Here is a 144,179-nt window from a genome sequence, read left to right as displayed (position 1 = left end):
AGGTGCGTCATTTTCCTTCAGATCGGGCATGTCAACTTCTTTATGTCCAAGTGCAAGAATGGAGACTTCATCTATTAAACTCGAAATACTTTCTTTCCTCGTTCCGTCTGAGATGACAGATGATGACTCGTCTGGGTCATTTCTTTTATTCCTAGTTCCCTCACCTTCCTCCGAGCAATCATAGGTGTGATCCCCGAAGATCTCTGGGGTGATATAGTGTGGTGCCACAGAAGATAGCCAGTTTATTGTCGGTAAACTTCCTACCGAAGCCACAGTCTGCTATTTTGAGATTCCTCTCACCGTCTACCAGTCTGTTCTCTGGCTTCAGGTCCCAGCGCATGATTTTCTTCTGCTAGCAGTAGTGCATCGCCAATAGTAGCTGCCGGCACATGGGTCTGGCTGCCTCTGAGGTCCTGGGGCTGCAGTTCTCCAGGTAGTCAAGCGAGTCCCCTCTGCTTAAATGCTCCGTGAACAGATAACGTTTCTTCTCAGTGGCAATCACCTCAAATAGCTGCCTGACATTTGCGAGATGTAAGCTCTTATGACAACAGACTTCATCCAAATATCTAGACAAACCAAACCAACTAACGGCTTTGACAGCCACCTCTGTTGCCATCAGCACATGCAGGGCCAACCACACCTTGGCAAAGGATCCCTTGCTGATGGTGCACAGGAGCACGTTATCATCAGTAGAGTGCTCTTTAAGGACAATGATGGCTGCAAGGTCATTAGCCATGGTGAATTCAAAATAAGAACAAAAACCAAAAGGAAACAAAATGAAAAAATAAAAAAGGAGAACAAGTAAGAAAAATTTAAAAGAAGAGGCCGTCTGAGATTACAGATGTTAATTCAGCTTCGTCATTTTCCTTTAGATCGGGCATGTCAACTTCTTTATGCCCAAGTACAAGGATGGAGACTTCATCTATTAAACTCGAAATACTTTCATTCCTCGTTCCGTCTGAGATGACAGATGATGACTCGTCTGGGTCATTTCTTTTATTACTAGTTCCGTCACCTTCCTCCGGGCCATCATAAGTGTGATCCCCGAAGATCTCTGGGGCTATATAATTTGTGGTGCCACAGAAGATAGCCAGTTTATTGTCGGTAAACTTCCTACCAAAGCCACAGTCTGCTATTTTGAGATTCCTCTCACCGTCTACCAGTCTGTTCTCTGGCTTCAGGTCCCGGCGCATGATTTTCTTCTGCTAGCAGTAGTGCATCGCCAATAGTAGCTGCCGGCACATGGGTCCGGCTGCCTCTGAGGTCCTGGGGCTGCAGTTCTCCAGGTAGTCAAGCGAGTCCCCTCTGCTTAAATGCTCCATGAACAGATAACGTTTCTTCTCTGTGGCAATCACCTCAAAGAGCTGCCTGACATTTGCGAGATGTAAGCTCTTATGACAACAGACTTCATCCAAATATCTAGACAAACCAAACCAACTAATGTCTTTGACAGCCACCTCTGCTGCCATCAGCACATGCAGGGCCAACCACACCTTGGCAAAGGATCGCTTGCTGATGGTGCACAGGAGCACGTTATCACCAGTAGAGTGCTCTTTAAGGACAATGATGGCTGCAAGGTCATTAGCCATGGTGACATCAAAATAAGAACAAAAACCAAAAGGAAACAGAATGAAAAAATAAAAAAGGAGAACAAGTAAGAAAAATTTAAAAGAAGAGGCCGTCTGAGATTACAGATGTTAATTCAGCTTCGTCATTTTCCTTTAGATTGGGCATGTCAACTTCTTTATGCCCAAGTACAAGGATGGAGACTTCATCTATTAAACTCGAAATACTTTCATTCCTCGTTCCGTCTGAGATGACAGATGATGACTCGTCTGGGTCATTTCTTTTATTACTAGTTCCGTCACCTTCCTCCGGGCCATCATAAGTGTGATCCCCGAAGATCTCTGGGGCTATATAATTTGTGGTGCCACAGAAGATAGCCAGTTTATTGTCGGTAAACTTCCTACCAAAGCCAAAGGCTGCTATTTTGAGATTCCTGTCATCATCTACCAGTCTGTTCTCTGGCTTCAGGTCCCGGCGCATGATTTTCTTCCGCTAGCAGTATTGCATCGCCAATATTAGCTGCCGACACATGGGTCTGGCTGCCTCTGAGGTCCTGGGCTGCAGTTCTCCAGGTAGTCAAGCGAGTCCCCTCTGCTTAAATGCTCCATGAACAGATAACGTTTCTTCTCAGTGGCAATCACCTCAAAGAGCTGCCTGACATTTGCGAGATGTAAGCTCTTATGACAACAGACTTCATCCAAATATCTAGACAAACCAAACCAACTAACGGCTTTGACAGCCACCTCTGTTGCCATCAGCACATGCAGGGCCAACCACACCTTGGCAAAGGATCCCTTGCTGATCGTGCACAGGAGCACGTTATCACCAGGAGAGTGCTCTTTAAGGACAGTGATGGCTGCAAGGTCATTAGCCATGGTGACTTTAAAATAAGAACAAAAACCAAAAGGAAACAAATTGAAAAAATAAAAAAGGAGAACAAGTAAGAAAAATTTAAAAGAAGAGGCCGTCTGAGATTACAGATGTTAATTCAGCTTCGTCATTTTCCTTTAGATCGGGCATGTCAACTTCTTTATGCCCAAGTACAAGGATGGAGACTTCATCTATTAAACTCGAAATACTTTTATTCCTCGTTCCGTCTGAGATTACAGATGTTAATTCAGGTGCGTCATTTTCATTTAGATCGGGCATGTCAACTTCTTTATGCCCAAGTGCAAGGATGGAGACTTCATCTATTAAACTCGAAATACTTTCATTCCTCTTTCCGTCTGAGATGACAGATGATGACTCGTCTGGGTCATTTCTTTTATTCCTAGTTCCATCATCTTCCTTCAGGCCTTCATAGGTGTGATCCCCGAAGATCTCTGGGGCTATATAATTTGTGGTGCCACAGAAGATAGCCAGTTTATTGTCGGTAAACTTCCTACCAAAGCCAAAGGCTGCTATTTTGAGATTCCTGTCATCATCTACCAGTCTGTTCTCTGGCTTCAGGTCCCGGCGCATGATTTTCTTCCGCTAGCAGTATTGCATCGCCAATATTAGCTGCCGACACATGGGTCTGGCTGCCTCTGAGGTCCTGGGCTGCAGTTCTCCAGGTAGTCAAGCGAGTCCCCTCTGCTTAAATGCTCCATGAACAGATAACGTTTCTTCTCAGTGGCAATCACCTCAAAGAGCTGCCTGACATTTGCGAGATGTAAGCTCTTATGACAACAGACTTCATCCAAATATCTAGACAAACCAAACCAACTAACGGCTTTGACAGCCACCTCTGTTGCCATCAGCACATGCAGGGCCAACCACACCTTGGCAAAGGATCCCTTGCTGATCGTGCACAGGAGCACGTTATCACCAGGAGAGTGCTCTTTAAGGACAATGATGGCTGCAAGGTCATTAGCCATGGTGACTTCAACATAAGAACAAAAACCAAAAGGAAACAAAATGAAAAAATAAAAAAGGAGAACAAGTAAGAAAAACTTAAAAGAAGAGGCCGTCTGAGATTACAGATGTTAATTCAGCTTCGTCATTTTCCTTTAGATCGGGCATGTCAACTTCTTTATGCCCAAGTACAAGGATGGAGACTTCATCTATTAAACTCGAAATACTCTTATTCCTCGTTCCGTCTGAGATTACAGATGTTAATTCAGGTGCGTCATTTTCCTTCAGATCGGGCATGTCAACTTCTTTATGCCAAAGTGCAAGGATGGAGACTTCATCTATTAAACTCGAAATACTTTCTTTCCTCGTTCCGTCTGAGATGACAGATGATGACTCGTCTGGGTCATTTCTTTTATTCCTAGTTCCGTCACCTTCCTCCTGGCCATCATAGGTGTGATCCCCGAAGATCTCTGGGGCGATATAGTGTGTGGTGTCACAGAAGATAGCCAGTTTATTGTTGGTAAACTTCCTCCGAAGCCACAGTCTGCTATTTTGAGATTCCTCTCACCGTCTACCAGTCTGTTCTCTGGCTTCAGGTCCCGTCGAATGATTTTCTTCTGCTAGCAGTAGTGCATCGCCAATAGTAGCTGCCGGCACATGGGTCTGGCTGCCTCTGAGGTCCTGGGGCTGCAGTTCTCCAGGTAGTCAAGCGAGTCCCCTCTGCTTAAATGCTCCGTGAACAGATAACATTTTTTCTCAGTGGCAATCACCTCAAATAGCTGCCTGACATTTGCGAGATGCAAGGTCTTATTAAAACAGACTTCATCCAAACATCTAGACAACCCAAACCAACTAACGGCTTTGACAGCCACCTCTGTTGCCATCAGCACATGCAGGGCCAACCACACCTTGTCAAAAGATCCCTTGCTGATGGTGCACAGGAGCACGTTATCGCCAGTAGAGTGCTCTTTAAGGACAATGATGGCTGCAAGGTCATTAGCCATGGTGACTTCAAAATAAGAACAAAAACCAAAAGGAAACAAAATGAAAAAATAAAAAAGGAGAACAAGTAAGAAAAATTTAAAGGAAGAGACCGTCTGAGATTACGGACGTTAATTAAGCTTCGTTATATTCCTTCAGATCGGGCATGTCAACTTCTTTATGTCCAAGTGTAAGGATGGAGACTTCATCTATTAAACTTGAAATAATTTCATTCCTAGTTCTGTCTGAGACTACAGATGTTAATTCAGCTTCGTCATTTTCCTTCAGATCGGGCATGTCAACTTCTTTATTCCCAAGTGCAATGATGGAGACTTCTTCTATTAAACTCGAAATACTTTCATTCCTTGTTCCGCTGAGATGACAGAGGATGACTCGTCTGGGTCATTTCTTTTATTCCTAGTTCCGTCACCTTCCTCCGGGCCATCATAAGTGTGATCCCCGAAGATCTCTGGGGCTATATAATTTGTGGTGCCACAGAAGATAGCCAGTTTATTGTCGGTAAACTTCCTACCGAAGCCACAGTCTGCTATTTTGAGATTCCTCTCACCGTCTACCAGTCTGTTCTCTGGCTTCAGGTCCCGGCGCATGATTTTCTTCTGCTAGCAGTAGTGCATCGCCAATAGTAGCTGCCGGCACATGGGTCTGGCTGCCTCTGAAGTCCTGGGGCTGCAGTTCTCCAGGTAGTCAAGCGAGTCCCCTCTGCTTAAATGCTCCATGAACAGATAACGTTTCTTCTCTGTGGCATTCACCTCAAAGAGCTGCCTGACATTTGCGAGATGTAAGCTCTTATGACAACAGACTTCATCCAAATATCTAGACAAACCAAACCAACTAACGGCTTTGACATCCACCTCTTTTGCCATCAGCACATGCAGGGCCAACCACACCTTGGCAAAGGATCCCTTGCTGATGGTGCACAGGAGCACGTTATCACCAGTAGAGTGCTCTTTAAGGACAATGATGGCTGCAAGGTCATTAGCCATGGTGACTTCAAAATAAGAACAAAAACCAAAAGGAAACAAAATGAAAAAATAAAAAAGGAGAACAAGTAAGAAAAATTTAAAAGAAGAGACCGTCTGAGATTACGGACGTTAATTAAGCTTCGTTATTTTCCTTCAGATCGGGCATGTCAACTTCTTTATGTCCAAGTGCAAGGATGGAGACTTCATCTATTAAACTCGAAATACTTTTATTCCTCGTTCCGTCTGAGATTACAGATGTTAATTCAGGTGCGTCATTTTCCTTTAGATAGGGCATGTCAACTTCTTTATGCCCAAGTACAAGGATGGAGACTTCATCTATTAAACTCGAAATACTTTTATTCCTCGTTCCGTCTGAGATTACAGATGTTAATTCAGGTGCGTCATTTTCCTTCAGATCGGGCATGTCAACTTCTTTATGCCCAAGTGCAAGGATGGAGACTTCATCTATTAAACTCGAAATACTTTCATTCCTCGTTCCGTCTGAGATGACAGATGATGACTCGTCTGGGTCATTTCTTTTATTACTAGTTCCGTCACCTTCCTCCGGGCCATCATAAGTGTGATCCCCGAAGATCTCTTGGGCTATATAATTTGTGGTGCCACAGAAGATAGCCAGTTTATTGTCGGTAAACTTCCTACCAAAGCCACAGTCTGCTATTTTGAGATTCCTCTCACCGTCTACCAGTCTGTTCTCTGGCTTCAGGTCCCGACGCATGATTTTCTTCTGCTAGCAGTAGTGCATCGCCAATAGTAGCTGCCGGCACATGGGTCTGGCTGCTTCTGAGGTCCTGGGGCTGCAGTTCTCCAGGTAGTCAAGCGAGTCCCCTCTGCTTAAATGCTCCATGAACAGATAACGTTTCTTCTCTGTGGCAATCACCTCAAAGAGCTGCCTGACATTTGCGAGATGTAAGCTCTTATGACAACAGACTTCATTCAAATATCTAGACAAACCAAACCAACTAACGGCTTTGACAGCCACCTCTGTTGCCATCAGCACATGCAGGGCCAACCACACCTTGGCAAAGGATCCCTTGCTGATGGTGCACAGGAGCACGTTATCATCAGTAGAGTGCTCTTTAAGGACAATGATGGCTGCAAGGTCATTAGCCATGGTGAATTCAAAATAAGAACAAAAACCAAAAGGAAACAAAATGAAAAAATAAAAAAGGAGAACAAGTAAGAAAAATTTAAAAGAAGAGGCCGTCTGAGATTACAGATGTTAATACAGCTTCGTCATTTTCCTTTAGATCGGGCATGTCAACTTCTTTATGCCCAAGTACAAGGATGGAGACTTCATCTATTAAACTCGAAATACTTTTATTCCTCGTTCCGTCTGAGATTGCAGATGTTAATTCAGGTGCGTCATTTTCCTTCAGATCGGGCATGTCAACTTCTTTATGTCCAAGTGCAAGAATGGAGACTTCATCTATTAAACTCGAAATACTTTCTTTCCTCGTTCCGTCTGAGATGACAGATGATGACTCGTCTGGGTCATTTCTTTTATTCCTAGTTCCCTCACCTTCCTCCGAGCAATCATAGGTGTGATCCCAGAAGATCTCTGGGGCGATATAGTGTGTGGTGCCACAGAAGATAGCCAGTTTATTGTCGGTAAACTTCCTACCGAAGCCACAGTCTGCTATTTTGAGATTCCTCTCACCGTCTACCAGTCTGTTCTCTGGCTTCAGGTCCCAGCGCATGATTTTCTTCTGCTAGCAGTAGTGCATCGCCAATAGTAGCTGCCGGCACATGGGTCTGGCTGCCTCTGAGGTCCTGGGGCTGCAGTTCTCCAGGTAGTCAAGCGAGTCCCCTCTGCTTAAATGCTCCGTGAACAGATAACGTTTCTTCTCAGTGGCAATCACCTCAAAGAGCTGCCTGACATTTGCGAGATGTAAGCTCTTATGACAACAGACTTCATTCAAATATCTAGACAAACCAAACCAACTAACGGCTTTGACAGCCACCTCTGTTGCCATCAGCACATGCAGGGCCAACCACACCTTGGCAAAGGATCCCTTGCTGATGGTGCACAGGAGCACGTTATCATCAGTAGAGTGCTCTTTAAGGACAATGATGGCTGCAAGGTCATTAGCCATGGTGAATTCAAAATAAGAACAAAAACCAAAAGGAAACAAAATGAAAAAATAAAAAAGGAGAACAAGTAAGAAAAATTTAAAAGAAGAGGCCGTCTGAGATTACAGATGTTAATGCAGCTTCGTCATTTTCCTTTAGATCGGGCATGTCAACTTCTTTATGCCCAAGTACAAGGATGGAGACTTCATCTATTAAACTCGAAATACTTTCATTCCTCGTTCCGTCTGAGATGACAGATGATGACTCGTCTGGGTCATTTCTTTTATTACTAGTTCCGTCACCTTCCTCCGGGCCATCATAAGTGTGATCCCCGAAGATCTCTGGGGCTATATAATTTGTGGTGCCACAGAAGATAGCCAGTTTATTGTCGGTAAACTTCCTACCAAAGCCACTGTCTGCTATTTTGAGATTCCTCTCACCGTCTACCAGTCTGTTCTCTGGCTTCAGGTCCCGGCGCATGATTTTCTTCTGCTAGCAGTAGTGCATCGCCAATAGTAGCTGCCGGCACATGGGTCTGGCTGCCTCTGAGGTCCTGGGGCTGCAGTTCTCCAGGTAGTCAAGCGAGTCCCCTCTGCTTAAATGCTCCATGAACAGATAACGTTTCTTCTCTGTGGCAATCACCTCAAAGAGCTGCCTGACATTTGCGAGATGTAAGCTCTTATGACAACAGACTTCATCCAAATATCTAGACAAACCAAACCAACTAACGTCTTTGACAGCCACCTCTGCTGCCATCAGCACATGCAGGGCCAACCACACCTTGGCAAAGGATCCCTTGCTGATGGTGCACAGGAGCACGTTATCACCAGTAGAGTGCTCTTTAAGGACAATGATGGCTGCAAGGTCATTAGCCATGGTGAATTCAAAATAAGAACAAAAACCAAAAGGAAACAGAATGAAAAAATAAAAAAGGAGAACAAGTAAGAAAAATTTAAAAGAAGAGGCCGTCTGAGATTACAGATGTTAATTCAGCTTCGTCATTTTCCTTTAGATTGGGCATGTCAACTTCTTTATGCCCAAGTACAAGGATGGAGACTTCATCTATTAAACTCGAAATACTTTTATTCCTCGTTCCGTCTGAGATTGCAGATGTTAATTCAGGTGCGTCATTTTCCTTCAGATCGGGCATGTCAACTTCTTTATGTCCAAGTGCAAGAATGGAGACTTCATCTATTAAACTCGAAATACTTTCTTTCCTCGTTCCGTCTGAGATGACAGATGATGACTCGTCTGGGTCATTTCTTTTATTCCTAGTTCCCTCACCTTCCTCCGAGCAATCATAGGTGTGATCCCCGAAGATCTCTGGGGCGATATAGTGTGTGGTGCCACAGAAGATAGCCAGTTTATTGTCGGTAAACTTCCTACCGAAGCCACAGTCTGCTATTTTGAGATTCCTCTCACCGTCTACCAGTCTGTTCTCTGGCTTCAGGTCCCAGCGCATGATTTTCTTCTGCTAGCAGTAGTGCATGGCCAATAGTAGCTGCCGGCACATGGGTCTGGCTGCCTCTGAGGTCCTGGGGCTGCAGTTCTCCAGGTAGTCAAGCGAGTCCCCTCTGCTTAAATTCTCCGTGAACTGATAACGTTTCTTCTCAGTGGCAATCACCTCAAATAGCTGCCTGACATTTGCGAGATGTAAGCTCTTATGACAACAGACTTCATTCAAATATCTAGACAAACCAAACCAACTAACGGCTTTGACAGCCACCTCTGTTGCCATCAGCACATGCAGGGCCAACCACACCTTGGCAAAGGATCCCTTGCTGATGGTGCACAGGAGCACGTTATCATCAGTAGAGTGCTCTTTAAGGACAATGATGGCTGCAAGGTCATTAGCCATGGTGAATTCAAAATAAGAACAAAAACCAAAAGGAAACAGAATGAAAAAATAAAAAAGGAGAACAAGTAAGAAAAATTTAAAAGAAGAGGCCGTCTGAGATTACAGATGTTAATGCAGCTTCGTCATTTTCCTTTAGATCGGGCATGTCAACTTCTTTATGCCCAAGTACAAGGATGGAGACTTCATCTATTAAACTCGAAATACTTTCATTCCTCGTTCCGTCTGAGATGACAGATGATGACTCGTCTGGGTCATTTCTTTTATTACTAGTTCCGTCACCTTCCTCCGGGCCATCATAAGTGTGATCCCCGAAGATCTCTGGGGCTATATAATTTGTGGTGCCACAGAAGATAGCCAGTTTATTGTCGGTAAACCCCCTACCAAAGCCACAGTCTGCTATTTTGAGATTCCTCTCACCGTCTACCAGTCTGTTCTCTGGCTTCAGGTCCCGGCGCATGATTTTCTTCTGCTAGCAGTAGTGCATCGCCAATAGTAGCTGCCGGCACATGGGTCTGGCTGCCTCTGAGGTCCTGGGGCTGCAGTTCTCCAGGTAGTCAAGCGAGTCCCCTCTGCTTAAATGCTCCATGAACAGATATCGTTTCTTCTCTGTGGCAATCACCTCAAAGAGCTGCCTGACATTTGCGAGATGTAAGCTCTTATGACAACAGACTTCATCCAAATATCTAGACAAACCAAACCAACTAACGTCTTTGACAGCCACCTCTGCTGCCATCAGCACATGCAGGGCCAACCACACCTTGGCAAAGGATCCCTTGCTGATGGTGCACAGGAGCACGTTATCACCAGTAGAGTGCTCTTTAAGGACAATGATGGCTGCAAGGTCATTAGCCATGGTGAATTCAAAATAAGAACAAAAACCAAAAGGAAACAGAATGAAAAAATAAAAAAGGAGAACAAGTAAGAAAAATTTAAAAGAAGAGGCCGTCTGAGATTACAGATGTTAATTCAGCTTCGTCATTTTCCTTTAGATCGGGCATGTCAACTTCTTTATGCCCAAGTACAAGGATGGAGACTTCATCTATTAAACTCGAAATACTTTTATTCCTCGTTCCGTCTGAGATTGCAGATGTTAATTCAGGTGCGTCATTTTCCTTCAGATCGGGCATGTCAACTTCTTTATGTCCAAGTGCAAGAATGGAGACTTCATCTATTAAACTCGAAATACTTTCTTTCCTCGTTCCGTCTGAGATGACAGATGATGACTCGTCTGGGTCATTTCTTTTATTCCTAGTTCCCTCACCTTCCTCCGAGCAATCATAGGTGTGATCCCCGAAGATCTCTGGGGTGATATAGTGTGGTGCCACAGAAGATAGCCAGTTTATTGTCGGTAAACTTCCTACCGAAGCCACAGTCTGCTATTTTGAGATTCCTCTCACCGTCTACCAGTCTGTTCTCTGGCTTCAGGTCCCAGCGCATGATTTCCTTCTGCTAGCAGTAGTGCATGGCCAATAGTAGCTGCCGGCACATGGGTCTGGCTGCCTCTGAGGTCCTGGGGCTGCAGTTCTCCAGGTAGTCAAGCGAGTCCCCTCTGCTTAAATGCTCCGTGAACAGATAACGTTTCTTCTCAGTGGCAATCACCTCAAATAGCTGCCTGACATTTGCGAGATGTAAGCTCTTATGACAACAGACTTCATTCAAATATCTAGACAAACCAAACCAACTAACGGCTTTGACAGCCACCTCTGTTGCCATCAGCACATGCAGGGCCAACCACACCTTGGCAAAGGATCCCTTGCTGATGGTGCACAGGAGCACGTTATCATCAGTAGAGTGCTCTTTAAGGACAATGATGGCTGCAAGGTCATTAGCCATGGTGAATTCAAAATAAGAACAAAAACCAAAAGGAAACAAAATGAAAAAATAAAAAAGGAGAACAAGTAAGAAAAATTTAAAAGAAGAGGCCGTCTGAGATTACAGATGTTAATGCAGCTTCGTCATTTTCCTTTAGATCGGGCATGTCAACTTCTTTATGCCCAAGTACAAGGATGGAGACTTCATCTATTAAACTCGAAATACTTTCATTCCTCGTTCCGTCTGAGATGACAGATGATGACTCGTCTGGGTCATTTCTTTTATTACTAGTTCCGTCACCTTCCTCCGGGCCATCATAAGTGTGATCCCCGAAGATCTCTGGGGCTATATAATTTGTGGTGCCACAGAAGATAGCCAGTTTATTGTCGGTAAACTTCCTACCAAAGCCACAGTCTGCTATTTTGAGATTCCTCTCACCGTCTACCAGTCTGTTCTCTGGCTTCAGGTCCCGGCGCATGATTTTCTTCTGCTAGCAGTAGTGCATCGCCAATAGTAGCTGCCGGCACATGGGTCTGGCTGCCTCTGAGGTCCTGGGGCTGCAGTTCTCCAGGTAGTCAAGCGAGTCCCCTCTGCTTAAATGCTCCATGAACAGATAACGTTTCTTCTCTGTGGCAATCACCTCAAAGAGCTGCCTGACATTTGCGAGATGTAAGCTCTTATGACAACAGACTTCATCCAAATATCTAGACAAACCAAACCAACTAACGTCTTTGACAGCCACCTCTGCTGCCATCAGCACATGCAGGGCCAACCACACCTTGGCAAAGGATCCCTTGCTGATGGTGCACAGGAGCACGTTATCACCAGTAGAGTGCTCTTTAAGGACAATGATGGCTGCAAGGTCATTAGCCATGGTGAATTCAAAATAAGAACAAAAACCAAAAGGAAACAGAATGAAAAAATAAAAAAGGAGAACAAGTAAGAAAAATTTAAAAGAAGAGGCCGTCTGAGATTACAGATGTTAATTCAGCTTCGTCATTTTCCTTTAGATTGGGCATGTCAACTTCTTTATGCCCAAGTACAAGGATGGAGACTTCATCTATTAAACTCGAAATACTTTTATTCCTCGTTCCGTCTGAGATTGCAGATGTTAATTCAGGTGCGTCATTTTCCTTCAGATCGGGCATGTCAACTTCTTTATGTCCAAGTGCAAGAATGGAGACTTCATCTATTAAACTCGAAATACTTTCTTTCCTCGTTCCGTCTGAGATGACAGATGATGACTCGTCTGGGTCATTTCTTTTATTCCTAGTTCCCTCACCTTCCTCCGAGCAATCATAGGTGTGATCCCCGAAGATCTCTGGGGCGATATAGTGTGTGGTGCCACAGAAGATAGCCAGTTTATTGTCGGTAAACTTCCTACCGAAGCCACAGTCTGCTATTTTGAGATTCCTCTCACCGTCTACCAGTCTGTTCTCTGGCTTCAGGTCCCAGCGCATGATTTTCTTCTGCTAGCAGTAGTGCATGGCCAATAGTAGCTGCCGGCACATGGGTCTGGCTGCCTCTGAGGTCCTGGGGCTGCAGTTCTCCAGGTAGTCAAGCGAGTCCCCTCTGCTTAAATTCTCCGTGAACTGATAACGTTTCTTCTCAGTGGCAATCACCTCAAATAGCTGCCTGACATTTGCGAGATGTAAGCTCTTATGACAACAGACTTCATTCAAATATCTAGACAAACCAAACCAACTAACGGCTTTGACAGCCACCTCTGTTGCCATCAGCACATGCAGGGCCAACCACACCTTGGCAAAGGATCCCTTGCTGATGGTGCACAGGAGCACGTTATCATCAGTAGAGTGCTCTTTAAGGACAATGATGGCTGCAAGGTCATTAGCCATGGTGAATTCAAAATAAGAACAAAAACCAAAAGGAAACAGAATGAAAAAATAAAAAAGGAGAACAAGTAAGAAAAATTTAAAAGAAGAGGCCGTCTGAGATTACAGATGTTAATGCAGCTTCGTCATTTTCCTTTAGATCGGGCATGTCAACTTCTTTATGCCCAAGTACAAGGATGGAGACTTCATCTATTAAACTCGAAATACTTTCATTCCTCGTTCCGTCTGAGATGACAGATGATGACTCGTCTGGGTCATTTCTTTTATTACTAGTTCCGTCACCTTCCTCCGGGCCATCATAAGTGTGATCCCCGAAGATCTCTGGGGCTATATAATTTGTGGTGCCACAGAAGATAGCCAGTTTATTGTCGGTAAACCCCCTACCAAAGCCACAGTCTGCTATTTTGAGATTCCTCTCACCGTCTACCAGTCTGTTCTCTGGCTTCAGGTCCCGGCGCATGATTTTCTTCTGCTAGCAGTAGTGCATCGCCAATAGTAGCTGCCGGCACATGGGTCTGGCTGCCTCTGAGGTCCTGGGGCTGCAGTTCTCCAGGTAGTCAAGCGAGTCCCCTCTGCTTAAATGCTCCATGAACAGATATCGTTTCTTCTCTGTGGCAATCACCTCAAAGAGCTGCCTGACATTTGCGAGATGTAAGCTCTTATGACAACAGACTTCATCCAAATATCTAGACAAACCAAACCAACTAACGTCTTTGACAGCCACCTCTGCTGCCATCAGCACATGCAGGGCCAACCACACCTTGGCAAAGGATCCCTTGCTGATGGTGCACAGGAGCACGTTATCACCAGTAGAGTGCTCTTTAAGGACAATGATGGCTGCAAGGTCATTAGCCATGGTGAATTCAAAATAAGAACAAAAACCAAAAGGAAACAGAATGAAAAAATAAAAAAGGAGAACAAGTAAGAAAAATTTAAAAGAAGAGGCCGTCTGAGATTACAGATGTTAATTCAGCTTCGTCATTTTCCTTTAGATCGGGCATGTCAACTTCTTTATGCCCAAGTACAAGGATGGAGACTTCATCTATTAAACTCGAAATACTTTTATTCCTCGTTCCGTCTGAGATTGCAGATGTTAATTCAGGTGCGTCATTTTCCTTCAGATCGGGCATGTCAACTTCTTTATGTCCAAGTGCAAGAATGGAGACTTCATCTATTAAACTCGAAATACTTTCTTTCCTCGTTCCGTCTGAGATGACAGATGATGACTCGTCTGGGTCATTTCTTTTATTCCTAGTTCCCTCACCTTCCTCCGAGCAATCATAGGTGTGATCCCCGAAGATCTCTGGGGTGATATAGTGTGGTGCCACAGAAGATAGCCAGTTTATTGTCGGTAAACTTCCTACCGAAGCCACAGTCTGCTATTTTGAGATTCCTCTCACCGTCTACCAGTCTGTTCTCTGGCTTCAGGTCCCAGCGCATGATTTCCTTCTGCTAGCAGTAGTGCATGGCCAATAGTAGCTGCCGGCACATGGGTCTGGCTGCCTCTGAGGTCCTGGGGCTGCAGTTCTCCAGGTAGTCAAGCGAGTCCCCTCTGCTTAAATGCTCCGTGAACAGATAACGTTTCTTCTCAGTGGCAATCACCTCAAATAGCTGCCTGACATTTGCGAGATGTAAGCTCTTATGACAACAGACTTCATTCAAATATCTAGACAAACCAAACCAACTAACGGCTTTGACAGCCACCTCTGTTGCCATCAGCACATGCAGGGCCAACCACACCTTGGCAAAGGATCCCTTGCTGATGGTGCACAGGAGCACGTTATCATCAGTAGAGTGCTCTTTAAGGACAATGATGGCTGCAAGGTCATTAGCCATGGTGAATTCAAAATAAGAACAAAAACCAAAAGGAAACAAAATGAAAAAATAAAAAAGGAGAACAAGTAAGAAAAATTTAAAAGAAGAGGCCGTCTGAGATTACAGATGTTAATGCAGCTTCGTCATTTTCCTTTAGATCGGGCATGTCAACTTCTTTATGCCCAAGTACAAGGATGGAGACTTCATCTATTAAACTCGAAATACTTTCATTCCTCGTTCCGTCTGAGATGACAGATGATGACTCGTCTGGGTCATTTCTTTTATTACTAGTTCCGTCACCTTCCTCCGGGCCATCATAAGTGTGATCCCCGAAGATCTCTGGGGCTATATAATTTGTGGTGCCACAGAAGATAGCCAGTTTATTGTCGGTAAACTTCCTACCAAAGCCACAGTCTGCTATTTTGAGATTCCTCTCACCGTCTACCAGTCTGTTCTCTGGCTTCAGGTCCCGGCGCATGATTTTCTTCTGCTAGCAGTAGTGCATCGCCAATAGTAGCTGCCGGCACATGGGTCTGGCTGCCTCTGAGGTCCTGGGGCTGCAGTTCTCCAGGTAGTCAAGCGAGTCCCCTCTGCTTAAATGCTCCATGAACAGATAACGTTTCTTCTCTGTGGCAATCACCTCAAAGAGCTGCCTGACATTTGCGAGATGTAAGCTCTTATGACAACAGACTTCATCCAAATATCTAGACAAACCAAACCAACTAACGTCTTTGACAGCCACCTCTGCTGCCATCAGCACATGCAGGGCCAACCACACCTTGGCAAAGGATCCCTTGCTGATGGTGCACAGGAGCACGTTATCACCAGTAGAGTGCTCTTTAAGGACAATGATGGCTGCAAGGTCATTAGCCATGGTGAATTCAAAATAAGAACAAAAACCAAAAGGAAACAGAATGAAAAAATAAAAAAGGAGAACAAGTAAGAAAAATTTAAAAGAAGAGGCCGTCTGAGATTACAGATGTTAATTCAGCTTCGTCATTTTCCTTTAGATTGGGCATGTCAACTTCTTTATGCCCAAGTACAAGGATGGAGACTTCATCTATTAAACTCGAAATACTTTTATTCCTCGTTCCGTCTGAGATTGCAGATGTTAATTCAGGTGCGTCATTTTCCTTCAGATCGGGCATGTCAACTTCTTTATGTCCAAGTGCAAGAATGGAGACTTCATCTATTAAACTCGAAATACTTTCTTTCCTCGTTCCGTCTGAGATGACAGATGATGACTCGTCTGGGTCATTTCTTTTATTCCTAGTTCCCTCACCTTCCTCCGAGCAATCATAGGTGTGATCCCAGAAGATCTCTGGGGCGATATAGTGTGTGGTGCCACAGAAGATAGCCAGTTTATTGTCGGTAAACTTCCTACCGAAGCCACAGTCTGCTATTTTGAGATTCCTCTCACCGTCTACCAGTCTGTTCTCTGGCTTCAGGTCCCAGCGCATGATTTTCTTCTGCTAGCAGTAGTGCATGGCCAATAGTAGCTGCCGGCACATGGGTCTGGCTGCCTCTGAGGTCCTGGGGCTGCAGTTCTCCAGGTAGTCAAGCGAGTCCCCTCTGCTTAAATGCTCCGTGAACGGATAACGTTTCTTCTCAGTGGCAATCACCTCAAATAGCTGCCTGACATTTGCGAGATGTAAGCTCTTATGACAACAGACTTCATTCAAATATCTAGACAAACCAAACCAACTAACGGCTTTGACAGCCACCTCTGTTGCCATCAGCACATGCAGGGCCAACCACACCTTGGCAAAGGATCCCTTGCTGATGGTGCACAGGAGCACGTTATCATCAGTAGAGTGCTCTTTAAGGACAATGATGGCTGCAAGGTCATTAGCCATGGTGAATTCAAAATAAGAACAAAAACCAAAAGGAAACAGAATGAAAAAATAAAAAAGGAGAACAAGTAAGAAAAATTTAAAAGAAGAGGCCGTCTGAGATTACAGATGTTAATGCAGCTTCGTCATTTTCCTTTAGATTGGGCATGTCAACTTCTTTATGCCCAAGTACAAGGATGGAGACTTCATCTATTAAACTCGAAATACTTTTATTCCTCGTTCCGTCTGAGATTGCAGATGTTAATTCAGGTGCGTCATTTTCCTTCAGATCGGGCATGTCAACTTCTTTATGTCCAAGTGCAAGAATGGAGACTTCATCTATTAAACTCGAAATACTTTCTTTCCTCGTTCCGTCTGAGATGACAGATGATGACTCGTCTGGGTCATTTCTTTTATTCCTAGTTCCCTCACCTTCCTCCGAGCAATCATAGGTGTGATCCCCGAAGATCTCTGGGGCGATATAGTGTGTGGTGCCACAGAAGATAGCCAGTTTATTGTCGGTAAACTTCCTACCGAAGCCACAGTCTGCTATTTTGAGATTCCTCTCACCGTCTACCAGTCTGTTCTCTGGCTTCAGGTCCCGGCGCATGATTTTCTTCTGCTAGCAGTAGTGCATCGCCAATAGTAGCTGCCGGCACATGGGTCTGGCTGCCTCTGAGGTCCTGGGGCTGCAGTTCTCCAGGTAGTCAAGCGAGTCCCCTCTGCTTAAATGCTCCAAGAACAGATAACGTTTCTTCTCTGTGGCAATCACCTCAAAGAGCTGCCTGACATTTGCGAGATGTAAGCTCTTATGACAACAGACTTCATCCAAATATCTAGACAAACCAAACCAACTAACGTCTTTGACAGCCACCTCTGCTGCCATCAGCACATGCAGGGCCAACCACACCTTGGCAAAGGATCCCTTGCTGATGGTGCACAGGAGCACGTTATCACCAGTAGAGTGCTCTTTAAGGACAATGATGGCTGCAAGGTCATTAGCCATGGTGAATTCAAAATAAGAACAAAAACCAAAAGGAAACAGAATGAAAAAATAAAAAAGGAGAACAAGTAAGAAAAATTTAAAAGAAGAGGCCGTCTGAGATTACAGATGTTAATTCAGCTTCGTCATTTTCCTTTAGATTGGGCATGTCAACTTCTTTATGCCCAAGTACAAGGATGGAGACTTCATCTATTAAACTCGAAATACTTTTATTCCTCGTTCCGTCTGAGATTGCAGATGTTAATTCAGGTGCGTCATTTTCCTTCAGATCGGGCATGTCAACTTCTTTATGTCCAAGTGCAAGAATGGAGACTTCATCTATTAAACTCGAAATACTTTCTTTCCTCGTTCCGTCTGAGATGACAGATGATGACTCGTCTGGGTCATTTCTTTTATTCCTAGTTCCCTCACCTTCCTCCGAGCAATCATAGGTGTGATCCCAGAAGATCTCTGGGGCGATATAGTGTGTGGTGCCACAGAAGATAGCCAGTTTATTGTCGGTAAACTTCCTACCGAAGCCACAGTCTGCTATTTTGAGATTCCTCTCACCGTCTACCAGTCTGTTCTCTGGCTTCAGGTACCAGCGCATGATTTTCTTCTGCTAGCAGTAGTGCATCGCCAATAGTAGCTGCCGGCACATGGGTCTGGCTGCCTCTGAGGTCCTGGGGCTGCAGTTCTCCAGGTAGTCAAGCGAGTCCCCTCTGCTTAAATGCTCCGTGAACAGATAACGTTTCTTCTCAGTGGCAATCACCTCAAATAGCTGCCTGACATTTGCGAGATGTAAGCTCTTATGACAACAGACTTCATCCAAATATCTAGACAAACCAAACCAACTAACGGCTTTGACAGCCACCTCTGTTGCCATCAGCACATGCAGGGCCAACCACACCTTGGCAAAGCATCCCTTGCTGATGGTGCACAGGAGCACGTTATCATCAGTAGAGTGCTCTTTAAGGACAATGATGGCTGCAAGGTCATTAGCCATGGTGAATTCAAAATAAGAACAAAAACCAAAAGGAAACAAAATGAAAAAATAAAAAAGGAGAACAAGTAAGAAAAATTTAAAAGAAGAGGCCGTCTGAGATTACAGATGTTAATTCAGCTTCGTCATTTTCCTTTAGATCGGGCATGTCAACTTCTTTATGCCCAAGTACAAGGATGGAGACTTCATCTATTAAACTCGAAATACTTTCATTCCTCGTTCCGTCTGAGATGACAGATGATGACTCGTCTGGGTCATTTCTTTTATTACTAGTTCCGTCACCTTCCTCCGGGCCATCATAAGTGTGATCCCCGAAGATCTCTGGGGCTATATAATTTGTGGTGCCACAGAAGATAGCCAGTTTATTGTCGGTAAACCCCCTACCAAAGCCACAGTCTGCTATTTTGAGATTCCTCTCACCGTCTACCAGTCTGTTCTCTCGCTTCAGGTCCCGGCGCATGATTTTCTTCTGCTAGCAGTAGTGCATCGCCAATAGTAGCTGCCGGCACATGGGTCTGGCTGCCTCTGAGGTCCTGGGGCTGCAGTTCTCCAGGTAGTCAAGCGAGTCCCCTCTGCTTAAATGCTCCATGAACAGATAACGTTTCTTCTCTGTGGCAATCACCTCAAAGAGCTGCCTGACATTTGCGAGATGTAAGCTCTTATGACAACAGACTTCATCCAAATATCTAGACAAACCAAACCAACTAACGTCTTTGACAGCCACCTCTGCTGCCATCAGCACATGCAGGGCCAACCACACCTTGGCAAAGGATCCCTTGCTGATGGTGCACAGGAGCACGTTATCACCAGTAGAGTGCTCTTTAAGGACAATGATGGCTGCAAGGTCATTAGCCATGGTGACATCAAAATAAGAACAAAAACCAAAAGGAAACAGAATGAAAAAATAAAAAAGGAGAACAAGTAAGAAAAATTTAAAAGAAGAGGCCGTCTGAGATTACAGATGTTAATTCAGCTTCGTCATTTTCCTTTAGATTGGGCATGTCAACTTCTTTATGCCCAAGTACAAGGATGGAGACTTCATCTATTAAACTCGAAATACTTTTATTCCTCGTTCCGTCTGAGATTGCAGATGTTAATTCAGGTGCGTCATTTTCCTTCAGATCGGGCATGTCAACTTCTTTATGTCCAAGTGCAAGAATGGAGACTTCATCTATTAAACTCGAAATACTTTCTTTCCTCGTTCCGTCTGAGATGACAGATGATGACTCGTCTGGGTCATTTCTTTTATTCCTAGTTCCCTCACCTTCCTCCGAGCAATCATAGGTGTGATCCCCGAAGATCTCTGGGGCGATATAGTGTGTGGTGCCACAGAAGATAGCCAGTTTATTGTCGGTAAACTTCCTACCGAAGCCACAGTCTGCTATTTTGAGATTCCTCTCACCGTCTACCAGTCTGTTCTCTGGCTTCAGGTCCCAGCGCATGATTTTCTTCTGCTAGCAGTAGTGCATGGCCAATAGTAGCTGCCGGCACATGGGTCTGGCTGCCTCTGAGGTCCTGGGGCTGCAGTTCTCCAGGTAGTCAAACGAGTCCCCTCTGCTTAAATGCTCCGTGAACAGATAACGTTTCTTCTCAGTGGCAATCACCTCAAATAGCTGCCTGACATTTGCGAGATGTAAGCTCTTATGACAACAGACTTCATTCAAATATCTAGACAAACCAAACCAACTAACGGCTTTGACAGCCACCTCTGTTGCCATCAGCACATGCAGGGCCAACCACACCTTGGCAAAGGATCCCTTGCTGATGGTGCACAGGAGCACGTTATCATCAGTAGAGTGCTCTTTAAGGACAATGATGGCTGCAAGGTCATTAGCCATGGTGACATCAAAATAAGAACAAAAACCAAAAGGAAACAGAATGAAAAAATAAAAAAGGAGAACAAGTAAGAAAAATTTAAAAGAAGAGGCCGTCTGAGATTACAGATGTTAATGCAGCTTCGTCATTTTCCTTTAGATTGGGCATGTCAACTTCTTTATGCCCAAGTACAAGGATGGAGACTTCATCTATTAAACTCGAAATACTTTTATTCCTCGTTCCGTCTGAGATTGCAGATGTTAATTCAGGTGCGTCATTTTCCTTCAGATCGGGCATGTCAACTTCTTTATGTCCAAGTGCAAGAATGGAGACTTCATCTATTAAACTCGAAATACTTTCTTTCCTCGTTCCGTCTGAGATGACAGATGATGACTCGTCTGGGTCATTTCTTTTATTCCTAGTTCCCTCACCTTCCTCCGAGCAATCATAGGTGTGATCCCCGAAGATCTCTGGGGCGATATAGTGTGTGGTGCCACAGAAGATAGCCAGTTTATTGTCGGTAAACTTCCTACCGAAGCCACAGTCTGCTATTTTGAGATTCCTCTCACCGTCTACCAGTCTGTTCTCTGGCTTCAGGTCCCGGCGCATGATTTTCTTCTGCTAGCAGTAGTGCATCGCCAATAGTAGCTGCCGGCACATGGGTCTGGCTGCCTCTGAGGTCCTGGGGCTGCAGTTCTCCAGGTAGTCAAGCGAGTCCCCTCTGCTTAAATGCTCCAAGAACAGATAACGTTTCTTCTCTGTGGCAATCACCTCAAAGAGCTGCCTGACATTTGCGAGATGTAAGCTCTTATGACAACAGACTTCATCCAAATATCTAGACAAACCAAACCAACTAACGTCTTTGACAGCCACCTCTGCTGCCATCAGCACATGCAGGGCCAACCACACCTTGGCAAAGGATCCCTTGCTGATGGTGCACAGGAGCACGTTATCACCAGTAGAGTGCTCTTTAAGGACAATGATGGCTGCAAGGTCATTAGCCATGGTGACATCAAAATAAGAACAAAAACCAAAAGGAAACAGAATGAAAAAATAAAAAAGGAGAACAAGTAAGAAAAATTTAAAAGAAGAGGCCGTCTGAGATTACAGATGTTAATTCAGCTTCGTCATTTTCCTTTAGATTGGGCATGTCAACTTCTTTATGCCCAAGTACAAGGATGGAGACTTCATCTATTAAACTCGAAATACTTTTATTCCTCGTTCCGTCTGAGATTGCAGATGTTAATTCAGGTGCGTCATTTTCCTTCAGATCGGGCATGTCAACTTCTTTATGTCCAAGTGCAAGAATGGAGACTTCATCTATTAAACTCGAAATACTTTCTTTCCTCGTTCCGTCTGAGATGACAGATGATGACTCGTCTGGGTCATTTCTTTTATTCCTAGTTCCCTCACCTTCCTCCGAGCAATCATAGGTGTGATCCCCGAAGATCTCTGGGGCGATATAGTGTGTGGTGCCACAGAAGATAGCCAGTTTATTGTCGGTAAACTTCCTACCGAAGCCACAGTCTGCTATTTTGAGATTCCTCTCACCGTCTACCAGTCTGTTCTCTGGCTTCAGGTCCCAGCGCATGATTTCCTTCTGCTAGCAGTAGTGCATCGCCAATAGTAGCTGCCGGCACATGGGTCTGGCTGCCTCTGAGGTCCTGGGGCTGCAGTTCTCCAGGTAGTCAAGCGAGTCCCCTCTGCTTAAATGCTCCGTGAACAGATAACGTTTCTTCTCAGTGGCAATCACCTCAAATAGCTGCCTGACATTTGCGAGATGTAAGCTCTTATGACAACAGACTTCATCCAAATATCTAGACAAACCAAACCAACTAACGGCTTTGACAGCCACCTCTGTTGCCATCAGCACATGCAGGGCCAACCACACCTTGGCAAAGCATCCCTTGCTGATGGTGCACAGGAGCACGTTATCATCAGTAGAGTGCTCTTTAAGGACAATGATGGCTGCAAGGTCATTAGCCATGGTGAATTCAAAATAAGAACAAAAACCAAAAGGAAACAAAATGAAAAAATAAAAAAGGAGAACAAGTAAGAAAAATTTAAAAGAAGAGGCCGTCTGAGATTACAGATGTTAATTCAGCTTCGTCATTTTCCTTTAGATCGGGCATGTCAACTTCTTTATGCCCAAGTACAAGGATGGAGACTTCATCTATTAAACTCGAAATACTTTTATTCCTCGTTCCGTCTGAGATTGCAGATGTTAATTCAGGTGCGTCATTTTCCTTCAGATCGGGCATGTCAACTTCTTTATGTCCAAGTGCAAGAATGGAGACTTCATCTATTAAACTCGAAATACTTTCTTTCCTCGTTCCGTCTGAGATGACAGATGATGACTCGTCTGGGTCATTTCTTTTATTCCTAGTTCCCTCACCTTCCTCCGAGCAATCATAGGTGTGATCCCCGAAGATCTCTGGGGCGATATAGTGTGTGGTGCCACAGAAGATAGCCAGTTTATTGTCGGTAAACTTCCTACCGAAGCCACAGTCTGCTATTTTGAGATTCCTCTCACCGTCTACCAGTCTGTTCTCTGGCTTCAGGTCCCAGCGCATGATTTTCTTCTGCTAGCAGTAGTGCATCGCCAATAGTAGCTGCCGGCACATGGGTCTGGCTGCCTCTGAGGTCCTGGGGCTGCAGTTCTCCAGGTAGTCAAGCGAGTCCCCTCTGCTTAAATGCTCCGTGAACAGATAACGTTTCTTCTCAGTGGCAATCACCTCAAATAGCTGCCTGACATTTGCGAGATGTAAGCTCTTATGACAACAGACTTCATCCAAATATCTAGACAAACCAAACCAACTAACGGCTTTGACAGCCACCTCTGTTGCCATCAGCACATGCAGGGCCAACCACACCTTGGCAAAGGATCCCTTGCTGATGGTGCACAGGAGCACGTTATCATCAGTAGAGTGCTCTTTAAGGACAATGATGGCTGCAAGGTCATTAGCCATGGTGAATTCAAAATAAGAACAAAAACCAAAAGGAAACAAAATGAAAAAATAAAAAAGGAGAACAAGTAAGAAAAATTTAAAAGAAGAGGCCGTCTGAGATTACAGATGTTAATTCAGCTTCGTCATTTTCCTTTAGATCGGGCATGTCAACTTCTTTATGCCCAAGTACAAGGATGGAGACTTCATCTATTAAACTCGAAATACTTTTATTCCTCGTTCCGTCTGAGATTGCAGATGTTAATTCAGGTGCGTCATTTTCCTTCAGATCGGGCATGTCAACTTCTTTATGTCCAAGTGCAAGAATGGAGACTTCATCTATTAAACTCGAAATACTTTCTTTCCTCGTTCCGTCTGAGATGACAGATGATGACTCGTCTGGGTCATTTCTTTTATTCCTAGTTCCCTCAACTTCCTCCGAGCAATCATAGGTGTGATCCCTGAAGATCTCTGGGGCGATATAGTGTGTGGTGCCACAGAAGATAGCCAGTTTATTGTCGGTAAACTTCCTACCGAAGCCAAAGTCTGCTATTTTGAGATTCCTCTCACCGTCTACCAGTCTGTTCTCTGGCTTCAGGTCCCAGCGCATGATTTTCTTCTGCTAGCAGTAGTGCATCGCCAATAGTAGCTGCCGGCACATGGGTCTGGCTGCCTCTGAGGTCCTGGGGCTGCAGTTCTCCAGGTAGTCAAGCGAGTCCCCTCTGCTTAAATGCTCCGTGAACAGATAACGTTTCTTCTCAGTGGCAATCACCTCAAATAGCTGCCTGACATTTGCGAGATGTAAGCTCTTATGACAACAGACTTCATTCAAATATCTAGACAAACCAAATCAACTAACGGCTTTGACAGCCACCTCTGTTGCCATCAGCACATGCAGGGCCAACCACACCTTGGCAAAGGATCCCTTGCTGATGGTGCACAGGAGCACGTTATCACCAGTAGAGTGCTCTTTAAGGACAATGATGGCTGCAAGGTCATTAGCCATGGTGAATTCAAAATAAGAACAAAAACCAAAAGGAAACAAAATGAAAAAATAAAAAAGGAGAACAAGTAAGAAAAATTTAAAAGAAGAGGCCGTCTGAGATTACAGATGTTAATGCAGCTTCGTCATTTTCCTTTAGATCGGGCATGTCAACTTCTTTATGCCCAAGTACAAGGATGGAGACTTCATCTATTAAACTCGAAATACTTTCATTCCTCGTTCCGTCTGAGATGACAGATGATGACTCGTCTGGGTCATTTCTTTTATTACTAGTTCCGTCACCTTCCTCCGGGCCATCATAAGTGTGATCCCCGAAGATCTCTGGGGCTATATAATTTGTGGTGCCACAGAAGATAGCCAGTTTATTGTCGGTAAACCCCCTACCAAAGCCACAGTCTGCTATTTTGAGATTCCTCTCACCGTCTACCAGTCTGTTCTCTCGCTTCAGGTCCCGGCGCATGATTTTCTTCTGCTAGCAGTAGTGCATCGCCAATAGTAGCTGCCGGCACATGGGTCTGGCTGCCTCTGAGGTCCTGGGGCTGCAGTTCTCCAGGTAGTCAAGCGAGTCCCCTCTGCTTAAATGCTCCATGAACAGATAACGTTTCTTCTCTGTGGCAATCACCTCAAAGAGCTGCCTGACATTTGCGAGATGTAAGCTCTTATGACAACAGACTTCATCCAAATATCTAGACAAACCAAACCAACTAACGTCTTTGACAGCCACCTCTGCTGCCATCAGCACATGCAGGGCCAACCACACCTTGGCAAAGGATCCCTTGCTGATGGTGCACAGGAGCACGTTATCACCAGTAGAGTGCTCTTTAAGGACAATGATGGCTGCAAGGTCATTAGCCATGGTGACATCAAAATAAGAACAAAAACCAAAAGGAAACAGAATGAAAAAATAAAAAAGGAGAACAAGTAAGAAAAATTTAAAAGAAGAGGCCGTCTGAGATTACAGATGTTAATTCAGCTTCGTCATTTTCCTTTAGATTGGGCATGTCAACTTCTTTATGCCCAAGTACAAGGATGGAGACTTCATCTATTAAACTCGAAATACTTTTATTCCTCGTTCCGTCTGAGATTGCAGATGTTAATTCAGGTGCGTCATTTTCCTTCAGATCGGGCATGTCAACTTCTTTATGTCCAAGTGCAAGAATGGAGACTTCATCTATTAAACTCGAAATACTTTCTTTCCTCGTTCCGTCTGAGATGACAGATGATGACTCGTCTGGGTCATTTCTTTTATTCCTAGTTCCCTCACCTTCCTCCGAGCAATCATAGGTGTGATCCCCGAAGATCTCTGGGGCGATATAGTGTGTGGTGCCACAGAAGATAGCCAGTTTATTGTCGGTAAACTTCCTACCGAAGCCACAGTCTGCTATTTTGAGATTCCTCTCACCGTCTACCAGTCTGTTCTCTGGCTTCAGGTCCCAGCGCATGATTTTCTTCTGCTAGCAGTAGTGCACGGCCAATAGTAGCTGCCGGCACATGGGTCTGGCTGCCTCTGAGGTCCTGGGGCTGCAGTTCTCCAGGTAGTCAAGCGAGTCCCCTCTGCTTAAATGCTCCGTGAACAGATAACGTTTCTTCTCAGTGGCAATCACCTCAAATAGCTGCCTGACATTTGCGAGATGTAAGCTCTTATGACAACAGACTTCATTCAAATATCTAGACAAACCAAACCAACTAACGGCTTTGACAGCCACCTCTGTTGCCATCAGCACATGCAGGGCCAACCACACCTTGGCAAAGGATCCCTTGCTGATGGTGCACAGGAGCACGTTATCATCAGTAGAGTGCTCTTTAAGGACAATGATGGCTGCAAGGTCATTAGCCATGGTGAATTCAAAATAAGAACAAAAACCAAAAGGAAACAGAATGAAAAAATAAAAAAGGAGAACAAGTAAGAAAAATTTAAAAGAAGAGGCCGTCTGAGATTACAGATGTTAATTCAGCTTCGTCATTTTCCTTTAGATCGGGCATGTCAACTTCTTTATGCCCAAGTACAAGGATGGAGACTTCATCTATTAAACTCGAAATACTTTTATTCCTCGTTCCGTCTGAGATTGCAGATGTTAATTCAGGTGCGTCATTTTCCTTCAGATCGGGCATGTCAACTTCTTTATGTCCAAGTGCAAGAATGGAGACTTCATCTATTAAACTCGAAATACTTTCTTTCCTCGTTCCGTCTGAGATGACAGATGATGACTCGTCTGGGTCATTTCTTTTATTCCTAGTTCCCTCACCTTCCTCCGAGCAATCATAGGTGTGATCCCCGAAGATCTCTGGGGCGATATAGTGTGTGGTGCCACAGAAGATAGCCAGTTTATTGTCGGTAAACTTCCTACCGAAGCCACAGTCTGCTATTTTGAGATTCCTCTCACCGTCTACCAGTCTGTTCTCTGGCTTCAGGTCCCGGCGCATGATTTTCTTCTGCTAGCAGTAGTGCATCGCCAATAGTAGCTGCCGGCACATGGGTCTGGCTGCCTCTGAGGTCCTGGGGCTGCAGTTCTCCAGGTAGTCAAGCGAGTCCCCTCTGCTTAAATGCTCCAAGAACAGATAACGTTTCTTCTCTGTGGCAATCACCTCAAAGAGCTGCCTGACATTTGCGAGATGTAAGCTCTTATGACAACAGACTTCATCCAAATATCTAGACAAACCAAACCAACTAACGTCTTTGACAGCCACCTCTGCTGCCATCAGCACATGCAGGGCCAACCACACCTTGGCAAAGGATCCCTTGCTGATGGTGCACAGGAGCACGTTATCACCAGTAGAGTGCTCTTTAAGGACAATGATGGCTGCAAGGTCATTAGCCATGGTGACATCAAAATAAGAACAAAAACCAAAAGGAAACAGAATGAAAAAATAAAAAAGGAGAACAAGTAAGAAAAATTTAAAAGAAGAGGCCGTCTGAGATTACAGATGTTAATTCAGCTTCGTCATTTTCCTTTAGATTGGGCATGTCAACTTCTTTATGCCCAAGTACAAGGATGGAGACTTCATCTATTAAACTCGAAATACTTTTATTCCTCGTTCCGTCTGAGATTGCAGATGTTAATTCAGGTGCGTCATTTTCCTTCAGATCGGGCATGTCAACTTCTTTATGTCCAAGTGCAAGAATGGAGACTTCATCTATTAAACTCGAAATACTTTCTTTCCTCGTTCCGTCTGAGATGACAGATGATGACTCGTCTGGGTCATTTCTTTTATTCCTAGTTCCCTCACCTTCCTCCGAGCAATCATAGGTGTGATCCCCGAAGATCTCTGGGGCGATATAGTGTGTGGTGCCACAGAAGATAGCCAGTTTATTGTCGGTAAACTTCCTACCGAAGCCACAGTCTGCTATTTTGAGATTCCTCTCACCGTCTACCAGTCTGTTCTCTGGCTTCAGGTCCCAGCGCATGATTTTCTTCTGCTAGCAGTAGTGCATGGCCAATAGTAGCTGCCGGCACATGGGTCTGGCTGCCTCTGAGGTCCTGGGGCTGCAGTTCTCCAGGTAGTCAAGCGAGTCCCCTCTGCTTAAATGCTCCGTGAACAGATAACGTTTCTTCTCAGTGGCAATCACCTCAAATAGCTGCCTGACATTTGCGAGATGTAAGCTCTTATGACAACAGACTTCATTCAAATATCTAGACAAACCAAACCAACTAACGGCTTTGACAGCCACCTCTGTTGCCATCAGCACATGCAGGGCCAACCACACCTTGGCAAAGGATCCCTTGCTGATGGTGCACAGGAGCACGTTATCATCAGTAGAGTGCTCTTTAAGGACAATGATGGCTGCAAGGTCATTAGCCATGGTGAATTCAAAATAAGAACAAAAACCAAAAGGAAACAGAATGAAAAAATAAAAAAGGAGAACAAGTAAGAAAAATTTAAAAGAAGAGGCCGTCTGAGATTACAGATGTTAATTCAGCTTCGTCATTTTCCTTTAGATCGGGCATGTCAACTTCTTTATGCCCAAGTACAAGGATGGAGACTTCATCTATTAAACTCGAAATACTTTTATTCCTCGTTCCGTCTGAGATTGCAGATGTTAATTCAGGTGCGTCATTTTCCTTCAGATCGGGCATGTCAACTTCTTTATGTCCAAGTGCAAGAATGGAGACTTCATCTATTAAACTCGAAATACTTTCTTTCCTCGTTCCGTCTGAGATGACAGATGATGACTCGTCTGGGTCATTTCTTTTATTCCTAGTTCCCTCACCTTCCTCCGAGCAATCATAGGTGTGATCCCCGAAGATCTCTGGGGCGATATAGTGTGTGGTGCCACAGAAGATAGCCAGTTTATTGTCGGTAAACTTCCTACCGAAGCCACAGTCTGCTATTTTGAGATTCCTCTCACCGTCTACCAGTCTGTTCTCTGGCTTCAGGTCCCGGCGCATGATTTTCTTCTGCTAGCAGTAGTGCATCGCCAATAGTAGCTGCCGGCACATGGGTCTGGCTGCCTCTGAGGTCCTGGGGCTGCAGTTCTCCAGGTAGTCAAGCGAGTCCCCTCTGCTTAAATGCTCCAAGAACAGATAACGTTTCTTCTCTGTGGCAATCACCTCAAAGAGCTGCCTGACATTTGCGAGATGTAAGCTCTTATGACAACAGACTTCATCCAAATATCTAGACAAACCAAACCAACTAACGTCTTTGACAGCCACCTCTGCTGCCATCAGCACATGCAGGGCCAACCACACCTTGGCAAAGGATCCCTTGCTGATGGTGCACAGGAGCACGTTATCACCAGTAGAGTGCTCTTTAAGGACAATGATGGCTGCAAGGTCATTAGCCATGGTGACATCAAAATAAGAACAAAAACCAAAAGGAAACAGAATGAAAAAATAAAAAAGGAGAACAAGTAAGAAAAATTTAAAAGAAGAGGCCGTCTGAGATTACAGATGTTAATTCAGCTTCGTCATTTTCCTTTAGATTGGGCATGTCAACTTCTTTATGCCCAAGTACAAGGATGGAGACTTCATCTATTAAACTCGAAATACTTTTATTCCTCGTTCCGTCTGAGATTGCAGATGTTAATTCAGGTGCGTCATTTTCCTTCAGATCGGGCATGTCAACTTCTTTATGTCCAAGTGCAAGAATGGAGACTTCATCTATTAAACTCGAAATACTTTCTTTCCTCGTTCCGTCTGAGATGACAGATGATGACTCGTCTGGGTCATTTCTTTTATTCCTAGTTCCCTCACCTTCCTCCGAGCAATCATAGGTGTGATCCCCGAAGATCTCTGGGGCGATATAGTGTGTGGTGCCACAGAAGATAGCCAGTTTATTGTCGGTAAACTTCCTACCGAAGCCACAGTCTGCTATTTTGAGATTCCTCTCACCGTCTACCAGTCTGTTCTCTGGCTTCAGGTCCCAGCGCATGATTTTCTTCTGCTAGCAGTAGTGCATCGCCAATAGTAGCTGCCGGCACATGGGTCTGGCTGCCTCTGAGGTCCTGGGGCTGCAGTTCTCCAGGTAGTCAAGCGAGTCCCCTCTGCTTAAATGCTCCGTGAACAGATAACGTTTCTTCTCAGTGGCAATCACCTCAAATAGCTGCCTGACATTTGCGAGATGTAAGCTCTTATGACAACAGACTTCATTCAAATATCTAGACAAACCAAACCAACTAACGGCTTTGACAGCCACCTCTGTTGCCATCAGCACATGCAGGGCCAACCACACCTTGGCAAAGGATCCCTTGCTGATGGTGCACAGGAGCACGTTATCATCAGTAGAGTGCTCTTTAAGGACAATGATGGCTGCAAGGTCATTAGCCATGGTGAATTCAAAATAAGAACAAAAACCAAAAGGAAACAGAATGAAAAAATAAAAAAGGAGAACAAGTAAGAAAAATTTAAAAGAAGAGGCCGTCTGAGATTACAGATGTTAATTCAGCTTCGTCATTTTCCTTTAGATCGGGCATGTCAACTTCTTTATGCCCAAGTACAAGGATGGAGACTTCATCTATTAAACTCGAAATACTTTTATTCCTCGTTCCGTCTGAGATTGCAGATGTTAATTCAGGTGCGTCATTTTCCTTCAGATCGGGCATGTCAACTTCTTTATGTCCAAGTGCAAGAATGGAGACTTCATCTATTAAACTCGAAATACTTTCTTTCCTCGTTCCGTCTGAGATGACAGATGATGACTCGTCTGGGTCATTTCTTTTATTCCTAGTTCCCTCACCTTCCTCCGAGCAATCATAGGTGTGATCCCCGAAGATCTCTGGGGCGATATAGTGTGTGGTGCCACAGAAGATAGCCAGTTTATTGTCGGTAAACTTCCTACCGAAGCCACAGTCTGCTATTTTGAGATTCCTCTCACCGTCTACCAGTCTGTTCTCTGGCTTCAGTTCCCGGCGCATGATTTTCTTCTGCTAGCAGTAGTGCATCGCCAATAGTAGCTGCCGGCACATGGGTCTGGCTGCCTCTGAGGTCCTGGGGCTGCAGTTCTCCAGGTAGTCAAGCGAGTCCCCTCTGCTTAAATGCTCCAAGAACAGATAACATTTCTTCTCTGTGGCAATCACCTCAAAGAGCTGCCTGACATTTGCGAGATGTAAGCTCTTATGACAACAGACTTCATCCAAATATCTAGACAAACCAAACCAACTAACGTCTTTGACAGCCACCTCTGCTGCCATCAGCACATGCAGGGCCAACCACACCTTGGCAAAGGATCCCTTGCTGATGGTGCACAGGAGCACGTTATCACCAGTAGAGTGCTCTTTAAGGACAATGATGGCTGCAAGGTCATTAGCCATGGTGACATCAAAATAAGAACAAAAACCAAAAGGAAACAGAATGAAAAAATAAAAAAGGAGAACAAGTAAGAAAAATTTAAAAGAAGAGGCCGTCTGAGATTACAGATGTTAATTCAGCTTCGTCATTTTCCTTTAGATTGGGCATGTCAACTTCTTTATGCCCAAGTACAAGGATGGAGACTTCATCTATTAAACTCGAAATACTTTTATTCCTCGTTCCGTCTGAGATTGCAGATGTTAATTCAGGTGCGTCATTTTCCTTCAGATCGGGCATGTCAACTTCTTTATGTCCAAGTGCAAGAATGGAGACTTCATCTATTAAACTCGAAATACTTTCTTTCCTCGTTCCGTCTGAGATGACAGATGATGACTCGTCTGGGTCATTTCTTTTATTCCTAGTTCCCTCACCTTCCTCCGAGCAATCATAGGTGTGATCCCCGAAGATCTCTGGGGCGATATAGTGTGTGGTGCCACAGAAGATAGCCAGTTTATTGTCGGTAAACTTCCTACCGAAGCCACAGTCTGCTATTTTGAGATTCCTCTCACCGTCTACCAGTCTGTTCTCTGGCTTCAGGTCCCAGCGCATGATTTTCTTCTGCTAGCAGTAGTGCATCGCCAATAGTAGCTGCCGGCACATGGGTCTGGCTGCCTCTGAGGTCCTGGGACTGCAGTTCTCCAGGTAGTCAAGCGAGTCCCCTCTGCTTAAATGCTCCGTGAACAGATAACGTTTCTTCTCAGTGGCAATCACCTCAAATAGCTGCCTGACATTTGCGAGATGTAAGCTCTTATGACAACAGACTTCATCCAAATATCTAGACAAACCAAACCAACTAACGGCTTTGACAGCCACCTCTGTTGCCATCAGCACATGCAGGGCCAACCACACCTTGGCAAAGGATCCCTTGCTGATGGTGCACAGGAGCACGTTATCATCAGTAGAGTGCTCTTTAAGGACAATGATGGCTGCAAGGTCATTAGCCATGGTGAATTCAAAATAAGAACAAAAACCAAAAGGAAACAAAATGAAAAAATAAAAAAGGAGAACAAGTAAGAAAAATTTAAAAGAAGAGGCCGTCTGAGATTACAGATGTTAATTCAGCTTCGTCATTTTCCTTTAGATCGGGCATGTCAACTTCTTTATGCCCAAGTACAAGGATGGAGACTTCATCTATTAAACTCGAAATACTTTTATTCCTCGTTCCGTCTGAGATTGCAGATGTTAATTCAGGTGCGTCATTTTCCTTCAGATCGGGCATGTCAACTTCTTTATGTCCAAGTGCAAGAATGGAGACTTCATCTATTAAACTCGAAATACTTTCTTTCCTCGTTCCGTCTGAGATGACAGATGATGACTCGTCTGGGTCATTTCTTTTATTCCTAGTTCCCTCACCTTCCTCCGAGCAATCATAGGTGTGATCCCCGAAGATCTCTGGGGCGATATAGTGTGTGGTGCCACAGAAGATAGCCAGTTTATTGTCGGTAAACTTCCTACCGAAGCCACAGTCTGCTATTTTGAGATTCCTCTCACCGTCTACCAGTCTGTTCTCTGGCTTCAGGTCCCAGCCCATGATTTTCTTCTGCTAGCAGTAGTGCATGGCCAATAGTAGCTGCCGGCACATGGGTCTGGCTGCCTCTGAGGTCCTGGGGCTGCAGTTCTCCAGGTAGTCAAGCGAGTCCCCTCTGCTTAAATGCTCCGTGAACAGATAACGTTTCTTCTCAGTGGCAATCACCTCAAATAGCTGCCTGACATTTGCGAGATGTAAGCTCTTATGACAACAGACTTCATTCAAATATCTAGACAAACCAAACCAACTAACGGCTTTGACAGCCACCTCTGTTGCCATCAGCACATGCAGGGCCAACCACACCTTGGCAAAGGATCCCTTGCTGATGGTGCACAGGAGCACGTTATCATCAGTAGAGTGCTCTTTAAGGACAATGATGGCTGCAAGGTCATTAGCCATGGTGACATCAAAATAAGAACAAAAACCAAAAGGAAACAGAATGAAAAAATAAAAAAGGAGAACAAGTAAGAAAAATTTAAAAGAAGAGGCCGTCTGAGATTACAGATGTTAATTCAGCTTCGTCATTTTCCTTTAGATTGGGCATGTCAACTTCTTTATGCCCAAGTACAAGGATGGAGACTTCATCTATTAAACTCGAAATACTTTTATTCCTCGTTCCGTCTGAGATTGCAGATGTTAATTCAGGTGCGTCATTTTCCTTCAGATCGGGCATGTCAACTTCTTTATGTCCAAGTGCAAGAATGGAGACTTCATCTATTAAACTCGAAATACTTTCTTTCCTCGTTCCGTCTGAGATGACAGATGATGACTCGTCTGGGTCATTTCTTTTATTCCTAGTTCCCTCACCTTCCTCCGAGCAATCATAGGTGTGATCCCCGAAGATCTCTGGGGCGATATAGTGTGTGGTGCCACAGAAGATAGCCAGTTTATTGTCGGTAAACTTCCTACCGAAGCCACAGTCTGCTATTTTGAGATTCTTCTCACCGTCTACCAGTCTGTTCTCTGGCTTCAGGTCCCAGCGCATGATTTTCTTCTGCTAGCAGTAGTGCATCGCCAATAGTAGCTGCCGGCACATGGGTCTGGCTGCCTCTGAGGTCCTGGGGCTGCAGTTCTCCAGGTAGTCAAGCGAGTCCCCTCTGCTTAAATGCTCCGTGAACAGATAACGTTTCTTCTCAGTGGCAATCACCTCAAATAGCTGCCTGACATTTGCGAGATGTAAGCTCTTATGACAACAGACTTCATCCAAATATCTAGACAAACCAAACCAACTAACGGCTTTGACAGCCACCTCTGTTGCCATCAGCACATGCAGGGCCAACCACACCTTGGCAAAGGATCCCTTGCTGATGGTGCACAGGAGCACGTTATCATCAGTAGAGTGCTCTTTAAGGACAATGATGGCTGCAAGGTCATTAGCCATGGTGAATTCAAAATAAGAACAAAAACCAAAAGGAAACAGAATGAAAAAATAAAAAAGGAGAACAAGTAAGAAAAATTTAAAAGAAGAGGCCGTCTGAGATTACAGATGTTAATGCAGCTTCGTCATTTTCCTTTAGATTGGGCATGTCAACTTCTTTATGCCCAAGTACAAGGATGGAGACTTCATCTATTAAACTCGAAATACTTTTATTCCTCGTTCCGTCTGAGATTGCAGATGTTAATTCAGGTGCGTCATTTTCCTTCAGATCGGGCATGTCAACTTCTTTATGTCCAAGTGCAAGAATGGAGACTTCATCTATTAAACTCGAAATACTTTCTTTCCTCGTTCCGTCTGAGATGACAGATGATGACTCGTCTGGGTCATTTCTTTTATTCCTAGTTCCCTCACCTTCCTCCGAGCAATCATAGGTGTGATCCCCGAAGATCTCTGGGGCGATATAGTGTGTGGTGCCACAGAAGATAGCCAGTTAATTGTCGGTAAACTTCCTACCGAAGCCACAGTCTGCTATTTTGAGATTCCTCTCACCGTCTACCAGTCTGTTCTCTGGCTTCAGGTCCCAGCGCATGATTTTCTTCTGCTAGCAGTAGTGCATCGCCAATAGTAGCTGCCGGCACATGGGTCTGGCTGCCTCTGAGGTCCTGGGGCTGCAGTTCTCCAGGTAGTCAAGCGAGTCCCCTCTGCTTAAATGCTCCGTGAACAGATAACGTTTCTTCTCAGTGGCAATCACCTCAAATAGCTGCCTGACATTTGCGAGATGTAAGCTCTTATGACAACAGACTTCATTCAAATATCTAGACAAACCAAACCAACTAACGGCTTTGACAGCCACCTCTGTTGCCATCAGCACATGCAGGGCCAACCACACCTTGGCAAAGGATCCCTTGCTGATGGTGCACAGGAGCACGTTATCATCAGTAGAGTGCTCTTTAAGGACAATGATGGCTGCAAGGTCATTAGCCATGGTGAATTCAAAATAAGAACAAAAACCAAAAGGAAACAGAATGAAAAAATAAAAAAGGAGAACAAGTAAGAAAAATTTAAAAGAAGAGGCCGTCTGAGATTACAGATGTTAATGCAGCTTCGTCATTTTCCTTTAGATCTGGCATGTCAACTTCTTTATGCCCAAGTACAAGGATGGAGACTTCATCTATTAAACTCGAAATACTTTTATTCCTCGTTCCGTCTGAGATTGCTTATGTTAATTCAGGTGCGTCATTTTCCTTCAGATCGGGCATGTCAACTTCTTTATGTCCAAGTGCAAGAATGGAGACTTCATCTATTAAACTCGAAATACTTTCTTTCCTCGTTCCGTCTGAGATGACAGATGATGACTCGTCTGGGTCATTTCTTTTATTCCTAGTTCCCTCACCTTCCTCCGAGCAATCATAGGTGTGATCCCCGAAGATCTCTGGGGCGATATAGTGTGTGGTGCCACAGAAGATAGCCAGTTTATTGTCGGTAAACTTCCTACCGAAGCCACAGTCTGCTATTTTGAGATTCCTCTCACCGTCTACCAGTCTGTTCTCTGGCTTCAGGTCCCGGCGCTTGATTTTCTTCTGCTAGCAGTAGTGCATCGCCAATAGTAGCTGCCGGCACATGGGTCTGGCTGCCTCTGAGGTCCTGGGGCTGCAGTTCTCCAGGTAGTCAAGCGAGTCCCCTCTGCTTAAATGCTCCAAGAACAGATAACGTTTCTTCTCTGTGGCAATCACCTCAAATAGCTGCCTGACATTTGCGAGATGTAAGCTCTTATGACAACAGACTTCATCCAAATATCTAGACAAACCAAACCAACTAACGTCTTTGACAGCCACCTCTGCTGCCATCAGCACATGCAGGGCCAACCACACCTTGGCAAAGGATCCCTTGCTGATGGTGCACAGGAGCACGTTATCACCAGTAGAGTGCTCTTTAAGGACAATGATGGCTGCAAGGTCATTAGCCATGGTGACATCAAAATAAGAACAAAAACCAAAAGGAAACAGAATGAAAAAATAAAAAAGGAGAACAAGTAAGAAAAATTTAAAAGAAGAGGCCGTCTGAGATTACAGATGTTAATTCAGCTTCGTCATTTTCCTTTAGATCGGGCATGTCAACTTCTTTATGCCCAAGTACAAGGATGGAGACTTCATCTATTAAACTCGAAATACTTTTATTCCTCGTTCCGTCTGAGATTGCAGATGTTAATTCAGGTGCGTCATTTTCCTTCAGATCGGGCATGTCAACTTCTTTATGTCCAAGTGCAAGAATGGAGACTTCATCTATTAAACTCGAAATACTTTCTTTCCTCGTTCCGTCTGAGATGACAGATGATGACTCGTCTGGGTCATTTCTTTTATTCCTAGTTCCCTCACCTTCCTCCGAGCAATCATAGGTGTGATCCCCGAAGATCTCTGGGGCGATATAGTGTGTGGTGCCACAGAAGATAGCCAGTTTATTGTCGGTAAACTTCCTACCGAAGCCACAGTCTGCTATTTTGAGATTCCTCTCACCGTCTACCAGTCTGTTCTCTGGCTTCAGGTCCCAGCGCATGATTTTCTTCTGCTAGCAGTAGTGCATCGCCCATAGTAGCTGCCGGCACATGGGTCTGGCTGCCTCTGAGGTCCTGGGGCTGCAGTTCTCCAGGTAGTCAAGCGAGTCCCCTCTGCTTAAATGCTCCGTGAACAGATAACGTTTCTTCTCAGTGGCAATCACCTCAAATAGCTGCCTGACATTTGCGAGATGTAAGCTCTTATGACAACAGACTTCATCCAAATATCTAGACAAACCAAACCAACTAACGGCTTTGACAGCCACCTCTGTTGCCATCAGCACATGCAGGGCCAACCACACCTTGGCAAAGGATCCCTTGCTGATGGTGCACAGGAGCACGTTATCATCAGTAGAGTGCTCTTTAAGGACAATGATGGCTGCAAGGTCATTAGCCATGGTGAATTCAAAATAAGAACAAAAACCAAAAGGAAACAAAATGAAAAAATAAAAAAGGAGAACAAGTAAGAAAAATTTAAAAGAAGAGGCCGTCTGAGATTACAGATGTTAATTCAGCTTCGTCATTTTCCTTTAGATCGGGCATGTCAACTTCTTTATGCCCAAGTACAAGGATGGAGACTTCATCTATTAAACTCGAAATACTTTTATTCCTCGTTCCGTCTGAGATTGCAGATGTTAATTCAGGTGCGTCATTTTCCTTCAGATCGGGCATGTCAACTTCTTTATGTCCAAGTGCAAGAATGGAGACTTCATCTATTAAACTCGAAATACTTTCTTTCCTCGTTCCGTCTGAGATGACAGATGATGACTCGTCTGGGTCATTTCTTTTATTCCTAGTTCCCTCACCTTCCTCCGAGCAATCATAGGTGTGATCCCCGAAGATCTCTGGGGCGATATAGTGTGTGGTGCCACAGAAGATAGCCAGTTTATTGTCGGTAAACTTCCTACCGAAGCCACAGTCTGCTATTTTGAGATTCCTCTCACCGTCTACCAGTCTGTTCTCTGGCTTCAGGTCCCAGCCCATGATTTTCTTCTGCTAGCAGTAGTGCATGGCCAATAGTAGCTGCCGGCACATGGGTCTGGCTGCCTCTGAGTTCCTGGGGCTGCAGTTCTCCAGGTAGTCAAGCGAGTCCCCTCTGCTTAAATGCTCCGTGAACAGATAACGTTTCTTCTCAGTGGCAATCACCTCAAATAGCTGCCTGACATTTGCGAGATGTAAGCTCTTATGACAACAGACTTCATTCAAATATCTAGACAAACCAAACCAACTAACGGCTTTGACAGCCACCTCTGTTGCCATCAGCACATGCAGGGCCAACCACACCTTGGCAAAGGATCCCTTGCTGATGGTGCACAGGAGCACGTTATCATCAGTAGAGTGCTCTTTAAGGACAATGATGGCTGCAAGGTCATTAGCCATGGTGACATCAAAATAAGAACAAAAACCAAAAGGAAACAGAATGAAAAAATAAAAAAGGAGAACAAGTAAGAAAAATTTAAAAGAAGAGGCCGTCTGAGATTACAGATGTTAATGCAGCTTCGTCATTTTCCTTTAGATTGGGCATGTCAACTTCTTTATGCCCAAGTACAAGGATGGAGACTTCATCTATTAAACTCGAAATACTTTTATTCCTCGTTCCGTCTGAGATTGCAGATGTTAATTCAGGTGCGTCATTTTCCTTCAGATCGGGCATGTCAACTTCTTTATGTCCAAGTGCAAGAATGGAGACTTCATCTATTAAACTCGAAATACTTTCTTTCCTCGTTCCGTCTGAGATGACAGATGATGACTCGTCTGGGTCATTTCTTTTATTCCTAGTTCCCTCACCTTCCTCCGAGCAATCATAGGTGTGATCCCCGAAGATCTCTGGGGCGATATAGTGTGTGGTGCCACAGAAGATAGCCAGTTTATTGTCGGTAAACTTCCTACCGAAGCCACAGTCTGCTATTTTGAGATTCCTCTCACCGTCTACCAGTCTGTTCTCTGGCTTCAGGTCCCAGCGCATGATTTTCTTCTGCTAGCAGTAGTGCATCGCCAATAGTAGCTGCCGGCACATGGGTCTGGCTGCCTCTGAGGTCCTGGGGCTGCAGTTCTCCAGGTAGTCAAGCGAGTCCCCTCTGCTTAAATGCTCCGTGAACAGATAACGTTTCTTCTCAGTGGCAATCACCTCAAATAGCTGCCTGACATTTGCGAGATGTAAGCTCTTATGACAACAGACTTCATTCAAATATCTAGACAAACCAAACCAACTAACGGCTTTGACAGCCACCTCTGTTGCCATCAGCACATGCAGGGCCAACCACACCTTGGCAAAGGATCCCTTGCTGATGGTGCACAGGAGCACGTTATCATCAGTAGAGTGCTCTTTAAGGACAATGATGGCTGCAAGGTCATTAGCCATGGTGAATTCAAAATAAGAACAAAAACCAAAAGGAAACAGAATGAAAAAATAAAAAAGGAGAACAAGTAAGAAAAATTTAAAAGAAGAGGCCGTCTGAGATTACAGATGTTAATTCAGCTTCGTCATTTTCCTTTAGATCGGGCATGTCAACTTCTTTATGCCCAAGTACAAGGATGGAGACTTCATCTATTAAACTCGAAATACTTTTATTCCTCGTTCCGTCTGAGATTGCAGATGTTAATTCAGGTGCGTCATTTTCCTTCAGATCGGGCATGTCAACTTCTTTATGTCCAAGTGCAAGAATGGAGACTTCATCTATTAAACTCGAAATACTTTCTTTCCTCGTTCCGTCTGAGATGACAGATGATGACTCGTCTGGGTCATTTCTTTTATTCCTAGTTCCCTCACCTTCCTCCGAGCAATCATAGGTGTGATCCCCGAAGATCTCTGGGGCGATATAGTGTGTGGTGCCACAGAAGATAGCCAGTTTATTGTCGGTAAACTTCCTACCGAAGCCACAGTCTGCTATTTTGAGATTCCTCTCACCGTCTACCAGTCTGTTCTCTGGCTTCAGGTCCCGGCGCATGATTTTCTTCTGCTAGCAGTAGTGCATCGCCAATAGTAGCTGCCGGCACATGGGTCTGGCTGCCTCTGAGGTCCTGGGGCTGCAGTTCTCCAGGTAGTCAAGCGAGTCCCCTCTGCTTAAATGCTCCAAGAACAGATAACGTTTCTTCTCTGTGGCAATCACCTCAAAGAGCTGCCTGACATTTGCGAGATGTAAGCTCTTATGACAACAGACTTCATCCAAATATCTAGACAAACCAAACCAACTAACGTCTTTGACAGCCACCTCTGCTGCCATCAGCACATGCAGGGCCAACCACACCTTGGCAAAGGATCCCTTGCTGATGGTGCACAGGAGCACGTTATCACCAGTAGAGTGCTCTTTAAGGACAATGATGGCTGCAAGGTCATTAGCCATGGTGACATCAAAATAAGAACAAAAACCAAAAGGAAACAGAATGAAAAAATAAAAAAGGAGAACAAGTAAGAAAAATTTAAAAGAAGAGGCCGTCTGAGATTACAGATGTTAATTCAGCTTCGTCATTTTCCTTTAGATTGGGCATGTCAACTTCTTTATGCCCAAGTACAAGGATGGAGACTTCATCTATTAAACTCGAAATACTTTTATTCCTCGTTCCGTCTGAGATTGCAGATGTTAATTCAGGTGCGTCATTTTCCTTCAGATCGGGCATGTCAACTTCTTTATGTCCAAGTGCAAGAATGGAGACTTCATCTATTAAACTCGAAATACTTTCTTTCCTCGTTCCGTCTGAGATGACAGATGATGACTCGTCTGGGTCATTTCTTTTATTCCTAGTTCCCTCACCTTCCTCCGAGCAATCATAGGTGTGATCCCCGAAGATCTCTGGGGCGATATAGTGTGTGGTGCCACAGAAGATAGCCAGTTTATTGTCGGTAAACTTCCTACCGAAGCCACAGTCTGCTATTTTGAGATTCTTCTCACCGTCTACCAGTCTGTTCTCTGGCTTCAGGTCCCAGCGCATGATTTTCTTCTGCTAGCAGTAGTGCATCGCCAATAGTAGCTGCCGGCACATGGGTCTGGCTGCCTCTGAGGTCCTGGGGCTGCAGTTCTCCAGGTAGTCAAACGATTCCCCTCTGCTTAAATGCTCCGTGAACAGATAACGTTTCTTCTCAGTGGCAATCACCTCAAATAGCTGCCTGACATTTGCGAGATGTAAGCTCTTATGACAACAGACTTCATCCAAATATCTAGACAAACCAAACCAACTAACGGCTTTGACAGCCACCTCTGTTGCCATCAGCACATGCAGGGCCAACCACACCTTGGCAAAGGATCCCTTGCTGATGGTGCACAGGAGCACGTTATCATCAGTAGAGTGCTCTTTAAGGACAATGATGGCTGCAAGGTCATTAGCCATGGTGAATTCAAAATAAGAACAAAAACCAAAAGGAAACAGAATGAAAAAATAAAAAAGGAGAACAAGTAAGAAAAATTTAAAAGAAGAGGCCGTCTGAGATTACAGATGTTAATGCAGCTTCGTCATTTTCCTTTAGATTGGGCATGTCAACTTCTTTATGCCCAAGTACAAGGATGGAGACTTCATCTATTAAACTCGAAATACTTTTATTCCTCGTTCCGTCTGAGATTGCAGATGTTAATTCAGGTGCGTCATTTTCCTTCAGATCGGGCATGTCAACTTCTTTATGTCCAAGTGCAAGAATGGAGACTTCATCTATTAAACTCGAAATACTTTCTTTCCTCGTTCCGTCTGAGATGACAGATGATGACTCGTCTGGGTCATTTCTTTTATTCCTAGTTCCCTCACCTTCCTCCGAGCAATCATAGGTGTGATCCCCGAAGATCTCTGGGGCGATATAGTGTGTGGTGCCACAGAAGATAGCCAGTTTATTGTCGGTAAACTTCCTACCGAAGCCACAGTCTGCTATTTTGAGATTCCTCTCACTGTCTACCAGTCTGTTCTCTGGCTTCAGGTCCCAGCGCATGATTTTCTTCTGCTAGCAGTAGTGCATGGCCAATAGTAGCTGCCGGCACATGGGTCTGGCTGCCTCTGAGGTCCTGGGGCTGCAGTTCTCCAGGTAGTCAAGCGAGTCCCCTCTGCTTAAATGCTCCGTGAACAGATAACGTTTCTTCTCAGTGGCAATCACCTCAAATAGCTGCCTGACATTTGCGAGATGTAAGCTCTTATGACAACAGACTTCATTCAAATATCTAGACAAACCAAACCAACTAACGGCTTTGACAGCCACCTCTGTTGCCATCAGCACATGCAGGGCCAACCACACCTTGGCAAAGGATCCCTTGCTGATGGTGCACAGGAGCACGTTATCATCAGTAGAGTGCTCTTTAAGGACAATGATGGCTGCAAGGTCATTAGCCATGGTGACATCAAAATAAGAACAAAAACCAAAAGGAAACAGAATGAAAAAATAAAAAAGGAGAACAAGTAAGAAAAATTTAAAAGAAGAGGCCGTCTGAGATTACAGATGTTAATTCAGCTTCGTCATTTTCCTTTAGATCGGGCATGTCAACTTCTTTATGCCCAAGTACAAGGATGGAGACTTCATCTATTAAACTCGAAATACTTTTATTCCTCGTTCCGTCTGAGATTGCAGATGTTAATTCAGGTGCGTCATTTTCCTTCAGATCGGGCATGTCAACTTCTTTATGTCCAAGTGCAAGAATGGAGACTTCATCTATTAAACTCGAAATACTTTCTTTCCTCGTTCCGTCTGAGATGACAGATGATGACTCGTCTGGGTCATTTCTTTTATTCCTAGTTCCCTCACCTTCCTCCGAGCAATCATAGGTGTGATCCCCGAAGATCTCTGGGGCGATATAGTGTGTGGTGCCACAGAAGATAGCCAGTTTATTGTCGGTAAACTTCCTACCGAAGCCACAGTCTGCTATTTTGAGATTCCTCTCACCGTCTACCAGTCTGTTCTCTGGCTTCAGGTCCCGGCGCATGATTTTCTTCTGCTAGCAGTAGTGCATCGCCAATAGTAGCTGCCGGCACATGGGTCTGGCTGCCTCTGAGGTCCTGGGGCTGCAGTTCTCCAGGTAGTCAAGCGAGTCCCCTCTGCTTAAATGCTCCAAGAACAGATAACGTTTCTTCTCTGTGGCAATCACCTCAAAGAGCTGCCTGACATTTGCGAGATGTAAGCTCTTATGACAACAGACTTCATCCAAATATCTAGACAAACCAAACCAACTAACGTCTTTGACAGCCACCTCTGCTGCCATCAGCACATGCAGGGCCAACCACACCTTGGCAAAGGATCCCTTGCTGATGGTGCACAGGAGCACGTTATCACCAGTAGAGTGCTCTTTAAGGACAATGATGGCTGCAAGGTCATTAGCCATGGTGACATCAAAATAAGAACAAAAACCAAAAGGAAACAGAATGAAAAAATAAAAAAGGAGAACAAGTAAGAAAAATTTAAAAGAAGAGGCCGTCTGAGATTACAGATGTTAATTCAGCTTCGTCATTTTCCTTTAGATTGGGCATGTCAACTTCTTTATGCCCAAGTACAAGGATGGAGACTTCATCTATTAAACTCGAAATACTTTTATTCCTCGTTCCGTCTGAGATTGCAGATGTTAATTCAGGTGCGTCATTTTCCTTCAGATCGGGCATGTCAACTTCTTTATGTCCAAGTGCAAGAATGGAGACTTCATCTATTAAACTCGAAATACTTTCTTTCCTCGTTCCGTCTGAGATGACAGATGATGACTCGTCTGGGTCATTTCTTTTATTCCTAGTTCCCTCACCTTCCTCCGAGCAATCATAGGTGTGATCCCCGAAGATCTCTGGGGCGATATAGTGTGTGGTGCCACAGAAGATAGCCAGTTTATTGTCGGTAAACTTCCTACCGAAGCCACAGTCTGCTATTTTGAGATTCCTCTCACCGTCTACCAGTCTGTTCTCTGGCTTCAGGTCCCAGCGCATGATTTTCTTCTGCTAGCAGTAGTGCATCGCCAATAGTAGCTGCCGGCACATGGGTCTGGCTGCCTCTGAGGTCCTGGGGCTGCAGTTCTCCAGGTAGTCAAGCGAGTCCCCTCTGCTTAAATGCTCCGTGAACAGATAACGTTTCTTCTCAGTGGCAATCACCTCAAATAGCTGCCTGACATTTGCGAGATGTAAGCTCTTATGACAACAGACTTCATCCAAATATCTAGACAAACCAAACCAACTAACGGCTTTGACAGCCACCTCTGTTGCCATCAGCACATGCAGGGCCAACCACACCTTGGCAAAGGATCCCTTGCTGATGGTGCACAGGAGCACGTTATCATCAGTAGAGTGCTCTTTAAGGACAATGATGGCTGCAAGGTCATTAGCCATGGTGAATTCAAAATAAGAACAAAAACCAAAAGGAAACAAAATGAAAAAATAAAAAAGGAGAACAAGTAAGAAAAATTTAAAAGAAGAGGCCGTCTGAGATTACAGATGTTAATTCAGCTTCGTCATTTTCCTTTAGATCGGGCATGTCAACTTCTTTATGCCCAAGTACAAGGATGGAGACTTCATCTATTAAACTCGAAATACTTTTATTCCTCGTTCCGTCTGAGATTGCAGATGTTAATTCAGGTGCGTCATTTTCCTTCAGATCGGGCATGTCAACTTCTTTATGTCCAAGTGCAAGAATGGAGACTTCATCTATTAAACTCGAAATACTTTCTTTCCTCGTTCCGTCTGAGATGACAGATGATGACTCGTCTGGGTCATTTCTTTTATTCCTAGTTCCCTCACCTTCCTCCGAGCAATCATAGGTGTGATCCCCGAAGATCTCTGGGGCGATATAGTGTGTGGTGCCACAGAAGATAGCCAGTTTATTGTCGGTAAACTTCCTACCGAAGCCACAGTCTGCTATTTTGAGATTCCTCTCACCGTCTACCAGTCTGTTCTCTGGCTTCAGGTCCCAGCCCATGATTTTCTTCTGCTAGCAGTAGTGCATGGCCAATAGTAGCTGCCGGCACATGGGTCTGGCTGCCTCTGAGGTCCTGGGGCTGCAGTTCTCCAGGTAGTCAAGCGAGTCCCCTCTGCTTAAATGCTCCGTGAACAGATAACGTTTCTTCTCAGTGGCAATCACCTCAAATAGCTGCCTGACATTTGCGAGATGTAAGCTCTTATGACAACAGACTTCATTCAAATATCTAGACAAACCAAACCAACTAACGGCTTTGACAGCCACCTCTGTTGCCATCAGCACATGCAGGGCCAACCACACCTTGGCAAAGGATCCCTTGCTGATGGTGCACAGGAGCACGTTATCATCAGTAGAGTGCTCTTTAAGGACAATGATGGCTGCAAGGTCATTAGCCATGGTGACATCAAAATAAGAACAAAAACCAAAAGGAAACAGAATGAAAAAATAAAAAAGGAGAACAAGTAAGAAAAATTTAAAAGAAGAGGCCGTCTGAGATTACAGATGTTAATTCAGCTTCGTCATTTTCCTTTAGATCGGGCATGTCAACTTCTTTATGCCCAAGTACAAGGATGGAGACTTCATCTATTAAACTCGAAATACTTTTATTCCTCGTTCCGTCTGAGATTGCAGATGTTAATTCAGGTGCGTCATTTTCCTTCAGATCGGGCATGTCAACTTCTTTATGTCCAAGTGCAAGAATGGAGACTTCATCTATTAAACTCGAAATACTTTCTTTCCTCGTTCCGTCTGAGATGACAGATGATGACTCGTCTGGGTCATTTCTTTTATTCCTAGTTCCCTCACCTTCCTCCGAGCAATCATAGGTGTGATCCCCGAAGATCTCTGGGGCGATATAGTGTGTGGTGCCACAGAAGATAGCCAGTTTATTGTCGGTAAACTTCCTACCGAAGCCACAGTCTGCTATTTTGAGATTCCTCTCACCGTCTACCAGTCTGTTCTCTGGCTTCAGGTCCCGGCGCATGATTTTCTTCTGCTAGCAGTAGTGCATCGCCAATAGTAGCTGCCGGCACATGGGTCTGGCTGCCTCTGAGGTCCTGGGGCTGCAGTTCTCCAGGTAGTCAAGCGAGTCCCCTCTGCTTAAATGCTCCAAGAACAGATAACGTTTCTTCTCTGTGGCAATCACCTCAAAGAGCTGCCTGACATTTGCGAGATGTAAGCTCTTATGACAACAGACTTCATCCAAATATCTAGACAAACCAAACCAACTAACGTCTTTGACAGCCACCTCTGCTGCCATCAGCACATGCAGGGCCAACCACACCTTGGCAAAGGATCCCTTGCTGATGGTGCACAGGAGCACGTTATCACCAGTAGAGTGCTCTTTAAGGACAATGATGGCTGCAAGGTCATTAGCCATGGTGACATCAAAATAAGAACAAAAACCAAAAGGAAACAGAATGAAAAAATAAAAAAGGAGAACAAGTAAGAAAAATTTAAAAGAAGAGGCCGTCTGAGATTACAGATGTTAATTCAGCTTCGTCATTTTCCTTTAGATTGGGCATGTCAACTTCTTTATGCCCAAGTACAAGGATGGAGACTTCATCTATTAAACTCGAAATACTTTTATTCCTCGTTCCGTCTGAGATTGCAGATGTTAATTCAGGTGCGTCATTTTCCTTCAGATCGGGCATGTCAACTTCTTTATGTCCAAGTGCAAGAATGGAGACTTCATCTATTAAACTCGAAATACTTTCTTTCCTCGTTCCGTCTGAGATGACAGATGATGACTCGTCTGGGTCATTTCTTTTATTCCTAGTTCCCTCACCTTCCTCCGAGCAATCATAGGTGTGATCCCCGAAGATCTCTGGGGCGATATAGTGTGTGGTGCCACAGAAGATAGCCAGTTTATTGTCGGTAAACTTCCTACCGAAGCCACAGTCTGCTATTTTGAGATTCTTCTCACCGTCTACCAGTCTGTTCTCTGGCTTCAGGTCCCAGCGCATGATTTTCTTCTGCTAGCAGTAGTGCATCGCCAATAGTAGCTGCCGGCACATGGGTCTGGCTGCCTCTGAGGTCCTGGGGCTGCAGTTCTCCAGGTAGTCAAACGATTCCCCTCTGCTTAAATGCTCCGTGAACAGATAACGTTTCTTCTCAGTGGCAATCACCTCAAATAGCTGCCTGACATTTGCGAGATGTAAGCTCTTATGACAACAGACTTCATCCAAATATCTAGACAAACCAAACCAACTAACGGCTTTGACAGCCACCTCTGTTGCCATCAGCACATGCAGGGCCAACCACACCTTGGCAAAGGATCCCTTGCTGATGGTGCACAGGAGCACGTTATCATCAGTAGAGTGCTCTTTAAGGACAATGATGGCTGCAAGGTCATTAGCCATGGTGAATTCAAAATAAGAACAAAAACCAAAAGGAAACAGAATGAAAAAATAAAAAAGGAGAACAAGTAAGAAAAATTTAAAAGAAGAGGCCGTCTGAGATTACAGATGTTAATGCAGCTTCGTCATTTTCCTTTAGATTGGGCATGTCAACTTCTTTATGCCCAAGTACAAGGATGGAGACTTCATCTATTAAACTCGAAATACTTTTATTCCTCGTTCCGTCTGAGATTGCAGATGTTAATTCAGGTGCGTCATTTTCCTTCAGATCGGGCATGTCAACTTCTTTATGTCCAAGTGCAAGAATGGAGACTTCATCTATTAAACTCGAAATACTTTCTTTCCTCGTTCCGTCTGAGATGACAGATGATGACTCGTCTGGGTCATTTCTTTTATTCCTAGTTCCCTCACCTTCCTCCGAGCAATCATAGGTGTGATCCCCGAAGATCTCTGGGGCGATATAGTGTGTGGTGCCACAGAAGATAGCCAGTTTATTGTCGGTAAACTTCCTACCGAAGCCACAGTCTGCTATTTTGAGATTCCTCTCACTGTCTACCAGTCTGTTCTCTGGCTTCAGGTCCCAGCGCATGATTTTCTTCTGCTAGCAGTAGTGCATGGCCAATAGTAGCTGCCGGCACATGGGTCTGGCTGCCTCTGAGGTCCTGGGGCTGCAGTTCTCCAGGTAGTCAAGCGAGTCCCCTCTGCTTAAATGCTCCGTGAACAGATAACGTTTCTTCTCAGTGGCAATCACCTCAAATAGCTGCCTGACATTTGCGAGATGTAAGCTCTTATGACAACAGACTTCATTCAAATATCTAGACAAACCAAACCAACTAACGGCTTTGACAGCCACCTCTGTTGCCATCAGCACATGCAGGGCCAACCACACCTTGGCAAAGGATCCCTTGCTGATGGTGCACAGGAGCACGTTATCATCAGTAGAGTGCTCTTTAAGGACAATGATGGCTGCAAGGTCATTAGCCATGGTGACATCAAAATAAGAACAAAAACCAAAAGGAAACAGAATGAAAAAATAAAAAAGGAGAACAAGTAAGAAAAATTTAAAAGAAGAGGCCGTCTGAGATTACAGATGTTAATTCAGCTTCGTCATTTTCCTTTAGATCGGGCATGTCAACTTCTTTATGCCCAAGTACAAGGATGGAGACTTCATCTATTAAACTCGAAATACTTTTATTCCTCGTTCCGTCTGAGATTGCAGATGTTAATTCAGGTGCGTCATTTTCCTTCAGATCGGGCATGTCAACTTCTTTATGTCCAAGTGCAAGAATGGAGACTTCATCTATTAAACTCGAAATACTTTCTTTCCTCGTTCCGTCTGAGATGACAGATGATGACTCGTCTGGGTCATTTCTTTTATTCCTAGTTCCCTCACCTTCCTCCGAGCAATCATAGGTGTGATCCCCGAAGATCTCTGGGGCGATATAGTGTGTGGTGCCACAGAAGATAGCCAGTTTATTGTCGGTAAACTTCCTACCGAAGCCACAGTCTGCTATTTTGAGATTCCTCTCACCGTCTACCAGTCTGTTCTCTGGCTTCAGGTCCCGGCGCATGATTTTCTTCTGCTAGCAGTAGTGCATCGCCAATAGTAGCTGCCGGCACATGGGTCTGGCTGCCTCTGAGGTCCTGGGGCTGCAGTTCTCCAGGTAGTCAAGCGAGTCCCCTCTGCTTAAATGCTCCAAGAACAGATAACGTTTCTTCTCTGTGGCAATCACCTCAAAGAGCTGCCTGACATTTGCGAGATGTAAGCTCTTATGACAACAGACTTCATCCAAATATCTAGACAAACCAAACCAACTAACGTCTTTGACAGCCACCTCTGCTGCCATCAGCACATGCAGGGCCAACCACACCTTGGCAAAGGATCCCTTGCTGATGGTGCACAGGAGCACGTTATCACCAGTAGAGTGCTCTTTAAGGACAATGATGGCTGCAAGGTCATTAGCCATGGTGACATCAAAATAAGAACAAAAACCAAAAGGAAACAGAATGAAAAAATAAAAAAGGAGAACAAGTAAGAAAAATTTAAAAGAAGAGGCCGTCTGAGATTACAGATGTTAATTCAGCTTCGTCATTTTCCTTTAGATTGGGCATGTCAACTTCTTTATGCCCAAGTACAAGGATGGAGACTTCATCTATTAAACTCGAAATACTTTTATTCCTCGTTCCGTCTGAGATTGCAGATGTTAATTCAGGTGCGTCATTTTCCTTCAGATCGGGCATGTCAACTTCTTTATGTCCAAGTGCAAGAATGGAGACTTCATCTATTAAACTCGAAATACTTTCTTTCCTCGTTCCGTCTGAGATGACAGATGATGACTCGTCTGGGTCATTTCTTTTATTCCTAGTTCCCTCACCTTCCTCCGAGCAATCATAGGTGTGATCCCCGAAGATCTCTGGGGCGATATAGTGTGTGGTGCCACAGAAGATAGCCAGTTTATTGTCGGTAAACTTCCTACCGAAGCCACAGTCTGCTATTTTGAGATTCCTCTCACCGTCTACCAGTCTGTTCTCTGGCTTCAGGTCCCAGCGCATGATTTTCTTCTGCTAGCAGTAGTGCATCGCCAATAGTAGCTGCCGGCACATGGGTCTGGCTGCCTCTGAGGTCCTGGGGCTGCAGTTCTCCAGGTAGTCAAGCGAGTCCCCTCTGCTTAAATGCTCCGTGAACAGATAACGTTTCTTCTCAGTGGCAATCACCTCAAATAGCTGCCTGACATTTGCGAGATGTAAGCTCTTATGACAACAGACTTCATCCAAATATCTAGACAAACCAAACCAACTAACGGCTTTGACAGCCACCTCTGTTGCCATCAGCACATGCAGGGCCAACCACACCTTGGCAAAGGATCCCTTGCTGATGGTGCACAGGAGCACGTTATCATCAGTAGAGTGCTCTTTAAGGACAATGATGGCTGCAAGGTCATTAGCCATGGTGAATTCAAAATAAGAACAAAAACCAAAAGGAAACAAAATGAAAAAATAAAAAAGGAGAACAAGTAAGAAAAATTTAAAAGAAGAGGCCGTCTGAGATTACAGATGTTAATTCAGCTTCGTCATTTTCCTTTAGATCGGGCATGTCAACTTCTTTATGCCCAAGTACAAGGATGGAGACTTCATCTATTAAACTCGAAATACTTTTATTCCTCGTTCCGTCTGAGATTGCAGATGTTAATTCAGGTGCGTCATTTTCCTTCAGATCGGGCATGTCAACTTCTTTATGTCCAAGTGCAAGAATGGAGACTTCATCTATTAAACTCGAAATACTTTCTTTCCTCGTTCCGTCTGAGATGACAGATGATGACTCGTCTGGGTCATTTCTTTTATTCCTAGTTCCCTCACCTTCCTCCGAGCAATCATAGGTGTGATCCCCGAAGATCTCTGGGGCGATATAGTGTGTGGTGCCACAGAAGATAGCCAGTTTATTGTCGGTAAACTTCCTACCGAAGCCACAGTCTGCTATTTTGAGATTCCTCTCACCGTCTACCAGTCTGTTCTCTGGCTTCAGGTCCCAGCCCATGATTTTCTTCTGCTAGCAGTAGTGCATGGCCAATAGTAGCTGCCGGCACATGGGTCTGGCTGCCTCTGAGGTCCTGGGGCTGCAGTTCTCCAGGTAGTCAAGCGAGTCCCCTCTGCTTAAATGCTCCGTGAACAGATAACGTTTCTTCTCAGTGGCAATCACCTCAAATAGCTGCCTGACATTTGCGAGATGTAAGCTCTTATGACAACAGACTTCATTCAAATATCTAGACAAACCAAACCAACTAACGGCTTTGACAGCCACCTCTGTTGCCATCAGCACATGCAGGGCCAACCACACCTTGGCAAAGGATCCCTTGCTGATGGTGCACAGGAGCACGTTATCATCAGTAGAGTGCTCTTTAAGGACAATGATGGCTGCAAGGTCATTAGCCATGGTGACATCAAAATAAGAACAAAAACCAAAAGGAAACAGAATGAAAAAATAAAAAAGGAGAACAAGTAAGAAAAATTTAAAAGAAGAGGCCGTCTGAGATTACAGATGTTAATTCAGCTTCGTCATTTTCCTTTAGATTGGGCATGTCAACTTCTTTATGCCCAAGTACAAGGATGGAGACTTCATCTATTAAACTCGAAATACTTTTATTCCTCGTTCCGTCTGAGATTGCAGATGTTAATTCAGGTGCGTCATTTTCCTTCAGATCGGGCATGTCAACTTCTTTATGTCCAAGTGCAAGAATGGAGACTTCATCTATTAAACTCGAAATACTTTCTTTCCTCGTTCCGTCTGAGATGACAGATGATGACTCGTCTGGGTCATTTCTTTTATTCCTAGTTCCCTCACCTTCCTCCGAGCAATCATAGGTGTGATCCCCGAAGATCTCTGGGGCGATATAGTGTGTGGTGCCACAGAAGATAGCCAGTTTATTGTCGGTAAACTTCCTACCGAAGCCACAGTCTGCTATTTTGAGATTCTTCTCACCGTCTACCAGTCTGTTCTCTGGCTTCAGGTCCCAGCGCATGATTTTCTTCTGCTAGCAGTAGTGCATCGCCAATAGTAGCTGCCGGCACATGGGTCTGGCTGCCTCTGAGGTCCTGGGGCTGCAGTTCTCCAGGTAGTCAAACGATTCCCCTCTGCTTAAATGCTCCGTGAACAGATAACGTTTCTTCTCAGTGGCAATCACCTCAAATAGCTGCCTGACATTTGCGAGATGTAAGCTCTTATGACAACAGACTTCATCCAAATATCTAGACAAACCAAACCAACTAACGGCTTTGACAGCCACCTCTGTTGCCATCAGCACATGCAGGGCCAACCACACCTTGGCAAAGGATCCCTTGCTGATGGTGCACAGGAGCACGTTATCATCAGTAGAGTGCTCTTTAAGGACAATGATGGCTGCAAGGTCATTAGCCATGGTGAATTCAAAATAAGAACAAAAACCAAAAGGAAACAGAATGAAAAAATAAAAAAGGAGAACAAGTAAGAAAAATTTAAAAGAAGAGGCCGTCTGAGATTACAGATGTTAATTCAGCTTCGTCATTTTCCTTTAGATTGGGCATGTCAACTTCTTTATGCCCAAGTACAAGGATGGAGACTTCATCTATTAAACTCGAAATACTTTTATTCCTCGTTCCGTCTGAGATTGCAGATGTTAATTCAGGTGCGTCATTTTCCTTCAGATCGGGCATGTCAACTTCTTTATGTCCAAGTGCAAGAATGGAGACTTCATCTATTAAACTCGAAATACTTTCTTTCCTCGTTCCGTCTGAGATGACAGATGATGACTCGTCTGGGTCATTTCTTTTATTCCTAGTTCCCTCACCTTCCTCCGAGCAATCATAGGTGTGATCCCCGAAGATCTCTGGGGCGATATAGTGTGTGGTGCCACAGAAGATAGCCAGTTTATTGTCGGTAAACTTCCTACCGAAGCCACAGTCTGCTATTTTGAGATTCCTCTCACTGTCTACCAGTCTGTTCTCTGGCTTCAGGTCCCAGCGCATGATTTTCTTCTGCTAGCAGTAGTGCATGGCCAATAGTAGCTGCCGGCACATGGGTCTGGCTGCCTCTGAGGTCCTGGGGCTGCAGTTCTCCAGGTAGTCAAGCGAGTCCCCTCTGCTTAAATGCTCCGTGAACAGATAACGTTTCTTCTCAGTGGCAATCACCTCAAATAGCTGCCTGACATTTGCGAGATGTAAGCTCTTATGACAACAGACTTCATTCAAATATCTAGACAAACCAAACCAACTAACGGCTTTGACAGCCACCTCTGTTGCCATCAGCACATGCAGGGCCAACCACACCTTGGCAAAGGATCCCTTGCTGATGGTGCACAGGAGCACGTTATCATCAGTAGAGTGCTCTTTAAGGACAATGATGGCTGCAAGGTCATTAGCCATGGTGAATTCAAAATAAGAACAAAAACCAAAAGGAAACAGAATGAAAAAATAAAAAAGGAGAACAAGTAAGAAAAATTTAAAAGAAGAGGCCGTCTGAGATTACAGATGTTAATTCAGCTTCGTCATTTTCCTTTAGATCGGGCATGTCAACTTCTTTATGCCCAAGTACAAGGATGGAGACTTCATCTATTAAACTCGAAATACTTTTATTCCTCGTTCCGTCTGAGATTGCAGATGTTAATTCAGGTGCGTCATTTTCCTTCAGATCGGGCATGTCAACTTCTTTATGTCCAAGTGCAAGAATGGAGACTTCATCTATTAAACTCGAAATACTTTCTTTCCTCGTTCCGTCTGAGATGACAGATGATGACTCGTCTGGGTCATTTCTTTTATTCCTAGTTCCCTCACCTTCCTCCGAGCAATCATAGGTGTGATCCCCGAAGATCTCTGGGGCGATATAGTGTGTGGTGCCACAGAAGATAGCCAGTTTATTGTCGGTAAACTTCCTACCGAAGCCACAGTCTGCTATTTTGAGATTCCTCTCACCGTCTACCAGTCTGTTCTCTGGCTTCAGGTCCCGGCGCATGATTTTCTTCTGCTAGCAGTAGTGCATCGCCAATAGTAGCTGCCGGCACATGGGTCTGGCTGCCTCTGAGGTCCTGGGGCTGCAGTTCTCCAGGTAGTCAAGCGAGTCCCCTCTGCTTAAATGCTCCAAGAACAGATAACGTTTCTTCTCTGTGGCAATCACCTCAAAGAGCTGCCTGACATTTGCGAGATGTAAGCTCTTATGACAACAGACTTCATCCAAATATCTAGACAAACCAAACCAACTAACGTCTTTGACAGCCACCTCTGCTGCCATCAGCACATGCAGGGCCAACCACACCTTGGCAAAGGATCCCTTGCTGATGGTGCACAGGAGCACGTTATCACCAGTAGAGTGCTCTTTAAGGACAATGATGGCTGCAAGGTCATTAGCCATGGTGACATCAAAATAAGAACAAAAACCAAAAGGAAACAGAATGAAAAAATAAAAAAGGAGAACAAGTAAGAAAAATTTAAAAGAAGAGGCCGTCTGAGATTACAGATGTTAATTCAGCTTCGTCATTTTCCTTTAGATTGGGCATGTCAACTTCTTTATGCCCAAGTACAAGGATGGAGACTTCATCTATTAAACTCGAAATACTTTTATTCCTCGTTCCGTCTGAGATTGCAGATGTTAATTCAGGTGCGTCATTTTCCTTCAGATCGGGCATGTCAACTTCTTTATGTCCAAGTGCAAGAATGGAGACTTCATCTATTAAACTCGAAATACTTTCTTTCCTCGTTCCGTCTGAGATGACAGATGATGACTCGTCTGGGTCATTTCTTTTATTCCTAGTTCCCTCACCTTCCTCCGAGCAATCATAGGTGTGATCCCCGAAGATCTCTGGGGCGATATAGTGTGTGGTGCCACAGAAGATAGCCAGTTTATTGTCGGTAAACTTCCTACCGAAGCCACAGTCTGCTATTTTGAGATTCCTCTCACCGTCTACCAGTCTGTTCTCTGGCTTCAGGTCCCAGCGCATGATTTTCTTCTGCTAGCAGTAGTGCATCGCCAATAGTAGCTGCCGGCACATGGGTCTGGCTGCCTCTGAGGTCCTGGGGCTGCAGTTCTCCAGGTAGTCAAGCGAGTCCCCTCTGCTTAAATGCTCCGTGAACAGATAACGTTTCTTCTCAGTGGCAATCACCTCAAATAGCTGCCTGACATTTGCGAGATGTAAGCTCTTATGACAACAGACTTCATCCAAATATCTAGACAAACCAAACCAACTAACGGCTTTGACAGCCACCTCTGTTGCCATCAGCACATGCAGGGCCAACCACACCTTGGCAAAGGATCCCTTGCTGATGGTGCACAGGAGCACGTTATCATCAGTAGAGTGCTCTTTAAGGACAATGATGGCTGCAAGGTCATTAGCCATGGTGAATTCAAAATAAGAACAAAAACCAAAAGGAAACAAAATGAAAAAATAAAAAAGGAGAACAAGTAAGAAAAATTTAAAAGAAGAGGCCGTCTGAGATTACAGATGTTAATTCAGCTTCGTCATTTTCCTTTAGATTGGGCATGTCAACTTCTTTATGCCCAAGTACAAGGATGGAGACTTCATCTATTAAACTCGAAATACTTTTATTCCTCGTTCCGTCTGAGATTGCAGATGTTAATTCAGGTGCGTCATTTTCCTTCAGATCGGGCATGTCAACTTCTTTATGTCCAAGTGCAAGAATGGAGACTTCATCTATTAAACTCGAAATACTTTCTTTCCTCGTTCCGTCTGAGATGACAGATGATGACTCGTCTGGGTCATTTCTTTTATTCCTAGTTCCCTCACCTTCCTCCGAGCAATCATAGGTGTGATCCCCGAAGATCTCTGGGGCGATATAGTGTGTGGTGCCACAGAAGATAGCCAGTTTATTGTCGGTAAACTTCCTACCGAAGCCACAGTCTGCTATTTTGAGATTCCTCTCACCGTCTACCAGTCTGTTCTCTGGCTTCAGGTCCCGGCGCATGATTTTCTTCTGCTAGCAGTAGTGCATCGCCAATAGTAGCTGCCGGCACATGGGTCTGGCTGCCTCTGAGGTCCTGGGGCTGCAGTTCTCCAGGTAGTCAAGCGAGTCCCCTCTGCTTAAATGCTCCAAGAACAGATAACGTTTCTTCTCTGTGGCAATCACCTCAAAGAGCTGCCTGACATTTGCGAGATGTAAGCTCTTATGACAACAGACTTCATCCAAATATCTAGACAAACCAAACCAACTAACGGCTTTGACAGCCACCTCTGCTGCCATCAGCACATGCAGGGCCAACCACACCTTGGCAAAGGATCCCTTGCTGATGGTGCACAGGAGCACGTTATCACCAGTAGAGTGCTCTTTAAGGACAATGATGGCTGCAAGGTCATTAGCCATGGTGACATCAAAATAAGAACAAAAACCAAAAGGAAACAGAATGAAAAAATAAAAAAGGAGAACAAGTAAGAAAAATTTAAAAGAAGAGGCCGTCTGAGATTACAGATGTTAATTCAGCTTCGTCATTTTCCTTTAGATTGGGCATGTCAACTTCTTTATGCCCAAGTACAAGGATGGAGACTTCATCTATTAAACTCGAAATACTTTTATTCCTCGTTCCGTCTGAGATTGCAGATGTTAATTCAGGTGCGTCATTTTCCTTCAGATCGGGCATGTCAACTTCTTTATGTCCAAGTGCAAGAATGGAGACTTCATCTATTAAACTCGAAATACTTTCTTTCCTCGTTCCGTCTGAGATGACAGATGATGACTCGTCTGGGTCATTTCTTTTATTCCTAGTTCCCTCACCTTCCTCCGAGCAATCATAGGTGTGATCCCCGAAGATCTCTGGGGCGATATAGTGTGTGGTGCCACAGAAGATAGCCAGTTTATTGTCGGTAAACTTCCTACCGAAGCCACAGTCTGCTATTTTGAGATTCCTCTCACCGTCTACCAGTCTGTTCTCTGGCTTCAGGTCCCAGCGCATGATTTTCTTCTGCTAGCAGTAGTGCATCGCCAATAGTAGCTGCCGGCACATGGGTCTGGCTGCCTCTGAGGTCCTGGGGCTGCAGTTCTCCAGGTAGTCAAGCGAGTCCCCTCTGCTTAAATGCTCCGTGAACAGATAACGTTTCTTCTCAGTGGCAATCACCTCAAATAGCTGCCTGACATTTGCGAGATGTAAGCTCTTATGACAACAGACTTCATCCAAATATCTAGACAAACCAAACCAACTAACGGCTTTGACAGCCACCTCTGTTGCCATCAGCACATGCAGGGCCAACCACACCTTGGCAAAGGATCCCTTGCTGATGGTGCACAGGAGCACGTTATCATCAGTAGAGTGCTCTTTAAGGACAATGATGGCTGCAAGGTCATTAGCCATGGTGAATTCAAAATAAGAACAAAAACCAAAAGGAAACAAAATGAAAAAATAAAAAAGGAGAACAAGTAAGAAAAATTTAAAAGAAGAGGCCGTCTGAGATTACAGATGTTAATTCAGCTTCGTCATTTTCCTTTAGATCGGGCATGTCAACTTCTTTATGCCCAAGTACAAGGATGGAGACTTCATCTATTAAACTCGAAATACTTTTATTCCTCGTTCCGTCTGAGATTGCAGATGTTAATTCAGGTGCGTCATTTTCCTTCAGATCGGGCATGTCAACTTCTTTATGTCCAAGTGCAAGAATGGAGACTTCATCTATTAAACTCGAAATACTTTCTTTCCTCGTTCCGTCTGAGATGACAGATGATGACTCGTCTGGGTCATTTCTTTTATTCCTAGTTCCCTCACCTTCCTCCGAGCAATCATAGGTGTGATCCCCGAAGATCTCTGGGGCGATATAGTGTGTGGTGCCACAGAAGATAGCCAGTTTATTGTCGGTAAACTTCCTACCGAAGCCACAGTCTGCTATTTTGAGATTCCTCTCACCGTCTACCAGTCTGTTCTCTGGCTTCAGGTCCCAGCCCATGATTTTCTTCTGCTAGCAGTAGTGCATGGCCAATAGTAGCTGCCGGCACATGGGTCTGGCTGCCTCTGAGGTCCTGGGGCTGCAGTTCTCCAGGTAGTCAAGCGAGTCCCCTCTGCTTAAATGCTCCGTGAACAGATAACGTTTCTTCTCAGTGGCAATCACCTCAAATAGCTGCCTGACATTTGCGAGATGTAAGCTCTTATGACAACAGACTTCATTCAAATATCTAGACAAACCAAACCAACTAACGGCTTTGACAGCCACCTCTGTTGCCATCAGCACATGCAGGGCCAACCACACCTTGGCAAAGGATCCCTTGCTGATGGTGCACAGGAGCACGTTATCATCAGTAGAGTGCTCTTTAAGGACAATGATGGCTGCAAGGTCATTAGCCATGGTGAATTCAAAATAAGAACAAAAACCAAAAGGAAACAGAATGAAAAAATAAAAAAGGAGAACAAGTAAGAAAAATTTAAAAGAAGAGGCCGTCTGAGATTACAGATGTTAATTCAGCTTCGTCATTTTCCTTTAGATTGGGCATGTCAACTTCTTTATGCCCAAGTACAAGGATGGAGACTTCATCTATTAAACTCGAAATACTTTTATTCCTCGTTCCGTCTGAGATTGCAGATGTTAATTCAGGTGCGTCATTTTCCTTCAGATCGGGCATGTCAACTTCTTTATGTCCAAGTGCAAGAATGGAGACTTCATCTATTAAACTCGAAATACTTTCTTTCCTCGTTCCGTCTGAGATGACAGATGATGACTCGTCTGGGTCATTTCTTTTATTCCTAGTTCCCTCACCTTCCTCCGAGCAATCATAGGTGTGATCCCCGAAGATCTCTGGGGCGATATAGTGTGTGGTGCCACAGAAGATAGCCAGTTTATTGTCGGTAAACTTCCTACCGAAGCCACAGTCTGCTATTTTGAGATTCCTCTCACCGTCTACCAGTCTGTTCTCTGGCTTCAGGTCCCAGCGCATGATTTTCTTCTGCTAGCAGTAGTGCATCGCCAATAGTAGCTGCCGGCACATGGGTCTGGCTGCCTCTGAGGTCCTGGGGCTGCAGTTCTCCAGGTAGTCAAGCGAGTCCCCTCTGCTTAAATGCTCCGTGAACAGATAACGTTTCTTCTCAGTGGCAATCACCTCAAATAGCTGCCTGACATTTGCGAGATGTAAGCTCTTATGACAACAGACTTCATTCAAATATCTAGACAAACCAAACCAACTAACGGCTTTGACAGCCACCTCTGTTGCCATCAGCACATGCAGGGCCAACCACACCTTGGCAAAGGATCCCTTGCTGATGGTGCACAGGAGCACGTTATCATCAGTAGAGTGCTCTTTAAGGACAATGATGGCTGCAAGGTCATTAGCCATGGTGAATTCAAAATAAGAACAAAAACCAAAAGGAAACAAAATGAAAAAATAAAAAAGGAGAACAAGTAAGAAAAATTTAAAAGAAGAGGCCGTCTGAGATTACAGATGTTAATTCAGCTTCGTCATTTTCCTTTAGATCGGGCATGTCAACTTCTTTATGCCCAAGTACAAGGATGGAGACTTCATCTATTAAACTCGAAATACTTTTATTCCTCGTTCCGTCTGAGATTGCAGATGTTAATTCAGGTGCGTCATTTTCCTTCAGATCGGGCATGTCAACTTCTTTATGTCCAAGTGCAAGAATGGAGACTTCATCTATTAAACTCGAAATACTTTCTTTCCTCGTTCCGTCTGAGATGACAGATGATGACTCGTCTGGGTCATTTCTTTTATTCCTAGTTCCCTCACCTTCCTCCGAGCAATCATAGGTGTGATCCCCGAAGATCTCTGGGGCGATATAGTGTGTGGTGCCACAGAAGATAGCCAGTTTATTGTCGGTAAACTTCCTACCGAAGCCACAGTCTGCTATTTTGAGATTCCTCTCACCGTCTACCAGTCTGTTCTCTGGCTTCAGGTCCCGGCGCATGATTTTCTTCTGCTAGCAGTAGTGCATCGCCAATAGTAGCTGCCGGCACATGGGTGTGGCTGCCTCTGAGGTCCTGGGGCTGCAGTTCTCCAGGTAGTCAAGCGAGTCCCCTCTGCTTAAATGCTCCAAGAACAGATAACGTTTCTTCTCTGTGGCAATCACCTCAAAGAGCTGCCTGACATTTGCGAGATGTAAGCTCTTATGACAACAGACTTCATCCAAATATCTAGACAAACCAAACCAACTAACGTCTTTGACAGCCACCTCTGCTGCCATCAGCACATGCAGGGCCAACCACACCTTGGCAAAGGATCCCTTGCTGATGGTGCACAGGAGCACGTTATCACCAGTAGAGTGCTCTTTAAGGACAATGATGGCTGCAAGGTCATTAGCCATGGTGACATCAAAATAAGAACAAAAACCAAAAGGAAACAGAATGAAAAAATAAAAAAGGAGAACAAGTAAGAAAAATTTAAAAGAAGAGGCCGTCTGAGATTACAGATGTTAATTCAGCTTCGTCATTTTCCTTTAGATTGGGCATGTCAACTTCTTTATGCCCAAGTACAAGGATGGAGACTTCATCTATTAAACTCGAAATACTTTTATTCCTCGTTCCGTCTGAGATTGCAGATGTTAATTCAGGTGCGTCATTTTCCTTCAGATCGGGCATGTCAACTTCTTTATGTCCAAGTGCAAGAATGGAGACTTCATCTATTAAACTCGAAATACTTTCTTTCCTCGTTCCGTCTGAGATGACAGATGATGACTCGTCTGGGTCATTTCTTTTATTCCTAGTTCCCTCACCTTCCTCCGAGCAATCATAGGTGTGATCCCCGAAGATCTCTGGGGCGATATAGTGTGTGGTGCCACAGAAGATAGCCAGTTTATTGTCGGTAAACTTCCTACCGAAGCCACAGTCTGCTATTTTGAGATTCCTCTCACCGTCTACCAGTCTGTTCTCTGGCTTCAGGTCCCAGCGCATGATTTTCTTCTGCTAGCAGTAGTGCATCGCCAATAGTAGCTGCCGGCACATGGGTCTGGCTGCCTCTGAGGTCCTGGGGCTGCAGTTCTCCAGGTAGTCAAGCGAGTCCCCTCTGCTTAAATGCTCCGTGAACAGATAACGTTTCTTCTCAGTGGCAATCACCTCAAATAGCTGCCTGACATTTGCGAGATGTAAGCTCTTATGACAACAGACTTCATTCAAATATCTAGACAAACCAAACCAACTAACGGCTTTGACAGCCACCTCTGTTGCCATCAGCACATGCAGGGCCAACCACACCTTGGCAAAGGATCCCTTGCTGATGGTGCACAGGAGCACGTTATCATCAGTAGAGTGCTCTTTAAGGACAATGATGGCTGCAAGGTCATTAGCCATGGTGACATCAAAATAAGAACAAAAACCAAAAGGAAACAGAATGAAAAAATAAAAAAGGAGAACAAGTAAGAAAAATTTAAAAGAAGAGGCCGTCTGAGATTACAGATGTTAATTCAGCTTCGTCATTTTCCTTTAGATTGGGCATGTCAACTTCTTTATGCCCAAGTACAAGGATGGAGACTTCATCTATTAAACTCGAAATACTTTTATTCCTCGTTCCGTCTGAGATTGCAGATGTTAATTCAGGTGCGTCATTTTCCTTCAGATCGGGCATGTCAACTTCTTTATGTCCAAGTGCAAGAATGGAGACTTCATCTATTAAACTCGAAATACTTTCTTTCCTCGTTCCGTCTGAGATGACAGATGATGACTCGTCTGGGTCATTTCTTTTATTCCTAGTTCCCTCACCTTCCTCCGAGCAATCATAGGTGTGATCCCCGAAGATCTCTGGGGCGATATAGTGTGTGGTGCCACAGAAGATAGCCAGTTTATTGTCGGTAAACTTCCTACCGAAGCCACAGTCTGCTATTTTGAGATTCCTCTCACCGTCTACCAGTCTGTTCTCTGGCTTCAGGTCCCAGCGCATGATTTTCTTCTGCTAGCAGTAGTGCATCGCCAATAGTAGCTGCCGGCACATGGGTCTGGCTGCCTCTGAGGTCCTGGGGCTGCAGTTCTCCAGGTAGTCAAACGAGTCCCCTCTGCTTAAATGCTCCGTGAACAGATAACGTTTCTTCTCAGTGGCAATCACCTCAAATAGCTGCCTGACATTTGCGAGATGTAAGCTCTTATGACAACAGACTTCATCCAAATATCTAGACAAACCAAACCAACTAACGGCTTTGACAGCCACCTCTGTTGCCATCAGCACATGCAGGGCCAACCACACCTTGGCAAAGGATCCCTTGCTGATGGTGCACAGGAGCACGTTATCATCAGTAGAGTGCTCTTTAAGGACAATGATGGCTGCAAGGTCATTAGCCATGGTGAATTCAAAATAAGAACAAAAACCAAAAGGAAACAGAATGAAAAAATAAAAAAGGAGAACAAGTAAGAAAAATTTAAAAGAAGAGGCCGTCTGAGATTACAGATGTTAATGCAGCTTCGTCATTTTCCTTTAGATTGGGCATGTCAACTTCTTTATGCCCAAGTACAAGGATGGAGACTTCATCTATTAAACTCGAAATACTTTTATTCCTCGTTCCGTCTGAGATTGCAGATGTTAATTCAGGTGCGTCATTTTCCTTCAGATCGGGCATGTCAACTTCTTTATGTCCAAGTGCAAGAATGGAGACTTCATCTATTAAACTCGAAATACTTTCTTTCCTCGTTCCGTCTGAGATGACAGATGATGACTCGTCTGGGTCATTTCTTTTATTCCTAGTTCCCTCACCTTCCTCCGAGCAATCATAGGTGTGATCCCCGAAGATCTCTGGGGCGATATAGTGTGTGGTGCCACAGAAGATAGCCAGTTTATTGTCGGTAAACTTCCTACCGAAGCCACAGTCTGCTATTTTGAGATTCCTCTCACCGTCTACCAGTCTGTTCTCTGGCTTCAGGTCCCAGCGCATGATTTTCTTCTGCTAGCAGTAGTGCATGGCCAATAGTAGCTGCCGGCACATGGGTCTGGCTGCCTCTGAGGTCCTGGGGCTGCAGTTCTCCAGGTAGTCAAGCGAGTCCCCTCTGCTTAAATGCTCCGTGAACAGATAACGTTTCTTCTCAGTGGCAATCACCTCAAATAGCTGCCTGACATTTGCGAAATGTAAGCTCTTATGACAACAGACTTCATTCAAATATCTAGACAAACCAAACCAACTAACGGCTTTGACAGCCACCTCTGTTGCCATCAGCACATGCAGGGCCAACCACACCTTGGCAAAGGATCCCTTGCTGATGGTGCACAGGAGCACGTTATCATCAGTAGAGTGCTCTTTAAGGACAATGATGGCTGCAAGGTCATTAGCCATGGTGAATTCAAAATAAGAACAAAAACCAAAAGGAAACAGAATGAAAAAATAAAAAAGGAGAACAAGTAAGAAAAATTTAAAAGAAGAGGCCGTCTGAGATTACAGATGTTAATTCAGCTTCGTCATTTTCCTTTAGATCGGGCATGTCAACTTCTTTATGCCCAAGTACAAGGATGGAGACTTCATCTATTAAACTCGAAATACTTTTATTCCTCGTTCCGTCTGAGATTGCAGATGTTAATTCAGGTGCGTCATTTTCCTTCAGATCGGGCATGTCAACTTCTTTATGTCCAAGTGCAAGAATGGAGACTTCATCTATTAAACTCGAAATACTTTCTTTCCTCGTTCCGTCTGAGATGACAGATGATGACTCGTCTGGGTCATTTCTTTTATTCCTAGTTCCCTCACCTTCCTCCGAGCAATCATAGGTGTGATCCCCGAAGATCTCTGGGGCGATATAGTGTGTGGTGCCACAGAAGATAGCCAGTTTATTGTCGGTAAACTTCCTACCGAAGCCACAGTCTGCTATTTTGAGATTCCTCTCACCGTCTACCAGTCTGTTCTCTGGCTTCAGGTCCCGGCGCATGATTTTCTTCTGCTAGCAGTAGTGCATCGCCAATAGTAGCTGCCGGCACATGGGTCTGGCTGCCTCTGAGGTCCTGGGGCTGCAGTTCTCCAGGTAGTCAAGCGAGTCCCCTCTGCTTAAATGCTCCAAGAACAGATAACGTTTCTTCTCTGTGGAAATCACCTCAAAGAGCTGCCTGACATTTGCGAGATGTAAGCTCTTATGACAACAGACTTCATCCAAATATCTAGACAAACCAAACCAACTAACGTCTTTGACAGCCACCTCTGCTGCCATCAGCACATGCAGGGCCAACCACACCTTGGCAAAGGATCCCTTGCTGATGGTGCACAGGAGCACGTTATCACCAGTAGAGTGCTCTTTAAGGACAATGATGGCTGCAAGGTCATTAGCCATGGTGACATCAAAATAAGAACAAAAACCAAAAGGAAACAGAATGAAAAAATAAAAAAGGAGAACAAGTAAGAAAAATTTAAAAGAAGAGGCCGTCTGAGATTACAGATGTTAATTCAGCTTCGTCATTTTCCTTTAGATTGGGCATGTCAACTTCTTTATGCCCAAGTACAAGGATGGAGACTTCATCTATTAAACTCGAAATACTTTTATTCCTCGTTCCGTCTGAGATTGCAGATGTTAATTCAGGTGCGTCATTTTCCTTCAGATCGGGCATGTCAACTTCTTTATGTCCAAGTGCAAGAATGGAGACTTCATCTATTAAACTCGAAATACTTTCTTTCCTCGTTCCGTCTGAGATGACAGATGATGACTCGTCTGGGTCATTTCTTTTATTCCTAGTTCCCTCACCTTCCTCCGAGCAATCATAGGTGTGATCCCCGAAGATCTCTGGGGCGATATAGTGTGTGGTGCCACAGAAGATAGCCAGTTTATTGTCGGTAAACTTCCTACCGAAGCCACAGTCTGCTATTTTGAGATTCCTCTCACCGTCTACCAGTCTGTTCTCTGGCTTCAGGTCCCAGCGCATGATTTTCTTCTGCTAGCAGTAGTGCATCGCCAATAGTAGCTGCCGGCACATGGGTCTGGCTGCCTCTGAGGTCCTGGGGCTGCAGTTCTCCAGGTAGTCAAGCGAGTCCCCTCTGCTTAAATGCTCCGTGAACAGATAACGTTTCTTCTCAGTGGCAATCACCTCAAATAGCTGCCTGACATTTGCGAGATGTAAGCTCTTATGACAACAGACTTCATCCAAATATCTAGACAAACCAAACCAACTAACGGCTTTGACAGCCACCTCTGTTGCCATCAGCACATGCAGGGCCAACCACACCTTGGCAAAGGATCCCTTGCTGATGGTGCACAGGAGCACGTTATCATCAGTAGAGTGCTCTTTAAGGACAATGATGGCTGCAAGGTCATTAGCCATGGTGAATTCAAAATAAGAACAAAAACCAAAAGGAAACAAAATGAAAAAATAAAAAAGGAGAACAAGTAAGAAAAATTTAAAAGAAGAGGCCGTCTGAGATTACAGATGTTAATTCAGCTTCGTCATTTTCCTTTAGATCGGGCATGTCAACTTCTTTATGCCCAAGTACAAGGATGGAGACTTCATCTATTAAACTCGAAATACTTTTATTCCTCGTTCCGTCTGAGATTGCAGATGTTAATTCAGGTGCGTCATTTTCCTTCAGATCGGGCATGTCAACTTCTTTATGTCCAAGTGCAAGAATGGAGACTTCATCTATTAAACTCGAAATACTTTCTTTCCTCGTTCCGTCTGAGATGACAGATGATGACTCGTCTGGGTCATTTCTTTTATTCCTAGTTCCCTCACCTTCCTCCGAGCAATCATAGGTGTGATCCCCGAAGATCTCTGGGGCGATATAGTGTGTGGTGCCACAGAAGATAGCCAGTTTATTGTCGGTAAACTTCCTACCGAAGCCACAGTCTGCTATTTTGAGATTCCTCTCACCGTCTACCAGTCTGTTCTCTGGCTTCAGGTCCCAGCGCATGATTTTCTTCTGCTAGCAGTAGTGCATCGCCAATAGTAGCTGCCGGCACATGGGTCTGGCTGCCTCTGAGGTCCTGGGGCTGCAGTTCTCCAGGTAGTCAAGCGAGTCCCCTCTGCTTAAATGCTCCGTGAACAGATAACGTTTCTTCTCAGTGGCAATCACCTCAAATAGCTGCCTGACATTTGCGAGATGTAAGCTCTTATGACAACAGACTTCATCCAAATATCTAGACAAACCAAACCAACTAACGGCTTTGACAGCCACCTCTGTTGCCATCAGCACATGCAGGGCCAACCACACCTTGGCAAAGGATCCCTTGCTGATGGTGCACAGGAGCACGTTATCATCAGTAGAGTGCTCTTTAAGGACAATGATGGCTGCAAGGTCATTAGCCATGGTGAATTCAAAATAAGAACAAAAACCAAAAGGAAACAAAATGAAAAAATAAAAAAGGAGAACAAGTAAGAAAAATTTAAAAGAAGAGGCCGTCTGAGATTACAGATGTTAATTCAGCTTCGTCATTTTCCTTTAGATCGGGCATGTCAACTTCTTTATGCCCAAGTACAAGGATGGAGACTTCATCTATTAAACTCGAAATACTTTTATTCCTCGTTCCGTCTGAGATTGCAGATGTTAATTCAGGTGCGTCATTTTCCTTCAGATCGGGCATGTCAACTTCTTTATGTCCAAGTGCAAGAATGGAGACTTCATCTATTAAACTCGAAATACTTTCTTTCCTCGTTCCGTCTGAGATGACAGATGATGACTCGTCTGGGTCATTTCTTTTATTCCTAGTTCCCTCACCTTCCTCCGAGCAATCATAGGTGTGATCCCCGAAGATCTCTGGGGCGATATAGTGTGTGGTGCCACAGAAGATAGCCAGTTTATTGTCGGTAAACTTCCTACCGAAGCCACAGTCTGCTATTTTGAGATTCCTCTCACCGTCTACCAGTCTGTTCTCTGGCTTCAGGTCCCAGCCCATGATTTTCTTCTGCTAGCAGTAGTGCATGGCCAATAGTAGCTGCCGGCACATGGGTCTGGCTGCCTCTGAGGTCCTGGGGCTGCAGTTCTCCAGGTAGTCAAGCGAGTCCCCTCTGCTTAAATGCTCCGTGAACAGATAACGTTTCTTCTCAGTGGCAATCACCTCAAATAGCTGCCTGACATTTGCGAGATGTAAGCTCTTATGACAACAGACTTCATTCAAATATCTAGACAAACCAAACCAACTAACGGCTTTGACAGCCACCTCTGTTGCCATCAGCACATGCAGGGCCAACCACACCTTGGCAAAGGATCCCTTGCTGATGGTGCACAGGAGCACGTTATCATCAGTAGAGTGCTCTTTAAGGACAATGATGGCTGCAAGGTCATTAGCCATGGTGAATTCAAAATAAGAACAAAAACCAAAAGGAAACAGAATGAAAAAATAAAAAAGGAGAACAAGTAAGAAAAATTTAAAAGAAGAGGCCGTCTGAGATTACAGATGTTAATTCAGCTTCGTCATTTTCCTTTAGATTGGGCATGTCAACTTCTTTATGCCCAAGTACAAGGATGGAGACTTCATCTATTAAACTCGAAATACTTTTATTCCTCGTTCCGTCTGAGATTGCAGATGTTAATTCAGGTGCGTCATTTTCCTTCAGATCGGGCATGTCAACTTCTTTATGTCCAAGTGCAAGAATGGAGACTTCATCTATTAAACTCGAAATACTTTCTTTCCTCGTTCCGTCTGAGATGACAGATGATGACTCGTCTGGGTCATTTCTTTTATTCCTAGTTCCCTCACCTTCCTCCGAGCAATCATAGGTGTGATCCCCGAAGATCTCTGGGGCGATATAGTGTGTGGTGCCACAGAAGATAGCCAGTTTATTGTCGGTAAACTTCCTACCGAAGCCACAGTCTGCTATTTTGAGATTCCTCTCACCGTCTACCAGTCTGTTCTCTGGCTTCAGGTCCCAGCCCATGATTTTCTTCTGCTAGCAGTAGTGCATGGCCAATAGTAGCTGCCGGCACATGGGTCTGGCTGCCTCTGAGGTCCTGGGGCTGCAGTTCTCCAGGTAGTCAAGCGAGTCCCCTCTGCTTAAATGCTCCGTGAACAGATAACGTTTCTTCTCAGTGGCAATCACCTCAAATAGCTGCCTGACATTTGCGAGATGTAAGCTCTTAAGACAACAGACTTCATTCAAATATCTAGACAAACCAAACCAACTAACGGCTTTGACAGCCACCTCTATTGCCATCAGCACATGCAGGGCCAACCACACCTTGGCAAAGGATCCCTTGCTGATGGTGCACAGGAGCACGTTATCATCAGTAGAGTGCTCTTTAAGGACAATGATGGCTGCAAGGTCATTAGCCATGGTGAATTCAAAATAAGAACAAAAACCAAAAGGAAACAGAATGAAAAAATAAAAAAGGAGAACAAGTAAGAAAAATTTAAAAGAAGAGGCCGTCTGAGATTACAGATGTTAATTCAGCTTCGTCATTTTCCTTTAGATCGGGCATGTCAACTTCTTTATGCCCAAGTACAAGGATGGAGACTTCATCTATTAAACTCGAAATACTTTTATTCCTCGTTCCGTCTGAGATTGCAGATGTTAATTCAGGTGCGTCATTTTCCTTCAGATCGGGCATGTCAACTTCTTTATGTCCAAGTGCAAGAATGGAGACTTCATCTATTAAACTCGAAATACTTTCTTTCCTCGTTCCGTCTGAGATGACAGATGATGACTCGTCTGGGTCATTTCTTTTATTCCTAGTTCCCTCACCTTCCTCCGAGCAATCATAGGTGTGATCCCCGAAGATCTCTGGGGCGATATAGTGTGTGGTGCCACAGAAGATAGCCAGTTTATTGTCGGTAAACTTCCTACCAAAGCCACAGTCTGCTATTTTGAGATTCCTCTCACCGTCTACCAGTCTGTTCTCTGGCTTCAGGTCCCGGCGCATGATTTTCTTCTGCTAGCAGTAGTGCATCGCCAATAGTAGCTGCCGGCACATGGGTCTGGCTGCCTCTGAGGTCCTGGGGCTGCAGTTCTCCAGGTAGTCAAGCGAGTCCCCTCTGCTTAAATGCTCCAAGAACAGATAACGTTTCTTCTCTGTGGCAATCACCTCAAAGAGCTGCCTGACATTTGCGAGATGTAAGCTCTTATGACAACAGACTTCATCCAAATATCTAGACAAACCAAACCAACTAACGTCTTTGACAGCCACCTCTGCTGCCATCAGCACATGCAGGGCCAACCACACCTTGGCAAAGGATCCCTTGCTGATGGTGCACAGGAGCACGTTATCACCAGTAGAGTGCTCTTTAAGGACAATGATGGCTGCAAGGTCATTAGCCATGGTGACATCAAAATAAGAACAAAAACCAAAAGGAAACAGAATGAAAAAATAAAAAAGGAGAACAAGTAAGAAAAATTTAAAAGAAGAGGCCGTCTGAGATTACAGATGTTAATTCAGCTTCGTCATTTTCCTTTAGATCGGGCATGTCAACTTCTTTATGCCCAAGTACAAGGATGGAGACTTCATCTATTAAACTCGAAATACTTTTATTCCTCGTTCCGTCTGAGATTGCAGATGTTAATTCAGGTGCGTCATTTTCCTTCAGATCGGGCATGTCAACTTCTTTATGTCCAAGTGCAAGAATGGAGACTTCATCTATTAAACTCGAAATACTTTCTTTCCTCGTTCCGTCTGAGATGACAGATGATGACTCGTCTGGGTCATTTCTTTTATTCCTAGTTCCCTCACCTTCCTCCGAGCAATCATAGGTGTGATCCCCGAAGATCTCTGGGGCGATATAGTGTGTGGTGCCACAGAAGATAGCCAGTTTATTGTCGGTAAACTTCCTACCGAAGCCACAGTCTGCTATTTTGAGATTCCTCTCACCGTCTACCAGTCTGTTCTCTGGCTTCAGGTCCCAGCGCATGATTTTCTTCTGCTAGCAGTAGTGCATCGCCAATAGTAGCTGCCGGCACATGGGTCTGGCTGCCTCTGAGGTCCTGGGGCTGCAGTTCTCCAGGTAGTCAAGCGAGTCCCCTCTGCTTAAATGCTCCGTGAACAGATAACGTTTCTTCTCAGTGGCAATCACCTCAAATAGCTGCCTGACATTTGCGAGATGTAAGCTCTTATGACAACAGACTTCATCCAAATATCTAGACAAACCAAACCAACTAACGGCTTTGACAGCCACCTCTGTTGCCATCAGCACATGCAGGGCCAACCACACCTTGGCAAAGGATCCCTTGCTGATGGTGCACAGGAGCACGTTATCATCAGTAGAGTGCTCTTTAAGGACAATGATGGCTGCAAGGTCATTAGCCATGGTGAATTCAAAATAAGAACAAAAACCAAAAGGAAACAAAATGAAAAAATAAAAAAGGAGAACAAGTAAGAAAAATTTAAAAGAAGAGGCCGTCTGAGATTACAGATGTTAATTCAGCTTCGTCATTTTCCTTTAGATCGGGCATGTCAACTTCTTTATGCCCAAGTACAAGGATGGAGACTTCATCTATTAAACTCGAAATACTTTTATTCCTCGTTCCGTCTGAGATTGCAGATGTTAATTCAGGTGCGTCATTTTCCTTCAGATCGGGCATGTCAACTTCTTTATGTCCAAGTGCAAGAATGGAGACTTCATCTATTAAACTCGAAATACTTTCTTTCCTCGTTCCGTCTGAGATGACAGATGATGACTCGTCTGGGTCATTTCTTTTATTCCTAGTTCCCTCACCTTCCTCCGAGCAATCATAGGTGTGATCCCCGAAGATCTCTGGGGCGATATAGTGTGTGGTGCCACAGAAGATAGCCAGTTTATTGTCGGTAAACTTCCTACCGAAGCCACAGTCTGCTATTTTGAGATTCCTCTCACCGTCTACCAGTCTGTTCTCTGGCTTCAGGTCCCAGCCCATGATTTTCTTCTGCTAGCAGTAGTGCATGGCCAATAGTAGCTGCCGGCACATGGGTCTGGCTGCCTCTGAGGTCCTGGGGCTGCAGTTCTCCAGGTAGTCAAGCGAGTCCCCTCTGCTTAAATGCTCCGTGAACAGATAACGTTTCTTCTCAGTGGCAATCACCTCAAATAGCTGCCTGACATTTGCGAGATGTAAGCTCTTAAGACAACAGACTTCATTCAAATATCTAGACAAACCAAACCAACTAACGGCTTTGACAGCCACCTCTGTTGCCATCAGCACATGCAGGGCCAACCACACCTTGGCAAAGGATCCCTTGCTGATGGTGCACAGGAGCACGTTATCATCAGTAGAGTGCTCTTTAAGGACAATGATGGCTGCAAGGTCATTAGCCATGGTGAATTCAAAATAAGAACAAAAACCAAAAGGAAACAGAATGAAAAAATAAAAAAGGAGAACAAGTAAGAAAAATTTAAAAGAAGAGGCCGTCTGAGATTACAGATGTTAATTCAGCTTCGTCATTTTCCTTTAGATCGGGCATGTCAACTTCTTTATGCCCAAGTACAAGGATGGAGACTTCATCTATTAAACTCGAAATACTTTTATTCCTCGTTCCGTCTGAGATTGCAGATGTTAATTCAGGTGCGTCATTTTCCTTCAGATCGGGCATGTCAACTTCTTTATGTCCAAGTGCAAGAATGGAGACTTCATCTATTAAACTCGAAATACTTTCTTTCCTCGTTCCGTCTGAGATGACAGATGATGACTCGTCTGGGTCATTTCTTTTATTCCTAGTTCCCTCACCTTCCTCTGAGCAATCATAGGTGTGATCCCCGAAGATCTCTGGGGCGATATAGTGTGTGGTGCCACAGAAGATAGCCAGTTTATTGTCGGTAAACTTCCTACCAAAGCCACAGTCTGCTATTTTGAGATTCCTCTCACCGTCTACCAGTCTGTTCTCTGGCTTCAGGTCCCGGCGCATGATTTTCTTCTGCTAGCAGTAGTGCATCGCCAATAGTAGCTGCCGGCACATGGGTCTGGCTGCCTCTGAGGTCCTGGGGCTGCAGTTCTCCAGGTAGTCAAGCGAGTCCCCTCTGCTTAAATGCTCCAAGAACAGATAACGTTTCTTCTCTGTGGCAATCACCTCAAAGAGCTGCCTGACATTTGCGAGATGTAAGCTCTTATGACAACAGACTTCATCCAAATATCTAGACAAACCAAACCAACTAACGTCTTTGACAGCCACCTCTGCTGCCATCAGCACATGCAGGGCCAACCACACCTTGGCAAAGGATCCCTTGCTGATGGTGCACAGGAGCACGTTATCACCAGTAGAGTGCTCTTTAAGGACAATGATGGCTGCAAGGTCATTAGCCATGGTGACATCAAAATAAGAACAAAAACCAAAAGGAAACAGAATGAAAAAATAAAAAAGGAGAACAAGTAAGAAAAATTTAAAAGAAGAGGCCGTCTGAGATTACAGATGTTAATTCAGCTTCGTCATTTTCCTTTAGATCGGGCATGTCAACTTCTTTATGCCCAAGTACAAGGATGGAGACTTCATCTATTAAACTCGAAATACTTTTATTCCTCGTTCCGTCTGAGATTGCAGATGTTAATTCAGGTGCGTCATTTTCCTTCAGATCGGGCATGTCAACTTCTTTATGTCCAAGTGCAAGAATGGAGACTTCATCTATTAAACTCGAAATACTTTCTTTCCTCGTTCCGTCTGAGATGACAGATGATGACTCGTCTGGGTCATTTCTTTTATTCCTAGTTCCCTCACCTTCCTCCGAGCAATCATAGGTGTGATCCCCGAAGATCTCTGGGGCGATATAGTGTGTGGTGCCACAGAAGATAGCCAGTTTATTGTCGGTAAACTTCCTACCGAAGCCACAGTCTGCTATTTTGAGATTCCTCTCACCGTCTACCAGTCTGTTCTCTGGCTTCAGGTCCCAGCGCATGATTTTCTTCTGCTAGCAGTAGTGCATCGCCAATAGTAGCTGCCGGCACATGGGTCTGGCTGCCTCTGAGGTCCTGGGGCTGCAGTTCTCCAGGTAGTCAAGCGAGTCCCCTCTGCTTAAATGCTCCGTGAACAGATAACGTTTCTTCTCAGTGGCAATCACCTCAAATAGCTGCCTGACATTTGCGAGATGTAAGCTCTTATGACAACAGACTTCATCCAAATATCTAGACAAACCAAACCAACTAACGGCTTTGACAGCCACCTCTGTTGCCATCAGCACATGCAGGGCCAACCACACCTTGGCAAAGGATCCCTTGCTGATGGTGCACAGGAGCACGTTATCATCAGTAGAGTCCTCTTTAAGGACAATGATGGCTGCAAGGTCATTAGCCATGGTGAATTCAAAATAAGAACAAAAACCAAAAGGAAACAAAATGAAAAAATAAAAAAGGAGAACAAGTAAGAAAAATTTAAAAGAAGAGGCCGTCTGAGATTACAGATGTTAATTCAGCTTCGTCATTTTCCTTTAGATCGGGCATGTCAACTTCTTTATGCCCAAGTACAAGGATGGAGACTTCATCTATTAAACTCGAAATACTTTTATTCCTCGTTCCGTCTGAGATTGCAGATGTTAATTCAGGTGCGTCATTTTCCTTCAGATCGGGCATGTCAACTTCTTTATGTCCAAGTGCAAGAATGGAGACTTCATCTATTAAACTCGAAATACTTTCTTTCCTCGTTCCGTCTGAGATGACAGATGATGACTCGTCTGGGTCATTTCTTTTATTCCTAGTTCCCTCACCTTCCTCCGAGCAATCATAGGTGTGATCCCCGAAGATCTCTGGGGCGATATAGTGTGTGGTGCCACAGAAGATAGCCAGTTTATTGTCGGTAAACTTCCTACCGAAGCCACAGTCTGCTATTTTGAGATTCCTCTCACCGTCTACCAGTCTGTTCTCTGGCTTCAGGTCCCAGCGCATGATTTTCTTCTGCTAGCAGTAGTGCATGGCCAATAGTAGCTGCCGGCACATGGGTCTGGCTGCCTCTGAGGTCCTGGGGCTGCAGTTCTCCAGGTAGTCAAGCGAGTCCCCTCTGCTTAAATGCTCCGTGAACAGATAACGTTTCTTCTCAGTGGCAATCACCTCAAATAGCTGCCTGACATTTGCGAGATGTAAGCTCTTATGACAACAGACTTCATTCAAATATCTAGACAAACCAAACCAACTAACGGCTTTGACAGCCACCTCTGTTGCCATCAGCACATGCAGGGCCAACCACACCTTGGCAAAGGATCCCTTGCTGATGGTGCACAGGAGCACGTTATCATCAGTAGAGTGCTCTTTAAGGACAATGATGGCTGCAAGGTCATTAGCCATGGTGACATCAAAATAAGAACAAAAACCAAAAGGAAACAGAATGAAAAAATAAAAAAGGAGAACAAGTAAGAAAAATTTAAAAGAAGAGGCCGTCTGAGATTACAGATGTTAATTCAGCTTCGTCATTTTCCTTTAGATTGGGCATGTCAACTTCTTTATGCCCAAGTACAAGGATGGAGACTTCATCTATTAAACTCGAAATACTTTTATTCCTCGTTCCGTCTGAGATTGCAGATGTTAATTCAGGTGCGTCATTTTCCTTCAGATCGGGCATGTCAACTTCTTTATGTCCAAGTGCAAGAATGGAGACTTCATCTATTAAACTCGAAATACTTTCTTTCCTCGTTCCGTCTGAGATGACAGATGATGACTCGTCTGGGTCATTTCTTTTATTCCTAGTTCCCTCACCTTCCTCCGAGCAATCATAGGTGTGATCCCCGAAGATCTCTGGGGCGATATAGTGTGTGGTGCCACAGAAGATAGCCAGTTTATTGTCGGTAAACTTCCTACCGAAGCCACAGTCTGCTATTTTGAGATTCCTCTCACCGTCTACCAGTCTGTTCTCTGGCTTCAGGTCCCAGCCCATGATTTTCTTCTGCTAGCAGTAGTGCATGGCCAATAGTAGCTGCCGGCACATGGGTCTGGCTGCCTCTGAGGTCCTGGGGCTGCAGTTCTCCAGGTAGTCAAGCGAGTCCCCTCTGCTTAAATGCTCCGTGAACAGATAACGTTTCTTCTCAGTGGCAATCACCTCAAATAGCTGCCTGACATTTGCGAGATGTAAGCTCTTAAGACAACAGACTTCATTCAAATATCTAGACAAACCAAACCAACTAACGGCTTTGACAGCCACCTCTGTTGCCATCAGCACATGCAGGGCCAACCACACCTTGGCAAAGGATCCCTTGCTGATGGTGCACAGGAGCACGTTATCATCAGTAGAGTGCTCTTTAAGGACAATGATGGCTGCAAGGTCATTAGCCATGGTGAATTCAAAATAAGAACAAAAACCAAAAGGAAACAGAATGAAAAAATAAAAAAGGAGAACAAGTAAGAAAAATTTAAAAGAAGAGGCCGTCTGAGATTACAGATGTTAATTCAGCTTCGTCATTTTCCTTTAGATCGGGCATGTCAACTTCTTTATGCCCAAGTACAAGGATGGAGACTTCATCTATTAAACTCGAAATACTTTTATTCCTCGTTCCGTCTGAGATTGCAGATGTTAATTCAGGTGCGTCATTTTCCTTCAGATCGGGCATGTCAACTTCTTTATGTCCAAGTGCAAGAATGGAGACTTCATCTATTAAACTCGAAATACTTTCTTTCCTCGTTCCGTCTGAGATGACAGATGATGACTCGTCTGGGTCATTTCTTTTATTCCTAGTTCCCTCACCTTCCTCCGAGCAATCATAGGTGTGATCCCCGAAGATCTCTGGGGCGATATAGTGTGTGGTGCCACAGAAGATAGCCAGTTTATTGTCGGTAAACTTCCTACCAAAGCCACAGTCTGCTATTTTGAGATTCCTCTCACCGTCTACCAGTCTGTTCTCTGGCTTCAGGTCCCGGCGCATGATTTTCTTCTGCTAGCAGTAGTGCATCGCCAATAGTAGCTGCCGGCACATGGGTCTGGCTGCCTCTGAGGTCCTGGGGCTGCAGTTCTCCAGGTAGTCAAGCGAGTCCCCTCTGCTTAAATGCTCCAAGAACAGATAACGTTTCTTCTCTGTGGCAATCACCTCAAAGAGCTGCCTGACATTTGCGAGATGTAAGCTCTTATTACAACAGACTTCATTCAAATATCTAGACAAACCAAACCAACTAACGTCTTTGACAGCCACCTCTGCTGCCATCAGCACATGCAGGGCCAACCACACCTTGGCAAAGGATCCCTTGCTGATGGTGCACAGGAGCACGTTATCACCAGTAGAGTGCTCTTTAAGGACAATGATGGCTGCAAGGTCATTAGCCATGGTGAATTCAAAATAAGAACAAAAACCAAAAGGAAACAAAATGAAAAAATAAAAAAGGAGAACAAGTAAGAAAAATTTAAAAGAAGAGGCCGTCTGAGATTACAGATGTTAATTCAGCTTCGTCATTTTCCTTTAGATCGGGCATGTCAACTTCTTTATGCCCAAGTACAAGGATGGAGACTTCATCTATTAAACTCGAAATACTTTCTTTCCTCGTTCCGTCTGAGATGACAGATGATGACTCGTCTGGGTCATTTCTTTTATTCCTAGTTCCCTCACCTTCCTCCGAGCAATCATAGGTGTGATCCCCGAAGATCTCTGGGGCGATATAGTGTGTGGTGCCACAGAAGATAGCCAGTTTATTGTCGGTAAACTTCCTACCGAAGCCACAGTCTGCTATTTTGAGATTCCTCTCACCGTCTACCAGTCTGTTCTCTGGCTTCAGGTCCCAGCGCATGATTTTCTTCTGCTAGCAGTAGTGCATGGCCAATAGTAGCTGCCGGCACATGGGTCTGGCTGCCTCTGAGGTCCTGGGGCTGCAGTTCTCCAGGTAGTCAAGCGAGTCCCCTCTGCTTAAATGCTCCGTGAACAGATAACGTTTCTTCTCAGTGGCAATCACCTCAAATAGCTGCCTGACATTTGCGAGATGTAAGCTCTTATGACAACAGACTTCATCCAAATATCTAGACAAACCAAACCAACTAACGGCTTTGACAGCCACCTCTGTTGCCATCAGCACATGCAGGGCCAACCACACCTTGGCAAAGGATCCCTTGCTGATGGTGCACAGGAGCACGTTATCATCAGTAGAGTGCTCTTTAAGGACAATGATGGCTGCAAGGTCATTAGCCATGGTGACATCAAAATAAGAACAAAAACCAAAAGGAAACAGAATGAAAAAATAAAAAAGGAGAACAAGTAAGAAAAATTTAAAAGAAGAGGCCGTCTGAGATTACAGATGTTAATTCAGCTTCGTCATTTTCCTTTAGATTGGGCATGTCAACTTCTTTATGCCCAAGTACAAGGATGGAGACTTCATCTATTAAACTCGAAATACTTTTATTCCTCGTTCCGTCTGAGATTGCAGATGTTAATTCAGGTGCGTCATTTTCCTTCAGATCGGGCATGTCAACTTCTTTATGTCCAAGTGCAAGAATGGAGACTTCATCTATTAAACTCGAAATACTTTCTTTCCTCGTTCCGTCTGAGATGACAGATGATGACTCGTCTGGGTCATTTCTTTTATTCCTAGTTCCCTCACCTTCCTCCGAGCAATCATAGGTGTGATCCCCGAAGATCTCTGGGGCGATATAGTGTGTGGTGCCACAGAAGATAGCCAGTTTATTGTCGGTAAACTTCCTACCGAAGCCACAGTCTGCTATTTTGAGATTCCTCTCACCGTCTACCAGTCTGTTCTCTGGCTTCAGGTCCCAGCCCATGATTTTCTTCTGCTAGCAGTAGTGCATGGCCAATAGTAGCTGCCGGCACATGGGTCTGGCTGCCTCTGAGGTCCTGGGGCTGCAGTTCTCCAGGTAGTCAAGCGAGTCCCCTCTGCTTAAATGCTCCGTGAACAGATAACGTTTCTTCTCAGTGGCAATCACCTCAAATAGCTGCCTGACATTTGCGAGATGTAAGCTCTTAAGACAACAGACTTCATTCAAATATCTAGACAAACCAAACCAACTAACGGCTTTGACAGCCACCTCTGTTGCCATCAGCACATGCAGGGCCAACCACACCTTGGCAAAGGATCCCTTGCTGATGGTGCACAGGAGCACGTTATCATCAGTAGAGTGCTCTTTAAGGACAATGATGGCTGCAAGGTCATTAGCCATGGTGAATTCAAAATAAGAACAAAAACCAAAAGGAAACAGAATGAAAAAATAAAAAAGGAGAACAAGTAAGAAAAATTTAAAAGAAGAGGCCGTCTGAGATTACAGATGTTAATTCAGCTTCGTCATTTTCCTTTAGATCGGGCATGTCAACTTCTTTATGCCCAAGTACAAGGATGGAGACTTCATCTATTAAACTCGAAATACTTTTATTCCTCGTTCCGTCTGAGATTGCAGATGTTAATTCAGGTGCGTCATTTTCCTTCAGATCGGGCATGTCAACTTCTTTATGTCCAAGTGCAAGAATGGAGACTTCATCTATTAAACTCGAAATACTTTCTTTCCTCGTTCCGTCTGAGATGACAGATGATGACTCGTCTGGGTCATTTCTTTTATTCCTAGTTCCCTCACCTTCCTCCGAGCAATCATAGGTGTGATCCCCGAAGATCTCTGGGGCGATATAGTATGTGGTGCCACAGAAGATAGCCAGTTTATTGTCGGTAAACTTCCTACCAAAGCCACAGTCTGCTATTTTGAGATTCCTCTCACCGTCTACCAGTCTGTTCTCTGGCTTCAGGTCCCGGCGCATGATTTTCTTCTGCTAGCAGTAGTGCATCGCCAATAGTAGCTGCCGGCACATGGGTCTGGCTGCCTCTGAGGTCCTGGGGCTGCAGTTCTCCAGGTAGTCAAGCGAGTCCCCTCTGCTTAAATGCTCCAAGAACAGATAACGTTTCTTCTCTGTGGCAATCACCTCAAAGAGCTGCCTGACATTTGCGAGATGTAAGCTCTTATTACAACAGACTTCATTCAAATATCTAGACAAACCAAACCAACTAACGTCTTTGACAGCCACCTCTGCTGCCATCAGCACATGCAGGGCCAACCACACCTTGGCAAAGGATCCCTTGCTGATGGTGCACAGGAGCACGTTATCACCAGTAGAGTGCTCTTTAAGGACAATGATGGCTGCAAGGTCATTAGCCATGGTGAATTCAAAATAAGAACAAAAACCAAAAGGAAACAAAATGAAAAAATAAAAAAGGAGAACAAGTAAGAAAAATTTAAAAGAAGAGGCCGTCTGAGATTACAGATGTTAATTCAGCTTCGTCATTTTCCTTTAGATCGGGCATGTCAACTTCTTTATGCCCAAGTACAAGGATGGAGACTTCATCTATTAAACTCGAAATACTTTCTTTCCTCGTTCCGTCTGAGATGACAGATGATGACTCGTCTGGGTCATTTCTTTTATTCCTAGTTCCCTCACCTTCCTCCGAGCAATCATAGGTGTGATCCCCGAAGATCTCTGGGGCGATATAGTGTGTGGTGCCACAGAAGATAGCCAGTTTATTGTCGGTAAACTTCCTACCGAAGCCACAGTCTGCTATTTTGAGATTCCTCTCACCGTCTACCAGTCTGTTCTCTGGCTTCAGGTCCCAGCGCATGATTTTCTTCTGCTAGCAGTAGTGCATGGCCAATAGTAGCTGCCGGCACATGGGTCTGGCTGCCTCTGAGGTCCTGGGGCTGCAGTTCTCCAGGTAGTCAAGCGAGTCCCCTCTGCTTAAATGCTCCGTGAACAGATAACGTTTCTTCTCAGTGGCAATCACCTCAAATAGCTGCCTGACATTTGCGAGATGTAAGCTCTTATGACAACAGACTTCATTCAAATATCTAGACAAACCAAACCAACTAACGGCTTTGACAGCCACCTCTGTTGCCATCAGCACATGCAGGGCCAACCACACCTTGGCAAAGGATCCCTTGCTGATGGTGCACAGGAGCACGTTATCATCAGTAGAGTGCTCTTTAAGGACAATGATGGCTGCAAGGTCATTAGCCATGGTGACATCAAAATAAGAACAAAAACCAAAAGGAAACAGAATGAAAAAATAAAAAAGGAGAACAAGTAAGAAAAATTTAAAAGAAGAGGCCGTCTGAGATTACAGATGTTAATTCAGCTTCGTCATTTTCCTTTAGATTGGGCATGTCAACTTCTTTATGCCCAAGTACAAGGATGGAGACTTCATCTATTAAACTCGAAATACTTTTATTCCTCGTTCCGTCTGAGATTGCAGATGTTAATTCAGGTGCGTCATTTTCCTTCAGATCGGGCATGTCAACTTCTTTATGTCCAAGTGCAAGAATGGAGACTTCATCTATTAAACTCGAAATACTTTCTTTCCTCGTTCCGTCTGAGATGACAGATGATGACTCGTCTGGGTCATTTCTTTTATTCCTAGTTCCCTCACCTTCCTCCGAGCAATCATAGGTGTGATCCCCGAAGATCTCTGGGGCGATATAGTGTGTGGTGCCACAGAAGATAGCCAGTTTATTGTCGGTAAACTTCCTACCGAAGCCACAGTCTGCTATTTTGAGATTCCTCTCACCGTCTACCAGTCTGTTCTCTGGCTTCAGGTCCCAGCCCATGATTTTCTTCTGCTAGCAGTAGTGCATGGCCAATAGTAGCTGCCGGCACATGGGTCTGGCTGCCTCTGAGGTCCTGGGGCTGCAGTTCTCCAGGTAGTCAAGCGAGTCCCCTCTGCTTAAATGCTCCGTGAACAGATAACGTTTCTTCTCAGTGGCAATCACCTCAAATAGCTGCCTGACATTTGCGAGATGTAAGCTCTTAAGACAACAGACTTCATTCAAATATCTAGACAAACCAAACCAACTAACGGCTTTGACAGCCACCTCTGTTGCCATCAGCACATGCAGGGCCAACCACACCTTGGCAAAGGATCCCTTGCTGATGGTGCACAGGAGCACGTTATCATCAGTAGAGTGCTCTTTAAGGACAATGATGGCTGCAAGGTCATTAGCCATGGTGAATTCAAAATAAGAACAAAAACCAAAAGGAAACAGAATGAAAAAATAAAAAAGGAGAACAAGTAAGAAAAATTTAAAAGAAGAGGCCGTCTGAGATTACAGATGTTAATTCAGCTTCGTCATTTTCCTTTAGATCGGGCATGTCAACTTCTTTATGCCCAAGTACAAGGATGGAGACTTCATCTATTAAACTCGAAATACTTTTATTCCTCGTTCCGTCTGAGATTGCAGATGTTAATTCAGGTGCGTCATTTTCCTTCAGATCGGGCATGTCAACTTCTTTATGTCCAAGTGCAAGAATGGAGACTTCATCTATTAAACTCGAAATACTTTCTTTCCTCGTTCCGTCTGAGATGACAGATGATGACTCGTCTGGGTCATTTCTTTTATTCCTAGTTCCCTCACCTTCCTCCGAGCAATCATAGGTGTGATCCCCGAAGATCTCTGGGGCGATATAGTATGTGGTGCCACAGAAGATAGCCAGTTTATTGTCGGTAAACTTCCTACCAAAGCCACAGTCTGCTATTTTGAGATTCCTCTCACCGTCTACCAGTCTGTTCTCTGGCTTCAGGTCCCGGCGCATGATTTTCTTCTGCTAGCAGTAGTGCATCGCCAATAGTAGCTGCCGGCACATGGGTCTGGCTGCCTCTGAGGTCCTGGGGCTGCAGTTCTCCAGGTAGTCAAGCGAGTCCCCTCTGCTTAAATGCTCCAAGAACAGATAACGTTTCTTCTCTGTGGCAATCACCTCAAAGAGCTGCCTGACATTTGCGAGATGTAAGCTCTTATTACAACAGACTTCATTCAAATATCTAGACAAACCAAACCAACTAACGTCTTTGACAGCCACCTCTGCTGCCATCAGCACATGCAGGGCCAACCACACCTTGGCAAAGGATCCCTTGCTGATGGTGCACAGGAGCACGTTATCACCAGTAGAGTGCTCTTTAAGGACAATGATGGCTGCAAGGTCATTAGCCATGGTGAATTCAAAATAAGAACAAAAACCAAAAGGAAACAAAATGAAAAAATAAAAAAGGAGAACAAGTAAGAAAAATTTAAAAGAAGAGGCCGTCTGAGATTACAGATGTTAATTCAGCTTCGTCATTTTCCTTTAGATCGGGCATGTCAACTTCTTTATGCCCAAGTACAAGGATGGAGACTTCATCTATTAAACTCGAAATACTTTTATTCCTCGTTCCGTCTGAGATTGCAGATGTTAATTCAGGTGCGTCATTTTCCTTCAGATCGGGCATGTCAACTTCTTTATGTCCAAGTGCAAGAATGGAGACTTCATCTATTAAACTCGAAATACTTTCTTTCCTCGTTCCGTCTGAGATGACAGATGATGACTCGTCTGGGTCATTTCTTTTATTCCTAGTTCCCTCACCTTCCTCCGAGCAATCATAGGTGTGATCCCCGAAGATCTCTGGGGCGATATAGTGTGTGGTGCCACAGAAGATAGCCAGTTTATTGTCGGTAAACTTCCTACCGAAGCCACAGTCTGCTATTTTGAGATTCCTCTCACCGTCTACCAGTCTGTTCTCTGGCTTCAGGTCCCAGCCCATGATTTTCTTCTGCTAGCAGTAGTGCATGGCCAATAGTAGCTGCCGGCACATGGGTCTGGCTGCCTCTGAGGTCCTGGGGCTGCAGTTCTCCAGGTAGTCAAGCGAGTCCCCTCTGCTTAAATGCTCCGTGAACAGATAACGTTTCTTCTCAGTGGCAATCACCTCAAATAGCTGCCTGACATTTGCGAGATGTAAGCTCTTATGACAACAGACTTCATTCAAATATCTAGACAAACCAAACCAACTAACGGCTTTGACAGCCACATCTGTTGCCATCAGCACATGCAGGGCCAACCACACCTTGGCAAAGGATCCCTTGCTGATGGTGCACAGGAGCACGTTATCATCAGTAGAGTGCTCTTTAAGGACAATGATGGCTGCAAGGTCATTAGCCATGGTGAATTCAAAATAAGAACAAAAACCAAAAGGAAACAGAATGAAAAAATAAAAAAGGAGAACAAGTAAGAAAAATTTAAAAGAAGAGGCCGTCTGAGATTACAGATGTTAATTCAGCTTCGTCATTTTCCTTTAGATCGGGCATGTCAACTTCTTTATGCCCAAGTACAAGGATGGAGACTTCATCTATTAAACTCGAAATACTTTTATTCCTCGTTCCGTCTGAGATTGCAGATGTTAATTCAGGTGCGTCATTTTCCTTCAGATCGGGCATGTCAACTTCTTTATGTCCAAGTGCAAGAATGGAGACTTCATCTATTAAACTCGAAATACTTTCTTTCCTCGTTCCGTCTGAGATGACAGATGATGACTCGTCTGGGTCATTTCTTTTATTCCTAGTTCCCTCACCTTCCTCCGAGCAATCATAGGTGTGATCCCCGAAGATCTCTGGGGCGATATAGTGTGTGGTGCCACAGAAGATAGCCAGTTTATTGTCGGTAAACTTCCTACCGAAGCCACAGTCTGCTATTTTGAGATTCCTCTCACCGTCTACCAGTCTGTTCTCTGGCTTCAGGTCCCAGCCCATGATTTTCTTCTGCTAGCAGTAGTGCATCGCCAATAGTAGCTGCCGGCACATGGGTCTGGCTGCCTCTGAGGTCCTGGGGCTGCAGTTCTCCAGGTAGTCAAGCGAGTCCCCTCTGCTTAAATGCTCCGTGAACAGATAACGTTTCTTCTCAGTGGCAATCACCTCAAATAGCTGCCTGACATTTGCGAGATGTAAGCTCTTATGACAACAGACTTCATTCAAATATCTAGACAAACCAAACCAACTAACGGCTTTGACAGCCACCTCTGTTGCCATCAGCACATGCAGGGCCAACCACACCTTGGCAAAGGATCCCTTGCTGATGGTGCACAGGAGCACGTTATCATCAGTAGAGTGCTCTTTAAGGACAATGATGGCTGCAAGGTCATTAGCCATGGTGAATTCAAAATAAGAACAAAAACCAAAAGGAAACAGAATGAAAAAATAAAAAAGGAGAACAAGTAAGAAAAATTTAAAAGAAGAGGCCGTCTGAGATTACAGATGTTAATTCAGCTTCGTCATTTTCCTTTAGATTGGGCATGTCAACTTCTTTATGCCCAAGTACAAGGATGGAGACTTCATCTATTAAACTCGAAATACTTTTATTCCTCGTTCCGTCTGAGATTGCAGATGTTAATTCAGGTGCGTCATTTTCCTTCAGATCGGGCATGTCAACTTCTTTATGTCCAAGTGCAAGAATGGAGACTTCATCTATTAAACTCGAAATACTTTCTTTCCTCGTTCCGTCTGAGATGACAGATGATGACTCGTCTGGGTCATTTCTTTTATTCCTAGTTCCCTCACCTTCCTCCGAGCAATCATAGGTGTGATCCCCGAAGATCTCTGGGGCGATATAGTGTGTGGTGCCACAGAAGATAGCCAGTTTATTGTCGGTAAACTTCCTACCGAAGCCACAGTCTGCTATTTTGAGATTCCTCTCACCGTCTACCAGTCTGTTCTCTGGCTTCAGGTCCCAGCGCATGATTTTCTTCTGCTAGCAGTAGTGCATCGCCAATAGTAGCTGCCGGCACATGGGTCTGGCTGCCTCTGAGGTCCTGGGGCTGCAGTTCTCCAGGTAGTCAAGCGAGTCCCCTCTGCTTAAATGCTCCGTGAACAGATAACGTTTCTTCTCAGTGGCAATCACCTCAAATAGCTGCCTGACATTTGCGAGATGTAAGCTCTTATGACAACAGACTTCATTCAAATATCTAGACAAACCAAACCAACTAACGGCTTTGACAGCCACCTCTGTTGCCATCAGCACATGCAGGGCCAACCACACCTTGGCAAAGGATCCCTTGCTGATGGTGCACAGGAGCACGTTATCATCAGTAGAGTGCTCTTTAAGGACAATGATGGCTGCAAGGTCATTAGCCATGGTGAATTCAAAATAAGAACAAAAACCAAAAGGAAACAAAATGAAAAAATAAAAAAGGAGAACAAGTAAGAAAAATTTAAAAGAAGAGGCCGTCTGAGATTACAGATGTTAATTCAGCTTCGTCATTTTCCTTTAGATCCGGCATGTCAACTTCTTTATGCCCAAGTACAAGGATGGAGACTTCATCTATTAAACTCGAAATACTTTTATTCCTCGTTCCGTCTGAGATTGCAGATGTTAATTCAGGTGCGTCATTTTCCTTCAGATCGGGCATGTCAACTTCTTTATGTCCAAGTGCAAGAATGGAGACTTCATCTATTAAACTCGAAATACTTTCTTTCCTCGTTCCGTCTGAGATGACAGATGATGACTCGTCTGGGTCATTTCTTTTATTCCTAGTTCCCTCACCTTCCTCCGAGCAATCATAGGTGTGATCCCCGAAGATCTCTGGGGCGATATAGTGTGTGGTGCCACAGAAGATAGCCAGTTTATTGTCGGTAAACTTCCTACCAAAGCCACAGTCTGCTATTTTGAGATTCCTCTCACCGTCTACCAGTCTGTTCTCTGGCTTCAGGTCCCGGCGCATGATTTTCTTCTGCTAGCAGTAGTGCATCGCCAATAGTAGCTGCCGGCACATGGGTCTGGCTGCCTCTGAGGTCCTGGGGCTGCAGTTCTCCAGGTAGTCAAGCGAGTCCCCTCTGCTTAAATGCTCCAAGAACAGATAACGTTTCTTCTCTGTGGCAATCACCTCAAAGAGCTGCCTGACATTTGCGAGATGTAAGCTCTTATGACAACAGACTTCATCCAAATATCTAGACAAACCAAACCAACTAACGGCTTTGACAGCCACCTCTGCTGCCATCAGCACATGCAGGGCCAACCACACCTTGGCAAAGGATCCCTTGCTGATGGTGCACAGGAGCACGTTATCACCAGTAGAGTGCTCTTTAAGGACAATGATGGCTGCAAGGTCATTAGCCATGGTGACATCAAAATAAGAACAAAAACCAAAAGGAAACAGAATGAAAAAATAAAAAAGGAGAACAAGTAAGAAAAATTTAAAAGAAGAGGCCGTCTGAGATTACAGATGTTAATTCAGCTTCGTCATTTTCCTTCAGATCGGGCATGTCAACTTCTTTATGTCCAAGTGCAAGAATGGAGACTTCATCTATTAAACTCGAAATACTTTCTTTCCTCGTTCCGTCTGAGATGACAGATGATGACTCGTCTGGGTCATTTCTTTTATTCCTAGTTCCCTCACCTTCCTCCGAGCAATCATAGGTGTGATCCCCGAAGATCTCTGGGGCGATATAGTGTGTGGTGCCACAGAAGATAGCCAGTTTATTGTCGGTAAACTTCCTACCGAAGCCACAGTCTGCTATTTTGAGATTCCTCTCACCGTCTACCAGTCTGTTCTCTGGCTTCAGGTCCCAGCGCATGATTTTCTTCTGCTAGCAGTAGTGCATCGCCAATAGTAGCTGCCGGCACATGGGTCTGGCTGCCTCTGAGGTCCTGGGGCTGCAGTTCTCCAGGTAGTCAAGCGAGTCCCCTCTGCTTAAATGCTCCGTGAACAGATAACGTTTCTTCTCAGTGGCAATCACCTCAAATAGCTGCCTGACATTTGCGAGATGTAAGCTCTTATGACAACAGACTTCATCCAAATATCTAGACAAACCAAACCAACTAACGGCTTTGACAGCCACCTCTGTTGCCATCAGCACATGCAGGGCCAACCACACCTTGGCAAAGGATCCCTTGCTGATGGTGCACAGGAGCACGTTATCATCAGTAGAGTGCTCTTTAAGGACAATGATGGCTGCAAGGTCATTAGCCATGGTGAATTCAAAATAAGAACAAAAACCAAAAGGAAACAAAATGAAAAAATAAAAAAGGAGAACAAGTAAGAAAAATTTAAAAGAAGAGGCCGTCTGAGATTACAGATGTTAATTCAGCTTCGTCATTTTCCTTTAGATCCGGCATGTCAACTTCTTTATGCCCAAGTACAAGGATGGAGACTTCATCTATTAAACTCGAAATACTTTTATTCCTCGTTCCGTCTGAGATTGCAGATGTTAATTCAGGTGCGTCATTTTCCTTCAGATCGGGCATGTCAACTTCTTTATGTCCAAGTGCAAGAATGGAGACTTCATCTATTAAACTCGAAATACTTTCTTTCCTCGTTCCGTCTGAGATGACAGATGATGACTCGTCTGGGTCATTTCTTTTATTCCTAGTTCCCTCACCTTCCTCCGAGCAATCATAGGTGTGATCCCCGAAGATCTCTGGGGCGATATAGTGTGTGGTGCCACAGAAGATAGCCAGTTTATTGTCGGTAAACTTCCTACCGAAGCCACAGTCTGCTATTTTGAGATTCCTCTCACCGTCTACCAGTCTGTTCTCTGGCTTCAGGTCCCAGCCCATGATTTTCTTCTGCTAGCAGTAGTGCATGGCCAATAGTAGCTGCCGGCACATGGGTCTGGCTGCCTCTGAGGTCCTGGGGCTGCAGTTCTCCAGGTAGTCAAGCGAGTCCCCTCTGCTTAAATGCTCCGTGAACAGATAACGTTTCTTCTCAGTGGCAATCACCTCAAATAGCTGCCTGACATTTGCGAGATGTAAGCTCTTATGACAACAGACTTCATTCAAATATCTAGACAAACCAAACCAACTAACGGCTTTGACAGCCACCTCTGTTGCCATCAGCACATGCAGGGCCAACCACACCTTGGCAAAGGATCCCTTGCTGATGGTGCACAGGAGCACGTTATCATCAGTAGAGTGCTCTTTAAGGACAATGATGGCTGCAAGGTCATTAGCCATGGTGACATCAAAATAAGAACAAAAACCAAAAGGAAACAGAATGAAAAAATAAAAAAGGAGAACAAGTAAGAAAAATTTAAAAGAAGAGGCCGTCTGAGATTACAGATGTTAATTCAGCTTCGTCATTTTCCTTTAGATCGGGCATGTCAACTTCTTTATGCCCAAGTACAAGGATGGAGACTTCATCTATTAAACTCGAAATACTTTTATTCCTCGTTCCGTCTGAGATTGCAGATGTTAATTCAGGTGCGTCATTTTCCTTCAGATCGGGCATGTCAACTTCTTTATGTCCAAGTGCAAGAATGGAGACTTCATCTATTAAACTCGAAATACTTTCTTTCCTCGTTCCGTCTGAGATGACAGATGATGACTCGTCTGGGTCATTTCTTTTATTCCTAGTTCCCTCACCTTCCTCCGAGCAATCATAGGTGTGATCCCCGAAGATCTCTGGGGCGATATAGTGTGTGGTGCCACAGAAGATAGCCAGTTTATTGTCGGTAAACTTCCTACCGAAGCCACAGTCTGCTATTTTGAGATTCCTCTCACCGTCTACCAGTCTGTTCTCTGGCTTCAGGTCCCAGCCCATGATTTTCTTCTGCTAGCAGTAGTGCATGGCCAATAGTAGCTGCCGGCACATGGGTCTGGCTGCCTCTGAGGTCCTGGGGCTGCAGTTCTCCAGGTAGTCAAGCGAGTCCCCTCTGCTTAAATGCTCCGTGAACAGATAACGTTTCTTCTCAGTGGCAATCACCTCAAATAGCTGCCTGACATTTGCGAGATGTAAGCTCTTAAGACAACAGACTTCATTCAAATATCTAGACAAACCAAACCAACTAACGGCTTTGACAGCCACCTCTGTTGCCATCAGCACATGCAGGGCCAACCACACCTTGGCAAAGGATCCCTTGCTGATGGTGCACAGGAGCACGTTATCATCAGTAGAGTGCTCTTTAAGGACAATGATGGCTGCAAGGTCATTAGCCATGGTGACATCAAAATAAGAACAAAAACCAAAAGGAAACAGAATGAAAAAATAAAAAAGGAGAACAAGTAAGAAAAATTTAAAAGAAGAGGCCGTCTGAGATTACAGATGTTAATTCAGCTTCGTCATTTTCCTTTAGATCGGGCATGTCAACTTCTTTATGCCCAAGTACAAGGATGGAGACTTCATCTATTAAACTCGAAATACTTTTATTCCTCGTTCCGTCTGAGATTGCAGATGTTAATTCAGGTGCGTCATTTTCCTTCAGATCGGGCATGTCAACTTCTTTATGTCCAAGTGCAAGAATGGAGACTTCATCTATTAAACTCGAAATACTTTCTTTCCTCGTTCCGTCTGAGATGACAGATGATGACTCGTCTGGGTCATTTCTTTTATTCCTAGTTCCCTCACCTTCCTCCGAGCAATCATAGGTGTGATCCCCGAAGATCTCTGGGGCGATATAGTGTGTGGTGCCACAGAAGATAGCCAGTTTATTGTCGGTAAACTTCCTACCAAAGCCACAGTCTGCTATTTTGAGATTCCTCTCACCGTCTACCAGTCTGTTCTCTGGCTTCAGGTCCCGGCGCATGATTTTCTTCTGCTAGCAGTAGTGCATCGCCAATAGTAGCTGCCGGCACATGGGTCTGGCTGCCTCTGAGGTCCTGGGGCTGCAGTTCTCCAGGTAGTCAAGCGAGTCCCCTCTGCTTAAATGCTCCAAGAACAGATAACGTTTCTTCTCTGTGGCAATCACCTCAAAGAGCTGCCTGACATTTGCGAGATGTAAGCTCTTATGACAACAGACTTCATCCAAATATCTAGACAAACCAAACCAACTAACGTCTTTGACAGCCACCTCTGCTGCCATCAGCACATGCAGGGCCAACCACACCTTGGCAAAGGATCCCTTGCTGATGGTGCACAGGAGCACGTTATCACCAGTAGAGTGCTCTTTAAGGACAATGATGGCTGCAAGGTCATTAGCCATGGTGAATTCAAAATAAGAACAAAAACCAAAAGGAAACAGAATGAAAAAATAAAAAAGGAGAACAAGTAAGAAAAATTTAAAAGAAGAGGCCGTCTGAGATTACAGATGTTAATTCAGCTTCGTCATTTTCCTTTAGATCGGGCATGTCAACTTCTTTATGCCCAAGTACAAGGATGGAGACTTCATCTATTAAACTCGAAATACTTTTATTCCTCGTTCCGTCTGAGATTGCAGATGTTAATTCAGGTGCGTCATTTTCCTTCAGATCGGGCATGTCAACTTCTTTATGTCCAAGTGCAAGAATGGAGACTTCATCTATTAAACTCGAAATACTTTCTTTCCTCGTTCCGTCTGAGATGACAGATGATGACTCGTCTGGGTCATTTCTTTTATTCCTAGTTCCCTCACCTTCCTCCGAGCAATCATAGGTGTGATCCCCGAAGATCTCTGGGGCGATATAGTGTGTGGTGCCACAGAAGATAGCCAGTTTATTGTCGGTAAACTTCCTACCGAAGCCACAGTCTGCTATTTTGAGATTCCTCTCACCGTCTACCAGTCTGTTCTCTGGCTTCAGGTCCCAGCGCATGATTTTCTTCTGCTAGCAGTAGTGCATCGCCAATAGTAGCTGCCGGCACATGGGTCTGGCTGCCTCTGAGGTCCTGGGGCTGCAGTTCTCCAGGTAGTCAAGCGAGTCCCCTCTGCTTAAATGCTCCGTGAACAGATAACGTTTCTTCTCAGTGGCAATCACCTCAAATAGCTGCCTGACATTTGCGAGATGTAAGCTCTTATGACAACAGACTTCATTCAAATATCTAGACAAACCAAACCAACTAACGGCTTTGACAGCCACCTCTGTTGCCATCAGCACATGCAGGGCCAACCACACCTTGGCAAAGGATCCCTTGCTGATGGTGCACAGGAGCACGTTATCATCAGTAGAGTGCTCTTTAAGGACAATGATGGCTGCAAGGTCATTAGCCATGGTGAATTCAAAATAAGAACAAAAACCAAAAGGAAACAGAATGAAAAAATAAAAAAGGAGAACAAGTAAGAAAAATTTAAAAGAAGAGGCCGTCTGAGATTACAGATGTTAATTCAGCTTCGTCATTTTCCTTTAGATCGGGCATGTCAACTTCTTTATGCCCAAGTACAAGGATGGAGACTTCATCTATTAAACTCGAAATACTTTTATTCCTCGTTCCGTCTGAGATTGCAGATGTTAATTCAGGTGCGTCATTTTCCTTCAGATCGGGCATGTCAACTTCTTTATGTCCAAGTGCAAGAATGGAGACTTCATCTATTAAACTCGAAATACTTTCTTTCCTCGTTCCGTCTGAGATGACAGATGATGACTCGTCTGGGTCATTTCTTTTATTCCTAGTTCCCTCACCTTCCTCCGAGCAATCATAGGTGTGATCCCCGAAGATCTCTGGGGCGATATAGTGTGTGGTGCCACAGAAGATAGCCAGTTTATTGTCGGTAAACTTCCTACCAAAGCCACAGTCTGCTATTTTGAGATTCCTCTCACCGTCTACCAGTCTGTTCTCTGGCTTCAGGTCCCGGCGCATGATTTTCTTCTGCTAGCAGTAGTGCATCGCCAATAGTAGCTGCCGGCACATGGGTCTGGCTGCCTCTGAGGTCCTGGGGCTGCAGTTCTCCAGGTAGTCAAGCGAGTCCCCTCTGCTTAAATGCTCCAAGAACAGATAACGTTTCTTCTCTGTGGCAATCACCTCAAAGAGCTGCCTGACATTTGCGAGATGTAAGCTCTTATGACAACAGACTTCATCCAAATATCTAGACAAACCAAACCAACTAACGGCTTTGACAGCCACCTCTGCTGCCATCAGCACATGCAGGGCCAACCACACCTTGGCAAAGGATCCCTTGCTGATGGTGCACAGGAGCACGTTATCACCAGTAGAGTGCTCTTTAAGGACAATGATGGCTGCAAGGTCATTAGCCATGGTGACATCAAAATAAGAACAAAAACCAAAAGGAAACAGAATGAAAAAATAAAAAAGGAGAACAAGTAAGAAAAATTTAAAAGAAGAGGCCGTCTGAGATTACAGATGTTAATTCAGCTTCGTCATTTTCCTTTAGATTGGGCATGTCAACTTCTTTATGCCCAAGTACAAGGATGGAGACTTCATCTATTAAACTCGAAATACTTTTATTCCTCGTTCCGTCTGAGATTGCAGATGTTAATTCAGGTGCGTCATTTTCCTTCAGATCGGGCATGTCAACTTCTTTATGTCCAAGTGCAAGAATGGAGACTTCATCTATTAAACTCGAAATACTTTCTTTCCTCGTTCCGTCTGAGATGACAGATGATGACTCGTCTGGGTCATTTCTTTTATTCCTAGTTCCCTCACCTTCCTCCGAGCAATCATAGGTGTGATCCCCGAAGATCTCTGGGGCGATATAGTGTGTGGTGCCACAGAAGATAGCCAGTTTATTGTCGGTAAACTTCCTACCGAAGCCACAGTCTGCTATTTTGAGATTCCTCTCACCGTCTACCAGTCTGTTCTCTGGCTTCAGGTCCCAGCGCATGATTTTCTTCTGCTAGCAGTAGTGCATCGCCAATAGTAGCTGCCGGCACATGGGTCTGGCTGCCTCTGAGGTCCTGGGGCTGCAGTTCTCCAGGTAGTCAAGCGAGTCCCCTCTGCTTAAATGCTCCGTGAACAGATAACGTTTCTTCTCAGTGGCAATCACCTCAAATAGCTGCCTGACATTTGCGAGATGTAAGCTCTTATGACAACAGACTTCATCCAAATATCTAGACAAACCAAACCAACTAACGGCTTTGACAGCCACCTCTGTTGCCATCAGCACATGCAGGGCCAACCACACCTTGGCAAAGGATCCCTTGCTGATGGTGCACAGGAGCACGTTATCATCAGTAGAGTGCTCTTTAAGGACAATGATGGCTGCAAGGTCATTAGCCATGGTGAATTCAAAATAAGAACAAAAACCAAAAGGAAACAAAATGAAAAAATAAAAAAGGAGAACAAGTAAGAAAAATTTAAAAGAAGAGGCCGTCTGAGATTACAGATGTTAATTCAGCTTCGTCATTTTCCTTTAGATCGGGCATGTCAACTTCTTTATGCCCAAGTACAAGGATGGAGACTTCATCTATTAAACTCGAAATACTTTTATTCCTCGTTCCGTCTGAGATTGCAGATGTTAATTCAGGTGCGTCATTTTCCTTCAGATCGGGCATGTCAACTTCTTTATGTCCAAGTGCAAGAATGGAGACTTCATCTATTAAACTCGAAATACTTTCTTTCCTCGTTCCGTCTGAGATGACAGATGATGACTCGTCTGGGTCATTTCTTTTATTCCTAGTTCCCTCACCTTCCTCCGAGCAATCATAGGTGTGATCCCCGAAGATCTCTGGGGCGATATAGTGTGTGGTGCCACAGAAGATAGCCAGTTTATTGTCGGTAAACTTCCTACCGAAGCCACAGTCTGCTATTTTGAGATTCCTCTCACCGTCTACCAGTCTGTTCTCTGGCTTCAGGTCCCAGCCCATGATTTTCTTCTGCTAGCAGTAGTGCATGGCCAATAGTAGCTGCCGGCACATGGGTCTGGCTGCCTCTGAGGTCCTGGGGCTGCAGTTCTCCAGGTAGTCAAGCGAGTCCCCTCTGCTTAAATGCTCCGTGAACAGATAACGTTTCTTCTCAGTGGCAATCACCTCAAATAGCTGCCTGACATTTGCGAGATGTAAGCTCTTATGACAACAGACTTCATTCAAATATCTAGACAAACCAAACCAACTAACGGCTTTGACAGCCACCTCTGTTGCCATCAGCACATGCAGGGCCAACCACACCTTGGCAAAGGATCCCTTGCTGATGGTGCACAGGAGCACGTTATCATCAGTAGAGTGCTCTTTAAGGACAATGATGGCTGCAAGGTCATTAGCCATGGTGACATCAAAATAAGAACAAAAACCAAAAGGAAACAGAATGAAAAAATAAAAAAGGAGAACAAGTAAGAAAAATTTAAAAGAAGAGGCCGTCTGAGATTACAGATGTTAATTCAGCTTCGTCATTTTCCTTTAGATCGGGCATGTCAACTTCTTTATGCCCAAGTACAAGGATGGAGACTTCATCTATTAAACTCGAAATACTTTTATTCCTCGTTCCGTCTGAGATTGCAGATGTTAATTCAGGTGCGTCATTTTCCTTCAGATCGGGCATGTCAACTTCTTTATGTCCAAGTGCAAGAATGGAGACTTCATCTATTAAACTCGAAATACTTTCTTTCCTCGTTCCGTCTGAGATGACAGATGATGACTCGTCTGGGTCATTTCTTTTATTCCTAGTTCCCTCACCTTCCTCCGAGCAATCATAGGTGTGATCCCCGAAGATCTCTGGGGCGATATAGTGTGTGGTGCCACAGAAGATAGCCAGTTTATTGTCGGTAAACTTCCTACCGAAGCCACAGTCTGCTATTTTGAGATTCCTCTCACCGTCTACCAGTCTGTTCTCTGGCTTCAGGTCCCAGCCCATGATTTTCTTCTGCTAGCAGTAGTGCATGGCCAATAGTAGCTGCCGGCACATGGGTCTGGCTGCCTCTGAGGTCCTGGGGCTGCAGTTCTCCAGGTAGTCAAGCGAGTCCCCTCTGCTTAAATGCTCCGTGAACAGATAACGTTTCTTCTCAGTGGCAATCACCTCAAATAGCTGCCTGACATTTGCGAGATGTAAGCTCTTAAGACAACAGACTTCATTCAAATATCTAGACAAACCAAACCAACTAACGGCTTTGACAGCCACCTCTGTTGCCATCAGCACATGCAGGGCCAACCACACCTTGGCAAAGGATCCCTTGCTGATGGTGCACAGGAGCACGTTATCATCAGTAGAGTGCTCTTTAAGGACAATGATGGCTGCAAGGTCATTAGCCATGGTGACATCAAAATAAGAACAAAAACCAAAAGGAAACAGAATGAAAAAATAAAAAAGGAGAACAAGTAAGAAAAATTTAAAAGAAGAGGCCGTCTGAGATTACAGATGTTAATTCAGCTTCGTCATTTTCCTTTAGATCGGGCATGTCAACTTCTTTATGCCCAAGTACAAGGATGGAGACTTCATCTATTAAACTCGAAATACTTTTATTCCTCGTTCCGTCTGAGATTGCAGATGTTAATTCAGGTGCGTCATTTTCCTTCAGATCGGGCATGTCAACTTCTTTATGTCCAAGTGCAAGAATGGAGACTTCATCTATTAAACTCGAAATACTTTCTTTCCTCGTTCCGTCTGAGATGACAGATGATGACTCGTCTGGGTCATTTCTTTTATTCCTAGTTCCCTCACCTTCCTCCGAGCAATCATAGGTGTGATCCCCGAAGATCTCTGGGGCGATATAGTGTGTGGTGCCACAGAAGATAGCCAGTTTATTGTCGGTAAACTTCCTACCGAAGCCACAGTCTGCTATTTTGAGATTCCTCTCACCGTCTACCAGTCTGTTCTCTGGCTTCAGGTCCCAGCCCATGATTTTCTTCTGCTAGCAGTAGTGCATGGCCAATAGTAGCTGCCGGCACATGGGTCTGGCTGCCTCTGAGGTCCTGGGGCTGCAGTTCTCCAGGTAGTCAAGCGAGTCCCCTCTGCTTAAATGCTCCGTGAACAGATAACGTTTCTTCTCAGTGGCAATCACCTCAAATAGCTGCCTGACATTTGCGAGATGTAAGCTCTTAAGACAACAGACTTCATTCAAATATCTAGACAAACCAAACCAACTAACGGCTTTGACAGCCACCTCTGTTGCCATCAGCACATGCAGGGCCAACCACACCTTGGCAAAGGATCCCTTGCTGATGGTGCACAGGAGCACGTTATCATCAGTAGAGTGCTCTTTAAGGACAATGATGGCTGCAAGGTCATTAGCCATGGTGACATCAAAATAAGAACAAAAACCAAAAGGAAACAGAATGAAAAAATAAAAAAGGAGAACAAGTAAGAAAAATTTAAAAGAAGAGGCCGTCTGAGATTACAGATGTTAATTCAGCTTCGTCATTTTCCTTTAGATCGGGCATGTCAACTTCTTTATGCCCAAGTACAAGGATGGAGACTTCATCTATTAAACTCGAAATACTTTTATTCCTCGTTCCGTCTGAGATTGCAGATGTTAATTCAGGTGCGTCATTTTCCTTCAGATCGGGCATGTCAACTTCTTTATGTCCAAGTGCAAGAATGGAGACTTCATCTATTAAACTCGAAATACTTTCTTTCCTCGTTCCGTCTGAGATGACAGATGATGACTCGTCTGGGTCATTTCTTTTATTCCTAGTTCCCTCACCTTCCTCCGAGCAATCATAGGTGTGATCCCCGAAGATCTCTGGGGCGATATAGTGTGTGGTGCCACAGAAGATAGCCAGTTTATTGTCGGTAAACTTCCTACCAAAGCCACAGTCTGCTATTTTGAGATTCCTCTCACCGTCTACCAGTCTGTTCTCTGGCTTCAGGTCCCGGCGCATGATTTTCTTCTGCTAGCAGTAGTGCATCGCCAATAGTAGCTGCCGGCACATGGGTCTGGCTGCCTCTGAGGTCCTGGGGCTGCAGTTCTCCAGGTAGTCAAGCGAGTCCCCTCTGCTTAAATGCTCCAAGAACAGATAACGTTTCTTCTCTGTGGCAATCACCTCAAAGAGCTGCCTGACATTTGCGAGATGTAAGCTCTTATGACAACAGACTTCATCCAAATATCTAGACAAACCAAACCAACTAACGTCTTTGACAGCCACCTCTGCTGCCATCAGCACATGCAGGGCCAACCACACCTTGGCAAAGGATCCCTTGCTGATGGTGCACAGGAGCACGTTATCATCAGTAGAGTGCTCTTTAAGGACAATGATGGCTGCAAGGTCATTAGCCATGGTGAATTCAAAATAAGAACAAAAACCAAAAGGAAACAGAATGAAAAAATAAAAAAGGAGAACAAGTAAGAAAAATTTAAAAGAAGAGGCCGTCTGAGATTACAGATGTTAATTCAGCTTCGTCATTTTCCTTTAGATTGGGCATGTCAATTTCTTTATGCCCAAGTACAAGGATGGAGACTTCATCTATTAAACTCGAAATACTTTTATTCCTCGTTCCGTCTGAGATTGCAGATGTTAATTCAGGTGCGTCATTTTCCTTCAGATCGGGCATGTCAACTTCTTTATGTCCAAGTGCAAGAATGGAGACTTCATCTATTAAACTCGAAATACTTTCTTTCCTCGTTCCGTCTGAGATGACAGATGATGACTCGTCTGGGTCATTTCTTTTATTCCTAGTTCCCTCACCTTCCTCCGAGCAATCATAGGTGTGATCCCCGAAGATCTCTGGGGCGATATAGTGTGTGGTGCCACAGAAGATAGCCAGTTTATTGTCGGTAAACTTCCTACCGAAGCCACAGTCTGCTATTTTGAGATTCCTCTCACCGTCTACCAGTCTGTTCTCTGGCTTCAGGTCCCAGCGCATGATTTTCTTCTGCTAGCAGTAGTGCATCGCCAATAGTAGCTGCCGGCACATGGGTCTGGCTGCCTCTGAGGTCCTGGGGCTGCAGTTCTCCAGGTAGTCAAGCGAGTCCCCTCTGCTTAAATGCTCCGTGAACAGATAACGTTTCTTCTCAGTGGCAATCACCTCAAATAGCTGCCTGACATTTGCGAGATGTAAGCTCTTATGACAACAGACTTCATTCAAATATCTAGACAAACCAAACCAACTAACGGCTTTGACAGCCACCTCTGTTGCCATCAGCACATGCAGGGCCAACCACACCTTGGCAAAGGATCCCTTGCTGATGGTGCACAGGAGCACGTTATCATCAGTAGAGTGCTCTTTAAGGACAATGATGGCTGCAAGGTCATTAGCCATGGTGAATTCAAAATAAGAACAAAAACCAAAAGGAAACAAAATGAAAAAATAAAAAAGGAGAACAAGTAAGAAAAATTTAAAAGAAGAGGCCGTCTGAGATTACAGATGTTAATTCAGCTTCGTCATTTTCCTTTAGATCGGGCATGTCAACTTCTTTATGCCCAAGTACAAGGATGGAGACTTCATCTATTAAACTCGAAATACTTTTATTCCTCGTTCCGTCTGAGATTGCAGATGTTAATTCAGGTGCGTCATTTTCCTTCAGATCGGGCATGTCAACTTCTTTATGTCCAAGTGCAAGAATGGAGACTTCATCTATTAAACTCGAAATACTTTCTTTCCTCGTTCCGTCTGAGATGACAGATGATGACTCGTCTGGGTCATTTCTTTTATTCCTAGTTCCCTCACCTTCCTCCGAGCAATCATAGGTGTGATCCCCGAAGATCTCTGGGGCGATATAGTGTGTGGTGCCACAGAAGATAGCCAGTTTATTGTCGGTAAACTTCCTACCGAAGCCACAGTCTGCTATTTTGAGATTCCTCTCACCGTCTACCAGTCTGTTCTCTGGCTTCAGGTCCCAGCCCATGATTTTCTTCTGCTAGCAGTAGTGCATGGCCAATAGTAGCTGCCGGCACATGGGTCTGGCTGCCTCTGAGGTCCTGGGGCTGCAGTTCTCCAGGTAGTCAAGCGAGTCCCCTCTGCTTAAATGCTCCGTGAACAGATAACGTTTCTTCTCAGTGGCAATCACCTCAAATAGCTGCCTGACATTTGCGAGATGTAAGCTCTTAAGACAACAGACTTCATTCAAATATCTAGACAAACCAAACCAACTAACGGCTTTGACAGCCACCTCTGTTGCCATCAGCACATGCAGGGCCAACCACACCTTGGCAAAGGATCCCTTGCTGATGGTGCACAGGAGCACGTTATCATCAGTAGAGTGCTCTTTAAGGACAATGATGGCTGCAAGGTCATTAGCCATGGTGAATTCAAAATAAGAACAAAAACCAAAAGGAAACAGAATGAAAAAATAAAAAAGGAGAACAAGTAAGAAAAATTTAAAAGAAGAGGCCGTCTGAGATTACAGATGTTAATTCAGCTTCGTCATTTTCCTTTAGATCGGGCATGTCAACTTCTTTATGCCCAAGTACAAGGATGGAGACTTCATCTATTAAACTCGAAATACTTTTATTCCTCGTTCCGTCTGAGATTGCAGATGTTAATTCAGGTGCGTCATTTTCCTTCAGATCGGGCATGTCAACTTCTTTATGTCCAAGTGCAAGAATGGAGACTTCATCTATTAAACTCGAAATACTTTCTTTCCTCGTTCCGTCTGAGATGACAGATGATGACTCGTCTGGGTCATTTCTTTTATTCCTAGTTCCCTCACCTTCCTCCGAGCAATCATAGGTGTGATCCCCGAAGATCTCTGGGGCGATATAGTGTGTGGTGCCACAGAAGATAGCCAGTTTATTGTCGGTAAACTTCCTACCAAAGCCACAGTCTGCTATTTTGAGATTCCTCTCACCGTCTACCAGTCTGTTCTCTGGCTTCAGGTCCCGGCGCATGATTTTCTTCTGCTAGCAGTAGTGCATGGCCAATAGTAGCTGCCGGCACATGGGTCTGGCTGCCTCTGAGGTCCTGGGGCTGCAGTTCTCCAGGTAGTCAAGCGAGTCCCCTCTGCTTAAATGCTCCGTGAACAGATAACGTTTCTTCTCTGTGGCAATCACCTCAAAGAGCTGCCTGACATTTGCGAGATGTAAGCTCTTATGACAACAGACTTCATCCAAATATCTAGACAAACCAAACCAACTAACGGCTTTGACAGCCACCTCTGTTGCCATCAGCACATGCAGGGCCAACCACACCTTGGCAAAGGATCCCTTGCTGATGGTGCACAGGAGCACGTTATCATCAGTAGAGTGCTCTTTAAGGACAATGATGGCTGCAAGGTCATTAGCCATGGTGAATTCAAAATAAGAACAAAAACCAAAAGGAAACAGAATGAAAAAATAAAAAAGGAGAACAAGTAAGAAAAATTTAAAAGAAGAGGCCGTCTGAGATTACAGATGTTAATTCAGCTTCGTCATTTTCCTTTAGATCGGGCATGTCAACTTCTTTATGCCCAAGTACAAGGATGGAGACTTCATCTATTAAACTCGAAATACTTTTATTCCTCGTTCCGTCTGAGATTGCAGATGTTAATTCAGGTGCGTCATTTTCCTTCAGATCGGGCATGTCAACTTCTTTATGTCCAAGTGCAAGAATGGAGACTTCATCTATTAAACTCGAAATACTTTCTTTCCTCGTTCCGTCTGAGATGACAGATGATGACTCGTCTGGGTCATTTCTTTTATTCCTAGTTCCCTCACCTTCCTCCGAGCAATCATAGGTGTGATCCCCGAAGATCTCTGGGGCGATATAGTGTGTGGTGCCACAGAAGATAGCCAGTTTATTGTCGGTAAACTTCCTACCGAAGCCACAGTCTGCTATTTTGAGATTCCTCTCACCGTCTACCAGTCTGTTCTCTGGCTTCAGGTCCCAGCCCATGATTTTCTTCTGCTAGCAGTAGTGCATGGCCAATAGTAGCTGCCGGCACATGGGTCTGGCTGCCTCTGAGGTCCTGGGGCTGCAGTTCTCCAGGTAGTCAAGCGAGTCCCCTCTGCTTAAATGCTCCGTGAACAGATAACGTTTCTTCTCAGTGGCAATCACCTCAAATAGCTGCCTGACATTTGCGAGATGTAAGCTCTTATGACAACAGACTTCATTCAAATATCTAGACAAACCAAACCAACTAACGGCTTTGACAGCCACCTCTGTTGCCATCAGCACATGCAGGGCCAACCACACCTTGGCAAAGGATCCCTTGCTGATGGTGCACAGGAGCACGTTATCATCAGTAGAGTGCTCTTTAAGGACAATGATGGCTGCAAGGTCATTAGCCATGGTGACATCAAAATAAGAACAAAAACCAAAAGGAAACAGAATGAAAAAATAAAAAAGGAGAACAAGTAAGAAAAATTTAAAAGAAGAGGCCGTCTGAGATTACAGATGTTAATTCAGCTTCGTCATTTTCCTTTAGATTGGGCATGTCAACTTCTTTATGCCCAAGTACAAGGATGGAGACTTCATCTATTAAACTCGAAATACTTTTATTCCTCGTTCCGTCTGAGATTGCAGATGTTAATTCAGGTGCGTCATTTTCCTTCAGATCGGGCATGTCAACTTCTTTATGTCCAAGTGCAAGAATGGAGACTTCATCTATTAAACTCGAAATACTTTCTTTCCTCGTTCCGTCTGAGATGACAGATGATGACTCGTCTGGGTCATTTCTTTTATTCCTAGTTCCCTCACCTTCCTCCGAGCAATCATAGGTGTGATCCCCGAAGATCTCTGGGGCGATATAGTGTGTGGTGCCACAGAAGATAGCCAGTTTATTGTCGGTAAACTTCCTACCGAAGCCACAGTCTGCTATTTTGAGATTCCTCTCACCGTCTACCAGTCTGTTCTCTGGCTTCAGGTCCCAGCCCATGATTTTCTTCTGCTAGCAGTAGTGCATGGCCAATAGTAGCTGCCGGCACATGGGTCTGGCTGCCTCTGAGGTCCTGGGGCTGCAGTTCTCCAGGTAGTCAAGCGAGTCCCCTCTGCTTAAATGCTCCGTGAACAGATAACGTTTCTTCTCAGTGGCAATCACCTCAAATAGCTGCCTGACATTTGCGAGATGTAAGCTCTTAAGACAACAGACTTCATTCAAATATCTAGACAAACCAAACCAACTAACGGCTTTGACAGCCACCTCTGTTGCCATCAGCACATGCAGGGCCAACCACACCTTGGCAAAGGATCCCTTGCTGATGGTGCACAGGAGCACGTTATCATCAGTAGAGTGCTCTTTAAGGACAATGATGGCTGCAAGGTCATTAGCCATGGTGAATTCAAAATAAGAACAAAAACCAAAAGGAAACAGAATGAAAAAATAAAAAAGGAGAACAAGTAAGAAAAATTTAAAAGAAGAGGCCGTCTGAGATTACAGATGTTAATTCAGCTTCGTCATTTTCCTTTAGATCGGGCATGTCAACTTCTTTATGCCCAAGTACAAGGATGGAGACTTCATCTATTAAACTCGAAATACTTTTATTCCTCGTTCCGTCTGAGATTGCAGATGTTAATTCAGGTGCGTCATTTTCCTTCAGATCGGGCATGTCAACTTCTTTATGTCCAAGTGCAAGAATGGAGACTTCATCTATTAAACTCGAAATACTTTCTTTCCTCGTTCCGTCTGAGATGACAGATGATGACTCGTCTGGGTCATTTCTTTTATTCCTAGTTCCCTCACCTTCCTCCGAGCAATCATAGGTGTGATCCCCGAAGATCTCTGGGGCGATATAGTGTGTGGTGCCACAGAAGATAGCCAGTTTATTGTCGGTAAACTTCCTACCAAAGCCACAGTCTGCTATTTTGAGATTCCTCTCACCGTCTACCAGTCTGTTCTCTGGCTTCAGGTCCCGGCGCATGATTTTCTTCTGCTAGCAGTAGTGCATCGCCAATAGTAGCTGCCGGCACATGGGTCTGGCTGCCTCTGAGGTCCTGGGGCTGCAGTTCTCCAGGTAGTCAAGCGAGTCACCTCTGCTTAAATGCTCCATGAACAGATAACGTTTCTTCTCTGTGGCAATCACCTCAAAGAGCTGCCTGACATTTGCGAGATGTAAGCTCTTATGACAACAGACTTCATTCAAATATCTAGACAAACCAAACCAACTAACGTCTTTGACAGCCACCTCTGCTGCCATCAGCACATGCAGGGCCAACCACACCTTGGCAAAGGATCCCTTGCTGATGGTGCACAGGAGCACGTTATCACCAGTAGAGTGCTCTTTAAGGACAATGATGGCTGCAAGGTCATTAGCCATGGTGAATTCAAAATAAGAACAAAAACCAAAAGGAAACAAAATGAAAAAATAAAAAAGGAGAACAAGTAAGAAAAATTTAAAAGAAGAGGCCGTCTGAGATTACAGATGTTAATTCAGCTTCGTCATTTTCCTTTAGATCGGGCATGTCAACTTCTTTATGCCCAAGTACAAGGATGGAGACTTCATCTATTAAACTCGAAATACTTTTATTCCTCGTTCCGTCTGAGATTGCAGATGTTAATTCAGGTGCGTCATTTTCCTTCAGATCGGGCATGTCAACTTCTTTATGTCCAAGTGCAAGAATGGAGACTTCATCTATTAAACTCGAAATACTTTCTTTCCTCGTTCCGTCTGAGATGACAGATGATGACTCGTCTGGGTCATTTCTTTTATTCCTAGTTCCCTCACCTTCCTCCGAGCAATCATAGGTGTGATCCCCGAAGATCTCTGGGGCGATATAGTGTGTGGTGCCACAGAAGATAGCCAGTTTATTGTCGGTAAACTTCCTACCGAAGCCACAGTCTGCTATTTTGAGATTCCTCTCACCGTCTACCAGTCTGTTCTCTGGCTTCAGGTCCCAGCCCATGATTTTCTTCTGCTAGCAGTAGTGCATGGCCAATAGTAGCTGCCGGCACATGGGTCTGGCTGCCTCTGAGGTCCTGGGGCTGCAGTTCTCCAGGTAGTCAAGCGAGTCCCCTCTGCTTAAATGCTCCGTGAACAGATAACGTTTCTTCTCAGTGGCAATCACCTCAAATAGCTGCCTGACATTTGCGAGATGTAAGCTCTTATGACAACAGACTTCATTCAAATATCTAGACAAACCAAACCAACTAACGGCTTTGACAGCCACCTCTGTTGCCATCAGCACATGCAGGGCCAACCACACCTTGGCAAAGGATCCCTTGCTGATGGTGCACAGGAGCACGTTATCATCAGTAGAGTGCTCTTTAAGGACAATGATGGCTGCAAGGTCATTAGCCATGGTGAATTCAAAATAAGAACAAAAACCAAAAGGAAACAGAATGAAAAAATAAAAAAGGAGAACAAGTAAGAAAAATTTAAAAGAAGAGGCCGTCTGAGATTACAGATGTTAATTCAGCTTCGTCATTTTCCTTTAGATCGGGCATGTCAACTTCTTTATGCCCAAGTACAAGGATGGAGACTTCATCTATTAAACTCGAAATACTTTTATTCCTCGTTCCGTCTGAGATTGCAGATGTTAATTCAGGTGCGTCATTTTCCTTCAGATCGGGCATGTCAACTTCTTTATGTCCAAGTGCAAGAATGGAGACTTCATCTATTAAACTCGAAATACTTTCTTTCCTCGTTCCGTCTGAGATGACAGATGATGACTCGTCTGGGTCATTTCTTTTATTCCTAGTTCCCTCACCTTCCTCCGAGCAATCATAGGTGTGATCCCCGAAGATCTCTGGGGCGATATAGTGTGTGGTGCCACAGAAGATAGCCAGTTTATTGTCGGTAAACTTCCTACCAAAGCCACAGTCTGCTATTTTGAGATTCCTCTCACCGTCTACCAGTCTGTTCTCTGGCTTCAGGTCCCGGCGCATGATTTTCTTCTGCTAGCAGTAGTGCATCGCCAATAGTAGCTGCCGGCACATGGGTCTGGCTGCCTCTGAGGTCCTGGGGCTGCAGTTCTCCAGGTAGTCAAGCGAGTCCCCTCTGCTTAAATGCTCCGTGAACAGATAACGTTTCTTCTCAGTGGCAATCACCTCAAATAGCTGCCTGACATTTGCGAGATGTAAGCTCTTATGACAACAGACTTCATTCAAATATCTAGACAAACCAAACCAACTAACGGCTTTGACAGCCACCTCTGTTGCCATCAGCACATGCAGGGCCAACCACACCTTGGCAAAGGATCCCTTGCTGATGGTGCACAGGAGCACGTTATCATCAGTAGAGTGCTCTTTAAGGACAATGATGGCTGCAAGGTCATTAGCCATGGTGAATTCAAAATAAGAACAAAAACCAAAAGGAAACAGAATGAAAAAATAAAAAAGGAGAACAAGTAAGAAAAATTTAAAAGAAGAGGCCGTCTGAGATTACAGATGTTAATTCAGCTTCGTCATTTTCCTTTAGATCGGGCATGTCAACTTCTTTATGCCCAAGTACAAGGATGGAGACTTCATCTATTAAACTCGAAATACTTTTATTCCTCGTTCCGTCTGAGATTGCAGATGTTAATTCAGGTGCGTCATTTTCCTTCAGATCGGGCATGTCAACTTCTTTATGTCCAAGTGCAAGAATGGAGACTTCATCTATTAAACTCGAAATACTTTCTTTCCTCGTTCCGTCTGAGATGACAGATGATGACTCGTCTGGGTCATTTCTTTTATTCCTAGTTCCCTCACCTTCCTCCGAGCTATCATAGGTGTGATCCCCGAAGATCTCTGGGGCGATATAGTGTGTGGTGCCACAGAAGATAGCCAGTTTATTGTCGGTAAACTTCCTACCGAAGCCACAGTCTGCTATTTTGAGATTCCTCTCACCGTCTACCAGTCTGTTCTCTGGCTTCAGGTCCCGGCGCATGATTTTCTTCTGCTAGCAGTAGTGCATCGCCAATAGTAGCTGCCGGCACATGGGTCTGGCTGCCTCTGAGGTCCTGGGGCTGCAGTTCTCCAGGTAGTCAAGCGAGTCCCCTCTGCTTAAATGCTCCATGAACAGATAACGTTTCTTCTCTGTGGCAATCACCTCAAAGAGCTGCCTGACATTTGCGAGATGTAAGCTCTTATGACAACAGACTTCATCCAAATATCTAGACAAACCAAACCAACTAACGTCTTTGACAGCCACCTTTGCTGCCATCAGCACATGCAGGGCCAACCACACCTTGGCAAAGGATCCCTTGCTGATGGTGCACAGGAGCACGTTATCACCAGTAGAGTGCTCTTTAAGGACAATGATGGCTGCAAGGTCATTAGCCATGGTGACATCAAAATAAGAACAAAAACCAAAAGGAAACAGAATGAAAAAATAAAAAAGGAGAACAAGTAAGAAAAATTTAAAAGAAGAGGCCGTCTGAGATTACAGATGTTAATTCAGCTTCGTCATTTTCCTTTAGATTGGGCATGTCAACTTCTTTATGCCCAAGTACAAGGATGGAGACTTCATCTATTAAACTCGAAATACTTTTATTCCTCGTTCCGTCTGAGATTGCAGATGTTAATTCAGGTGCGTCATTTTCCTTCAGATCGGGCATGTCAACTTCTTTATGTCCAAGTGCAAGAATGGAGACTTCATCTATTAAACTCGAAATACTTTCTTTCCTCGTTCCGTCTGAGATGACAGATGATGACTCGTCTGGGTCATTTCTTTTATTCCTAGTTCCCTCACCTTCCTCCGAGCAATCATAGGTGTGATCCCCGAAGATCTCTGGGGCGATATAGTGTGTGGTGCCACAGAAGATAGCCAGTTTATTGTCGGTAAACTTCCTACCGAAGCCACAGTCTGCTATTTTGAGATTCCTCTCACCGTCTACCAGTCTGTTCTCTGGCTTCAGGTCCCAGCGCATGATTTTCTTCTGCTAGCAGTAGTGCATCGCCAATAGTAGCTGCCGGCACATGGGTCTGGCTGCCTCTGAGGTCCTGGGGCTGCAGTTCTCCAGGTAGTCAAGCGAGTCCCCTCTGCTTAAATGCTCCGTGAACAGATAACGTTTCTTCTCAGTGGCAATCACCTCAAATAGCTGCCTGACATTTGCGAGATGTAAGCTCTTATGACAACAGACTTCATTCAAATATCTAGACAAACCAAACCAACTAACGGCTTTGACAGCCACCTCTGTTGCCATCAGCACATGCAGGGCCAACCACACCTTGGCAAAGGATCCCTTGCTGATGGTGCACAGGAGCACGTTATCATCAGTAGAGTGCTCTTTAAGGACAATGATGGCTGCAAGGTCATTAGCCATGGTGAATTCAAAATAAGAACAAAAACCAAAAGGAAACAAAATGAAAAAATAAAAAAGGAGAACAAGTAAGAAAAATTTAAAAGAAGAGGCCGTCTGAGATTACAGATGTTAATTCAGCTTCGTCATTTTCCTTTAGATCGGGCATGTCAACTTCTTTATGCCCAAGTACAAGGATGGAGACTTCATCTATTAAACTCGAAATACTTTTATTCCTCGTTCCGTCTGAGATTGCAGATGTTAATTCAGGTGCGTCATTTTCCTTCAGATCGGGCATGTCAACTTCTTTATGTCCAAGTGCAAGAATGGAGACTTCATCTATTAAACTCGAAATACTTTCTTTCCTCGTTCCGTCTGAGATGACAGATGATGACTCGTCTGGGTCATTTCTTTTATTCCTAGTTCCCTCACCTTCCTCCGAGCAATCATAGGTGTGATCCCCGAAGATCTCTGGGGCGATATAGTGTGTGGTGCCACAGAAGATAGCCAGTTTATTGTCGGTAAACTTCCTACCGAAGCCACAGTCTGCTATTTTGAGATTCCTCTCACCGTCTACCAGTCTGTTCTCTGGCTTCAGGTCCCAGCGCATGATTTTCTTCTGCTAGCAGTAGTGCATCGCCAATAGTAGCTGCCGGCACATGGGTCTGGCTGCCTCTGAGGTCCTGGGGCTGCAGTTCTCCAGGTAGTCAAGCGAGTCCCCTCTGCTTAAGTGCTCCGTGAACAGATAACATCTCTTCTCAGTGGCAATCACCTCAAATAGCTGCCTGACATTTGCGAGATGTAAGCTCTTATGACAACAGACTTCATTCAAATATCTAGACAAACCAAACCAACTAACGGCTTTGACAGCCACCTCTGTTGCCATCAGCACATGCAGGGCCAACCACACCTTGGCAAAGGATCCCTTGCTGATGGTGCACAGGAGCACGTTATCATCAGTAGAGTGCTCTTTAAGGACAATGATGGCTGCAAGGTCATTAGCCATGGTGAATTCAAAATAAGAACAAAAACCAAAAGGAAACAGAATGAAAAAATAAAAAAAGAGAACAAGTAAGAAAAATTTAAAAGAAGAGGCCGTCTGAGATTACAGATGTTAATTCAGCTTCGTCATTTTCCTTTAGATCCGGCATGTCAACTTCTTTATGCCCAAGTACAAGGATGGAGACTTCATCTATTAAACTCGAAATACTTTTATTCCTCGTTCCGTCTGAGATTGCAGATGTTAATTCAGGTGCGTCATTTTCCTTCAGATCGGGCATGTCAACTTCTTTATGTCCAAGTGCAAGAATGGAGACTTCATCTATTAAACTCGAAATACTTTCTTTCCTCGTTCCGTCTGAGATGACAGATGATGACTCGTCTGGGTCATTTCTTTTATTCCTAGTTCCCTCACCTTCCTCCGAGCAATCATAGGTGTGATCCCCGAAGATCTCTGGGGCGATATAGTGTGTGGTGCCACAGAAGATAGCCAGTTTATTGTCGGTAAACTTCCTACCGAAGCCACAGTCTGCTATTTTGAGATTCCTCTCACCGTCTACCAGTCTGTTCTCTGGCTTCAGGTCCCAGCGCATGATTTTCTTCTGCTAGCAGTAGTGCATCACCAATAGTAGCTGCCGGCACATGGGTCTGGCTGCCTCTGAGGTCCTGGGGCTGCAGTTCTCCAGGTAGTCAAGCGAGTCCCCTCTGCTTAAATGCTCCGTGAACAGATAACGTTTCTTCTCAGTGGCAATCACCTCAAATAGCTGCCTGACATTTGCGAGATGTAAGCTCTTATGACAACAGACTTCATTCAAATATCTAGACAAACCAAACCAACTAACGGCTTTGACAGCCACCTCTGTTGCCATCAGCACATGCAGGGCCAACCACACCTTGGCAAAGGATCCCTTGCTGATGGTGCACAGGAGCACGTTATCATCAGTAGAGTGCTCTTTAAGGACAATGATGGCTGCAAGGTCATTAGCCATGGTGAATTCAAAATAAGAACAAAAACCAAAAGGAAACAGAATGAAAAAATAAAAAAGGAGAACAAGTAAGAAAAATTTAAAAGAAGAGGCCGTCTGAGATTACAGATGTTAATTCAGCTTCGTCATTTTCCTTTAGATCGGGCATGTCAACTTCTTTATGCCCAAGTACAAGGATGGAGACTTCATCTATTAAACTCGAAATACTTTCATTCCTCGTTCCGTCTGAGATGACAGATGATGACTCGTCTGGGTCATTTCTTTTATTCCTAGTTCCCTCACCTTCCTCCTGGCCATCATAGGTGTGATCCCCGAAGATCTCTGGGGCTATATAATTTGTGGTGCCACAGAAGATAGCCAGTTTATTGTCGGTAAACTTCCTACCAAAACCACAGTCTGCTATTTTGAGATTCCTCTCACCGTCTACCAGTCTGTTCTCTGGCTTCAGGTCCCGGCGCATGATTTTCTTCTGCTAGCAGTAGTGCATCGCCAATAGTAGCTGCCGGCACATGGGTCTGGCTGCCTCTGAGGTCCTGGGGCTGCAGTTCTCCAGGTAGTCAAGCGAGTCCCCTCTGCTTAAATGCTCCATGAACAGATAACGTTTCTTCTCTGTGGCAATCACCTCAAAGAGCTGCCTGACATTTGCGAGATGTAAGCTCTTATGACAACAGACTTCATCCAAATATCTAGACAAACCAAACCAACTAACGTCTTTGACAGCCACCTCTGTTGCCATCAGCACATGCAGGGCCAACCACACCTTGGCAAAGGATCCCTTGCTGATGGTGCACAGGAGCACGTTATCACCAGTAGAGTGCTCTTTAAGGACAATGATGGCTGCAATGTCATTAGCCATGGTGACATCAAAATAAGAACAAAAACCAAAAGGAAACAGAATGAAAAAATAAAAAAGGAGAACAAGTAAGAAAAATTTAAAAGAAGAGGCCGTCTGAGATTACAGATGTTAATTCAGCTTCGTCATTTTCCTTTAGATTGGGCATGTCAACTTCTTTATGCCCAAGTACAAGGATGGAGACTTCATCTATTAAACTCGAAATACTTTTATTCCTCGTTCCGTCTGAGATTGCAGATGTTAATTCAGGTGCGTCATTTTCCTTCAGATCGGGCATGTCAACTTCTTTATGTCCAAGTGCAAGAATGGAGACTTCATCTATTAAACTCGAAATACTTTCTTTCCTCGTTCCGTCTGAGATGACAGATGATGACTCGTCTGGATCATTTCTTTTATTCCTAGTTCCCTCACCTTCCTCCGAGCAATCATAGGTGTGATCCCCGAAGATCTCTGGGGCGATATAGTGTGTGGTGCCACAGAAGATAGCCAGTTTATTGTCGGTAAACTTCCTACCGAAGCCACAGTCTGCTATTTTGAGATTCCTCTCACCGTCTACCAGTCTGTTCTCTGGCTTCAGGTCCCAGCGCATGATTTTCTTCTGCTAGCAGTAGTGCATGGCCAATAGTAGCTGCCGGCACATGGGTCTGGCTGCCTCTGAGGTCCTGGGGCTGCAGTTCTCCAGGTAGTCAAGCGAGTCCCCTCTGCTTAAATGCTCCGTGAACAGATAACGTTTCTTCTCAGTGGCAATCACCTCAAATAGCTGCCTGACATTTGCGAGATGTAAGCTCTTATGACAACAGACTTCATTCAAATATCTAGACAAACCAAACCAACTAACGGCTTTGACAGCCACCTCTGTTGCCATCAGCACATGCAGGGCCAACCACACCTTGGCAAAGGATCCCTTGCTGATGGTGCACAGGAGCACGTTATCATCAGTAGAGTGCTCTTTAAGGACAATGATGGCTGCAAGGTCATTAGCCATGGTGAATTCAAAATAAGAACAAAAACCAAAAGGAAACAAAATGAAAAAATAAAAAAGGAGAACAAGTAAGAAAAATTTAAAAGAAGAGGCCGTCTGAGATTACAGATGTTAATGCAGCTTCGTCATTTTCCTTTAGATCGGGCATGTCAACTTCTTTATGCCCAAGTACAAGGATGGAGACTTCATCTATTAAACTCGAAATACTTTCATTCCTCGTTCCGTCTGAGATGACAGATGATGACTCGTCTGGGTCATTTCTTTTATTCCTAGTTCCCTCACCTTCCTCCTGGCCATCATAGGTGTGATCCCCGAAGATCTCTGGGGCTATATAATTTGTGGTGCCACAGAAGATAGCCAGTTTATTGTCGGTAAACTTCCTACCAAAGCCACAGTCTGCTATTTTGAGATTCCTCTCACCGTCTACCAGTCTGTTCTCTGGCTTCAGGTCCCGGCGCATGATTTTCTTCTGCTAGCAGTAGTGCATCGCCAATAGTAGCTGCCGGCACATGGGTCTGGCTGCCTCTGAGGTCCTGGGGCTGCAGTTCTCCAGGTAGTCAAGCGAGTCCCCTCTGCTTAAATGCTCCATGAACAGATAACGTTTCTTCTCTGTGGCAATCACCTCAAAGAGCTGCCTGACATTTGCGAGATGTAAGCTCTTATGACAACAGACTTCATCCAAATATCTAGACAAACCAAACCAACTAACGTCTTTGACAGCCACCTCTGCTGCCATCAGCACATGCAGGGCCAACCACACCTTGGCAAAGGATCCCTTGCTGATGGTGCACAGGAGCACGTTATCACCAGTAGAGTGCTCTTTAAGGACAATGATGGCTGCAAGGTCATTAGCCATGGTGACATCAAAATAAGAACAAAAACCAAAAGGAAACAGAATGAAAAAATAAAAAAGAGAACAAGTAAGAAAAATTTAAAAGAAGAGGCCGTCTGAGATTACAGATGTTAATTCAGCTTCGTCATTTTCCTTTAGATTGGGCATGTCAACTTCTTTATGCCCAAGTACAAGGATGGAGACTTCATCTATTAAACTCGAAATACTTTTATTCCTCGTTCCGTCTGAGATTGCAGATGTTAATTCAGGTGCGTCATTTTCCTTCAGATCGGGCATGTCAACTTCTTTATGTCCAAGTGCAAGAATGGAGACTTCATCTATTAAACTCGAAATACTTTCATTCCTCGTTCCGTCTGAGATGACAGATGATGACTCGTCTGGGTCATTTCTTTTATTCCTAGTTCCCTCACCTTCCTCCGAGCAATCATAAGTGTGATCCCCGAAGATCTCTGGGGCGATATAGTGTGTGGTGCCACAGAAGATAGCCAGTTTATTGTCGGTAAACTTCCTACCGAAGCCACAGTCTGCTATTTTGAGATTCCTCTCACCGTCTACCAGTCTGTTCTCTGGCTTCAGGTCCCAGCGCATGATTTTCTTCTGCTAGCAGTAGTGCATCGCCAATAGTAGCTGCCGGCACATGGGTCTGGCAGCCTCTGAGGTCCTGGGGCTGCAGTTCTCCAGGTAGTCAAGCGAGTCCCCTCTGCTTAAATGCTCCGTGAACAGATAACGTTTCTTCTCAGTGGCAATCACCTCAAATAGCTGCCTGACATTTGCGAGATGTAAGCTCTTATGACAACAGACTTCATTCAAATATCTAGACAAACCAAACCAACTAACGGCTTTGACAGCCACCTCTGTTGCCATCAGCACATGCAGGGCCAACCACACCTTGGCAAAGGATCCCTTGCTGATGGTGCACAGGAGCACGTTATCATCAGTAGAGTGCTCTTTAAGGACAATGATGGCTGCAAGGTCATTAGCCATGGTGAATTCAAAATAAGAACAAAAACCAAAAGGAAACAAAATGAAAAAATAAAAAAGGAGAACAAGTAAGAAAAATTTAAAAGAAGAGGCCGTCTGAGATTACAGATGTTAATTCAGCTTCGTCATTTTCCTTTAGATCGGGCATGTCAACTTCTTTATGCCCAAGTACAAGGATGGAGACTTCATCTATTAAACTTGAAATACTTTCATTCCTAGTTCCGTCTGAGATTACAGATGTTAATTCTGGTGCGTCATTTTCCTTTAGATCGGGCATGTCAACTGTTTTTTGCCCAAGTACAAGGATGGAGACTTCATCTATTAAACTTGAAATACATTCATTCCTAGTTCCGTCTGAGATTACAGATGTTAATTCAGGTGCGTCATTTTCCTTCAGATCGGGCATGTCAACTTCTTTATGCCCAAGTGCAAGGATGGAGACTTCATCTATTAAACTCGAAATACTTTCATTCCTCGTTCCGTCTGAGATGACAGATGATGACTCGTCTGGGTCATTTCTTTTATTCCTAGTTCTGTCACCTTCCTCCTGGCCATCATAGGTGTGATCCCCGAAGATCTCTGGGGCGATATAGTGTGTGGTGCCACAGAAGATAGCCAGTTTATTGTCGGTAAACTTCCTACCGAAGCCACAGTCTGCTATTTTGAGATTCCTCTCACCGTCTACCAGTCTGTTCTCTGGCTTCAGGTCCCAGCGCATGATTTTCTTCTGCTAGCAGTAGTGCATCGCCAATAGTAGCTGCCGTCACATGGGTCTGGCTGCCTCTGAGGTCCTGGGGCAGCAGTTCTCCAGGTAGTCAAGCGAGTCCCCTCTGCTTAAATGCTCCGTGAACAGATAACGTTTCTTCTCAGTGGCAATCACCTCAAATAGCTGCCTGACATTTGCGAGATGTAAGCTCTTATGACAACAGACTTCATTCAAATATCTAGACAAACCAAACCAACTAACGGCTTTGACAGCCACCTCTTTTGCCATCAGCACATGCAGGGCCAACCACACCTTGGCAAAGGATCCCTTGCTGATGGTGCACAGGAGCACGTTATCACCAGTAGAGTGCTCTTTAAGGACAATGATGGCTGCAAGGTCATTAGCCATGGTGACTTCAAAATAAGAACAAAAACCAAAAGGAAACAAAATGAAAAAATAAAAAAGGAGAACATGTAAGAAAAATTTAAAAAAAGAGACCGTCTGAGATTACAGATGTTATTTCAGCTTCGTCATTTTCATTTAGATCTGGCATGTCAACTTCTTTATGCCCAAGTTCAAGGATGGAGACTTCATCTATTAAACTTGAAATACTTTTATTCCTTGTTCCGTCAGATATTACAGATGATAACTCATCTGGGTCATTTCTTTTATTCCTAGTTCCATCAGATATTACAGCTGGTAACACCTCTGGGTCATTTTCACTTAGATCGGGCATGTCAACTTCTTTATGCCCAAGTACAAGGATGGAGACTTCATCTATTGAACTTGAAATATCGTTTAAATTGGGAATGTCAACTTCTTTATCTCCATGTTCAAGGATGGAGTGTTCATCTCTTCCACTTAAAATACTTTTATTCGTAGTTACATCTGATATTACAGATGTTAACTCATCTGGGTCATTTCCTTGGGTCCACATACCCCTAATTAGAGTGGGGTTGCGGAAGCGGGGGTGGCCTTCCCACATGGGGAAGTATCATGCAGACTCCAGGTCGGTTTGCTGTCCCCGGACAATGGCGTGCTTGGTTTAACAGGGTGGTATCCTTGTTGTGTTCGGTTAAAGACTAGTGGAATTGTGACGGGTCATGTCGTTTCCAAGTTCCATGCATGTCTTCACTGTCTCTTTAGGAAAAAAATGCATCTGATAAAAAAACTTAAAATGGTTGTACTTCTTCTAATAGATAAACGTATTGTTGAAGCTCACCACCCCAAAATCAAATTATTTGTTTTAATTAATACTCTCTAAATTAAGTTTTGTGGAGAACAGGACCAATAAAATGACATTGCTCTGATCAAGATAGCATAAAGTATATAAAACAAATTGAAGTCACTCATGTCAACCAAGATGGCTGCCAGTCAGCCGTAACACTTTGGTTCAAGAGGGAAATGACCTCAGTCACACTAGACACATCTGGCAAGGAGATACACCTGCAATATCTCCACATGTGATCTGAACAGCCATTGTTTGGGACTCCTGGCCCGCAGAGGTCCCCTGGTGTCACGGATGAAATGAAGACCTCCCAGGAAGCTTGTGCTAGGGGAGAGAAGGCTGGCAAATACCTCAGAGACAAGTGCCTTGATTGCCTTCCTCCAAGGTCTTTGATTGAGTGCAGTAAGCTTAAGGGCACATAGCATGTATGTAAAACTCATCAACCAATTTAAACAGTGCTGATGACAGAAAACAGATATTGTTCAAGGATAACAATTGAAGGAATCTTGAGATCTCCCTCAGGTCAGGGTGTGTTGGACACAAAGACTTAAGATGGCCGTAAAATAGGGAGGGTGAGTTCATTTTGTGTTAAAGTTAAAACCTCTGCTGCTAGTACAATAAAGCAATCAAGTGAGGTAAAAGAACAGGACAAGCTTCAAAGGACATAACGCATTTTCTCATGGCCCAATTCCCACCAGGGCCCACTGTCTATAGCATCGAGGCATACATGCACCCAGCTTCCCCAGTTTTCTGGTCAGGTCTTAAAAGGCTTTGTTTCCCTCAGCTGGCTTGCACGGGGCTCCAAGTCTCTATACTTTCGCAGGGAGATCCTGACAAGGCATGTCTGCAGAGTGGGAAGATCTATAGATAGGCTCCTGAGGAAATTCCACACTTAGCATCAAGGGTGCCAAGATATTTCTCAAAAAGACCCAGAAGGGTGGAGTACACCACTTTCAAGATATAAGTGAGGCACACAGTCCAGACCACTGCTGAGATAACCAAGCTCCACACACCAGAGTGATGCTCCATGCCATGTTGCTCTCCCTTGGCATTGGCTGCTGGGGGCTCTGCCCTACTGGACTGAAGACTTTGTCTGCCCTACTGCCCAGCTGGGTTTGGAGATCTTTTCTTACAAGATGCTGACAACTCCCTTGCCCGCCATGCTGTCTCCTGGACCTGATGACTGAGACTTTGGGACCCGGGTTCTCTATCCCCCACTGATTGCCATGTGTGTGTTATATTTCTCTTAGTTTATTAGAGTGTGAGTAGGGTATTAATGAATACTGATGTTTTACTTAGAGTAAACCTGCATTCAATAAAAGCTGAGTGAATAGCATAGTTACCTTGTGTGACTCTTGTCTATTCCTTGGTGCTAGGCTGCTCAGCAGACAGCGAGCCTTGCAGTGGCCCAGCTGATTTACAGGAAAGACTATATCACAAACCCATGCTTGTGGAAAGCTGTTATCAAAGTGTCTTGCTACTTGTTTTATGAGCTTGAACAAAACATTAGATTCATAGATTTATTTTCATTTATGGTCCCTAGTCTATACTTTCACAATGTAAGCTAAACCATAAATAATTTTTAAACTTTTTACAACAAGTTGTCTTTTAATTGGGAATGATATTTTGTGATCATATTCCTTTTGTTCACCATTGTTTTCTGATGGCTAGAACAGTATATAGCATATAGAACAGCGGTTCTCAACCTGTGGGTTGAAACTCTTTTGGGGATAGAATGACACTTTCACAGGGGTTGCCTAAGACCATCGGAAAACACATATATAATTACATTTTGTTTTTGTGATTAATCACTATGCTTTAGTTATGGTTGGGGGTCACCACAACATGAGGAACTGTATTAAAGGGTCGTGGCATTAGGAAGGTTGAGAACCACTGATATAGAAGATGTGCAATGCAATTTCTTTGATTGAAATAATGACAAAATAAGAGTATTATCCACATTTGGAAGCAAAAATAAAGAGGAGGAAGAGAATAAGAAAGAGGAAGAAGAAAGAGAGAGGAGGGGGAGAAGAAGAAGAAATTCCTAACACTACTAAATACATTTTTGTTCCTTCAAATAGTCTATTTCCTGACAGAGAGAGAAAAAAAAAAGACCTATTCTTTATCATGTGTATTAGATAAAATAAAAGCAGTAATACCTCAAAAAAAGTGTAGCAGAAAAATGTTTCCACACTCTTCCCCCACTCTTAGTTGTTATTTTTCCCCCCTAAATGAGCAATATAATAAATGGTGCTTTTGATCTCAGAAGTTACTTCAATATTACTGAAATATTTTGACATTGAAATGGTACTCCCAGTAGTGAGATAAAAGTTGTAAGATATCAAAGTGAGTTGGAGCAGCCCATGACCTGCTCTGCAAAAGAATTATGTTCTCAATTTTCTAGAAATGCAAACTTCCCAATAAAGACTTTTCTCTGTGTGTGTGTGTTTCTAGTGAGACAAATTTTCAGTAAACATTATTTATATAGTTTTTTTGTAGATGCTATATGTTTTTTTGGAGAGTGTTTTTCCTTACTTTAATTTGTCATTTGATCCACATAATTTTACCATGCACTCTGGTAACTCAGATGTTGGAAACAAAATGAATATCATGAAACCAGAAACAAATGGTCTATTTTCAATTTTCAGTTATTAATTCATCATAGTGTTAATCTCTACGTGGAACATGAAAAGTTGCTGGTGTACTGTAACTGCATGATACATATATATTGATTTAAGTTTTAAATCATACGTACATACAAGGAGTGGCAAAAGTAGGTTTACAATTTTGAGTACACAGAAGTTTATTATTGTATTATTTTCTACACAAACAACTGTACACCTACTTTTGCCCAACCCTGTATATATATATACATGGCATTAAAATCACTAGCATAAAGCACACATATTTCTCTTGGACAGATAAAAATATTAATACAAGAATAAGTAGAAGACCTTATATTTATACTATTTTAATTTATCAATGTGTAAATATATAAACGATGTTACATCATTTACTCCATTCAATCTTTTCAAAACAGCAATTCTAAAAAAAAGTTACTTATTGATCTTTCCCATTTCCAATTTTCCCTCTTTCCAACTAGTGTCAAGATATATACACCAACCTTTCTTTCTGTTTTAGTGCTTAAGTTTTACAAAATAGCTACAACTTTAATAAGATGGCATGTACCACATTCAAAGTATTTATGAGGGGAGCATACATTAGAAAGTGTGGAGATAAATAAAATATAAACATGATTTCGAAGAATAGAGAATAATATTTATATAAATTATAAGGAAAAAATAGAGACTGTAAGCAAGTTAAAGATAATAAAGATGGCCCATGACTTATGATGGTTTGATTTATGATTTTTCAACTTCATGGTGGTATAAAATAAATACACGTTGAGTAAAAACTTTACTTTGGATTTTGATCTTTTCCTGGGGCAGTGATGTGCAATCTTGCTTGTGATGCCAGGGGGTGGCAATGAAATAATTTTGCTCAATGTAAGTGTTCTTAGCATGTTTAAGATATGCTAGGTTAAGCTATTATGCTCAGTAGGTTAGGTGTGCTAAATGTATTTTGACTTAATGATATTTTCAATTTCCATGGGTTTATTGGGATGCAACCACATTTTAAGACAAGGAGTATCTGATTTGTACCAACTACATCCGTAAACAGACTACTTGCACTCCTGTCGTAAATGTGTGAATTATAATTTTGTATACCTAAAATTTATATAATGTTATAAACCAAAGTAACCTCAATGGAAAAAGTTAAATGGGTTTATTCCCCGACAAACAGAGCCTAGAGCTATCGGGTCTACTGGAGAAGCAACCGAATGTGGGTTGTTTCACTCATCACATCTTCAATGTCAGAAGAGCACAGCAGTCAAATGGTTTAGGATTCATGGTCTATGGAGTTTGACATAAATGCTTTAAAATGCAAAATTTTATCAAGCTCATAGATTCATGGAACAGATTGATGGTTTCAGAGGCGGGTGTCAAGTGGTGAAAGGGGGTCAAAAAGCACAAACTTGCAGTCATAAGATAAATGCTAATGTACAGCATGGCAACTATAGTTATAATACTAAATTGAATGTTTGAAAGTTGCTAAAAGAGTAGATCTTAAAATTCTCATCACAAGAAAAACATTATTTAACTATGTAGGCTAATGGATATTAACTAAACTTATTATGGTGGACATTTTACAATACATACAGATGTCAAATCATTATGTTGTAAATTAAAACTAATATCATGTAGGCCAATTATATGTTAATAAAATAAATAAATAAAATATTTTTTTCAAAGTTAAGGATAAACACCAGTGAACATAAAATCTTTAAAAATAATTTCAACTTCACCTATCTTTTATCCTTCTCTGCATTATCAAAGAGTAAATGGGAAGACTAAAATGTTTCAACAGTTTATGTTATATACTAAGAATGTCAGCTGTTCTGCATTGTCAATGTGTCCTCTGAACCTTCCGAGTATCATGTGACTACTGTTTTCCAATACCAAGTGGACACATTTCGATATAATCTGGGACTATTCTATAACATGGCACCCTTTTGTACCACTTTTTGTAAGCTTATTTTTCTTGTTGCCATAAGATTCCTGTTGTACTAGCTTCCGGTGAACAAGTAGATTTACAAGCTTTACATATCATAATTTTTTCCCCTAGGCTACAAATGTGGGGAGAATTGGTCTATTTTTTAAAGCATATATTTTTTACTTATGTAAATAGAAAGGTAATGACGGATTGTTACACAAAAGCAACTGCAACCAGGAGGGTGATTTTAGTATTGGAAGACAAGAAGTATCCATACATAAAAGGGGCATTATGGGGAAAAAATTAAAAAAAAAAAACAACACTCAAATTATAAGGAAAGTTGAAGGGATGTGAAAAGGAGGGGAAATCCCAGTGATAGAGAATAACATACAGGTAACATTTTTTACAGGTTTATCATATAAGAGAAAGCAAATATCAGCAATCTATTGATGGTAACAACATATAAAATGAAATTTGAGCCTGTTTACAAACAGGGAATATACCTAAGTGTTCTAAATTAATGTAACTAATCCCGGCACAGATGGAAGGCTTAGAAAACACCACAGTGCAGACAAAAGAACTCAACTACATTTGCCCAAACAAAACCTGTAATTTTATTGTGGAATCCTGACCTGAACAAAATAGAGTTTAGTCTCAACTTCTCAATAGCTAAGAAATATCGTTCATTACTCAGTGTGAGGAAGAATTGGTTATTTTTAATGAGACCCTCTTTTATGCCTATGAATCCTTTTCAAACTTGTTTATAAAGATATGCTTACATTAGCACTCATTTCAAAAGAGACCTATTCAATCTCAGCTAAATTATTTTCTTCCTCGAATAAAAACAGTACTAAAAATACCTTCAGATTTTTCTAATAGAAAGATAGGGCAGGTCTTGAGATCTATGCAGCATTTGAGGCAAAAGTTCTGGATAATAAAAGAAGACCAAAAGTAATTTTCTCTATACAATATTATCTTAATAAATATCATTTCTTTCTAAATTGCTTACATATTGCTCTTTTTTTAATTTTTAAATAATAAAAGTTACTTGGTATTTAAGTAATCAGTAAATATTCACTATTAATATATAAATTAATATAGGAAATTAATGTCTTTATAATAATATTAAGACTCAAACCAAGGAAGTCACAGAGATAAATTCTGAAATATATATTTTTGTCCTTTATTCTGAGTATTTCCATAAGATGAACATAGAATCTATCCATCTACATAAAATTTTAACATACATGTTTATAGATATACATAACTTACAGAAACAGGGGAGGCCAAAAACAAACCCCAGAGTTTGCGGCTGGGAGATAAGGAAAAGGAAGCAGCTTTCAGGATGCTCTTGCATGCCTGGAGCTAGTGGCTGGAAACATTGTTGCAAAGATCCACTTTACTTCCAAGGCTCAGGTCTGGCAGGGGTCTTGGACTGTGGGCTGGTATGGAAGAAGGAGACAGAGCCTATGTATGGTTAACTCTGTGAATGGTCAGAACTATTTGCAACACCCACTGCGTGAGAGGACGCAGTGAGGGAGAGAGAAGCAGCTGCGGACATTTTGGGCTGGCTCTGGTTCTAGGAGGCTTTCTCTCAGGCTCTCTCTCTCTGGCCCTCACTCTCTGGCTCTGGCTCTGGTGGACTCCCTCCATGTGGCTTGGAGGGGCAGGGGTCTCCAGGCTGTTTTAAGAAGAGGCTCTTGCCAGGCTGCTTTGAGAAGGAGAGGAGATCCATGTGGTTTACAGGAAGAAGGCAGTTTACAAGGAGGCTGAGAATCCAGGAGGTTCTGCATTGAGAGCTGGAGGGCACCACAGCACAGAAAGGACCTCCCCAATCAGAACTGAGTGATTGGCAGCTACTGGTAAAGCTGAACTGTGCCTAGGAAGTAGGGAAACAGTGTCTCTGACTTTCCTAAGACTGGCCAGGTCTGGCAGGGGGAGGCAGGACTATGTATAAATAAACAATTCTTTTTCTTTTCACCAAACTCTGGTATTGAGTTATAATTCTGGCAGCGGGCAATCGGGCCCCTAACTAAACAGCCTGTGGGTTCTGTTTCAATTGGAGCAGCCCAGGGGTTCTGTTACATAACTATGTATTTCAATACAAAATCTGCAAATGTATTTATAGTTATTTATCTACACACAGGTAGGTGTATGTGTTTGCACAAGATACTAAGTACTCTTTATCTTGATACGATAAAAAATGTTAACAACAATGTACAATAAGGAACACTGTTTTTCACTATTAAGTCACTGGGCAAAATTAGTGTATAAACAAATATTTACTAATAGTCTGGTCTTTGATTTGGGTTGAGGAGGTAGTCAAGGTCTAGATTGTGGGAAAAAGTTGGGCTGCTTGGTCTGATGTAAGTACATACTTGGCATTGAGTGTTCTTGGTCAAGAGAAATATAAGTTTTGAAAAACTGAAGTTCAGATGTCTGAAGTGTAAGGATAGTGTCATTGTGAAACATTGTAATTTCTGCTGTGATGACCATTGGATAACTAAGACAGATGTGTGGTTAAACAGCAGAGAATTTGATGAAGGGCACATTTAGCTCTTCTTGTTTACGTAATGTAGATTCTTCAGATATTGAATCTTAACGTTTGTATTAAAGTCTGCTATCTTTTTTTTTACATTCCCAGCATATTAAATGTAATATTGATGTGCTTTAACTCTCTTATTTAAAAAAAGGAGAATCTTTTTATTATTTCTCTCTCTGACAAAGATAATGTTTGTTATCAGATATGTTCTCTGAATTTACAGAGGAATTAAAATAAAGTAGTATATTAGATACATAACTATCCCCTTGTGTAACAATGAAAAATATATATCATTTTCATATCGCTATAGGTAGCATACCTATATATAAGGCGAGAGAAACTATGAGGTGATAAGCTGCAAGCTTATGAAAGTCATAAGAGAATTTAGTGTTACTTCTGACAGGCTAAATGCTGCAGTCACTGATACAGATTATATCTGTTGTTGATGATATCAGACTTAAACTTAAAACATCAGAAAATGAATTTTAAAATTCCTAGACTATCATTTAAGGGAATTCCAATTACTAAATCAAATTTATTCATAACATAATTTATACAAAATGTTAAACTACCAACGAAAATATTTCTACAAATTTATTGTTTTCATAAACTAGATATATTAGCAATCAAACTAAATATAGAACAGGCATGTTTATTACCTCAGCTCAACAAGAGTAGACAGTTCATGACTTTGATACAACTGTTATATATGGACTAAGTTCTTTCACATAAATCCCAAATATAATATAATCAAGTCATTAATCATAATTTTGCATGGTAAAACTAATATGTTTCAAGTTTTACATGATAATTCAACATTTATAAATTTTCTTTCTGTCTATAACCCTATTATTGCATATCAACTATAACTAGAAGTAGAGTCTTAATAATTCTAAAAGTATTGTTGGAAATATATGGAGGACCAAAAAGGATGGAAAATACTAACACACATAGTATCAGAATATTAACAGGTAAAAAGAGAAACCTGTGATTAAGCAAATAATATCAATAGTTTTTTTCCCTCAATTTAATATGTAGCTATGGAATTCATGAGTCACCCAATTATTACTATATTTAATACAATGAGGATCAAATAGCTCTTCAGAGATTATGGACTATTTAAATGTAACAATTATCTCATACAGAAGTTTCTTTTTTTTTACCTAAAACCGTTCTCATTCAATTTTGCATGAAAACTTAAGACAAACAAAAGATATTTAAATGAACTATCAAACCATAAATAGCAATTATACCTGAGTGTTTGGAAAGGCTGATAGATGTGTTTGGAAAAGGAAATTAACCAACATCCTGACTGATCCTGTCTACAGTTATCCTATAGAATCAGTATACCATGTGATTCCTCGTTCAGGAAGAGGGATGCATGGAATAACTAGTATTTTCCCTTCTGTTGAGCATAAGTAATAATGTAAATAGAAAGTTCTTAGAATTTTTAAAAATAAATTTATTTCCTCCCATAAAAACAAATTCATGAGGGCTCCAGGATCAATAAACTTTTTATTTTGCATATGTTTTCTGTTGAAACATTGAGAAATAGAACTTAAAAATCAGGTCAACTCTGAGTGTTCTGAGATGTTCTCCATAACGTATTACTTAAATATATAGGTATAAACTGCTTTTTAAATAGAACTTATTTTTAGAACAGTTTAGCTTCACAACAAAATTGAGCAAAACATACAGAAATTTTCTTGCTCCTATACATGCATAGCCTCCTCATTATCAACGTCTTCCACCAAAATGGTATATTTGTTACAACCGATGAACCTACAACTGAATCATTATCACCTAAAGTTCATAGTTTACATTAGGATTCATTCTTAGTGTTATATATCGTCTTCCAGTATAGCTGTATCATTTTGCTTTCCTACTAGAAATGAATGCAAATTCATATTCCTCCATATCCTCAGCAGATTTTTGTATTGTCAACATTTAGCGGTATCTCGCTGTTGTTTTAATTTGAATTTCTCTCATGACATATGATGTAAAGCATCTTTAATGTGCTTATTTGCCATCTGCAAATCTTTGGTGAAGAATCTGTTAAGATCTTTACTCTCTTTTTAAGTTGGGTTGCTCATTTTCTTAATGTTGAATTTTAAAGACATAAACTTTTTGCCAGCCTTTTTCCTCCTCTCTTAGGAGCATCCTGACTTCTGCTGTGCTCTTTGGTTATTACCACAATCTAATATTTGATATTAAAAAAGTAGTGATTAAAATAAAATAAGGATAAAAGTGACATAAAACCTTTAGTTCTTAAAAATTTGGGGGAAGATTTCTACAAGAACAAGTTTGAGAATTTACAAGACACAATAACTAATAATCTTACAAATTTAGTGATATTATCTTGCCAGTTGACAGAAGAGATACTCTGACACTTCAGGGACAATTCTAAGTGAGTAAACTCAGACATTGAATACATTTCCATGACCAAGCAGCCTCTCCTGCAGTGAGTGTCATTTACCAATCAATAGGGTCATGCTATTTGGGTATAATTAATCATGGTCTTCTGTCACACCAAGATATATCAATTTCAAGAAATTCTTGGCATGAGACAGTAACCAATAATCCACCAGACTTATAATTGAATAAGGTAGAAAGTAATGTATTCTAACATTAACATACATAATTTTATTCTAATGACTAATTGGTTATTTGAAAGGAAGGAGAAGCTGGTGGTTTTAACATTTACTCAGTCTTCCCCAAAAGCAAAATCATGTCTGCGGCTAGAAATAAATTCTCAGTTTCTTCCCAAAATAAGAATTCATGCTGTAGCACAATGTTCCTGTCTTAATATTTTCACCATAATTATTTCTTGTTTAGAAAATATTTCAGGGACTGTGGTGGGTTATTTATATACAATTATTGGTAGTATTTATATGTATAACAGGTATTGTAATTTTGTTTCTAGAAAGGAAATTTGAACTGCAAAAAAGGTAAGTAAGTAATTTCTTCCAAGTTATATTACTGGCAGAATACAAATCATGTTTAGTTTCAAAAAATGCCCATTGACTTTCTATCTTTCTATTATTATGCTCCTATCCTGTCTTTTCTGCCTCCACGTTGTTTATCTTGGAATGCATCCCCCCCCCATCCCTTTCCTTCTCTCTTTCTCACCTTCTCTGTTTCTTCTGCTTTTCCAAATCTTACCTATCTTTATAAATATAACTTATTTCCATAAACTCTCTTTTAATTCTTATTTAGGAATAAACTTCTAATGAATCAACTGGTGCAACCCACCCTTATTATAATTGGCATTTGTCTAAACCTGGCATTAGCAATGCCTATTTTTGTATACATGACCATTACCTATTTAATATTTCTTGAGATCACAACTGTGTTACCTAGTCTCTGCAAGAATGTAGGAATTCATTAAAAACTACTGAGGTATATTAACTTAGGGTTTTTTTTTTTAACCTTGATCCAAGAACAATTTTTCATTGCTTTCAGTGAGGAAGGAATGGAAGGAGGGAGTGAAGTGGAGGGAAGAAGAGAGAGAGAAAGAGAGAGAGACATCAATTGATTGACTTCTATACATGACTTGACCAGTCATTGAACCCACAATCTGGGTATGTGCCCTGACTGGGAATCAAATCCATGACCTTTTGTTCTGTGGGATGATGCTTCAACCAACTGAGCCACATCAATCAGGGATAAATTAGGGTTTTTTTAAATTCAAAAACAATATAAAGAGATTATGGTATTAAATAAGTGATCGCCTATGATAAAAAACAAAATATATGTAGTCTCCCTTATATTTGAACATCTATGTTAAGAAATTATTGAAGGAAAAAGGAAATCCAAAGAAATAGTTAATAGAAAATTTCTCCATACACATTGGTACATGTAAAATACATGAAAAAATTTGCCTTCATGACTTTGTTGTTTTATATCACATTTAATTAATTGTCATTCTTCTGATCTAGAATTAATTCTTCCTATTTTGACCTAGATATTTTCCTTAACCACCAGCTTAAGTGCTCAGCTTTTTATCCCTTTCTTTTGTACCCTTAGTGTCATGCACTTTATTGAGTCCTTCTACAAATATGCTCAATATTCCATAATCTCTTATCCTCACTTGACCAACTGTTCTCTACCTACACAATCACATTTTTGTTCTTCAAAACCTATCCTCACTATTTTCCTATTCAAGGCCCTCATTCACCTTTTAAGCCAAAGCAGTTCAAATTCTTGAGCCACCATTACATTAATATCTGTTCCATGGCAATGAATGATTTAAGTATCCAATAGTATAAATACTGACATCTCTGCAATACTTAAAACATACATCCTCTGCTTTTTGTGAAATTTAATCTTTTTTGTTTTGACAGCAATATCTTTGTTTGTTTTCAATCACATCTCTTGCATCTGTTGAATCCTGTTCACAGATTTCTCCTCAATCTTATACCTTGAATGCCTTCTAGTGGCTCAATTCATACAATTATTGTCTATTCACTAAACAATGAAACTTGAATCAATATCATCCATAATCTTGGCCGTATCATCTCCTATGTACACTTGTGAGACATTCATCTAAATTTCTTATGCTAACTCTGTCTCTTATATTTGTTTGTATTTTTTTATGAACTGTATTGAGGTATGTGAGATATTTAAAAAAAGAACATACTTCATGTTTAGTTCAGTGGATTTTCACAAACATATGAACCTAAATAAGCATCATCTGAATCACAATATAAAATACAACCACTAAGAAAAAAAATTCCCTCATACCCACTTGCAATTTCACCCCTGCCCCCAGTCAGTCTACACTGGTCTGATTTCTATCATGATAGATTTGTTTTGCCCCTCTAGAACTTCATATAAATGAAATAATATAATTTGTAAATTTTGCTTCAGTTTTATTCATTCAGAATAATATTTTTGAGCTTCATCATTTTGTTGTGTCAATATACTTAGTTGTTCTTTTTTATGACTGATTAGCCATACATTGTATACACATTCCAGAATTTGTTTACATAAATCTGTTAATGGACAGTTGGCTTACTTCAAATGTTTTTTGTGGACATATGTTTTAATTTCTCTTGGTAAATATTTAGGAGTATAATTTTGTTGAATCAACTAACTACTGTTGAATTTATTGAGTATTTTTGACTATATTAGCCTTTGGTTATAACTCATTATTTTTGTTTTCCAATACTTATTCTAGGATTTCAAACATATTGATAGAGTCTTTGTACTATGTTTTTCTCTCGATAGCCCACATATTTAACCCTGTGATTCATATTTTTTTAAATCAATTTCTATAAGAAAAAGAAGAGGGACAAGAAAATAGTTAACATAAATATAACTTAGTATTTTCTAGGTGCATAAGTAAGTGCTTTCCATATATTAAAATTTTTAATCTTAGTAATATATGCTAGATTCTACTATGATTGACATTTACAGAGAAGATAAGAGATTTGCTCAAGACCTTAAAGTTAGTAAGAGGTGGAAGTAAGATTTGAATGGAGGCAATCTCCTCTAAAGCCCTTCTCTATACCAATCTGATGGAGGATCCCTCAAAACCTAGAATTATCTTTTGGAAGGTGGACCCCTTGTAGTATAGGCTTCCTATCTTAGGTAAATGTTGTGAGAAGTTGCTTTTGACTTCAGTGAATTTTTTTTTTGAAGACTCTTTCAACATGTATGCACATTTCATGATGGGTAGAAGCCTGACATTGATGAGTGCCAAATAGCAAACACAGGTGGCTTCCTCAGAGAGAAAAGCATTATCAAACTCAAAAAGAATCAAATATGCTCAACACAACTCATAGAAAAAACTCCTGTAGTTTTCACCAGTTCACTCCAGCACTTAAAAACTCTCTTAATCTTTGTTTCAACAGAATTAAGTCCAAACTAAGTTTTGATCTCTCTCTACTATGGCTATAGCCTTGAATAAAGTCCCCCTTGCCTATTTAAGATTGTCCAGTGAAATTTTAGTTTTGACAAGAGAAAGTTGGGAAAAAATTACTACCTTTTGTCAAAAATGGCCATAGTGCCTGGTAGACAGGAAATGCCCATCTTAACTGGCTAAATATTAATGCCCAGCACACAGCATTACTGGTGCTAGAGAAAGCCTTTAACAATGACCTCAGGAAACAAGGTTACAATGAAAACATAAGGAAGACTACAGAGTTGGGAGATTCTCAGCCCCATGAGCCAGAGGAAAAATGGCAGCTAACTAAATACCTCAGGGATCACATTGTCTGCTTATTCTTAAGTAAAAAAAGTGGTCTGTATCACTCTTAGTAAAGTAGTCCCGGGAGCTGACCTATACAGAAGTAAACTTATAATGATAATTGTGTCCAGACTTCCTTTGTAGGCTGGTTTGGTCTAGGGAATTATCTTGAACATAATAGATACTGATGACAAACTCTTTGGTGCCTAAAAACTGTGCAGATATTGGTAACCATTTAATTTTTAGGTTATTTTCAGAACAAATCTCTCTGATGTTTGCAGACTACATATATTGACTCCAAAAAACCTCCGCTGCCTTGCGGCATACCTCTTCAGGGGAAAGGCTAAGGGAGTAAACCCCGACAGAAAATCCGGAGCCGGAGTCCCTAAGGCGGTTTGACGTTGTAGTCAACACCGGCAACTCCTGCGGCGCACCTGAAGCCAAGCTGTATTGACTCCGTCTTTCCCTTGGACCCTTCAGCTGCGAAAAGAGGGGGGTGTCTGCTGCATGGGCAACAGCAGACCCTCCATATCACCCCGCCCAGGCTCTGTAGCTTCAGCTTCACTGGAGAGGACACTCCAGCGTCATCGCAAGATGTCGATTCAACACAGGAGGAGACAGATACCGTGTCACTCCCGAGTCGGACTGCACAACCATTCTCGGCGGTGCAGATAGACTCTTAAGAAGCTACACCATCATCTCTCGAGACGGACGGCTGCCGACGACAACGACAATATATTAATTCAATGTCATATATATATTTGAGTTTCAAATATCTGATATAGAATCTAGTGGTTTAATTAAAAACAGATATGTAGATATACAGTACACTTATCCATATGGATTTGTTATTTTGTAAGAATTAAATTTATCATTGTACTGATTTCAATTTGATAACTGGCATAATTTTAATATTATGTGTTTAGAAAAAGGTGCCTTTTTACAGACAATTCACAGTTATAGTCCTCACAATTGAGACATTCTAATAAACCATTGACTAATTTTTCTTAATTTGAAGAATAACTTGTTTAATTCACAAAGTTTAAAGCAAATATTTTCCATTTCAAGAAAACAACCAACCAACAACAGCAACAATAAAACAAAGCTCTTTAAAGACACACACACACACACCTTACAAAGATTATTGCATTGAGGATCATCTAAAAGCCTGTTCTTCATTCAGAACACCTGAGATATTATTATACAATTATAATGGCTATATGTCATTTACCCATGATATTCTAGTTTATGTCAGTTGCTCTAACATAATTATTGACAATTACAACTTTTACTTCCCAATGTACCTCAACTTTTACAACAAATTATATGGTTGCCTTCCCAAATATTTAGTAGTTTGTATTCCTCATTTGCTTGCACTCTCAACAGAAAGTAGAATAAAAGTCTTCATTTGCAGAAACTGATAACAACAGTGTTTCATATGAAATCTACCTTTCATAAAACCATAGTTTATATAATCATCTAAATTATCATTGATGTTTTTTATTCTTTTAGTAGTAATTGTGAATGGGATTATTTTCTTAATTTCCCTTTCTCTTAGTTCATTATTTGCAAATAAAAATGCAACTAATTTCTGGATACTGATTTTGTATTCTGCTACTTTGCTGAATTCATTTATCATTCCTAGTAGTTTCCTGGTGTAATATTTGGGGTTCTCCATGTCACCTGCAAATAATTACAATTTTATTTCTTATTTTCCAACCAGGATGCCTTTTATTTCTTCTTGTCTGATTGCTGTGACTAAGACTACCAACACTATGTTGAATAACAGAGGTGAAAGTGGGCATCCTTGTCTTGTTCCCAGTCCTCAGGGGAACAATTTTAGTTTTTGCCCATTGAATATGATACTGGCAGTGGGTTTGTCATATATGACCTCTATTATGTTTAGGTATGTTCTCTCTAATCCCACCTTGCTGAAAGTTTTTATCATAAAGGAGTACTGGGTTTTATCAAGTGCTTTTTCTGTATCCATTGATATGATCAAGTGGTTTTTATCCTTTATTTTGTTTATGTAGTGAATCACATTTATTGATTTGTAAATGTTGTACCAACCTTCCAATCTCAGAATAAATCACATTTAATCATGGTGTATGATCTTTTTGATGCATTGCTGTATCTGGTTTGTTAATATTTTGTTGAGGATTTTAGCAACTACATTCATCAAGGATATTGGTCTATAATTTTCTTTCTTTATAGTGTCTTTATATGGTTTTGCATGTAAAAGACCTGTACTCAGAAAATTATAATACACTGAAGAAATAAATTGAAGAAGAAACAAATAAGTGGAAGCACATATTGTATTCATGGATAGAAATTATTGAAGTGTCCATTCTACCCAAAGCAATCTATGGATTCAGTGCAATACCTATCAAGATTCTAATGAAGTATTTCACAGAACTAGACAAATATTTCAAAAAATACATGGAACCATAAAAGGCCCTGCATAGCAGTAGAAATTGTGAGAAAGAGGAACAAAGTTGGAAGAATCACACCACCTAATATCAAATTATACTATAAGGCCATAGCAATCCAAACTGCATGGTAGTGGCATAAAAAGACATATAGATCAATGGAACAGAACAGAAATGACTGAACTAAACCCACTTCTTTATAGTCAATATTTGTCAGAGGAAGCAAGAACACACAATGAGTTAAAGATAGTTTATTCAATACATCATGTTGGGAAAATTGGACAGATACGTGCAAAAAAATGAAACTAGACCACCTTCTTACACCACACACAAGAGTAAATTCAAAATGGATCAAAGACTTAGATGTTAGACCTGAAACCATAAAAACCCTAGAAGAAAACATAGGCAGCAGAATCTCGGACAATGCTCGTAGCAATATTTTATCTGATATATCTCCCCAGGCAAGGAGAACAAAAGAAAAAATAAATAAATGAGACTAAAAAAAACTAAAAAGTTTTGCACAGCAAAGAAAAACATCAACAAAATAAAAATACAACCCACAGAACGGAAGAACATATTTGCCGATGCATCTGATAAGATGTTAATATCCATAATTTATAAAAAACTTAAAGAACTCGACACTTAAAAAACAAACCACCATACTAGCCATGGGTATTTGAGTTTACAGTGTTCTTCTGTTTATAAAACCTGGTTTTTAGAAATGCATGACATCTTACTCAGTTTCTTTTTTTCTTGAATTTGTTCCTAAGAAGAAGAAATTAAAGATTTGTATTCAATAGAAAATCTTGCTTTAAAATGTGTATGTGCTCCTATTTTAAATTAGTGTTTAATCCTCTGGAGTTTTTTTTTTTATTAGTACTTTAATTTCTTTATGCCATATTTGTTTAGCTATTTAAACCATTTTCACCTTATTTGGTTTCCATTTTAACCATTTTTTCTTTATTTGCATTTCGATGTTTAAAGTAAAACTTATTTAAACATTTAAAAACTTTAGTTAAGCAATTTAACTATTTCTTTAAATGATCATTCCTTTTCACTTTTCTAGTGAAGCATGTCCCAAATATATTTTAGAGAAACTTGTTTCAAAGCATGTTATCCAGGAATGTGTATTAATCAAATCATTTGTCTCTAGTATGATTTCTTAGCACCTTGCACATATGTGTTTTGAATCTCAAAGGGGTTAATGTAATATCTAATATTTTTGGATAATTTTTTACCATTAGACTCATTTTCACCAGAATATCTGACAGGATTGTAACACACTCTGGGAAATAAACATGACAAGTTCTCAATTGTTATGATTTATTTTAATATTTAAGAAAGTATGAAATAGTGATGGTAAAGGGAAAAGTTTGAACATTTTCCCCCTAAGTTAATTTTTTCAGCTACCCTTTTAAGTGCACTCAAGGTAGTGTATTTTTCAAGAACAAATTTATTATAAAATATAGCATCATTAAATCAGACTTTTATATAAGTATAAATTTAATTAAAACCATGAAAATATTTAAATCCATAAAATTTTTCTTTACATTTTGTTATTTATCTGAATAAAGAGAAAAATAACAAAGAAAATAATATTAAATAATATTCTTGAAGCCTTCTTAGATACCAGGAACTGCATCAAAAATTGTACTAATATTTTTTCCTTTAATTCCTGCACCACTCTGAGATGTTGAGGCTTAAAGATGAGGAACTGAGCTTAATGACATTCAAAGCCATAACAGTAGTGATAAAGCTGAAATTTACCACCAGGCATGTTCATTGCCTTTAAGTAGAACACTCCTATGATGGTAACTGATGTGATCTGAAATATCTCAACCTCATATGAGCAAATAGATGTTGATGAGTTTCTATAAGTTTATTGTTTCAAGTAAGTAAGGTAAAGCAAGTATAAAATTTCCCTGAGAGAATAATCAGCAACATAATACATTTCTAAAATTGTGGACAAAAACGTCATAGCATAAAATTTACCATCTTAACTATTTTGAAATATACATCATTCAGAAGTATTAACTGTATGCACAAAACATGCCTCAGATCTCTAGAAGTTTTCATCTTTTAATAAAGAAACTAAATAACTATTGAAGAACTGCTCCTTTTTTCCCTCTCCCAGTCAACCATCATTCTACTCTCTGTTTTCAAGTCTGTTTTAGATACTTCATATACATGAATTACTGCAGTATTTGCATTTTTGTGACAGGCTTACTTCACCTACCATTATAACCTCAAGGTTCATCCATGTTGTAGCATATGGCAGGAATTCCTGTCTTATTAAGGCTGAATAATAGTCCACTGTGTGTGTGTGTGTGTGTGTGTAAACATACATTTATATATATACAATTTTTATCTATTCATTTTGTTAATAAACATTTAGTTTACTTTCACATCTCTGCTACTGTGAATAAATCTTCAATGAACATGGTGTGCCAATATATCTTTGAGATCCTGTTTTTAATTCTTTTGGATATATACTCCAAAGTGGGATTGTCAAATCACATAGTATTTCCATTTTTAATTTTTTGGGAACCTCCATGCTGTTTTTCATAGTGGCCACACCATTTTATATTTACACACCATTTGGTTTTCCACCAAAACTCCACAGAGTTTCAATTTTTCCACCTCCTCACTAACACTTGTTATTTTCATTTCTCTTCTTTTTGCTTCTTTTTCTTTCTTCCTTCCTTCCTTTCTTTTGTTTCCTCCTTCCCTCTCTTTCTTCCTTCCTCTTTCTATCTTTCTTTCTTTCTTTCTTTCTTTTCTTTCTTTCTAATGGCCATCTTAATGGATGGGACAGATGATCTCATTTTGGTTTTGACTTGCATTTCCCTGATGATTAGTGATATTGACCAACTTTTCATATGTTTATAGGTCATTTGGATATCTTTGGAGAAATGTCTATTAAAATTGTTTCCTATTTTTTAATTTGATTTTTGCTGTTGTTAAAATTTAGGAGTTATATATCCTGGATATTAACATTTTATCAGGTACATTATTTGCAAATATTTTCTTATACTCTATATGTTAGTAGCTTTTCACTCTGTTAATTTTCCCTTTGCTGCACAGATTTTTAGGTTGAGGTAGTCTCATTCATCTATTTTTGCTTTCTTCTACATTCTTTCAGTGCCATATCCAAGAAATCATTACTAAATCCAATGTCATGAAGCTTTTACTATGTTTACTTCTCAGAGTGTTATTGATTTAGATATTATGTTTAAGTCCTTTCCATTTTGGTTAATGTCTGTATATAGCATAAAGTTCCAACCTCATTCTTTTTCAGGTGACTATTCAGTTTTCCCAATACTGTACCATTTGTTAAGAAGACAAATTTTCCCTATTGTGTAGCTCCAATATATTTATTGAAGACAATTTGGTCACATATGCGAGGCTTTATTTTTGGACTCCTTATTCCGTTCCATTGGTCCGTCAGTACCATATTGTTTTGATTATTTTAGATTTGTAATGTACATAGAAATAGGGAAATATGAGGATTCAGCTATGTTTTTCTTTCTCTAGATTATTTTTGTTATTCTAGTTCTTTTGAAATTACATATGAATTTTAGGATGGATTTTTCCATTTCAGCAAACAATGTCATTGAAATTTTGATAGGTATTGTGGAATCTGTAAATAGTTTTGGGTAATATAAACATTCTTATGGCATTAGATAATTTAATGCTTGAAAACAAAATGTATTTCTATTTATTTGTGTCTTCTCTAATTTTTTTCAGCAATGTGTTGCCTTCTTAGTAAATGTATTTTAAATACATATTTTTAGGTTTTATTTTTCAGTTACAGTTGACATTTAATATTATTTCATATTAGCTTTAGGTGTACAGCATGATGGTTAGACAATCATATAATTTTAATTTAGAAAATGATTCCTCCAAATATTTCAATTACCCACTGGGCACCATATTTAGTTATTACAATATTATTAGCTACAATCCCTATGGAGTACTTTACATCCACACGACTATTTTGTAACTACAATTAGTACTATTTAATACCTTCAACTTTTCTCTCTAGTCCCCCCAAACCTCTCCCTTCTGGAAACCAACAGTTTGATTTTTTGTATGTTTCTATTCTGCTTGATTTATTTTCTTCTTCAGATTCTACATATAAGTGAAATAATGTGGCATTTATATTTCTCTACCTGACTTATTTCACTTAGAATAATATCCTTTAGATCCTATCCATCTATTGCAAATAGTGAGATTTCATTCTTTTTTTAAGGGGAAGTTATATTCCATTGTATATATGTATACCACAATTTTTGTATCTAGTCATCTATTAATGGGCACTTGTGTTGCTTGGCTATTGTAAATCATACTGAACATAGAGGTACATATCTCAAGAAACAGACAATAAACTCTTTGACATTTCTCTTAACAATTTTTTCTGATATATTTTTTGGGGAAAGGAAAACAAAATAAAAAGTTGAAAAATGGGTGGGCCTTCATCAAATTAAAAAGGGTTTTTCTGCAAAGTAAACCATCAACAAAACAAAAAGACAACCTAATGAAGGAAGATATCCACCAATGATATATATGACAAGGACTTAATATCTAAAATTTATAAAGAACTCATACAATTCAACACCAAACAAAATATAACAAAATGAAAACAAAGAATCCAGTAAAACATGGGCAGAGGACCTGAACAGACACTTCTTCAAAGAGACATACAGATGGCCAATAGACATATGAAAAGAGGCTCAAAGTCACTAATCATCTAGGAAACGCAAATTCAATCTATTTTTAAGTTCTACTATAAAGCAAATCACTTTATTGGTTTTCTTTTGGGATTGTTCATTGTTCGTGTAAATACAAACAACTTATTTTTTGTGTTGATTTGTTGACTTCATTATTTTTTCTAGTATTTATTTATGGAATCGTTAAAGCTGCATACATATAAGATCATGTTCTCTATGGAGGATAATCTTACTTCTTTTTATATTTGTATGTTTCATTTTTCTTTCTTGCCTAGTTGCTCTTGCTAGAAACGTACATCTTTTAGTTTTTCAACCTGAATATGATGTTGGCTGTTAGCTCTTTATCTATGGCTTTTATATTGAGGTAGTGTTCTTCTGTTCTTAGTTTGGTTAGTGTAAAGTGATGAATTTAGTCAAATTTTTTTTCTGAATTAAATGAGATAATTCTGTAGTTTTTGTCTGTTAATGTGAGTTAAAATGGTTAATGTGACATTTGTTGATTTGTTGTTTTGTTGATTTTTGCTGTTGTTTCTCTATTTCATTATTTCTGTTCTAATCTTTATTATTTCTTCTTTTGCTGTGTTTGATTTTAAGTTGTTCTTTTCCTGGCTTCTTGAGGTTTGAAGTAGGCTGTTGATTTGAGATTCTCTTTTTTAATGTATGAATTTCCACTCTAACTATTAGTACTATTTTTGCTGTACCCTATAAGTTTTAGAATGTTGTGTTTCCATTTTTCTCTCTCTCAGTGGAGAAACAGAGAAACTCAAGTAGAAGTCAGAATTAGGTGTTATCTGTAAATTTTTAAAAATTATTTTAAGACTTATTTACTAGTAAAAATTCAGCATGTCTTGGGTTCCAGCACTGCATATACTTTTCTACAAATTAACCTACTTCAGGTTTTCGAAAATATTTAACATAGTTACTCACAATTCTATTCTATCAAAATTTAACCATTCATATGCCATGGTTCCAAAAGTGTCCAAAGATTCTTTAGCTGGCAGTCCTTTAAGTTTGGTGGGACTTAAGTCAATCACTTCAAACAAACAGAATATAGTGAAGCTGAGGGGCGGGACTTTGGAGACTGGGCCATGAAAGGCATCTTGGGATTCTTCCTTACTTTCTCTCTTTCAGATTGTTCATATTTGGGATATTGACTGTCATTTTGTGAGGAGTTAAGCCACCTACAGAAACCTTCACATGGTGAAGAATCGAGTACTGCGGAAAACTATGTGAGAAAGTTGTCCTGGAAGTGAATTCCCTAACCCCTGTAAACCATCAATGAATTTAGCCCTTGACAATAACTTAAATGTAATCACTGATTAGAACCTGATCAAAAATGACCCAGCTTGACTCACTTTCTTGATCCACAGAAACTGTGAGATCATCAATGATTATTGTTAAAAGTCAATGATATTTGAATAAATTGTTTTACAGGAATGGATAACTAATGCTGATACATGTATCTTTAAACATTTCTCTTTTGTTTTGCAATTTCTCTCTCTCTCTCTCTCTGAAACTTATCTCTATCATTACTTCACATTTTTGTGATATTATGATTACTTTTATCCAGATATTGGCACTTGTAGTTCCATTCTTTATATCACATTCTTTTAGTATTTTATAATGTGTCATTGTTTCCTGGTTCCATGTTTGTTTATTTGTTCTTGAAAAGGTAGCAGATAAACTTATTGTTCTTCGAAGTTAATCTTTTTAGAAAAAAATAATTCTGAATGTTTTAAATATGTCTTCTTTCTTTGGTTTTTATAGTTGTATTCTAATAGCCTGGATGTTTTATATTTAACTTCTTTTTGCTTACTTTTAGAGTACTCTTTTTGTCTGTGGCTTGGTATCTGTCATATGTTTGATAAAATTCTGAGTTATCACGTCTTCTTTGGGGATGATTCCTATTACACTGGGGAACACAATTTTCATTGAGTTAGATCTGACACTTGTTTTTGAGTAACTTTTGGCACCTGAATCCAAAAATGACCCCAGTTTTTCTCTATCATGTCAACTTTTTAAGGTACAGGATACCCTCTCTTTGTCCCAAAAATCATACAAAATGTACATACAAAAGAAAATAAAGAAAACATTACCTGTATATAGTGTTTATTTAGAGTGATTTTATTCATGTAAAGGCTACATATTGTTACTGTAAGTCAAATTGTGTACAAGTAGTAAAGTTCTGTTACCAAATATACATATTAAGGTATTTTATCTTTTCAAACGACAGGCTAGGAAATACCAAAATTAGGTACTTGAAACAGTCTCCTTCTGTTGGAAAGCTTTAAGGAATTGTTTCATGAGACCCAGTTTTGTGTGCAGAGGTGGGAATATAATGTTCTTTCTGTCAACAAGTGGCTCATGTAGAATGTTTGGATCACCAGGTTTGAGGTCAGATCTTGGAGGCCAATTCGACTCCACCCAATGCTTCTCACAAGCTCTGCTGTTCCACATACACAGAAAACAAGGATACTTGGTGTATCTGCGTTGCTGACCAAGAAGGAAGCAGACCATTTGAAGGTCAACACAGATGACCCAATTGTGCTTGAGATATTGCAACAGATCAATGACTCTCTTTATGCCTTCATATTCTTCACAAAAACAAACTGAATGGCCAATTGGGACTGCATCAAATAAATTGCCATTGTGGAGGACACACTTCAAGCTCTGCTTTGAGCTATCGATGAACAGTCGCCATTCAGTTGTGTTCTAGATTGGAATTGCCAATTTCTCCATTCAATCATGTATGTTATGGCAATATACAAAGCCACTGTCACTTCAAAAGTACTGCAGAAATACACTTCCTCTTGATCAAAAGTAGGATGCCTTCGCTCCTTTTTTAAGCAAGTTTTTCTCATGCTGTCTTGATGTTAGGAGTTCTGAAGCCTTTCTGGTTAGTCCCAAATCTCGTGCCAAATCATTCAACTCATGATGATCAAATCCCTTATGAACTGAGTCATTTTCAATTTCAAAATCTTCATTGTTGCTGTCACCTAGTTCTTCACCATACTCCTGTCTTTAGAAAGAGGGCCATTCAATGAAAACTGGGACTGGAATTTCAGCTGACTGAGGCACTGGGCATATAGCTGGTGGTAGGCTAGGATACTCTATTTTACATTTATTTTTCTTGTTATATCCTGACGTTTTCACTATACAAGAGTAACAGTCACTTGAATGATCTCTGGGCTCTCACCAAACATAGGTATATCAAATGGCAATTTATCATGTGTTCCCTTCATCCACATACATAAACTCTTGACACACTGTTTGTGCACTTTGTGAGGGGCCCAAGACTTATCTTGATCACCAAGTTTTACTTTAAAGTATACAAAATAGACTTCCCTGAAAAAATGGTGCTGACGTTTGTCCTTCGGAAGTGGTGAAACTGCCACAGATATAACAAAAGGAATCAGGGTTTTTAGGCACTTATGATGAGAAATAGCAGAGGCAGACATGATCTGAAGGAAAGGAAATAAGTACATATGTAACTTAAAAAATAAATTCTGCTAACTCCTTGTATACAGACAAGAACTTGGACTACACTTTAGAATACGATTCACTATACAGAGTGGCACACAACCTCTCACCACACTGTCTCATGTGTAACTGAATAGCCTAGACAAGTATGAATCTGTCACTGGTCTCCAAGGTCAACCCCAACCCCTCTCCACTTGAGGGAGGTTTGCTCTCAACCAATAAGAGAGCACGAGTGCTTTCCTCGATCCAGGCTCAATCCAGCCTTGAGTGGTTGCATTGAGATAAGATATACAGAAAAAACTTGACGTGATAGAACAAAACTTACTGCAGTTTTGAAATCAGTGTGCCAATTTAAGTTTTAAACAGCTGAAAAATTGAACTCAACAGGAGTTATGTTAAAAATTGTTCCCCTGTGTTATTGTTCTATGATGAAGATCTCAAGTTTTATATAAGATTAACCCTCCCTGTCTCCTAAATAATTTTCTGTATGCTATAGCTTTTTGTCCATGTTTGCTTTAGTAATTTTCTTCTGTAATACAGTCAATTATCATTACTCAAAATAATTATGTACTACATAAAGTTGTTGTGGACACCAAATTAGCAAATACTGAATCATTTCTCCTAGGGAAATACAGGGCTAGATACCTGAAAATATCTTTATGAGTTAATCAATAAATTACCTTGTTTTATTCATGTTTCTGCTTAATAAAGCTTATTTAATATATATTGTTGGTTGATTAACATTAAACTCATGCTTGAAGGAAGCCTATCCAAAATATATATTTTCTCCATATGGCAAATCACAGTCCTCTTGTGTTTAAGAACACTACACAGAACTTATGAGCTATGTGTTAGAGGCATTCTAAATAGTGAAAGCATCAATACAAAGCACAACAATGCAAGAACTATGGCATTGAATAGATCACAAAAGGGCTGATTAAAGAGAATATTGTCTTGTTTGATCTCAGCTGGGATATGTGCATGAGCAATTAAGTCTTCACTGTTCTGCATATGCAAATATTTATGAACAACTGTGAAAACACCATGAGCAATAATTTTTTTTTTACCATGAGCAATAATTTTGGAGTTACAAATAAATTTTACTGAGTAGGAGAATTCACAAATATGAAATCTGTGCATAGTGAAGACTGACTGCAGATCCAAGTGTGATAACATATAGTCAGTGCTATCTAATCCATTTTTAGATCCATATATTAGGAAATCTAGTTTAGTTTTTCAATAGCTACCAGTTTTCTGCCCAAATTTTTAATATTACCTTTTATTTCCTTAGTGCTATTAAGAATAATTATTTTTTAAGTTTGTTAATTTATTGACACCACCTGACTTCCCTCTTTAAATTTCTACTACATGTTGTTTCTCTTGTTTTTCATCATACAACCTTATCCTTTCATATATCTAATCATTTTTATATCAACACTAGATATGTAAAAACGTTAGAGATAATTTACAGCTGTGTGGGATATTACCTTTCTCCAGAAATAATTTCACTGGAGGGTAGAAGATCAGTAGGCTACATACACTAGCAATAACAGATCACTTTAATCCATTTAGAACTTGAGATGTATCAAAATTTATCTTAACTCACTGTGAAGATTGGTATGAGTTCATAGTACACCTCTGTCCCCAAAACAAAACTACTTAACGTTACTGTCAGCTTCTCAGCCTCGCAGCCATGCTTTCAGGAAAAGATACACACTTAAATGTCTCAATCACTCTTGTAGCCCTAAGTAGCGCCCCACCCCCCACCCCACCAACTTTTCACAAAACTTGGTCCTCAATTTCTTCCAAAATTTGACCTCCTTGATTTCTTCAAACACAATTTAATACATTTTGTGTAGCTTTTACAGATATTTCCAGTAGAAATTTGGGGATAAAAAAGATTGACTGCCAAGTCCTGGCCAGGTAACTCAGTTAGTTACAGTATCGTCCCTATACACCAAAGTTAGCGTTAGGTCAGGGTTCAATCTCCACTTGGGGCATATACAAAAACCAACCAATAAATGCATAAATGAGTGGAACAACAAACTGGTATTTCTCTGTTTCTCTCTCTCTCTCTCTCTCAAATCAATAAATTAAATAAAAATAAATAAATCACTTAAAAATATTGACTGCTAATACTAGGCTGTTTTCTTACTTCTTTGATAGCTTTTGGTTTGTAAGGTCAATTTTCTACTTTCCATTTTCTTAAATATTTTCTATATTTTTAGAGAGTGAGAAAGTGAGGGAGGAAAACAGGGAAAGAAACATCAGTTGGATTGTCTCTCACATGCCTGCAAGCAGGGACCTGGCTGGCAACCCAGGCATATACCCTGACCAGGAATCAAACTGGTGACCTTTTCAGAGGCCAATGCTCAATCCACTGAGCCATGCCAGCCAGCATCTACTTTTCAATTTTAATTTATGACAAGTAGCAAACAATATTACAAAGAGAATATTTCTACCTCTGTTATTTTAAAGTTAGGTGAGCAGGTATATCCACCTCTTAAGTAATATTTGTACATTATCTTTCAGAACAAAATGAATATACACCCTTGATTTTACTTGAGTGGAAATTTTAATCTGACCTTTCAATAAAAAAACTTTATGATTTTTGTTATAATAAAGATGTAGGTTTCCTGTAAATATGAATAACAAAATATTTTTATATTGCTTTTCTCATAATCAATTCCTAAAAAGGGATTGTGACTAAACAAAAATTAGTTAGAAATGGGAACATATCATATCAATTTATCTTCAAGAATATTAACTTCTCAGTAATTATTTTTCTTTTCTATAAGAATATATAGATTTATACATATATCTACATATATTTACACATATGTATGCATTTTAGATGTTTTAAGTCAACTACTTTTTAATCTTTTGAGCTCTTACATGATGGTTTTATAAAGTGAAAAATTTATTAGTCTAAACAATTCAGTATTTACAGATATTCTAATTCAAGTACTTAAAATTGTAATGTACTTCAGCAGAATATGTAACATTTCCAAATGGTAATAAAGGGCATCTGTTTGGAATCTGAATACTGAGTGGCAGCTAATATCACTAATCCCAATAAGAAAGTAAGGAACAACCTAGACCTTACTGTCTTTAAGATGTATCCCCTTTAAAGAAAATAAATAAATAAACGGGGAAATTAAATTGATGGCCGTTGGTAATTTTGACCTTGAGTAAAAGCTGTAGAATGTAATGTATGTGTCATGTCCATTCCGTGTCCGAAATGAGAGGCAGCCACTGTGATTGTTTTGGTAGCAAAATTTCTTAAACCTTTGGAACAAGGAGGAAAAAACAAATCCCTTTTCCTGGTGGTTGAAATATTTGAAAACCACTCAGTTTCTAACAAATGAACAAGTGATTTTTCTCAGAAAATAACTTTTTTCTCTTTTTTTGCAGATACATGGCATACAATATTAATTTCAAGAGAGGTTTATGATAAACCATGGTGAATTTGTAAATGAGGAGCAAAAATTTTATGTGTCACATTAACTTCTTTTGTAATACAAAATAGCTAGATAGTTCACTAAAGTCTTCTTTGTTATTGCTAAGGATTATGCATGTGACAAAATACCATTTAAATATTATGTCAATGAGAGAGAAAAGGAAGACCATAAACACTATATATCAATAAAACTCACTTGAAAAATAATATATAATAATTTCTTATTTTTTGCCATATGCTACAAAGAAATGAAAAGAATAAACATCTGAGCTAAGGTAATATTTTGCATTTTTTAGAATCACAAACAAAACTGGAACAATGAAATTCATCTATTTGAATATACAAACTGCTGAATTTGCAATCATCAAATATTTCACTTTTTTATGATTTACAGCTGTGTTTAAATAAATCTATCTATTATACTGAATCCTGCCATGTATTCATGGACTAATGCCATTTGCCTGCTTAGAAAAAGATAACAATGAACTCCACTGGGCAATAACAATTTAGGTAAACAAACTGGAAAGTTTCTATACTAATCCTAGATATTTTTATGATTTTTATTCAACCTCCTGCTTCCAACAAATCATGTTTATGACCTTAAACCAAAAGTAAGAAAGACAGATATGTCAATGCTTGACACTTCCCCACAAAGACTGGACCATCTGGGCACTTTATATTTGTAACAGGTGCTTCTGGGATTTAGAGCCTAATTCTGGCCCAGATTCTGTTCTGTATGGGTGACTCTGTTGCTATGTGCAATTGTGCATTGCATTAATTGAAGAGAGTAGAAAAGGCCAAGTACAGCAATTAGTCAGTTGGTCATGCAGAAAAGTCTAGCAGCTTTGAGCCATGAAATGTTGAATGCACAGATGTACAGCTCCATCAGTTTTGCTCTCTGTGGTATGCTCCTAGTCTGTGACAGGTAAAATGCCTTTGTGACTTGATCCCAGTTTCCTGCCCTGTTTAAAAACAAACTATGTTTTGTAGCTACAGGAAAGAGAAAATTATATATTGACACAATATGTTTTGAATATCTAATAAAATAATACACAATAAGAAGAAAACAAAAATTATAAATAAGCTTAATACATATTTTAATCATGAAAGAGATGTGTTATTTATTAGATGAAAGTACTATTTTAAGAGCACTTTTCAAAATCAAAGAAATTTTCTGACTCATAACATGGGCATAATTTTAATTTTGGTTAAACTGTTTAAAACATATACAATTAGTTAAAACTCCATTCTCCTCTTTATGAATTAAGAGTACTGTCAATAATCAAATGACATAATGAGCAACAAGAGTGACAGTCATTTAACTACTTATGTGGGATCAAATAAATAAATAAACAACAAAACAACTTATAACCCTAAAGCATTGAGACTATATTAACATCTATGGTTTCTCAACTCATTTTTAGCAACTGAATTATGATATTTTTCACTTTAGGATATTACCATTGTGAAGGCAATTTTATGCATCAACTTCACTGAGCTAATAAATGACCAGATACCCGGTAAAACATTATTTCTGGGTGTGTCTATGAGAGTATTTATGGACAGAATTACATTTGGATCAATGGAGTGAAGATCACCTTCAACCATGCAAGTAGCAGCATCCAATCTATTCCCCGAGTGCCCTAATAGAACAAAAAAGCAGAGGAGGGAGAATTTGCTCTCTGTGTCTGATATGCATCTTCTCCAGCCCTTAGTCATGGGCTTTCCTGGTTCTTGGGCCTTTGGACTATGAATTACACCTTGGCTCTCTTGTTTCTTCAGTTTGAAGTTAGCAGATCATGAGACTTCTTGGCCTCCATAACCACAGGAGGTAATTCCTATAATAAATCTTCTCAAAGATATATATTTCCTATTAGTTCTGTTTTCTGAAGAACCTTAACTAATACAACCATTATATTCTATGTTTTATATATCACTAACTCAACTTACAATAAGTTAAATAATTAAAGTAGAATTAAAATTAAATACAAAATGGAGACTAAACTTGAAAATTCTCAGAGCAGAAAAAAACATTTAATCCACATTGCCAAACTAAATTAAATTAAATCTAGTTTATTTAATGAACATAAGTAAAACTTGACTTAGATTATTTTCCTAAAAATGGCATAAGATAATCACTTTTAACCAACCTTTGCCATCAGAAAATCCCCACTGTGATAATCAGTCACTGTAAGGCTTAAAAAATTTCCTCATTTTCACATTATAAGCCATCCTGAAATGTCATGCCTCTGAGCCTTCTATCTGTTTTGAAGTTGAAAACTCACAGTCTGCAAACTGTTCTTATATGCACAATAAATTCTTATTAAAAACAATCTTACTGCTCTGGTGGTTTTAATTTTGCTTTTTCTGGATTTTTGACAATGATACTAGTAGGTTAATACAATAAATAAATATTGTGAATACATTCTATAAACCAGGAACTGTTTTAGGTAGGGAAACACCTGTAACCTATAAAGCTTACAGTATCTGAGCAAGTCACATTATCTTTAATGTTCATGTACATAATTTTATATAATAATAATTAAATTAAGTAATCGTTGGTGTCATGTAAGCAAAGAAAACAGGATAAGGAGGTGGGATCAATAATGATGTTATTTAAGTTAATGAAGCCAGGAAATAACTTTTTAAGAAGGTGATATTTACATAGAAATTTAAATGAGATGAGAAAAGTCTGGAAAATCAATGGGTAAAGAGCATTTCAACTGTGAGAGAGGGAAAACGGATAAGCAAACTGAACAGCAGGAACTAGGGACATCAGGTAGAATAAGCGTGCTGTAGAGATGTAACACCTTCGTGAACAGTGAACCAGGCACTTCAATGGATGCTTGACCTCTTTTACTTCTGATATGCAGATAGGCTCCATGGCGAACTGATTAAACACAAAACCCCTGGAGCCAGAGAAAATTATTTTCACATCCAGGATCTGGTACTTACTAGAAGTTTGTCATTTGTAAAATAGAAGTTACAATAATAGTGATAAAATGGCACTCTGAACAAAAGCATGCAATACACTTCTTCCAATACCTGACATATGTATGTATGCAATGTAAAGGTATTAGTTATCATCATCATCACCACCACCCTCTATAAAGTATAAACTATTAGTAAGATTCACTTAACAGGGAAATTAAAACTCAGATTCCCTTACTTCTGGCTGTTTTGTTTATTCTAGTATACATTCAATCAACTTTTTGTAAAAATTAATTTGATCTAACCTCTACAGTTGTTCTTAGTGGGTTATTCTGCTATAAATTATTTCTTTATAACCAAAAGGAAAAGTCTCCCCTAGAAAAGACTGTAATGCTAAAAAGAATGTATTTTCCATATAATTAAAAAAAAAAACACATTTAAAATAAAAACTCTGATATTTGTACTGTTACTGCATAAAAGCATGAAAACATTAAAATGTTTCTATGAGTCCATCAGAGTTTGGAAACTCTTGTTTTCTTGGACAATGCAGTTCATCAAGAATTACAGCCTCAAGGTCTCTGGCTCAATTAACACTCAGAGTATCTACAACTCCAAACATCAAGCTTCTTGAGAAAAAGAAGGTTTTTTTTTTTTTTTTTTTTTGCTTTTTTCTGGATAGTTTTTATTATCTGTAAATAAAATAAATAATAGTAATACTAATTAAAAATTAAAAAACAATTTGAATGCCATTTAAAATTAGAAGAAAACAACATGGGCCATCTTTTTCAGGAGTTATGCCTTATTGCCAGAGGTGCAGTGCCGTCAGAGCACCATGAAAACTGTGAAGTCTCTGATTCCAGGGGAGCCCAGTGCACACACTCTTCTCCAACTGTGGCTCGTCATAATGACTTCTGGTGGCGGCCAAAAGTGATGC

Source organism: Furipterus horrens, unplaced genomic scaffold, assembly GCF_987537825.1.
Source record: "Furipterus horrens unplaced genomic scaffold, mFurHor1.1.pri manual_scaffold_12, whole genome shotgun sequence".
NCBI lineage: Eukaryota > Metazoa > Chordata > Mammalia > Chiroptera > Furipteridae > Furipterus > Furipterus horrens.
The sequence above is the reverse complement of the archived record's forward strand: the minus strand, read 5'-3'. Positions refer to the sequence as shown.